The 144,179-nt window shown below is 40.3% G+C and overlaps 3 protein-coding genes, 1 long non-coding RNA gene, 1 other non-coding gene and 3 pseudogenes across 10 annotated transcripts; 6 read left to right on the plus strand and 2 right to left on the minus strand.

Moving 5' to 3' along the window:
• Window positions 1–6,005: 6,005 nt before the first annotated feature.
• On the plus strand, window positions 6,006–26,169 carry ZNF212 (zinc finger protein 212). 5 transcript variants are annotated; one of them, XM_077149107.1, is made up of 6 exons: window positions 6,006–6,155; window positions 11,032–11,230; window positions 21,301–21,690; window positions 21,821–21,947; window positions 23,451–23,540; window positions 24,307–26,169. In XM_077149107.1, the coding sequence occupies exons 3-6, from the start codon at window positions 21,439–21,441 to the stop codon at window positions 25,167–25,169; spliced, it is 1,332 nt and encodes a 443-aa protein (XP_077005222.1). In that variant the 5' UTR covers window positions 6,006–6,155; window positions 11,032–11,230; window positions 21,301–21,438; the 3' UTR covers window positions 25,170–26,169. The 5 variants fall into 5 exon arrangements, with proteins under 5 accessions (XP_077005222.1, XP_077005233.1, XP_077005211.1 ...); XM_077149096.1 differs by lacking the exon at window positions 6,006–6,155 and adding an exon at window positions 7,348–7,559; XM_077149118.1 differs by lacking the exon at window positions 11,032–11,230.
• A 5,406-nt stretch (window positions 26,170–31,575) lies between these two features.
• Window positions 31,576–48,936, plus strand: ZNF783 (zinc finger protein 783). 2 transcript variants are annotated; one of them, XM_077149033.1, is made up of 7 exons: window positions 31,576–31,789; window positions 34,757–35,158; window positions 35,247–35,373; window positions 35,525–35,653; window positions 41,798–41,926; window positions 43,061–43,171; window positions 45,554–48,935. In XM_077149033.1, the coding sequence occupies exons 1-7, from the start codon at window positions 31,766–31,768 to the stop codon at window positions 46,396–46,398; spliced, it is 1,767 nt and encodes a 588-aa protein (XP_077005148.1). In that variant the 5' UTR covers window positions 31,576–31,765; the 3' UTR covers window positions 46,399–48,935. The 2 variants fall into 2 exon arrangements, with proteins under 2 accessions (XP_077005148.1, XP_077005137.1); XM_077149022.1 differs by lacking the exon at window positions 31,576–31,789 and adding an exon at window positions 33,118–33,479 and having other exon boundaries at window positions 45,554–48,936.
• Window positions 48,937–49,275: 339 nt separating this feature from the next.
• LOC143673933 (uncharacterized) lies at window positions 49,276–63,144 on the plus strand. Its single transcript, XM_077149069.1, is given in 7 exon segments — window positions 49,276–49,293; window positions 52,173–52,278; window positions 52,281–52,525; window positions 53,053–53,179; window positions 54,397–54,510; window positions 59,559–59,901; window positions 59,903–63,144. Coding segments are annotated over 7 exon segments (1,758 nt in total). The 3' UTR covers window positions 60,708–63,144.
• Window positions 63,145–81,246: 18,102 nt separating this feature from the next.
• TRNAC-GCA (transfer RNA cysteine (anticodon GCA)) lies at window positions 81,247–81,319 on the plus strand. The gene has a single exon. It is a non-coding gene; the product is annotated as a tRNA-Cys (tRNA).
• A 3,533-nt stretch (window positions 81,320–84,852) lies between these two features.
• LOC143673983 (uncharacterized) lies at window positions 84,853–115,857 on the plus strand. Its single transcript, XR_013170799.1, has 3 exons — window positions 84,853–85,801; window positions 88,087–88,196; window positions 114,448–115,857. It is a non-coding gene; the product is annotated as an uncharacterized LOC143673983 (long non-coding RNA).
• LOC143679760 (S-adenosylmethionine decarboxylase proenzyme pseudogene) lies at window positions 99,355–100,953 on the plus strand (annotated as a pseudogene).
• On the minus strand, window positions 103,593–105,158 carry LOC143673951 (E3 ubiquitin-protein ligase makorin-1 pseudogene; annotated as a pseudogene).
• Window positions 109,843–113,104, minus strand: LOC143679762 (serine/threonine-protein kinase 17A pseudogene; annotated as a pseudogene).
• Window positions 115,858–144,179: the final 28,322 nt, after the last annotated feature.

Consider the following 144,179-nt stretch of genomic DNA (forward strand, 5'->3'; position numbering starts at 1 on the left):
GAGAGTTCAAAGAGTCTAGAGTTTACTCTGGAGGTTGCTCATATGCAAGTTTCAGGTAGACCTTACTACCTAACCCCAACCAGGACCTTGCCAACTAATCCTAAAGAACACCTAGGACAATATATAAGATTCCACAAGGGTTCCATGCACTAGAGTAACTTTCCAGAGACCTAAACCTCCAGATGGGTCCCTGGACCAGATAAATCCTGAAACCTAGAGGTCCCAGCTTCTCCAGAATATAAGATAGTTCCATCTCCCTACCCCTTCCAACATGAAAAAGTCAGAATGGCTATAGCCCAAAAACTTCTAAAGAGAAGAATAGAAAGATCAAAGGTGATGGTAGAGTTATACAGAGAAGACAGGATTTAACAAATGACTATGAATGCTGGATCATTAAATTGATATCTCTTTTAGTCTCCCTATTTTAGAGCAGCTAGAGGTAAAAACCTAAAATTGTGGAGTTGTAACCCATGTCAAACTCTGAAATATGTTCTACAATTAATTGTTGTGCTGCACTTTGAAATTTATTGCTTTTTTTGTACATATTTTATTTTTCACAAAAAAAAGAAAGAAAATAAGTTGAATGTGATGGTAAAAAAAAATATTTAAGCCTTCTAGCATCCTATATTCTGGAGCAGATAGAAGGAAAAATCTAAGAGGATTATATGGTAGCCCATGACAAACTCTGGGATCTGTCCTGTAACTATTTGTTGAAGAGTACTTTGAAAACTACTGGTTTTTTATTTCTTTGCTTTATATATATGTTATACTATACAATAAAAAAGTTAAAAAAAAAAGAAAGAAAGAAAAAAGAAACACCTCCAGGATAACCTCTTAACTCCATGTGAAATCTCTCAGCCACTGAAACTTCATTTTGTCTCAGTTCTCTCTACCTGCTTTTGGTCAAGAAGGCCTTCTCAATCCCATGATGCCAGTTCCCAGCCCATCCCAGGAGTCCTGCCCCACATTGCTATGGAAATTTACACCCCTGGGAGTCATGTCCCATGTAGAGGAGAGGCAGTGAGTTCACCTGTCTTGTTGACTTAAAGAGAGAGGCCACATCTGAGAAACAAAAAAAGTTCTCTGGGGGTGACTCTTAGGCATCATTCTAAACAGGCTTTTTCTAACAAGAACCCCACAATTTTTCCAGCCTCTACCCATTACCTAATTCAAAAGCTATTTCCACATTTTTTTTTTTTGTATTTGCAATATCAGTACCCCACTCTTCTGCTGCCAAAATCTTTAGTTTCCTTAGCTGCTCAAGCAAATGCCATGCCATGGTTCAGCTTAAATAATGGGAATCATTTGCTCATGTTTATGAAAGCCTAGGTTGTTTTGAAGACCACTAGTAAAAATGAAGATTAGTAGAAATAAAGATTCTAAATCTACTTCCAATGAGGCCTTAGAAGGAAATAATGAATATGTCTTTGGAAACTGGAGGAAAAGTGATCCTTATTTTAAAGTGACAGAGAACTTGGCAAAATTGAGTTCTGATGTTGGGTGGAAGTCAGAATTTGAAAGAGATGAACTCGGATATATAAGCAAGGAGATTTCCAAGCTAAATTTGGAAAGTGCAGCCTGGCTTCTCCTTGAAGCCTATAGTGAAAAGAGAAAGGAAAGGGATAAGCTGAGAAATGATCTCCTGGATACACAGAGGCCAAAAATTCATGGTTTGGCCCTCCTGTGAACCACATGCAAAGCTGACAAATATTTGTTGTGAGATTTGTAAGAATGAAACCAATGCCAGTCTGGGCTGAAATGTACAGAGAAGGGACAAATTAATGGGAGAATGCTTCAAGGACATGTCCAAGGAAGCTAAGATCTGGACCAAAGAGATCTCCGCAGACCAAGATAGCTGGCCTACCCATGTATATGGAAAGGGTGAGTATGTCCTGGCACTTGGAGAGAGCAGGCATTCTGCCCCATTTTTCCAGGAAGAGTGCTGCCACATCAATGGGAGGAGATGGTGGAGCCTGTGTCTCAAGTTTACAGCGTGCCTTATTGCTATCCCAGTCCTCTGAGAGGGTGGGGCTTGTGTCCTGTGGTTTGCAGAGAGACTGGCTACCATCATGATGCTTGGAGAGAGTGGGACCTGTTTCCCATCTGTAACAGAGAACCTGGCTGCTAGCCTACTGCTTGAATAGGGTTAGAGCCTTCAACTCAATGTTTGGGGAGAGTATAACTGCTGCACAAGCATTTGGAAGGGGAGGGGTTGCCATTTCATAAAGTCCAGAGGACAAGCTATCATTTCATAGATTACTCTAAGATCTTGAAATCTAATGTAGTTTGCCTTGCTCATTTTTGGAAGTGTTTGGGACCCATGACCCCTGCTTTCCTTCCAATCTCCCATTGGAATAGGAATATCTAGTCTATGTCTTTCCTCATTTGTACAGTGGAAGCAGCTAACTTGTTTTCTAGATTTTCCAGGTCCACAGATAGAGAGAATTGTGCCCCAGGATAGACCACACCCAAATTAATTTAATGAGACATTGTAGTTAGCATTGTTTTGGAAGTGATGTATGCTTCAGGGATGTTGTGAAAGAATTAAGGTATTTTGCACATAGACAGGACATGTCTTTTTGGTGTCCAGAGGGTGGAGTGTGGTGGTTTGGAGCTGTATGTACCCCAGAAGAAACATGTTCTCAAACCTAATCCATTTCTGTGGGTGCAAACCCATTGTAAGTAGGACATTTTGATTAGGTTACTTCAGTTAAGGAGTGTCCTTTACCTTAGTCTGGATGGGCCTTAATAATATTACTAGAGTCCTTTATAAGCAGAATGAAATTCAGACACAGAGAGAAAAATCACAGAAGGAACAGCCTGAAGCTGAGCATCAGTGGAGCTCAGGAGAGAAAGGAGAGACTGGGAGACATCACCATGTGCCTTGTTGTGTAACAAGCTAAGAAACAAGATTGCCAGGAGCCAGTCCCAGAATGATAGTCTTCAGAAAGAAAGCATACTATTGATGATGCCTTGATTTGGACTTTTTGCCTAACCTCAAAACCATGAGCCATTAAATTCCAATTGTTTAAGCTGACCCATTGCATGGTATTTTCTTGAGCAGCTTAAGAAACTAAAACCAGTGCCAAGTTCATTCAATGGGATAGAAATAGCTACTTCAACATTTGGTGCTGGGAAAAATGGATAGCCACATGCAGAAATATGAAATCTGACCCCTACCTCACACCATATAAAAAAAAAAAACACCTCAAAATGGATCAAGGGCATAAATGTAAGAGCTAAAACCATAAAATTCTTAGATGATAACAGAGGGGCAAATATTCATGACCTGGGATTTGGCAATAGATTCTTAGGCATAACACCAAAAGCACATACCATAAAAGAAGCAACACATAAATTTGATTTCATCCAAATTAAAAACTTTTGTGCCTCAAAGGAAATTATCAAGAAAGTGAAAAGGCAACCTATAATACGGGAGAAAATGGCTTCAGACCACATATCAGATAATAGTTGTATATATAGAATATACAAAGAACTTTTATGATGCAACAACAAAAGGACAAACAATCCAATCTTAAAATGTGCAAAAGACTTGAAAAGACACTTCTCCAAAGAAGATGTGCACATGGCCAACAAACACATAAAAAGATGATCAACATCATTAGCCATTAGGGAAATTCAATTTGAAACCACAAGGAGATACCACTTCATAACTACAGAATGACTATTACTTAAAAAAAAAATGGAAAATGACAAATGTTGGAGAGGATTTGGGAAATTGGAACTACAGTGCATTGCCAGGATGTAAAATGGTGCGTCCACCTAGAAAGCAATATAGTTGTTCCCTAAAAAGTTAAATATAGAATTACCATTTGATCTGGCAATCTCACTTCTGGGTGTATACCCAACACAGTAAAAACAAGGTTATAAACAGGTTCTTGTACACCAATGTTTATAACAGTGTTATTCACAATACAACCAAATCTGGATACAACCCAACTGTCTGGATACAACCCAACTGTCATGGATAAACAAATATTTTACTTAAACACAGTGGAATATTATTTGACCATAAAAAATGAAATTGTGAAACATGCTACAATTGGAAGAACCTCAAAAACATTAATAAGCAAGACACCAAGGGACAAAATTGTATGATATCACTCGAATGAATCCATTCATATGAAATGTCCAGAATGGAGATATCTATATAGACAGGAAGTAGATTAATGATTGCCTAGGGCTAGGAGGCAGGGAGTAATAGCAAAAGCATATGGGGTCCTTTTGGGTGTTGAAAATGGTCTAAAATGGTCTGTGCTGATGGTTGCACATGTCTCTGAATACACTAAAACCCATTGAATTGTACACTTCAAATGGGTAAGTTGTATGGTATGTGAAATATCTGAAGAAAGTTGTTTTAAAAGTGCATGCAAAAAAAAGTGCATGTATATATATATATGCTAATGTGTATGTATAAATCATATGCAACATAGAAAATTTAGGGGATAAGATAAATATTTTAAAGCAATATTTTAAACAGTGTATATAATCTTTTATTCAAAAATACTTATTTCTTGCTAGTGATCAATGAAAGGGAGGGTTAAGGGGTATAGTATGTATGAATTGTTTTCTGTTTTCTTTTCTTTTTCTGAATAGATGCAAATGTTCTAAGAAATGATCATGATGATGAATATACAACTATGTGATGATATTGTGAATTACTGATTATATATATAGAATGGAAAGATCATATGGAAGAATGTGTTTGTATGTTGGTATGTTTAATAAATAAAATAAATGGAAAAAATACTTATTTCTATAAATAAAAATTAGAATGTGGGGTGAAATAATGTCTGAGGTCACTTGGCACTTTGCATGATGTGTTTTTATTCTACTGATGTAGAGATAATAGGTTACAGATCCTAAGATTGTTTGTTTTCTTGATTCCCCTAATACCACTTGTCACAAATGGGAATGACTGCACAACTCGTTTAAGAGCTTTTTAAAGGCGTGTGTCAAAATCTGAGTGTCATTGGTAAAGGAAAATGAGTGGCTTCTAACAGACACAAAATAGTGACATTCATCTCATTGAATTTATTTCAAGTCAAAGCCCGGCCCTTGAAAAGCAAGATATAACAGAAACAAGAAATTAATTCCATCAGTAATCCTCCAATGAAGTATTAACATTCTCAGTGTGAAGATTCTCCCTTACTCTCTGAGGGAGAGTAAGCATAAGCCACACGACTTATTAAGCAAAGGAGCTGAGACTGGTACTACTGTTACTCCTGAATAACAGTGAGTTTCAGAAGTACAGAGAAGTTAATGGCTTGTCCAAAAGTTCACATTTATACTGGACAGTGAGGGTTCTGGCCTGTGAGGTCGGGAGAACGCGGAAGGGCAATGCAACTGGAGCTGCGGTGGCTGTGTCGCCCCTCCCAACATGACTTCCGGAACCGCCCCTTCCGGATGACATGACTTCCAGAACCGCTCCTTCCCGAAACCTGACTTCCGGAGAGCCGCCCCTTCCTGACGTCATCTGACCCTCTTGCTTAAAAACTGCTCGCGCCATCACTCAGGCGCAGATTTACATGTTTTTACCTTGGTTTTGGTGAGCTCTGCCCTGGAGCGCAGAAATAAACCCCCCACTTTAAATTTCCCAGTCTACCTTCAGTCTTTCTCACCCTTTCGCCTCCTAAACCTTTCAGGGCCCAGGTGTTCACTCCACAGCACCCCTTCTAAATCACTGTGCTATGCCATCTCCACAAGCCTTGCGACAGCAGCCAGTGCCTGATTCTGTCTCCCTTGCAGGCTGGAAATTTTATCTAAACTTTTTCCAGGGTTCCAGTCTCAGAGTCAGGGTTGCTGAATCACGCCAACTTTCAAGAATCTGATGTATAAGCCAGAGTATCACTTGAATAATTTTACAGTGGTGTACTGGACATTTGTATCAGATCAACCCACTTAGCATCTTCCAGTAGTTATATAGGAATCCATTCTATCAGAAGGTTGCCTGGTGAGCACAGAAACAGAACAGAGGGATGGGTTCTATGACTGAGCTGTTTAATCCTATGTCCTGATTTCTCTGTCTCCACTGCCATGATGCATTTTTCTGTATATGAAAGCTGATTTCTCTTGGCCTGAAGAGATAGGTCAGACTCTGGACAGTATCTTCATCTTCAGACTAGGCTCTTCAGGTGGGCCCCTGCTTTATTAAGATTTATTAATGATCCAGTAAAGCACCTATCAAACTGGTTGGCATGAAAATCATACCTTCTCATTGAGGTGACTCTTCATATCTCACTCTATTTAGGGGCACTTTTGTGTGTAAGAAATGGAGATACAGTGGGAACAAGTCAGACAGGGATCCTTTTCTCATGGAGTTTTAGTGGAAGAGATACAGTTAATCAATATGCAAACTATTGAAAAAAAAAGAATATATCATATAGTGCTAAATGCTATGAAAAACTATAAGCAGGATAATAGGATTATTATTGAGTGTTGTAAAGGAGGAGGGTGTTGGGTTGTAGACAGTGAAGTGGGAGTGTCTGTCTGAGGAGGTAAAATTTGAGCCAAGCCCTGCATGCTAAGAAGGAGTCAGTCATATGAAAATGCATTTTTGTTGATCTTGGCATTTAATTCTCAGGGATAGCACTTCATGCCTAACATTCTAAGTGGAAATTCATTGTCTTTCTCTATAGAGCCAAAGTGGTATACTTTGGGTAAATATGGTTACACTAGTGCTGTTGTCATTAAGTACACGGTGATCAAGTGATAATGCAGCCATGTTGTCCAAAACAACCTCCTAACCCATTGCCTAACATGTAGCATGAGGACTTGATTACATATTTAAAATCAGGGTTACCTAAGAAAATCCATAGGCATGTGATTACCATAATTAACAGGCTACTGTGGGCTGACCTGGGTGCCTGACCCCACACTGTTTATCTGGGGAAGTGTGTTTTTAGTTTCTAAATGAACAAATAACAGGTGAACTTCCGGAATAAAAACACCTGCCTTTTGGGACTTTGTCTCTTTTCCCTAACTAGATAACATGTTCTTCCCTTAGAGTAATCTGAATTTTATACATTTTTTTATTCCTCAAAGTACCTTTCAGAGCGCTGGGCATATGGAAGACTTATAACAGGCCACTGGTTTGTCTTAAATTCTGAAGCTGGGAGGGCCACGGTGGCTCAGCAGGCAAGAATGCTTGCCTGCCATGCCAGAGGACCCGGGTTCGATTCCTGGTGCCTGCCCATGTAAACAAACAAACAAAAATTCTGAAGCTACTTAAATTTTGAGGGACTGAACAGTCCTGAACTGTCCCAGACCCTAGCCAGGAGCGCCAATCTGCTGTTCACCCTCCGACCACATGAGGGCGGAACTTGAATTCCACGCAGTGAAGGTGGGCGGTTGAAGCCAGTCTTGGGCCTGGGAGACTCCTACTCCCAGAATGCACTTTGTATCAACACGAAGAGGGTGGCGGCTTCTAGGAGGGTCCAGAGCCGCCTAACGGACTGGCATACACCCCTACGAGTATCAAGCAGGCCTGGGTGTCTAGGGGGCGTTCGGCAGCCATGGCGGAGGCTGCGTCTGTTCGGGTAAGTGTTATTCTTGCACGGACTTGGGGACGCGTTCGGGATCCCGGGGCCTCTGCTCAGGTTGGAGTTTCGTGTTCTGGACTCAGTTCTGGGTGTTGGTTCCCCTCAGCTGAGGATGGTGTGGCTGAGCACCTGATGCTCTGTCCTCCCTGTCTCCAATTCCTTCCGCGCTGAGGTCGGAGCCTCCTCCTGAGCGCCTTCACCGAGAAACTTCTCTGCGGCTTCTTTTCTTGGATTTGTGACTGTCCCCACATATTCTCTTTCGTGCCAGAAGACAGCCAACTTCTAGGCTGGAGGGGCGCTGCAGATTGGAAACTCTTGAGATCCCCATCGCTGCCCGTGATGTACCCGCTACCCAGGAGAGCCCAGGATTTACTGTTTTTCTGTGACCAGTTTGTTCTTGGCCTGGTGTGTAGCTCGCCACACTCTCCTGCTACAAATTTCTGTACTTAGGTTGCAGCCACAGATTGAAATCAGGCTTTCTCTACTTGGAGCAGAAATTACCTCACAGTGTAGTTGCTGAGTTTTGTCTGTGAGGCTGCCCGATCTTTTTCCTTATTCCTTCTCCCCTCATAATCATCTCCATTCAAGGAATTTGAAGACATAGAGTTTGGTATGAGGAGAATCCTGGGCACAGAGTCAGTAAATTGGATTTCAGCCATAACTCAGCTTCAACTATTCCGATCAGTGATTTTAAGCACCTGTTTTCACTTATTTGGGCCCCTGTTTTCTTAACTGTTAATTGAGAGTGTTGGACTGGTTGCTAGATGATCTTAAGGTTCCTCCCAGGTCTAACATAGTCTTACCAATCGAAAGCCAATTTAATAATTCAGGAGGACTTGTTATGGAAAAGGCAGATGGAATTTAGTTGTTTTTTAATGCATATTCATGGTGTCAACTATTTCGAAATCATGTGAGATCTTTGTGAGAATTGAGGGCTGAAGAGATCTGTGGTGAACATTTTGCTGTGAGTAGTGTGTACTGTATTTGCATCTGTTTTTTTTTTTAAATTATTCTGGTAACATATACACAACATACTTTTATGCATGCAATTCAGTAATGTTAATTACATTTATAATGTGCTACCATTACCACTATGCATTACCAAAACTTTTCCATCGTTTCCAAATAGAAATTCCCCAAACCCCACCCTCGGCCTTGGTAGCCTGTATTCTAATTTCTCACTCTATGAATTTGCGTATTCTAATTCTTTCATATCAGTGATATTATGCAACATCTGTCCTTTTGTGTCTGGGTTATTTCACTCAACACGATGTCTTAAGGGTTCATCAATGTTGTTGCATATATCAGAATGCTATTCCTTTTTATGACTGAATAATATTGCATTGTATGTGTATACCACATTTTGTTAATCCATTCATCGGTTGATGGACGTTTTGGTTGCTTCCATCTTTTGGCAATTGTGAATAATACATCTGTGAACGTGGGTGTGCAAATATCTATTTGAGTCTCTGCTTTCAGTTTTTCTGAGTATATACCTGTTCTAGTTTACTAACTACTGGAATGCAATATACCAGAAACAGAATGGCTTTTAAAGGGGGGAATATATTAAGTTACAAGTTTACAGTTCTAAGGCCTTGAAAATGTCCCAATTAAAGCAAGTCTATAAAAATGACCAAATTAAGGCACCAATAAGAGGTTACCTTCACTCAGGAAAGGCCGATGAAGTTCAGGGATTCTCTGTCAACTGTTTAGGGGGCAACATTGACTAGCTTTCTCTCCAGGCATCTTGTTTCATGAACCTCCCCTGGGGGCGTTTTCCTTCTTTAGCTCCAAAGATCTCTGGCTGCATGGGCATTTGTGGTTCTCTGGCTCTGAAGCTTTCTCCAAAATGCTTCCTCTTTTAAAGAATTCCAGTAAACTAATCAAGACAAGACCTCAAATGAGTGGAGTCACATTTCCCTCTAATTAAAGGTTAATACCCACAATTGGGTATGCCACATCTCTGTGGAGATAATCTAATCAAGTTTCCAGCCTACGGTGCTGAATAGAGATTAGAAAAAATGGCTGCCTCCCCAAGATGGATCAGGATTAAGACATGGCTTTTGGAGGGTACATAATCCTTTCAAACCAGCACGGTACCTAAAAGTGGGATTGCAGAGTTAAATGTTAATTTTATGCTTGGCTTCGTCAGGAGCCACCAAACTTTTCTACAATTGCTGTACCATTTTACATTCCCACCAGCAGTTTCCAAGGGTTCCTACTTTTCCACATCCTCTTCAGTACTTCTTATTTTCTGTTTTTTTTTTTTTTGTTTTTTTTTTAAATAACCATTCTAATGGGAGTGAAATGGTATCTCATTTTGGTTTTGATTTGCATTTCCCTAATGGCCGTGATGTTGAGTCATCTTTTCATGTGCTTTTTTGGCCACTTATATGTCATCTTTGGAAAAATGTCTGTTCAAGATCTTTGCCCGTTTTTAAATTGGGTTGTCTTTTTGTAGTTGAGTCATAAGAGTTCTTTATACATTCTGGATATTAAGTCTCTGTCAGATATGTGGTTTCCAAATGTTTTTATTTCCCATTCTGTAGGTTCCTTTCACTTTCTTGATAAACTGTTTAATGCACAAAAGTTTTTAATTTTGATGAAGTCAGATTTATCTTTTTTTCTTTTGTTGCTTTTGGTTTTGGTGTAAAGTCTGAGAATACATTGCCTAAAACGGCCTGAACATGTTCCCTTAGATTTTTTTCTAGGACTTTTAGCTTTAGTTTTTATATTTTGGTCTTTGATGCATTTTGTTTCTTTTCTTTTTTTTTTTTTTTTTTTACATGGGCAGGCACCGGGAATTGAACCCTGGTCCTTCGGCATCACAGGCAAGCATTCCTGCCTGCTGAACCACTGTGTCCCGCCCCTTTGATGCATTTTGAATTACTTTTTGTACATGGTGTGAAGTAGGAGTCCACGTTCATTCTTTATTATGTGGATATTGGATTTTCCTAGGTGCATTTTTTGTAGAGATTATCCTTTCCCTTTTGAGTGGACTTAGCACCTTTGTCAAAATTCAATTGGATATAGATATGAGGGTGATTCTTGTATGAAGTGGGTAAGAAATAAAAAGGGAAGGATTATAAGACTTAGAGTACACAGCATTTGATTTCATGGAAGTTGGAGTTGAACGGGCAAGATGATACAAATGTTTACTGTCTTTATCTCATCTGGTCCCTTTAAGCTAAGGTGATCCAATAAAAAAAAAAACCTGGCTGTTCCTGATCAAATTAGTACTAAGGTAAGATAGGAGGACAAGTTACTACCTTCCAGAGTAGTTCTTCATGACAGGTTACCTACTTATCATAAGCATATATTGTTAAAGCTCCACTTTAATCCAAAAACCACTAAATTTTGGATTTACCACTAATCCACTAAAATCCAAAACTTCACTTTAAATAATTTGTTATGGATCTGTCATTATGGAACTTATTTAAATTGTTCTTGACCATATTTCTGTTCTCAGACATTATCTCTTCAGATGAAGATTCTGTAACTTTCATTTGACAATGTGGTCAACTAGGTACCTTGACTGATTCTCCTGATGAAAACTATTTAAAATGCTGGGGAAAAATCCAGCATAAATATGTAAAATATTTTGAAATGTATGTTAGTAAAGAATACTTGGAGCTCCACAACTAAATGAAAGAAAGCACTCTTAAGAGGTAAGCTGAATTTTGAAGCCAACTTTGAGAGAGCATTTGCTGAACATTCACTTCGGTGTTAATGGCTTCAAGGGACTGGGAAAATAGAATACAAAACTCAGAGGCTAAGATGAAGAGTCCAAAAAGCTTACTACCCCAAAACACAAAGCTGAGACCTCAAAGGGCAATGTTCTGTGTAAGGGTGAACTGAAAGTAAACTTTTTCTTCCAGGTGATTGCAAAGAAAATTGTGTCAAAACTTGACACTGAGAGATGGGGTGCCCTTTGAGAATTCTTGATGACCCTCATGCGGGTTTGTTGCCTAAATTCATACTACATGATTGGTCCAAAAAACCTCGTCAATAATTTAGTTTGAAATAGAACCCCCAGCTGTCCAGCAGAAATGAAAATACATCTTCTTTGGAGGAATCCTCATTTAAACCACACTAAAGATAATTCTCTTAAGGTTCCAAGAAATATGAGTTCACAATAAAAAATTACCACACAAACATAATCAGTATTTTAAAATGTCACCTTATGTGTGAGACTAAAGCAAAAAATGTTTATTTGGTACAAAATTTATATTTTGACTAGTGCATTTCCTAATATAACTTATGTAGATAGTCTGACTGAACACCATAAGTGCTTGGAATCTCAGGTAGGACATGAGATTTTGTTTGTTTGTCCAGAGTGATGCCCCGATGAATCCCAGAGTGATTCAATCAGTGAGTGGAAAAATATTTGCAAAGTCCCCTTCGGGGAATGGTGAGAATGGGGAGAAAGGCAACTTCCCCAAGTTGAATTCTTGATATTCTCACAAGCCGTGTGGACAACCAAAGCTATAGGCTGAGCCCTCAGTCTTGGGGTTTGTTCATATGAAACTTAACCCCACAAAGGATAGGTCAAGTCTACTTAAAATTTAGGCCTAAGAGTCACCCCCAAGAGAGGCTTTTTTGTTGCTCAGATGTGGCCTCTTTATCCAGCCAACACAACAAGCAATCTCACCACCCTCCCCCTGTCTGTATGGGACATGACTCCCAGGAGTGTGGACCTTCCTGGCAACGTGGGACAGAAATCCTAGAATCAGCTGAGATTCAGCATCAAGGGATGGAGAAAATCCCTAGAATGAGCTGAGACTTAGCATCAAGAAATTGAGAAAACCTTCTGGACCAAAAGGGGGAAGAGTGAAATGAGACAAAGTGTCAATGGCTGAGAGATTCCAAACAGAGTCGAGAGATTGTCCTGGAGGTTATTCTTACGCATTAAGTAGATATCACCTTGTTATTCAAGATGTAATGGAGAGGCTGGAGGGAACTGCCTGAAAATGTAGAGCTGTGTTCCAGTAGCCATGTTTCTTGAGAATGATTGAGTAATGATATAGCTGTCACAATGTGACTGTGTGATTGTGAAAACCTTGTGTCTGATGTTCCTTTTATCTACCTTGTCAACAGACGAGTAGAACATATGGAATAAAAATAAATAATAGGGGGAACAAATGTTAAAATAAATTTAGTTTGAAATGCTAGTGATAATTGAAAGTGAGGGGTAAGGGTATGGTATGTATAATCTTTTTTTTTCTATTATTGTTTTATTTCTTTTTCTGTTGTCTTTTTATTTCTTTTTCTGAATTGATGCAAATGTTCTAAGAAAGGGTGAATATGCAACTGTGTGATGATACTGAGAATTACTGAATATATATGTAGAATGGAATTATAAAAAAAAAAAATTTACCACACAAACAAGGAAACATCATGAGGAACAGCCAATAGAAATAATGGACAATAAAATAAAGTCAACGGAGAGCTTTACTCAGCACATTAGACATGGCAAAGAAATAGTCAACTGAATGATGGAACAGAAAAAATTATCTAGAATGTTGCACAGAGAAAAAAAAAGAGAGAAGGAAAACATGAAAACTTAAGAGATAGGGAGAATGGAATGAGAAGGTCTAGCATTCATCTAATTGGAATTGCAGAAGGAAAATACACATGCACAGAATCTGCCCTGGAGGTTGTATTTGATGAGGACATCATGACTGAAAATATTTGTCAGATTGATGCAAAATACCAATGCACAGAAGCCCAGTGAATCCCAGTCAAAAGAAATAAAAATAAATCTCCACCTAAATATATAATAGCAAAAATACAACATACAAGGCAGAGAGAATTCTTAAAAGCAGCCAGAGGAAGAAAGATTACTTCCAAATAAACTACTATAAGACTTAATAGGGGTTAACTTCCTATTGGCAACAATGAAAGTCAGAAGACAGTAGAACAATGTCATTAATGAGCTGAAACAAAAAATAACCGTGACCCCAGAGTTTTAGTAAGCAAAAATATCTTTCAAAAGTAAAGGTGAACGGACATTCGAGAATAAATTTGGAATATGTCATTGGTAACAGAGTCCAGCAGGAGGTAGAAACAGGGTAAGATAATGGGCAATTGGAGCTGAAGGGATACAGACTGTGCAACAGGACTAGATACAAAAACTGAAAAATGGACAGCACAATAATACCTAATTGTAAACTAATCATGTTAAAACACTGAATGAAGCTGCATCTGAGCTATAGGTTTTTGTTTTGTTTTGTTTTGTTTTTACTATTATTACTTTTATTTTTTTCTCTATATTAACATTCTATATCTTATTTGGTTGTGTTGCTAGTTCTTCTAAACCGATGCAAAGGTATTAACAAACGATGATCATGCATCTATGTGATGATGTTAAGAATTACTGATTGCATTGTAGAATGGTATGATTTCTAAATGTTGGGTTAATTTCTTTTTTTCCGTTAATTAAAAAAAAAAAAGAGAGAGAAGGGGTAATTGGAGCTGAAGGGATACAGACTGTGCAACAGGACTGGATATAAAAACTCAGAAATGGACAGCACAATACTACCTAATTGTAATGCAATTATGTTAAAACATTGAATGAAGCTGCATGTGAGGTATAGGTTTTTTTTCTCTCTATTATCGTTTTAATTCTTATTCTGTTGTCTTTTTATTTCTTTTTCTAAATCGATGCAAATGTACTAAGAAATGATGAATATGCAACTATGTGATGATATTAAGAATTACTGATTGTACATGTAAAATCGAATGATTTCTAAATGTTTTGTTAATTTTTTTAATTAAAAAAAAAAGTAAAGGTAAAGGGCGGGCAATGATGGCTTAGTGGAAGAGTTCTCGTCTGCCATGCTGGAGACCCAGGTTCTATTCCCAGTGCCTGCCCATGTAAAAAAAATAAATAAAGGTAAAATAAAAACATTTTCAGACAAATTAAAACCAACAATTTGCTACAAACATATTCTCATTAAAGGATATTCAAAAGTATATATTTTAGGTAAAAGGAAAATTATCCCAAGTGAAAGGCCTGAAAATGTGAGAAAATATCATGATCCTTGAAAATGGGTAAGCCTAAACAAATATTAACTACATATTTGTTTAAAAACTAATGTGGAATTAAAATACTTGACAGCATTGGTGTAAAAGTCAGGAGGAGACAAAAAGAATTAAAGGATTTAAAGGCCATTATGTTGGAGAGAAATGTAATGTTTTAGATGCTGACAGACTGAAACTGTTATGTAACCCAGAAAAACCATGTTCTCTTAATCCAGTCTTGAAGGTGTAGACCTATTATGGGTGGGACCTTTTGATTAGGTTCTTTCCATGGAGATGCAACCTACCCACCTGGGGGAGGTGGGACATTTGATTAGATTGTTTCCATGGAGATTTGTGACCCACCCAGTTATGGGTGGGGCTTTTTGATTGATTTGTTTACATGTGGATGTGACCCCACCCATTCAAGGTGGGTCTTAATCCATTTACTGGAGTCCTTTAAGAGAGAGACATTTTGGAGAGAACACAGATGCTTGGAGATGCAGACAGAAAAACACCTCGGGAGATGCTAAGCTAAGAGGGGAAATCGAGAGTTTGCCCCGAGAAGCCAAGAAAGGACCCCACAGATGCTTAGAAAGAGAAAGCCACTGGAACAGAAACTGAAAGCAGTGAACCAGGAACAAGGACCAGTGGATGCCAGCCATGTGCCTTTCCAGCTGACAGAGGTTTTCCAAATGCCAGTGGCCTTTCTTGAGAGTCAAGATATCATCTCGTTGACATTATGGCCTTAGAACTGTATATTTATAAGCTAATAAATCTTTGTAAAAGCCAATCAATTTCTGGTATACTGCATTTTGGCAGCTTTAGCAAACTGAAACAAGTTTGCAACCTGTAATTTCTAGGATAATTTCTAAAGACAACTTGGCTATACAACTTGGCTGTATAACTTCTAGATTAGAAGGAGGAATAATATAATTAAAAAAATAATCTAAAAGGCACAAAGGGAGATGAAAATAAATGGGATAAGTGTCACAAAATAAGAAGGTAAAAATAAAATGGACTAAATGTTCTAGTTAAAAGGCAAAGATTGTCAGGATGAGGGGGATATTCAGCTATGTTGTTTATAAGAGATATGACTAAAAATGAGGATGTAGAAAAAGTTCAGTGTAAAAGGATATGAAAAGACACTAGACAAATACCAAAAGAAAGTTGGCTTATATTAATATTGCTAGAGGTATTAAGAGAAGGCTACTACTACTTATGTAAAGGTTAAAGAATATAATAATTGATATAAAATTTCTTAACTTAGATGTACCTAATTACATAACCTCAGAGTATATAAAGCAAAAATTGACAGAACTATAAGGAAAAATCACCATTAGAGTGGAAGATTTTAACACAACCTTAGGATTTTATCAAGCAGACAAAAATTAGTAAGTATGGCACACCCAGTAGTACTTTCTGTGATGATGGAAATGTTCTATTCTGCCCTGTTCAGTACAGTAGCCACTATTCACATGTGGCTCATGATCATTTGAAATGTAGCTAATTTGACTGAGGAACTAGTTTTAAAAAATATGTAGTCCTGTATAATAAACTTAAGTGGAGATATATTGAATACATTTCAATGTGGGTTGGGTTATTTGAAAACTTTGAGATGTTTGAGTATTTATAATTTATCAATTATTATTTAATGTAACTTAAACTTTCTGGGTATTTGGAGGTTACGGTTGTGTCAATACTGTACAGACAAAATAGTGTGATCACCCTTTACATTTGAAATTTTTCCAGTTACTTCACTGAACAGTTTATTATTGATAGCCTCATGGGTGTAAGCTCTTTGATTGTTATTGTGTATTGGCAATGTCTTATACTTTAATATTTTACCATAGTAATACAGAGAAGGATCCAAGCAACAAATCCTCCCTCACAAAAACTCAATTATATTACATTAAAGTTAAGAACTTTTTATCAAAGGTGACAGGGTGAGTAAAAAAAACAAAACAAAACAAAAGCACATATAGAGAGAATATATTTACAGTACATATAACTGATAAGATTAATATCCAGAATTTATAAAGAAATCCTGTGAGGTAAAAAGGAAATGCCAAATAACCTAAAAGATAAATGAATGAAATATTGAACATGTCATCCATCAAGGAGAAATTTGAGTGGACAATAAATATAAGAAAAGATGCTGATCCCTTTCCAAATCTTTCTCCATGTTGAAATAAACATATACACATATCTTTTCTCTTCTTTAGAAAAATGGGATTGTAAGTGATACATTTTCTTAAAAAGTGGATTTTTAACCTACCAATTTATGATGAACATTCTTCCAAACCATACATATAGACCTAATGCATTTTTCAGTAGTTGCATAATACCACCTTTGGTTGTTTTGGTGGTTTGGAGCTGTGTATCCAAGAAAAACATGTTCTTAAACTTGATCCATTCTTGCAGGTGTTAACTCTTGTAAGTAGGATCTTTTGATGAGAAAACTTCAGTTAAGTTGTGACCTAGCTGAATCAGGATGGGTTTAAATCCCATTATTGAAGTCCTTATAGGGAAAGTCACAGAGAGAATAGAATCATAGGGAGCAGCCAGAAGCTGGACATTAACAGAACCAGAAGAGAAGGGAGAAGCCAGGGCAGGGCATTGCCATATAACAGAAAAGCCAAGGACTGCAGATAACAGATCAGCCAGCACCGAAATGCCACAGTATTCTGGAAGAAAACAGCCTTTATGACACCTTGATTTTGGACTTCTAGCCTCAAAACATGAGCCAATAAATTCCTGTTGTATAAGACAACCCATTGCATGGTATTTGCGTTAGCTATGAGTAAGCAAACAATTGTGCTGTAATTTTTTTTAACCATTCCATCCATTAAGATATATTAGGTTATTTCCAGGTTTTGGCTATTCCTAAGAGTGTTACAATTATTTCATTTATTTTTTTTGGCATGGGCAGGCTCCGGGAACCAAATCCTATTTCATTTATTTTTCTAAGATAGATTCTGGGATTACTAGGTGAAAGGGTCTTTAATGACTTTTTTTGAGATTTCCTTTTCTAAAGTTTGGAGTAGTGTTCATTCCTTCCAGGAGTGTTATGAAAGTGCCAGTTTCATCACATTGTGGTCAACTCTGAATGTTATTTCTTACCCTTCTGTTTCACGTTTGTCAATCTGGTGGGTGAAATGTAGTTTCACTTGGTTGTATTTGCATTCCTGACTGCTGATATGGGTGTCTTTTCATTTATTTATTGACCACCTACATTTACACTTTCATAAATTATTTAGAGTCTGCAGTTTTACTTTTGGGTTATATATCTTTTCTTTCCGTTTCATACCCTGTTTATAAATATTCTCTCCCAATTCGTTTTTTTATTATTTATTTTTTATTGATATATATTTGCATACCATGTAATCATCCAAAGTGTACAATCAGTGGTTCACAATATCATCATACAGTTATGCATTTATCTTCACAATTGACTTTTTTTTTCTTTTTTGTGAAAAATAACATATTTACAAAAAAGCAATAAATTTCAAAGCACATCACAACAATTAGTGTAGAACAGATTTTAGGGTTTGGTATGGGTTACAGTTCTATAATTTTAGGTACTTACTTCTAGATGTTCCAAGATACTGGGGACTAAAGGAATATCAATATAATGATTCAGAAGTCATATTTGTTAAACCCTACCTTCTCTGTATAACTTCACCATCATCTGTGATCTTTTGCCCACTCTTTAGGGGCATTTGGGCTATGCCCATTCTAACTTTTTCATGTTGGAAGGGGCTGTAAATAATACAGGATAGGGGGGCTGGAACTAGTTGATGTTCTGGAGAATCTAGCCCCTCTGCATTTCAGGACTTATTTTGTCCTGAGACCCATCTGGAGGTTGTAGGTTTCTGGAAAGTTAGCCTAATGCATGGAACCTTTGTAGAATCTTTTATAACACCGTGGATGTTCTTTAGGATTGGCAGGAATGGTTTTGGTTGGGGGTTGGCAAGTACGGTAGGTAGCAATGTCTAACTGAAACTTGTATAAGAGTGACCTCCAGAGTAGCCTCTCTACTCTATTTGAACTCTCTCAGCCACTGATACCTTATTTGTTGCACTTCTTTTCTCCCTTTTGGTCAAGATTGCATTGTTGATCCCACAGTGCCAGGGCCAGGCTCATCCCTGGGAATTATCTCCAGCTACGCCAGGGAGACTTTCATCCCTGGATGTCATGTCCCATATAAGGGGAAGGACAGTGATTTCACTTGCAGACTTGGGCTTAGAGAGAGAGAGAATCCACATCTGAGCAACAGAAGAGGTCCTCTGGAAGTAACTCTTAGTTATGCCTATAGGTAGGTTAAGCTTCTCTACTGCATACATGATCTTCACAAGTGCAAGCCTCAAGATCAAGGGCTTGGCCTATTGATTTGGGTGTCCCTAATGTTTGGCACAGTATTCAGGGTTCTCTGGTGGTAAAGTTTAATAGTTCCATATTTTCCCCCCATCCTTCAAGGAACTTTGCCAATACTTTTTTGATTATCTGCTTAATATACTCTGGGATGTATACAGGCATTATGTTAAGCTATACAGGACTAAAGGCCCTCATTCTTATTCTGTCTCCCATTTGTTTTTAGATTTTGTTTATGATATCTTTTATGACAGCCTATGGAAATTTAAAATTTCTCCTACATTGATGTTAGATGAGCATTCTAAGTCTGGTTTATTGAGATGTAATTTGCATCCAGTAAAATTCACTGCTCAGGCATACAGTTTAATGAACCAAGATATAGAATATTTCCATTGTCCCAGGAAGTTGCTTCATGCCTCTTTGTAATCAGTCTTTCCCCTGAATACCAGCTCTGGGAAACGACTAATTTGCTTTCTGCCCCTAGGTTTTTTCTTTTTCCAGAATGCCATGTTAGTGGAATACAGTATGTAGCCTTTTATTTATTTATTAGTTTTTGGGTGCATGGTCCAAGCATTGAACCTGGGTCTCCTGCAGTATGTAGCCTTTTTTAGTCTAACTTCTAATTCATCCACGTTGTTTCATGTTGTATCAATAGTGCCTTTTTGTTGCTGAGTACTGTTCCATTGTATGGAGAGATCACAGTTTTTTTATCCATTAACCAGTTGATGGCCATCTTGATTGTGTCCATCATGATAGATAATTCAAAACAAAAGAAAAGAAGAAACTTGGTTTCTTAGCCTTTAACTGAAAAGGAGGGGAGTTTTTCCTCTGCTCAGATCCCAATCCATCTTCCCATCTGAAAAAAGTGCTAGCAAAGCAACAAAATGCTGGGCCACAGAAAAGAAAGAGGAGAATGCAAAAAGCTAGACTCAGAGATCTAAAGTTAAAAGCAGAATACACATGATGAAATATATTTATCTAGTAATCTAATATTTTGTGTTGTTTCACTTGTATTCATCTTTTACATTCAACCCTTCTTTTAATTGTTTTAGGGGGTTATTTAAGCTTTGATTTAGGTATGTTTGATAATGAATTGAGCTGAGTAATTGGAGTTGGTCATGGCTAAACTTAAATGTTCATTTCTGTGCCAGTCAGCTTCATTTTGTCCAGTGTTCCTCTAGACAATAACCCTAGGTCCTAGTAGTTCTTTCAAAGATATTTCCTGTTTCCTGGTTTTAGTGTCCTCCTTCTAGTTAGAAAAGCAGCCTTGGATGAAGTGTATGCATATAAAAGAATATGGAAGTCAGCAGGGTGAGGGTTGGAGAGTTATGACTGTAATGAACATACACTGGGAGAATGTGGACGTAAGAGAGCACCTTTGGAACACTGCCCATAGGTAGCTAAGTGTTGGTTTTAATACTTTGAGCTTTAACCACAGAGATTTTCTTACTGTCAGGGACATGAAAATGAGAATTATAAGTAAAATATCAGTGTGCTTAGTTAAGTCATTTCAGTAAATGTTACTGATAATTTAGTATGTTTTTAGTTATTTAGTTATTATACTAGCTGCTAGGGTATAGAAATGAATGATAGGGGCAGGCAGTGGTGGCTCAGTGGCAGAGTTCTCACCTGCCATGCTGGAAACCCAGGTTTGATTCCCGGAGCTTGCCCATGCCGAAAAAGAAAAAAAAAGAAAAATGAATGTTAGATCTTGCAGGCCTTGATAAGGATTTTTGTCTTTCTTTAGGAAGCGATTGAAAGGTTTTAAGCAAGAGGGGACATGACTGATTATGAAGTCTGGCAGGAATGTAGTAGAAGCAAGAATGAATGTAAATTATATTATTTATCATAGCAAAAATTTACAAATAGTCCAGAATATCAAATAGAAAGAAATTGATTAAAAAAAATGAATATTTACCTGGTAAATAAATGCTCATAGAATAATGCTAAGTGTGAAAAGCAGGTAACCAAACATTACAATATAATTTCAGTTTTGTTGAAAAATTAAAAATTCAAAAATGAAAATAAATTTATAGGAAATATACCAAAATTCTAACAACTTATTTCCAGGTGGTGGTTTTTCCTTTCTGCTTTTTAATATTTTCCAAAGTTATAATGTTCGGTGTCAGAATAAAAAAGGATATATAATAGTATATGTGTTATCAAAAAGGACCATTTTTTTTACAAACCTACAACTTCAAAAATAAAAAAAAAAGGACCAAAAACTACAACTAGAAACTAGGTAACTCCAGGCACTTCTGAAATTTGGGCATTGTGTTTTCTTTACTTGATATTTGGAAATGACTTTGTCTGATGGCACCTCATTCTATTTTTCATTCTTCAGCATAAGAGAAAACGACGCTGTACCCCTTTAACTTCTTCCACACTTCCTCCACAAGTGACAGAGAAAAGCTCATATTTACAAACTACAGAGATTTCACTGTGGACAGTGGTGGCTGCTATTCAGGCTGTGGAGAAGAAGATGGAGTTGCAGGCTGCCCGGCTACAGAGTTTGGAGGGACGGGCAGGGACAGCCGAAAAGAAGCTGGCTGACTGTGAAAAGATGGCTGTGGAGTTTGGGAACCAGCTGGAGGGCAAGTGGGCAGTGCTGGGGACCCTGCTGCAAGAGTATGGGCTGTTGCAGCGGCGGCTGGAGAACTTGGAGAACCTGCTGCGAAATAGGAACTTTTGGATCCTGCGGCTGCCCCCAGACAGCAAGGGAGAAGTTCCCAAGGTAACATTCTTGAGGATTAAGAGTGAGGCAAGAACGACAGCCCAGCCATTTATTATTTGAGATTCTGAACTGTTCTTTTCTTTCATGGTTACGATGAGAAACATTGATTGTGTGGCATTTGTGATTTCAGGTGTCTAGGTCATTTGAAAATGATGAAGTCTGTTTTTCAGAGCAGGAGTGGGAGAATCTGGAGGACTGGCAAAAGGAGCTTTATAGAAATGTGATGAATAGCAACTACGAGACTCTCGTCTCTTTGAGTAAGTAGCAATTTTCTTCATGTAAGAATTCTTTCATACATGTCCTATAATTCCTAGCTGGTAGCTTGTTACCCAGACAACATATGTGATTCTGTTTACCTTTTATTCGGCATGGTCGGGCTCCAGGAATTGAAGCTGGGTCTCTGGCATGGTAGGTGAGAATTCTGCCACTTAGCCACCATTGCACTGCCCTCTGGTTACCTTTTTATTTTATTTTTATTATTATTCTTTTTATTGTCAAACCTTAACATTCAAACATACAAACATTCTTGACATAAACATTCTACTTTTTGAATACTCTGTTGGCCTGTGCAGGCTGTAAAAATGAGTCTGCATGTCCTCCCATTTACAAAGATATTTGGAAAGGTCTCCCCAATGTTGTGCCTTTAGAATTTCTTCTTGGTGGCCACATGGGCAGTTCTTTATAGAGGTAACTGATAAATGTCATGATATATTGTAGTATTATATAGCTAGGGTTTCTTATGTTGCTTTTTCTTTTTAATTCTTTTTAATTCATGTTGCTTTTTAATATTTAAGATTGTTTGACAAGGGGGGTGCGAGGGTAGTTCAGTGGTAGAATACTTGCCTGCCATGTGGGAGACCCGGGTTCGATTCCTGGCCCTTGCACTTCCCAAACAAGCAAACAAATGAACGAAAAACAAACCAAACAAAAAAATTTTTTTTCAACAAATGGTGCTGCAATATGGGGATACTCACAGGAGAAAGAATGAAATGTGACTCCCACCATACAGCATACAAAGAAAAAAAAGATTGACAAGAAATCATGTTTCCTGAGGTAGGTATCACAGTCTATCAAAATATTTTCCTTAGCATTTGGCTGGAATTACAGTCAATCATTGTGATCTCAGTATTTATTTCATTTTGATTAGAAGTGCTGCTTAACAAGTATACATCTTTATATATAGATTAGCTGTTACATAATAAGTGTATTATGTTTGGTAGACAAAATCTTTCAAAACTTAGGTCCATGGAGGACTAGCAAGAAGGCCAGTGTGACTAGAGCCGAGTATGTATGGGGAGGGATGTTGAAATGAGGTCTGAGAGGTTAACTGGCTCAGCTGGATCCTGTACTCTCGTAATTCCTATTTCCTTGACTGTTGCAGTGGAGAGGTAATAGTGCCTATCTTACCTTGCAGTGCTTTAGTAAGGATGAAAATATATACCCCTGAAAGGAAGCACTGCCAAAACTTAAAAAGTACATATACTTGTGAGGAAGTGGGCTCTGAAGCCTGACTGCTTAAGGCACAAGTGACTAAAGTGAGAACAAGCAGAGATAGATATTACTTGAAGAGATAATTAGAATTGGCCATGATTTTCTAATTATACCATACTTTAGGGGAAAGTGATAGGAACACTAGCCTTTGAATCTTTTGAAATTTTAGTATTGATTCAGTGACATTGGTCGCCTTGTGCATCAGTAGCTGACCAATGTTCAGTGAGTTTTTACTCTTTTCTGGACTCAGACTGTCATTTCCAATCCAGAGGTCCTTGGCCAGACAGAGGGAGAAGCGGAGTTGGGTACAGAGATGCTGGGTGACTTGGAGGAGGAGGGCCCTGGTGGTGGCCACTCAGGTGAGTAGCTCTAGTATATTCCACTCCTGCCCCACTCTTCCTACAACCTATAGTGAGCTTTCCCACTGCTAAACTGCCAAATACTGATGGGTAGCATCATCAGGTATTTGCTTATTCTAGACTTCCTTATGATTATCATTACTTCACCTATACTATATGTGTCTTAACTCCATACCCCACTATATGGAGTCCTTAAGATTAGTGACTGTGTCATACTTTTATGCCCTGCAGAATAAAGCACATAATAGACTACAGTCAAAACCTGCTACAGATTGAGAATATAAGTGGGTCAGATCTTCAGAAGTGAAGCTAACCAGTGAGATTCAGGACAAGAGTTAGTAAACCTGGTCATTTGAGGAGAATATGCAGAAAGAACAGAGCCAGAAACATGAATGTTAATGCTATATGTTTACTGTTTGCTTTTTTTAATCATTCAAATTTATTAACATTCTCTTAAATTAGTACAGTTGTTACAGTGTATCTTGCCATTTTCACAGGGATTAAATATAAATTTGTGGACAAGCTTGGAGAATTCTTGTCTATAAAATGTACATTTCTGATCAACCTGTCTATACGTGAATATAGGGTTAATTTTTACAGGTCATGGAACCCAGTCAGCTTCATCTTCCTCCAGATAGTCCTTAGTCACTTGGTCCTGGGTGCTTTGATTTGAGTCCTGCTGAAATTCATAGATAGTTGTTTAGCTCTCAAAAAGCCAAAGGTGTTAGAATCTGATCTCTTTTGTTGATTTTCTTTCTCTTTGCAGCAGATGGGGTTATGATCAAACAGGAGATACAGTACCAGCCCAAAGGCTCTGAGGATCTTTCTAGAGAATTCTCAGGCATTGCTGAAGAGCAAGCTTTCCTGAGCTCGGAGCAGGCAGAGCTCTGGGAGGGTCAGACCAGTTCTGTCCTCTTGGAGTCAGGTCCCGGGGGCATTAATCTAGAGGATCCCATTGAGGAAAGTAGAGATCCTAGCAGTGGCAGAGCTCTGAGCTGCCCCCCCAAGCAGAAATCTAATAGGCAGGTACAACTGGGTCAGGAATGTGGGCAGAACCTGAAGCTGAAAACGGACACTTCCAGCCCCTACAGATGTTCTGAGTGCGAGATCAGTTTCCACTATAAGCAGCAGCTGGCCATGCATTTGCGGACCCATTCAGGATGGGAGTCTTACACAGCCTCAGAGCCAGAGGAGAACCTTAGACCTAGGCGTCAGCTTAAGCCCCAGCCCAAGAAAACAAAGCTGCATCAGTGTGATGTGTGCATGAGGAGCTTCAGCTGCAAGGTAAGCCTGGTGACCCACCAGCGCTGCCACTTACAGGAGGGGCCCAGTGCAGGCCAAGGCATCCAGGAGAGGTTCTCGCCCAACAGTCTGGTTGCCCTTCCTGGCCACATCCCTTGGAGGAAAAGCCGGAGTTCCCTCATCTGTGGTTACTGTGGCAAGAGCTTCAGCCACCCATCTGATCTGGTGCGGCACCAGCGCATCCACACGGGTGAACGGCCCTACAGCTGTACTGAGTGTGAGAAGAGCTTTGTCCAGAAGCAGCACCTACTGCAGCACCAGAAGATCCACCAGCGGGAACGGGGTGGGCTGGCCCTAGAGCCTGGAAGGCCCAATGGCTTGCTTTAAGGGTGCCAGCCCCTCTCCTGTCAGGGGGGCAGAGGGGGGTGGCATTGGTTCCCCCAAAGAGACACTGCAGAGTCAGACACTGATTTCTTCCTGAGGAGCAGGCAAGGCAGGCCGAGTCACCACCTAATTTGCCTTCCCTTGACTAAGTACCAGGCCAAGCCCAAAGGCTTTCCTGAAAAACATGTGGAAGAGGATCCATCTTGGGTCAGGCCTCTCCCTGCTGTCTTTACCCTACTGCTAAGTTTGCTTTTCTTTGGCCCCTTCAAGTTTCTGGTTTTCCCATCTGTGCTGTTACTCAAGGGCTGGGATTGGCTCTCCTGATTCCTTCAGGGATGATGACTGGTTCCAAGACTTGTCCCAACCTTACTTGTCTTATTAGGGTTGATTCAGGCCAGAGGAGTGAGCAGGTATGGGGAAGAGCTCTGGGAAGCATAATCCTTTGTTTCCTCTTCTTTTGTAGTCTCTTCGTTAATAACAGTAGAAGAAATAATTTAAATGTATTGCTTACCCTCCTCTGAAGAACCTTTTTTTTGAATTAGATTTTAGTTGATTTTTTAAAAAATATAGCCCAACACTTGTTTTTTAAATTTCAAGAGTTGTAGAAGTTGTTCCTAACATGGGGACTGGGCCTACCCTCTACGAGGGGATAGTTTATGGGGCTCTTTTAGCCCGCCCACACTAAGGCCAGAGATCAGGGGAAATAGTGCTGGATTCCCTCTTGTGGGGTTTATTTGGCATTCTTAAGTGGGGCTAATTAATCTCAAAAGGACCAAGAGGAAGATAGTTGGAGAGGAAGACCCTAAAACCCCTGCTTAGAATAAGGATTCCTATAAAGGAGCTGAGAATTAAAGCAAAGGTCAAATTCTGAACTACAGTTCTGGTCCTGGGAGTTTAGATTTCTGATCATACCCCTCTTATTCTCTTCCATCCCCATCTTAGCTGTGTTTGCAGCCTTCCAGATTAGAAGTCTCCTTTGTTGAATAAAGTTGCTCTGATTGTACCAGTGGTTATTTGAATTTTTCATGTTACACCCATTGTTATTTGAATTTGTTTAGATGACACATTTTTCAGAATAGTTCTGGGACTGACTATTCTAGAGACAATGGAGAAAAAGTACAGAGATGCTTGTCTCAGGAGTGTTGGATATCTTCCCCACTGGCATCTGGGGAAATGGAAATGGGCTCCTAGGTCATTTGTGAATATATGATTTGCATTTGCCTAGAATAAAATTTGTTACTAGCAAAGAAGTGCTTATATCAGATGTTTTTCTCCATTTGTCAAAAATATTTTCCTGGGATCAAGGTGAAGGAGGTGCCTGACCTGGAGTGGTGACAGAGCACTGATGATACCCTAATTTGCATTTTTACTTTCAATCTAAAATGGATAATAAGAGGTGTGTATAATATTCATGGGGGCTGTGTTTGAGGTGGTGGAGACATTTGGGTATCTGTTATTGGGAGGTAGAGAGGTTAGATAAAATATGGTAAGTGTACCAGAGAATACTAGGTAGCAGTTAGAAACACTGGCTTAGATACATATATAGCCACACGGATGGATCTTGAACACATAATGCTGAGTAAAAAAATGTAAGAATCTGAATGAGATCCATAATACAATATCATTTATGTAAATAAAAAATGCGTGCATGCAAAAACCAAAACGTAAGGACACGTAGAAACCAAAAGATACACATTAAAGGCATTTTAATGATTGCCTATAGACTATGAAGATGAAAATAAACATTAAAATAAACTTGGGTCAGCTGTAAGGTCTAGGATGGTCTTGTTACCCAAAATAAACAGAGAAGTCAGGGCAGGTTGTGCTAGATGCTTAGTTTCATAATATGTATGAAAGCCTCTGGAGCTCCTGTCCTGAATTTCTTCTGTAGTCTCTACCTCCATGCTTTGGCATTATAGATATTCCCTCTCATCCTTGGTTATTCCTACCTCCCAATTCTTGAGCACTTTAATGTGATCAGCCTCGTGCCTCGCATTGTACAGGGGAAACCAAGTACAAGATTTGGTCTGGATTAAGAATTGTATTAAAACAGAGTACTATAATAGTTAGCAATTATTGAGCATTTATATATTAAGCACTGTTTTAAGTGCTTTACATAAAAAACTAATCCACGCAGAACCAACCCTATGTGATAAGTAGGATCATTACCCATTTACATATGAGATGTCAGAAGATGTCTGAAAAGTGAAGTAATGTAGAGTGTGGACGTGAACCCAGACCTTGCTCCAGAGCCCACACACTGGGCCATTAGGCACTCGTGCCTCTGGTAAGAGGCTGACATATTTATGCACCCCTGTGCCCGGGTTGGATTCTTAATCCTTGTTGCTCAAAGTGTCTGCATCACTAGCATCGGAGTTGCCTGCAAGCTTGTTAGAAGTGCACATTGAGGCTCTATCGCAGACTCAATGAGTCAGAATCTGCATTTTAACAAGACATCCAGGTGATTTTATGCACATAAAAACACTTTTAATGATACAAAAAAAGACTCATTGCCTGCTTTAACTGTCCTTTATTAAAAGCTTGTTCTGCTTAGAAAACGAAGTGAAACTGACTGCAGGTCAGGGATGGTCAGGTTAGATGTAAATTAACACATAGGAAAAAAGTAAATGCCTAATAGTGACTCTATCCTATTCTCACAGTTAAAAGACCTAATTGTCACTCATTTTAACTACTCAACCTAGTTGGTCTCCCTTATCCTAATCACATGTGTTTTCTTACCAGTTACTGTCCTAGAACACAAAAAAAGCATGGGCTTTCTCAAAAAACTTGCATTGGCATCAACTGGCTACAGAACATAGCACAGGTTTTTTTGTGAGTAGAACTCAAAAAGACTAGCAACCAAACTCACCCTGAGTTTCTTCACCTTTTTATCTCCAAATTCTCTTTGCTGCTGCCACATTAAGCTTCTTGTTACTTAGTGAACAAGCCATGCTGTCTGCCTCTTCATTTCTGCTCATGCTTTCTCAAGAATACCTTTCTCTGCTTAACCTACTTCTATTTTTCACTGTTCAGTTTATAAGCCCCTTTTATGAAAGCTTCCCTCATCCATTTCTTTCATTCAACAAATATATACTGAGCACCTATTATGTGCTAGGCTTTTTTTAAACATGGGATATTAGTGAACAAAACAAAGATCTTTGTTCTAATTGATTTTATGTTCTGTCAAAATCAGTTTTCCTCCTGTAATTGCACAACATTTCCTTTCTGCCTTAACAATTTGCTCACCCACAAATATCTTGAGTACACACCAAGTGCGAAGTTCAGAGGGGAAGATGCAAGGAGAAAGCAGATCTTGGTCTTACAGGCTATTAAGGGAATCGAATATGGGGTAGGAATTTTTAAGTGAGGCTAAATGACTATAAAAATTCAGAGAAAAACTTGGAGACATTGGGGAAGGCTTTATGAGAGGTGACTTGAACTGGACCTTTAAGGATGGAAAAAAGGACATTCTAAATGGTGGTGACATGACTAACATAGAAATGATGAGATGTATACAGGTAGACAGCAATTCACTCAGTTTGGCTGAGAAGGTGGGATAAGGAGGGGAGCAGTGGAAGACCCAGGGTTGGAAAGTTAGTAGGGGATCAGACTGAGGAGTTTGGATTTTTTTTTTTTTTGGATGGGCAGGAACCGGAAATCGAACCCGGGTCTCCCGCATGGCAGGTGAGAATTCTGCCACTGAGCCACTGTTGCACTGCCCAGGAGTTTGGATATTATTTCATTGGTAATGAAAGAATTTTGAGCAAACAAGAACTGATTCTAGCTGTGTTTGGGGAATGTTAATTTAGTAAGCATTACATAATGCTATTTTTCAGGGGGAGGGGGTAGCAGGGTTAAGTTAGAAGGTTTTTGAGCGAATCGACAACCAATGAGGTACTGAGCACTTATAGTGGAAGTAGTATACAAGAGATGGACAAGATTTCCAAGGTAGAGTCAACAGGATGTGAAACTTTTTGAAGTCAGTGGCCACGCCTTAATCATATCCAGCTTTGCAATGCAGAGCACAGTGGTACATAAGTGCTAACCAAATATTTGTTGAATGAACAAGTATTATGGGAGCTTGGTGTTATCTGAAATAGAGAAGGCCCCATGGAGGAAGGGCAATTTGGTTCTACTTTTGGTCTCTCTCTGCTAATACTTCCCCTCCTAAGGTCATTATAGTTCTATCAGGGTCCACTACCTAGTGCCTGGGTTGTAGGGTGAGGGAGGCCATAGGACTTCTCTCTCTTGAGCTGTTCTTACCTCTTGGCTGAGGACACTGTAATAGGCGGTAATAGCACTTGAATATCTTGACCCTACTCTGAGTGACCCTAGATGTTATTTGGTGGCTTTCTACTTCTAACAATTCTACTTTCTGCAGCAGAGGCTGGTGATTGGCTGTTTCTGAGTGATCTGCACTGTAGTGGAGTCATTTGTATTATTCCGGGGTCTGGGCCTCGACTTAGAAATCTGATGTTGTCAGTTTACCTGAAAGTATTTGGCTTGGAGATCTGATTTAAAAAAAAAAAAAAAAGGCAAACTCACAAGAGACATTATAATTTAAGGATGCAGGTAATTTTCATGCACCTGAACTGACACCCAGGAAACCACATTATGGTGTTCAGGAAACCACATAATGGTGTAATTTTTAAAACATATTTATAAAATTAGAGGATGGGAGATAGCTGTGGGAGCCTGATAAATGGGGCAGTGTTTCTAAAAGTGTGATCCCCAGACCAATAGTCTCATCACCTAGGAACTAGTTAGAAATGAATTTTCATCACTCCCGTACTCTCCCGGTTCAGTTCCTAGAAACAGACTAGGGCGTGGCAATCTATATTTCAATCAGCACTCCAGGTGGTCATTATGCACACTAAAGTTTGAGTATTACTGATTTGGAGAACTTAAAAAAAAAAATTAAGACTAGCTGTCAAAATTATAGCAATCTTTCCTAAACAGACCTTGATAAATACTAACATTTTCTTCCATTCCAATCCATTTTCCAGACTCTCTCTGCATTGGATCTTAACTCTTATTTTATAAGATCACACCTTACCAGTCAGTATTTTATTGTCCTTAATACATTGGACTAAGGGTATGCTCTAAATGTAAATGTCTTCAACACACTTAGGCAAATTGTCTCTTAATGTTGGGTTACTTCAGCAAGGATTTCCACAATGAGCAATGCAATACACTGATTTGCTAATGTAATGCTTCCTAACCTTGCCCCAAATTCTAAGGGTGCACCCTACTTGGAGAGAGTATGGATTTTTAAATATATTTATCATGTCATGTGACCATACTTTCCTTGGATCAAATAGCTGGGCACATAATTCTCTCTACAAAAACAAAAAACCCAGACACACTCACACATATACAAAGAAAGAAAACAATCCTGCAGAGTAATTTCTATTGGGAAGTTTGCTGGCTTAGCGGACAAAGGCTACAGATGAATGGAAAAATGCAGAAAAGACGGAAAATAAAACTTCAGTTGCATATTGCACACTTTATATCTAGTGGTTAATTCTGGTTTTCTCAAGCAAGGCTCCTGGGTTACAAATGAGGAAAATAGATCCAAGATTGAGTGACTTATTCAAGATGCCTCACGGGTGAATCATTAAGGATTTTCTCTCGGTGCTAGTCCAGCGGTGAGCCAAAGCTAAACAGGGCTCCCCAGAAAGGAGACCCCAGGGGAGAAGGAGACCCAAGATTTTCCCAAAGTGTTTAAGATCCTTTATTCTGGAAAACTGAAAAATTCATTTTAAAACGTTCATCTATTTTACCCCGGGTTTCTCTGAGCACACTTTCTTTTACCAAACTTAGTAAAAGTTTTTTGGATCTGTTGAAGGTGCTAAGGATGTAAGTCTAAATATACTTGAGATTATCTGGCAATGACTGCCCATCTTCCCCCATAAAGGTTTTTATTCTCTAAATTTCGAAATTTCATGTACATTTACTTTACTAGCTACTTCACAGAATTTCCACGCGTGGGACGCTGGCATGTCCTTCAGTCCCAGGACCTGAAGAGATGTTTGTGAACGAAAAGACCTTTTCACCGCGACTGAAAAGTGCTTGCGTCCTGGGTCAAAACCGCCCGACCCACAGCCCTACGGAAGTAGCCTGAGGCGCGTCCACTCCTGCCGTCGACTCTATCTCGCAGAGGGTGGGACGCCCGTTCCTTTTTACCAGTGACTCCCAACGACCACTTGGGTAGGAGGGCAGAAGGCGAGGAGGGCCGCTGCACTTGGTTCGGTTGCGCGGGTGCCAGGGGCGCCCGCGAGCAGGCGGAGAGCCGGCGGGAATCGCAAGGCCGCGGACGCGCGGGCGGAGCGGTGCGGGCCGCGAGCAGGCCGCGGGGGTGCGGTCCTACGGGCTGTAGGGGGCGCTGTGCACGCCCTTCGGCCCGGCCTCCGAGCGCAGATCTTTTTTAAAGGGCCAGCGGGGCACGTGGCTTGGGACGCAGTTCGCGGCCGCCCGGCAGGAGGTCCCGAGGCTGGGCGGCTCCCGTTCCGCCTCCGCCGTCGCCGCCGAGTCGAGCCAGGCCAGACAGGCCCGGTTCCTGAGCGAAAGCAGCCGGAGTGAGGGGACGGCGAGCAGCCATGGCCGAAGCGGCGCCGGCTCTGGTAAGCGCTTCCCGGGCCCGCGCGGACGCAGAGATGGACTCGGACGCCCGCGGCCCCGGCCGCCGCAGCCGCGTGGGCCAACGCCAGGGTCTCCGGAGTCTGGCCCGGTGCGCGAGCGGCTCACTTCAGCACGTCCTTCTCGTTCGCCACCTCTCGTTCATTTCCTGTCCCCGCGCTGGGCCCGCGTCGTGCTCCCTGGTTCTGCTGTCTGCCCGCGTCTTGGCGTCCGGGTGGGTCTTCCAGGCTGACCGACTGGGCGGCCCAAATTCCAGGCCCGACCGGGCGGGGCTGCAGCCGGCCGGTGCACGGACGCCAGGGGACCGGACGACCTGGTAGCCTTTCAAGGCCCTGCCAAGCCGGGCTTTATGATAATGCTTAAAGGCGATTATAATACCTTGCATTTGAACAGAGTACCTGTTTTTTTTGTTGTTTTATTTTATTCATTTTTTACCCCATCCATTGTTACATGTGAGCCGCTCAAGGGTCCGGAAGGCGGAGAGCAGGGGTCGCCAACTCCCTATAATAGCCAAAGAGCTGAGGCCCTCAAGGAAGGGACTGGTCCAAGGTCACACGTTCAGTCACTGTCAGAGCCTGGCAAACAGGCCAGGACTTTTGAATTAGACCACTCTAATACTTAATATTCTGTTTTTAGGTAAGGAGAAAATGAATGTCCACTAGTGGAATTATAGTTTATTTTTTATTTTTTATTTTCCTTCTTTCCCATTTTTGAAGGCTAGCTTAGATTTTAGAATGTTGGCTTGATAATGTGCAATACGTTGAATTCAGAGAAAAGGTCTTTTTTTGGCACACTTGTAGAAAGCTCAGTAAACGTATCTGCTATTGTTATTAATACATCTCGAAGTTTTTGAAATCGTGAGTTTTCTATTGCTTTTTTTAGGAGAACATCCTCTCTCCTGTCTTTTAATCAGTGAGTTTGGTGTGTATTCTTTTTTGGGTTCCCTGAGTGCAAGAGAGACTAAGGTGGTTGGGGGTTCTATGTGTTTATGGTTCCATTCCCTGGAGAAGAATGGCCTTTCTGTCACTGAACTGCTAACATCAGCAGCTCCAGCTAGCCTACTCCCCACTTTTTTCCGACCTCCAGGCTACCTTGCTCCTTTTCCCTCTTGTTGCACCTGAGAGCCTAAGAAACTTTACCAAACAGGACAGATTTGCTGTGGACTCCTTTTTTTTTTCCCCCAGCTGTACTGTATTATTATTATTATTATTATTTTGCATGGGCAGGCACCCGAAATCGAACTCGAGCCTTCAGCGTGGGCAGGCAGGAACTCTGCCTGCTGAGCCAGCGTGGCCCACCTTGTATTATTTTTTAAATGCAATTTTATTGAGATATATTCACACATCATATAAACCATCCAAAGTATATAATCAGTGGCTCACAGCATCATCATATATTTGTGTATTCAACACCATTATCAATTTTAGGACATTTGCATTACTGCAAATAAAGAAATAAAAATAAAAAGGACACCCCAAACATCCCATATTCCTTACCCTTCCCCCCATTATATATACTTTTTATCTTTATTTTATTACTCTTCTACCCATACAGCAGGCAAAGGGAATGTCAGTCACAGGCCTTTACAGTCACATGGTCACAGGCCAAAAGCCATACCATTATACAGTCATTTTCAAAGATCAAGGCTACTGGACCACAGTTCAACAATTTCAGGTCTTTCCCTCTAGCTATTCCAATACACCAGAAACTAAAACGAAATATCTGTATAATGATATTGACTCTTGTTAGCATGTCTTTTCATCCTTTTGTTTATTATGGCTGTTTCAGACCACATCTGATTTTTTTCTGTATCCCATTTTACCTTTGCTGTGATAGTTGTCCAGAATTGTTATTGAATTAATGTATTAATTGTTTAGTCTTCCATTTATTCCATAAATGTTTACTGAGCATCTGCAATGAATGAGGCACTTTTCAAAGATGGGAATATAACTACCAATAAAAGATAACCTCGTGGAGCTTATGTTCTCCATGATGATAAACAGCAATAAAACAACAATGAAAAGAGGAAACAGCAGGCTGTGACTATCAGGATGCCTACTTTAGCTGTGTCAGTCATCAAGGTCTCTAAAAGGCAGTGTTTGATCTGGCGCCATAAAGATGAGAGAGAGCCAGGCATGCATGTTTGTGGGGGAAGTGCTAATGCAAAGGAGGGGGGCTCTGGAGAACAACGGAATGAAAAAGATGGAGAAAGAAAAGCCCTATAAACCATTTCATCCGCAGCCCTGAGCTAGAACCATCACCATTGTCAATATTATCAGCATTATCATCTTAGCTATATCAACAGTAGAGCTCACATTGAGTGTTTTTACAAGGATTATCTTTTTAATTTTTACACTCCTGTTGATGTAGCTACTATTATCTCCATTTTCTAGATATGGAAGTGTAGTTAAAAGATGTTAAAAAACAAAGAAACAGGGTGCACGAGTGGTTCAGTGGTATATTGCTCATCTTTCATGTGGGAGACACGGGTTCGATTCCTGGACCATGCACCCCCCAAAAATTAGAAACAAACTCTTGCGCAAAGTCAACCAGCCCGCGAGTGGCAGAGTTGTGAGTTGCACCCGCGCTGTCTGAATTCACAACTCAAATTCTTAGCTGCAGTGCTATAAAGCCACCATGTGTTACTCTGTTCTGTCATCTTCACAAGAGGGAACTAAGATCAAAGAATGAAAGTCATTTCTTTGATACTGCATGCACTTGCTCTCATTGACCGTATTTTTCCTTTGTTTTCCCCACTTGCTGATACCTTGGTCCAGCCAGTATCTCTTCTCACTGAGGCTCCTAACTGCCATCCCAACTTCACTGTCTGTCCCCCACACTGCTACCTGACTGACTTAATCGGGGCAGGTACCATTCTGAGGTTTCTTTGTGAGGTGGAAATTTTGATGTATAATTCAGATATCATCTCTCTTTTCTCTGCTTGTGAACAGGCTGCAGAGAGGGACAAACAAACAGAAGACCAAAGGCCTTTGACGCCTTCTCCCTCATCTCAGCTGGCTTCTGAGAAGAACTCGTACCTGTACTCCACAGAGATCACACTGTGGACTGTGGTGGCTGCCATTCAGGCCTTGGAAAAGAAGGTGGATTCCTGCCTAACCCGCTTGCTGACTCTGGAGGGACGAACAGGGACAGCTGAGAAGAAGCTGGCTGACTGCGAGAAGACGACCTTGGAGTTTGGGAACCAGCTGGAGGGCAAGTGGGCTGTCCTAGGGACCCTGCTGCAGGAGTACGGGCTGCTGCAGAGGCGGCTGGAGAACATGGAGAACCTGCTGCGAAACAGGAACTTCTGGATCCTGCGGCTGCCCCCAGGCAGCAACGGGGAGGTCCCCAAGGTAACCCTTTGGGCATCCTTGGGTGGGGGGCCAGAGAGGTCGTGCCTGTAAGTATGTGTGTGAGTGTGTGTGACACTTGTGGTTCCAGGTGCCCGTGACCTTTGATGATGTAGCTGTGTATTTTTCCGAGCCAGAGTGGGGAAAGCTGGATAATTGGCAGAAGGAGCTCTACAAGCACGTGATGAGGGGGAACTATGAGATGCTGGTCTCCCTAGGTAAGGCTGTATAGGTAGGGATTTGGCCTCTGTCCACAGATTGGCGTTCTGCAGTCTGTGTCTTTGATTTGGACATCTCTGCATTTCTTTGGGCAACTGGGTATCTGGTGTCAGGTCCTAACCTAGCTCTCTTTCCCCATTCTGTACGCAGATTATGCCATCTCCAAACCTGACATCCTCACCCAGATAGAGAGGGGAGAGGAGCCTTGTCCTAAAGACCACTGGGGACAGGAGAAGGAGAATGAGAAAGAGGCAGCACTTCCAAGGGAGCTGGGTACTGGTAAGTGTGGGAGCAAGATGGGAAAATGGTGGGAGCAAACCAAACCATGGTCCCAGCTTTCTCTGGGCTTCCCTTTTGTCTTTTGGAACTCCCCAGACAATCCTGGGTCAGGAAGGAAGCATATGCTCTTAACCCAAAGTGCAGAATGCTCAGTTTAAGGTCACCCAGACAGGGGTGAGTAGAACTTTGACCTTAGAATTATATAGCTTCTACATCTGTACAAAGAGGATAATAACACTTGCATCACGTGGTTGTTGTGAGGATTAACTGAGGTGGTAAGTGTAAGGCACATATAGACTGAGCATTTAATAGTAAATGGTACCTTATTATCAATAGTATACCAGATGTAGCTATAATAGTGTTAGTAGCTTTGCCTCCAGCTTCTGGTGTCTCCAGTTGTAGCCATGTCCATCCATTGCCTCAGGAAGTCCTGTGTTCTTAACCCCCGCCCCCCCCCCCCCCCGCTGCCCTGCCCCCTCTGTGCATCCCTGTTCCTCAACTCCAACCTTAGCTATAAGGCCTGTTAATGCATTGTCTTCCCTTTGTGAAAATGGGCCCTTGGGAAGGAGAGGCCAGGGCACAGTTTGTCCCCATAGCTCGTGTGGGTTAGGACAGTGGTTCCCAACATTGACTGTATATCAGAATTTCCTGGAGAACATTTTTTTTTTTTAATAAAAAATTTAAAATCCATGGAAGTAGAGAGAATAGACAATGAACTATTATCACTCCACAGAATATCATCCAATACCTAGTCCGTGTTCCATTTTTTCTGATTGTCTCAAAAATGTTTTCTACATGGATCCTGATTCTAACAAATCTAAGTCCACATATTACATTGGCTTATATGGAGGTCTCTTTTATTTAGTCTAAAAAAGCTATCCCCTCCAACTTTTTAATAGCTTTTTGAGATATAATTTACAGACTATACAATTCACCCATTTAAAGAGTACAATTTAATGTTTTTTAGTTTTTTACAGAGTTTTGCCACCATCACCTCAGCCTAATTTTAGAACTTTTTCTCCCCTCCGAAAAGAAACCCAGTACCCATTAGCAGTCATTCCTCATATCTCTCTCCCCCACCTCTTAGCCCCTGGCAACCACTAATCTACTTTATGTATTTCTGGATTTGCCTGTCGTAGACGTTTCATATGCTAGAATCATACAATATGTGGCCTTTTGAGTCTGACTTCTTTTACCGAGGGTCATCCACATTGTAATCATTACTTTATTTCTTCTTATAGCTGAATGTTCTACTTTATAGATATTTACCACATTTTGTTTTTCTATTCATTGGTGGATGGATCCTCTCCCTTCTAAATATCATTTATTGAAAAATTTAATGTCCTTTACCTTAATATCTTTGTTAATCCCACATTCTGGATTTGGTGTCATTTAATATGCTCTGTTTTCTGTAAACTGGTAGGTTAAGTCTAAAGGCTTACTAAGATTCAGATTCAGTTTTTTGGTAAGCCTGTGTCAGAGGTGGTACTGTACTCCATATTATCTTATGTCAGGAGGCACAAAAGATATGACTCTCTTTTTTTTTTGTAACCCTACAACTGATCAGTGGTTTCCGGTATTGTCAGCCTTACTCTTCTATTGTAAAGTTCCCTATCATCTTTTCACCTAATGATATTAATAGCCATTGATGATTGTTGCCTGGATTTTTTATTTCATTAAAGCTTGCAAAATCATAAACTTGTTATTACTTCTGCACTTAATAGCTGATGTATTTTTATAAGAAATAATTTCCCTAACAGCTCTTGTTATACTGAAATGTGGTCTACAGAAAAAGCAGGATAGATGCTTAAATCTTTCTCTTTATCAATTTTCAGAGTAAGTTGGTGGCTTAGCAGCCTCATAGGTGACCATTGACTTTTTTTTTTTTTTAGTTTTATTATGAATTCATAGATTGTTGAATATTATATGTCCCAGTCCATTGTAGCCATTATTTTTCACGTTTAAACTGTCTCATTATTAGCCAGTAGGAGCCCCTGGAAGTTAGCAAATAGATCATTTTGAAGTGAGCGCATTGGTTTTCACACACCATAAGCATTCTAGACTCAAATCTTCTGTAATTCCTGTCCTAGAGGTGGAATCAAAATTCCTTCAAGGAGTTCTGGTTCCTTTCAATGAGAAATGGTATTTAGGGACCACAGCATGAGTGCTAGGGCCTAGAGATGCTAATTGTTGGTATTACTTCTAGGCCTTCTCTGAAAATATGTATGTTAGACATGAGGCATGCAACTAGGTGAATGAACCTTGAGGACAGTAAGCTGAAGAAAATAAGCCAGAAACAAAAAGAAAAATATTATAATGCCTCACTAATACGGACTAACTATAATGTGCAAACTATGAGAAATGAATTCGAGAGCGTAGGTTATCATGTGAAGGAACGGTTCCTAAATTGTAAGGTCTTATAGCAGTCACATCTGTTTCGGAATTGTAACTGTTATTTCTAAATTCTGAGATGCTGAGCTCTTTGTGTATAATCTGTTCATTCCATGGAACTTCGGGTATTTGTGTGACACCTGAGACTCAGAGCTAGAGTTCTGCAGCTATGAAAGTCAGCATCACTCCATATAGCAACTGTTAAAGACACTGAAAAAGTGATCAGACTTTAATTAGAGATATGAATGAGGTTGGTCTGGGTAGGACTAAGGTAAATCAGACTAAAGGGTGAAAGATGATATTGACTATTTTAAAACTTCAACTTCTGTGTGAGACCAAATGAAAGGTTGTTTATTTGGTAGCACACTATCTAACTTAGCTTGTATGGTCAGCTTATCTGAACACTATAATTACATGGAACCATGAATAGGGAGTGAGATCTTGTTGGTTTGTTCAGATTGGTGTGATGCCCTGATATATCCCAGAGTAATCTGGGCAGAAGACTAAAAAGTATTTGCGACGTCCCCTTGAGGGACTGGGGGAAAAGGTGGAAATATTAAACTTCCTGACCTGGGGAAAACCTGATATCCTTGCTAGTATTAGGGGCTGTCAGTTTGATGGATAGGCTCTCGATCTTTAGGCTTACCCTTCTGAAACTTATTCCTACAAAGGAGAGGCTAAGCCTCCTTATAATTATGCCTAAGAGTCACCCCCAGAGAACCTCTTTTGTTGTTCAGATGTGGCCTCTCTGAAGCCACTCTGCAGGTAGACTCACTGCCCTCCCTTCTGTGTGGGACATAACTCCCAGAGGTGTAAATCTACCTGCCAACATGGGACATGATTTCCAGGGATGAGCCTGGCCCAGACATCTTGGGAGTGAGAAAGCCTTCTTGACCAAAAGCAGAAAATAAATGAAACAAAATAAAGTTTCACTGGCTGAGATTTCAAATAGAATTGAAAGGTCTTTCTGGAGGTTATTCTTATGCAGTATATAGATATCCCTTTTCAGTTTTTGGTATATTGGAGTAGCTAGAGGGAAATACTTGAAACTTTGAACTATAATCTAATATCCTTGATTCTTGAAGATGATTGAGTAACTGTAGAGCTTTTAAGTGTGAATGTGAAAACCTTGTGACTGACATTCCTTTAATCCAGTGTATGGACAGATGAGTAAGAAAAAAAATAAACAAAAATAAACAATGAGGGGTATGGGATGTTTTGGGTGATTTTTATTTTTATTTTTATTGTTTTGGAATAATGAAAATGTTCAAAAATCTATTGTAATTATGTCCTGGTGCCTGTCCATGCAAAAAAAAAAAATCTATTGTAATTATGAATGCACAGCTTTATGATGATTCTGTGAACCACTGATTGTACACTTTTGGATGATTATATCTCAGTAAAAAAATTGAAGAGAAAAAAAGAAAATATGTATGTTAGAAAAAAGAAATCATGAGTTCATACTGATATTTCCAATTCAAATTTATCTTTCTTTGATTTTATAAAATTAAACAAAATTTTTTTCTTACTGAGGTTGTGGGTTAATAGAACAGTCAGGCATAAAATACAGGATTCCCATACACCACCCCACCAACAACAACTTGCATTGTTGTAGAACATTTGTTATAATTAATAGTGGCACATTTTTATAACTGGACTATTAACTAAAGTCTATGGTACTTCCATGGAATTTAAAAAATTTTTTATTCTGTTACCATATATACAACCTAACATTTCCTCTTTTAATTATATTCAGATATATACATCAGTGCTGTCAATTGCTTTCACAGTGTTGTGCTATTACCAGCACCATCCATTACCTAAACATTTCCACCATTCCAAAGAGGAACCCTGTACATTTCAAACCTTACCTTCTCATTCCCTACCCCTACCCTGTCCCCTGGTAACCTATATTCTAGATTCTGACTCTATCAGTTTGCTTATTCTGATTGTTTCAAATATGCGAGATCAAATATTTGTCCTTTTGTGTCTAGCTTATTTCACTCAACATGATGTCTTCAAGGTTTCATCTGTGTTGTCACATGTAAAAGGACTTCAGTCCTTTTTATGGTTGAATAATATTCCATTGTGTTTATATATCACATTTCATTTATCCATTTATCAGTTGATGGACACTAGGCTTGCTTTTATCTCTGGGCAATTGTGAATAATGCTGCTATCTTTCTTTGATTTTATAGTTTTATATCACCTTTGTTTTACATGGAAATCTTAAATTCCTAATTATATTAACATAATTACTTATTTATATTATTTTAAAGCCAATCCAAAATTTTCAGTATCTTAAAATATCTTAAAATTTCAAAATAAAGAAGCCAACATTAGTACTAACAATAAGACTTTCGAAAGGAATTTAAGTTGTTTTTTATTTTGGTGGTGGTGGGGGTGCATGGTCTGTGAATTTAAGTTTTTCTGCAGCTCTTTTCTGTCCCCTGAATATAGTCCACTTGGGGCTTATTTTCTGTAGTGTTTATATCACCAACTTGATATACAATTAAGTTCATTTATTTCAGTTTACTTTTAACTTTTTAGAGATTGTTCTTTTTTCTCTTTGATTTAACTTTTTTTAATATGTAAGGTATTTTATATTTACAAGTCAAAGCTATTTAACAGGATTCATTCAGGGAAGTCACATTTCCAACCTTGTTTCCTCTCCCTAGATAACATTTTCACTTGTTTTTTGTTCATACTTCCAATGTTTCTTTTTGAAAATGTAAGTAAACCCATGGATGTATTTGTATACCCAGTCCCTGTCTTATACAATGTGTCCAAGAAATCACTTTAATATAGAGATCTTTCTCATTTCTTTTCTGTGGATGCAGAGTGTTTCTTGGTGCGGTATACCATATATTTATTTAACCAGTCCCCATTGATGGACGATTTGGGTCATTCCCAATACATTGCTAATATAAAAACAGCTCTAGTGAATACTTTATGCGTAAGTCATTTCATATTTTTGCCTGTTTAACTTTGGGATAGATTCCTAGAAGTTGGACTGCTGGGTCAAAAAAGTAAATGAACACGTAATGTTCCCTTTCATAGATTTACATCTTTCTGCATTCTGATCAGCATTAAGAGTGCCTCTTTCTCCACAGCCCTGCCAACAAAGAACATGCTCAAACTTGTAAGATTTATTAATCTAATAGATAAAAAGCAGTCCTTCAGTGTAAGCTTAAGGGCACCTCTCTTATTAATGTGGTTGAGTATCTTTTTATATATTTAAGGGCCATTTTAATTTCTTAGTCTGTGAATTACTTGTTCCTATCTTTTGCCCTAGGATACTTTTTAAAAATGCATATATCCTGGGCCCCACCCAGAACTACAGATCAGAATCTTAGGAGTGTTCCTTAGGTGGTCCTTATTCAGCTAGCCTGGTTGAGAGCTTGGGATTGGGAATCACCATTGTAGTATTCTGAGCCTAGAGTTCTGAAAAGCCAGATTCTTTACCCTCCTGTTATGACCTGTCTGTCTGGTGCTCTTAAGTAATAAATTACTGTGTTGTACAATATTCATGGAGACTTTAGACCAGAATCTAGTCATGCAATTATCTGTCAAGTTTATTTAATTACAATACCCTGTTCTTTATCTAATACCCCAGGATCCCTGCTGCTCTCCACTGAGCCATTCCCCAGAGGATCCCTCACCAGATAAAGAATCTGCTGGGGACTCCAGAAAACTTGCAGCCACCTGGGAGATCTTTGTGTTGTACTCAGTGTCCCTGATTTGCATTTCCAGGCCTTCCTCCATATCCAGAGCATGTCCCCAGCCCAATCAGCCCTGCCCAGGAGGAGCCAAAAGAATGGCAGGCTTCTGATCACTCGCAAGACTCAGAAGCCAGAGTAACCCCACGTGGGCCAAGCATCGGTGAGTGAGGACAGTCCAAGGCTGCAGTATAAATGGTGTCACAAGGCAGTACATGGTTACTAAACAAGCAGTGCTGAGAGGAAGTGCTCTAGAAGCTCGGAAGTGGTAGACATGGGTGGCAACTGGGCTGGGCTAAATTGGACAGGCTTCCTGGAAAGGAGATCCCCAAGACAGGCCTTAAAAGAAGAAGTCAAGAGCATTTTCAGTCTGAGAAAATGGCCTGAGTAAAGGCATGTTTAGGGGCTGGATATACCAGTCTGGCTGGAGTGAATGGAGGAGTACGCTAGGGCAGGTAGTAGGCCTCTTCAGGTTCTTCAGGAAGGTTACATTAAACGGAGTGCTATACGTCATATACTTTTCACAGTGCCAGCTTGTTGCAATTCCGCAGTAAATGTCCTCTGTCTGAAGCCCTAAAAGGCACTCTGCCTTTAGTCACCACTTACTCTGCTTTTCTGTCTGCTCTGATTTAAAGGCAATGCCTGTCCATCTTTTCACAAAAAATGGAATATAACTCAGAGAATACACAGCAATGATTGGCAAATAATCTGAAGAGTTTTCCTTGTTTTCTATCTGAAGACTTTGCTGGCTTGGCTTTTACTGCTTCCCCATTCTTTCTCCTTTCTGCTCATCTGACTTTTCGGTCTGTGTGTGTTGCTTTCTCTCCGGTTATTTTTATGTATCTGCTCCATTTTTGTAAACTCCCTAAGGTTGGGGGGTGATACTTTCTCCCTTTTGTCTTTACCTCCTTCCCCAGGCAGTGTGTACATTTGGGCTCTGCTCATGGAGTAGGAGAGATGTCACATTTTCATATAGGAAGGCAGTTCCTGGCCCCATCATCAGACTTTGGCCCCAGCCTCACCAAACCCTCTGTCCTTTTGAGGCCCATTGGGTGACAGTGTTGAGGAATGAGTTGTTAGCACTAGTCCATGTGAGTACGGATTATAGCCTTCATTGTTCCCGCCTCTGAAGCTGAGGCTGTTGACTAGGAGCTGCATTCCTCCTGACAAAAGCCCCGCGAACCCCTTTTTCTGGTAGGTGCTCATGCATGTCCAGGGCTTGATAGGGAGATGGCAGTCCCACCTTTTCAGAAACCCAATGTCAAGGAAGGCCCTAACAGGATTCTTTCTCACACAGGGCCTCCAACCAGCACCAATGTTTTGCCCTCAATTAAACAGGAAGAAGAATCTTCAGATGGCGAGTTACCAACCTCCCCTCCCAGGGAAATCTTGCCTGACGTGGAACCAGGTGAGTGCAGAGAGGAGACCTGTGACCTAGCAGAGTCACAAAAGACTACAGGAATCCCTTTTGGAATGGGGGAGGGGGAGGGGTGTCCCACAGCTTCACTAGTCCCACAACCAGTGATGGGCATCTCTTTGAGGGTTGCCCCTACCCCACTACTTAGGTATTATTTCTCTAGGGACTCTGGGGACCCAGAGCTGTTTACAGTCTTGTCTTTTACCCATGACTCTCTGGCATGGCTGGGAAAGTGCTTCTTGAAAACAAACTGCACTCCACCAACTTTGTGGTCTGATCATAGAATGACCATTCATATTATCTTGTTTTGGCCTTACAGCAGCTCTATGAGTGGCCCAGTTTCACAGTCTCCAATGTCTTACATTTAGTATGGGATTTGAATTCAGGCCCTCTCCACTAGAGTATGCATCAGGCTTACATCCTGATGAACAGGAAAAAATGAAGCAATTATTGCTCATTCTGGCATTAGGAAAATTTTCTGCCATGATAGAAAGAGATGCATACAGCTGTCCTCCAGTTCCATTGGTAACTGCATTAGAGGAGAGGCAGAAATGAAATTTAGGTGCACTTTGGGTTTATTGGGTGGTAGGAAACAATGCTGGACATGAGATTAAAATGCAGAGATCTAGGAGCCTTAGCCTTCACAAAACATAGGGCCTGAGACCTTCATTAATCCCTAAATTCAAGAGAACTATTAATTCTTTAATGAATTTAGTCCATTAAAATGTAATGAAGTTTCACCCCAAATTTAGGTGGTTCCTAAAGATTCCTAATATTCTATAGCTATAGGACTAAATTTAAAACTAGTTGGGCCATTTCTAACATAGAAATAAAGTTCTTATCATGAGTTTATTAATGAATATTGCCAGGTAAGCTTCAATGAGCAGAGACCCAATAAGGTCTTATAATTAAGATACTGCTCTGTGTAGGTTCACCAGTTAAGGATCACACTCCTCCACAGCAGACTCCCAGCATGTTGAATTCATGCTTCACAAGATTATAAATTACTGTAGTCATGGAACTTGGAAATTGCTTGTGCAGGGCTAAAGTTTTTGTTTTAAATGTGCAGAAGGTGAGGTTCATTTGTAAGCTTTAGAGCAGCTTTGGCTGCTAGATGCTGTGGGAGATCAGAGAAGAGAGTGGTTGGGAAAAATCTTCCAGGAGAAGACCAGAGGTGAACAGCACTATGATTTGAAAGAATGCACAGAGTTCCAAATAGGGGTCCATGGCCACGAATTTTCCTTCCTAGTTTAGGGACCCTGATAGCTGTCTGCTGAGTCCTCTGGTCTCAGAAGTAGGTTCTTCACTGGGACCAGCCCCTCCTTTTCACTGCTCTGTACTGGCAGTTCCTTTCTCTCCATCTGTCCTCACAGTAAAGTGAATCCCACAATGAGAAACTGCAGATGTTGCTCCATTGGACACCCCTCTGTAAGTCCCCACTAGTCAAGAATCAGGTCCTAGGTACCTCCTGCCTATCACCAGAGACTAGGGACTGGTGTACAGTGGATGTTCAATGCATATTTGTTAAGTGGATGAATAAATTTGACTGTGGGTAAATCATTTATAATTTCCAGGCCCTGGACTGTAAGATAAACCCTTAGGGCCTCTTACCCAGTTTGGAGCCAGCCCTGGGCCTATAGAACTCATAGTTATTCATAGATCATGAGTGATGTCATCAGAAATCTTTTTTTTTTATTTATTTTTTATTTATAATACATAACCACATACAAACATAAACATTCTTATCATATGATCATTCCGTTCTTGTTATATAATCAATAACTCACACTATCATCACATAATTGTATATTCATCATCATGATCATTTATTAGAACATCTGCATCAATTCTGTCATCAGAACTCTTAAGGATGGGAGACCTTCAAAAACCTCTACCATGGCCAGTGTATCTCATTGTCCAGGATCCCTTTGCTAGTGTCTGTCTCTGTTTTAGTCTTCCCTTCATTCTCCCACTCATCTTTTTCCTCACCTTCCCTTCACCTGCTTTTGTAACCAACTGCTTTGTCTGACCCTTGACCTCTTAGGCTCCCTGGTCCCTCGTCTTGCATCTTGGGTCTCCTCTCTTCTGATGTCCTTTGCTTGGCCCCCAGGAATGGACCAACTGAGCCTTTCAGCCACATGATAACAAGCATAATTAATCTCAGTATAAGGCAGTGTCTCTTGCTGCTGCCCTATGAGCAGGACCCGTACTATGTGCTGTGAGCACTTGGAGGAGAGTTCAGTGAAGGCAGGAATGGGAGTGGGTACACATCTGATTAGAGACTGAGCCTTGAAGCAAGGACCAGGGGTAGGGGTTCCAGGTTGGGGAGCATGTGTAGTACACTTGGAAATCAATATAGATTCCTTTCACCAGGTGGTGGTGGTGTGATCATCAAGACAGAAGCACAATCTGAGGATGAGATGATGCCCGAGCAGCTCTTCCTGGGGGAACCCTCCAGCCTGACTGAGGGTAGAATCCCCAGAGGGTCCAGGAACAGAACTGGGGGCACCAGTCAGCCTCATGCTGTGGGTGTACCAAGGGTGCAGGCAGGGGACCTGCGCTCACCAGGGGCTGTCGGGGAGCCGCCTCGTGTTCTCCCTCGCCGTCGAGAGCGGACCTTCCTGTGCCCTGACTGTGGGCAGAGCTTCCGCTTGAAGATTAATTTGACAATTCATCAGCGGACCCATGTGAAGGAGGATCACAGGAAGGCCCAGGGCAGCTCACCCAGTGAGTGGGGAGAAGCCCATTCCACACTGGAGCCAGGAGAGGTGGTTGTGCCTGGCCCTGTCATCCGCTGGCTTCCGGAGGAGCCTGAGGGCCACCGCTCCCTGGCAGGCCGTACCTTCATGGGGCGGAGGCCAGCAACCACCAAGGTATACCACTGCAGCGAGTGTCTGCGCTTCTTCCAGCAGCGCAAGAGTCTACTGCTGCACCAGCGCCTGCACACAGGCAATAGTCAGGGCTGGCCCTCCTGTCCCTACTGTGGCAAGGCCTTCCGCCGGCCCTCGGACCTCTTCCGTCACCAGCGCATCCACACTGGTGAGCGGCCTTACCGCTGCCCCCAGTGTGGCCGGGCCTTCAACCGTAACCACCACTTGGCCGTCCACATGCAGACTCATGCCCGAGGCCAGGCAGGCCCACACTGTTCTGCCCCAATGGCCCACCAGGGAAGCCCATCCCATCCCCGCCCCCGCCCCCGCCAAACTGAGGTGGGTTGAGCCAGGCAACAGCCTGCCAGAGGCACTCTCCAGACCCCCCTGGGGCACTTCCCTGGCAGGGCCTATTTAGAGTGACAGCACTTCCCTTCTTTCCACTGGTGGGGCCTTCTCCTTGGTTTTGAGAGAGTTTTTTTCCATTCAAATGGAAAACATTAGCCCTCTTGGTGAGGGAGTGTATAGGACAGAGGCCCCAATTTCTTGTTTTCTAAGTTTGTCTGTCACTTTTTACTGCCCTTTATGCATTCCTGATTTATAAAGGATCTCTAAAGTTTAAGGGATGTCAATTTTTGGTAGGGTCTTTGGCAGGTACCATAGACAGTCAAAAGGACAGATTGTGGCCCTTCCATGATGGGGCCAGTAAAGTAATTGGAGGCCTAGGATTTTGATTTTATACAAAAGGTCTTCTGTCTGCTATCAGCATGAGAAACAGCAGCATGGACAGACAGCCTGAAGAAAACACACTGGAAATTTGATTTTTCTACTTTATTTTGAATGCTTTTTTCTCTTAATGGAGCCTTTCTATGCTTTTGTAAGTGCTGTATATGGTTGCAAAGGGGACCAAGAGCTCCTGAGGAGGGACAGGAGTTTCTCTGCCACCTCTTTTGTGTATAGGGATAGAAAAGCTAGAAGAAGAAATAAGTCTAGATTAGCCTGTGGGTGCTGATGGAGAACATCAACCCTGGAAACAAGGTGTCTTCCCAGTTGTGTTTGTCACTTGGCTCAGAGTGATGCTTCATTATTCCTAATCCTTCCCACAAAGGATATTCATTTCCATTATTTAGTTGGGTTGGTTATCAGTTGCCAGAGGGACCCCAAAGCCCAGAGTAGCTTCCTCTCAATGTCTTACTGTTAATGGACATGCAAAACCATCAATTGACTACATCCCAAAAGAGAGGTTGGTAAGGGGATGCAGAGTGAGCTCAGGAAGTGCCTTCTCCCTGAGAGGAAGACCTGAGTGAGGATGATTAGCCATCCTGGTCTCTGGGACCTCCAGGCCTGGATTATCATATAAAAGAGGAGGATGCCACCTGCTTTTGGATAGTTTGAGAAATTTGGAATCTGTGGCAGAGTTAAGGCTAGGATGAAACTAAGGTGAATCTTTTAACCATTCCTCATCTGACGTGGGGGACAATGACCCCAGTACTTAACCTTGGGGTTATCAGGGTATTAATAGATTTGGAGGCATTAGGACAAAGGTGAAACCTGATTTTATTCTTCCTTTCAAGTTCAGTTCCCCCTTTTTCCTCCATGTTGATCTCTTCCCTTCTCCCATCATAATCCCTCAGGAAGGGCATTTATCCGGAGTGAATTGGAGGGTTCTACTGGATTCAGAGTGAGGTAAAACTTGCCGACTAGGTTATCTCCTCTAGGAGCCCATTACATTTTAATGGAACAAAATCTTAAGCAAAGCAATGAGGTTCAAATCTTAGAAGTTCTAGCAATGGTGACAGGTCTCTAGGCAAGATTTTGAGGATGCCTTGGGGCTTAAGTCACACCACCTTGGGTACTACCTATAGACCCGGCATCTGTGTGGGTGATTTTGAAACGAGTGAATTTGGGTCCACAGCTGTCTTGATAGTTTGTTGTGCTTATTTGTCTGGCACTGAGAAGTAAGTGGCCAATGTTGAGGTTGGATTCTGAGTTCCTGTGTCCCTGGCTTTGCTACTTCCTGTTGCCCTCTTCTGACCCTGGCATCTCACAGAGTTGGGGGCAAATGATTAAAAACATGACATCACCTTCTGGGGCAAGGGAGAGTGTATACAAGTCAGTGACAGTTCAGCCAAGCCCCTCTGGGTTGGGGAAAAAATATACCACTTTCTCTGGGGTGGATATTTGTCTGCTCTGGCACCCCCACAAGTCAGAACTGGGCTGTCAGCAATTGTTCAGACAGGATATGATGAAAGCCCATGGTTAACCCTGAGTAAGAGCTACTCTCAGGAGTTTATCTGGGGATACCTTAGTGCTAAGAATTTTGTTCAGTTCCTAGGCCTGTTTTTCCAATGCCAAATGTTCTGTGTAAAGACAGGTACTCTAAAAGAAGCGCAAACCATGATTAATGATGCAGTACCACTTCATTTTTCTTTTATTCCGTATCATTCACTGTGCTTGTCTCTGGGCTAGATTTTTTGAGTTCGCCTCCCGCTCAGTAGGTGTTTAAAGAACCTTTCTTTGTTATTGGAATGCGTTAGCGGAGACAGCGTGGAGCAGAAGCAGAGCAGTGCCCAGGACCTAGAAGGCTGGGATCTGGCTCTGGTTTGGCCCCTGACTCACTCCCTGCTCTGGGCCTCAGCTTCCTCATTATTAAAATAAAGAAAGGGTTGGGCTGTGACGCTACAGGCTTTTAAAAACTGTGAAGTGATGGTCCCTTACCGTATTAGGTGCTCAATAAATATGTTGGAATAAACGAGTGCGTGCACATCATCTGGTTTCTGAAGGTTTGTGGCTCTACAGCGCAGCAACAGCTGGCGAAGCGGCTAGGCTACTCCGCCAAGGGCTGCAGGCTAGCACTGGCGCCGGGCGCTCGCACCTGCAGGTTGCAGGCAAAGCCCGGGCGCACGCTGCGGGGGCGGGGCTTTCCAGGCCGGCCAATGGGGGCCCGGCGCCGGGCGGGGCGGAGCTGCAGCCTGCGGGCTTTCCGTACCCGCCCCGCGGTGTGCTGTCCGCCTGTGCTGCTCCGACGGCGCTGTCCGAGTCAGCCTCTGGTTTTTGCTGCCCCGCGCAGGCCGGAGCCCGAGAGCCAGTGACTGAGGGAAGGAAGGGCCGGAGTCCGCAGCGCCGCGTGCGGAGAGCGCCGGGCGACTGACCCCACGTGTTGCGGCGCGCGGCGGCGGCGGCGGCGAAGACTCACGCGGGGCCGGGGCCTGACAGCTCAGGCCCATGGCCGAGGCGGCTCGGGTAAGGGCGGCTCCCTCGGGGGATCAAGGGACCAGGAGTCCAGCCTTAAATTCTTTAGTTGGGTGTCTTGACTTCCGTCCCCCAACCCGCGCTACCTCCTGGAATTGGGAGATGGGGGAAGCAGCCCGAGGGTAGAGGGAGAGGAGGGCAAGGACGCTTAAGGCCGAACATACTTGAGCTGTTTGAGTTCACACGATGATGGCCTTTCTCCTTTCTTAGCCCCCGTTTCCTCATTTATGAAATAAGGAGATTGGACGTAACTACAATATTTCTGAGACTCTCTTCTGCCCTGACATTCAGAGAAACCGGGCTCCAAGTCACGCTTAAGTTTGGGTTGGGGTATGTGAAGGATGAACTGTGAAAATCCTCATTCCAGATAAACTGCAAGGCTCCCTTTCCGGGACCTGCCTTTCGCCCTCCTTCCCTCTCTTCCCTCCGCCCACTTACAGCGCCCCCCCCCCCCCCATTCGATTATCTCAGGAGACACTCCAGCCGCCTTCTCATCCAGTGGCGGCATCTAGGGAGGATATATTCAGTCTTGCCATTGATTATGAAAGTCCCATAAACGTCTTCTGGACCTGAGCCCACACTCCAGTCAGCATGCATTCGGGTACATGCCCACTCTTCTGAAATTCCTGTTGCTGTGGCTGCTGGCTTGCAGGATCTACATTATATAGAACTTTATTTATTTATTTATTATTGATATTTATAGTCACATACCATGTAATCATCTGAAGCGTACAATCAGTGGTTCACAATATCATCATTTAGCTGTGCATTTATCATCACAATCCACTTTTTTTTGTGTGTGAAAAATAACGTGTACAAAAAAGCAAATCACAACATTAGTTGTAAAACAGATTTCAGGTTCGGTATGGGTTCCAATTCCAAATTCTTTACTACTAACTGCTTCAAGATACTGGAGATTAAAAAGAAATATCAATATAATGATTCAGTAGTCATAACTAATTTGTTAAACCCTACCTTTCTGTATAACTCCACCATCACCTTTGATCTTATTCCCACTTTTTAGGGGTATCTGGACTGTGCCCATTCTTACTTTTTCATGTTGGAAGGGGCTGTCGATAATATGGGATAGGGGGATGGAACTAGTTGATGCTCTGGAGAGGTTGGCCCCTGTGCATTTCAGAACTTATTTGATCTAGGGACCCATCTGGAGGTTTCTGGAAAGTTACCCTAGTGCATGGAACCTTTGCAGAATCTTATATAATGCCCTAGGTGTTCTTTAAGATTGACAGGAATGGTTTTGGTTGGGGGTTGGCAAGTGATGGTAGACAACAATATCTAACTGAAGCTTCCAGAAGATAGAACTTTTGATTATGTGTTCCAAGATCAGGTTTGACCTACGTCCATCTCCTGGCCTGAGTGACAAGAACTGTTGAGACAGCTTTTCATTCGTCTCTGATGGTAGAGGGGCCATCTCCTGGTATGAATAGCTTGAAATGGTTTAATACATTCCTGGATGCCAGATTTGTGACAGGCCATTGCTGGTGGTTGAGCTGTGGGGGTGGGAGTAAGGATGTTTGTCCCTAATCTGTGAAGGCTGTGTCTGCCTCCTTCAGGCTCCTCCTTTGTTGTTCTCATCAGAGGCCAGACTTGAGAAGGAAGGGTCAATCTATGAAAGAAGGAGAGAGAGGACAGGTGCCAGTATACATGGGACACTTTGTTGAGTCTCTTTTTTGGAAGAGTTGTTGATGGGAACCTCAGTTACACAGAATTGGATTCATCATAGTCTTTGGTTCATGACACACTCTGATAATTGATCTCTTGCCTTTATATTTGTTTTTAATAAAATAATATATACCAATATATATACCATAAGTGCCTTTCTGTACCTTTAGTTCATTTAATCCTCATAATCTTGGGAGTTAGGAGAGTTATGCTATCCTATTGTAAGTGAGGAAACAAAGTTTTGGAGAACTAAACTGGCTTTACTCCAAATGGCGTAGGATTCAAATCATAGGATAGGTATTTGAATCAAATTCTCCCAATTCCATTTCTAGTAATGTACCCATTTTACTTTAGCTGCCCCTCACTAAGGCAATCCTGAATTTCTTATTTTATTACTTGCTCTAGTAATACATGATACATCCACCACTTCCTGTGGGTAGGTTGTTCTTTGCAGTGTTTTCTTGTTCAGACTGCTCTTAGGTGCTTGCTCTCAGCTTTTCTGACTCTGGAAACCAGTTTCCTGGAGCTTGGACCTGGCCTCCCAATGTGAAGGCCACCATGGAGCTAGCTGACAAGACACCTGGGTCACAGCAGGCATAATATCTCAGGAAGTCACACACTAGTAAATTTCAGAGCTAGGAGGGTTTTAGAGATCATGAAGGCCAGAATAGTAGGACCTTCCCTCTGAGCTAGTAAGGGGTGTGGGATGCTTAGAGATTGTAGTTTGAGATTATAGCCCTTGTAGTCTGGCCCTTGAGGAAGTTTTCTGGACTTGAGTTTCTCACTCAGTTCCTCCCAGAGAACTGGTGGGCTGTGTTCCCAGGTGAGGAAAAGCAGGTTGTTTAAATAATTGGCTAAGTTAATATAAACTATTAAATGCTAAGGCTGGGGTTTGAATCCAGTATACACTATCCATTTACAATATAAATGTTTCGTTATTCCATTGCCCAGGTCTTTGTTCAAGATTCTTCCCATGGGTGTGCTGTGTGGTCCAGTGTCTGCTGTCTTTGACAGCTTGCCTGACGGGATCTGTTTGGGTGTCTAGTTAGTGAGGCCTCTGGTGCTTGAAGGAAGTTTCCATAATCCCAGAGGACCTTGACCTTCCTGGAGCTTGGTGTATCTCGAGGCCTCTTTCCTTTGGCTGCCTGGCCAGACCTGCTAACTCAACTCCTTGTGTCTGATCTCAGGGATGGCATACAGGGACTGACCTCCGACAAGAGACCCAGATCCAGTCTGCAGAGATCTCCCTTCTGGCCATATTGACTGCTTTGCAGGCTGTGGAGAGGAAGGTGGAGCCCAGGCTACCCAACTTCAAAACTTGGAAGGGCGAACAGGGATAGCTGAGAGGAAGCTGGCTGACTGTGAGAAGATGACCTTGGAGTTTGGGAACCAGCTGGAGGGCAAGTAGACCATGCTGGGGACCCTGCTGCAGAAGTATGGGCTGCTACAGAGGCGGCTGGAGAACATGGAGAATCTGCTGCGAAACAGGAACTTCTGGATCCTACGGCTGCCCCTGGGCAGCAAGGGAGAGGCTCTCAAGGTACAGGAACTGTGTATGGGTGGAGAGGACCCACTGGGGATTCAGTAGGATCTTCAGACTTATAGGCGCCTAATGCTAGTCCTCTGAGGCTTGGAAAGCTTCAGGAGAAAAGTATAACACAGGAAAGAATGTCTGCTCTGTTGAATGGAGTGGGTTTGTTGGGAGGGGTTGCCTCATCATTGGTTGTACCTCCAATTCCAGAATGACCTCGGAGGGTGAGAACTGATTCAAAGAGGGGAAATCACCAGAAAGCATTCTCATGAAGCCCACATTTGTAACAGAAGGTATTTGTGTACCTTGAAGAAGTGGGGAGAATTCAGAAGCCCTGATCCTGAATCCCCTTAGTCACTGGTCCCTGCACTTTCTCTGAAGTAAATTTGATGAAGATGAGTTTGCATATGCCTAGTGGTTTGGGCAGGGATGCAGTCTGGTTTGGGTGCAGGGAGAGAAGAGACCTGTGAGCTGGTTTTAGCTTTTCATTGAAATGTTGTAACTCAACAGAAGGTATGGGCGATCTGTACTTCCAGGTGCCTGTGATTATTGAGGATATGGCCATGTATTTCTCAGAGCAGGAGTGGGGCAACCTGGAAGACTGGCAGAAGGAGCTCTATAAGCATGTCTTGAAGGGGAACTATGAGACACTCATCTCTCTAGGTAAGAGGCTGGCCCCTGAAAGTTTACAAGCCCCAAATCCTTGGTTTTATTCCATTATTGATTCAAATAAGGCTCTTAGATCTGAGAGCTAGAAGCCCATTGAGATTATTTAATCAGCCCTCTGCCTTCAGAGAAGTAGAAGGTATTCATAATTTCCATTTTTAGGTTTGATATAATGAAGCACGAAGACGTTAGATGACTCACCCAAGGCCTTGTAGAGACAAGTATGAATTGGAATTTTCTCTTTACTGTCCTTCCTGTGGCACCAGGGAGGGCTCTTTTATTTGCATCTTATCTCCCTCAATACATGTTAATTTCCTCTCGTTTCTATTTGCATCCTCTATGACTCACTGAGTTGTATACTCTGCACACTGTGAGTTCTCAAGAAACTCCTCCTGAATGAATGATCAATTGTGGGCATGGTTTTAAGAGTGCCCTGGGTCCAGAAAACAAAATCCAGACCCTGGAATATTAAGTTCTTTCGGCTGTTGATAAAGAGCAAGTGTATATGAGTGTGTGTGTGTGTGTGTGTGTGTACATGTGGGCATGTATGAGTGTGACATGCTTGTGTAAGACATGTTTTGGTTTAGGAGATCTTTGAAGCTACCTGCCATCCCCATTCTGTTCCAGCATGCAAGCTAAATTCCCTCATTGCTTTGGGCAGATGAAGCAATTGGCTTTCTGTCCACTCTCTACTTTCCTTGGGATGCTGAGGCCCACAGAATTTCTTCTTTCAGAAGAGAACTGCAGTGTGCTGCTGGGAGAAGGGGTGAGGGAGGATGCCAGGTAGCGGGGAAGCACGTGAAAAGGAGCAGCAGGAGACATGTACTTCTGAGTGGGTGGTGCAACGAGCTAAGAGCTGACTTCCCATCTATAACCAGCTCTCCTTCTTAGGTCTCAGATTTCCCATCCATCAAATGAGGTGACAGGTCTAGGTGACTGTTGGGTTACTATTGGGTTTCTTGGATTCTGCTTCTTCTGCTGCGAAGACAGCAGGAAGGAAGTTCTTCCTCCTGGCTTTGTCACCATCACTGCCAGGCTGGGGAGGTGTGTGAGGCTCTACTCTGCTGTAAGCTCGGTGCTACCCTCCATACATTTTATGGGGGAGCAGGTTCTGCTACAAACTCCTGGCAGGGGACCCTCTCCCTACAAGGCCTGTAGAGGAGTGACTCCTTGCTACCCTAGTGACAGACCAGGCTGCTATTCCTCCTCCATAGATCATGTCATCACCAAGCCTGAGCTCCTGAACCCAATGGAGTGGGGGCAAGAGGCGGGCGGCCACAGCCTGTCCAGTGTGGAAGAAGATGAGAGCCCTGGCTGCCACAGCACTGGTCAGTACCTTGGAGCCTCTCCTCAGGGTGAGGCAGGTCCTGGGCCTCCCACATCTTTGCTTAATAAGAACAGTTTGTTGTCAGGAATCCCCATTGGGAGAAGCAGAGGCAAGGGACAGTGAAGTGAGCTACTTGAAGTCACACAGAAGGCTGTTAGGACCTGATGCCACTTCCCATACCACATCGATCCTTTGGAGCGGTCACTGACCTGAGGCCACCCTTTGGAGCTTGTTGGGAGGGACAGGAAGGCAGGCTGAAAATTGGAAAAGGTTGTAGAGAGTGCAGGACTCCTGAGAGAAGAGATTGGACCACCTCCTCCATGAGGTCCTTCCTGATCGCTGTACATTGTCCCATGTCCCTAAGCCTTGACTCTCTTGGGTATTTCTTATTCTGCCTCTGTATTTCTCCATCTTCTATTAGACTTTATTCTCCTTGAGGGAAGAGACTGAGTGTTGCTTTTATGTCTCTAGCACCTAATACAGTGCCTGGCACATTCTAGGATAATAAATGAGTAATTATTTCATGGATGATGAATCTGCATAGGAGCTCAGTTTTCTTTATCTTTCAAATAATTGTGTTGAACGAGATACACAGTTTAAAAAGTTATTTTTGTTTTTTGTAGGTGAGGAAGCTTTTGTTCAAATTACAGTTGGAAAACATTACACAGGGAAAAGTGGATGCAGTCTGGTTGAAGCAGGGAATGGAAACTCTGGAGCCATGTTCTCTCAGAACACAAAGGATCATGCCAAGATATCCATTCCTTTCTATATCTTATCTTTTATTTGGAGAGATAGGGTCCATCTTTGAAGTGGGTTCTTTGAGTAGGTGAATAGCGGGAAGAAGTTAGGCATTGCCAACGGTATTGATTGGCTGACATGTAGGATTGGTGCTAAAAGTAGCATTTTGCAGACACCTGTGGGGGTGGGGCACAACTGAGAGAGCAGTTGTGGGCCTGTATGCTGCAGAATGAAAACAGCAGCCTGTTCATGCTGGTAAGCTGTGAGTGAGAAAGAACGCTGGGTAGGTAGAGTGTGGCTCTTGTGGTTTCATTATTTGTTTCTGCTGAACACAGTTACTGGAGGAGCTTGGGGGTCTCTAATGAGGTGCTTCTTCCTCTGTGGTGCAGGAAGGGGAGCTGGGGCTCAGGGACTTTAGTCATCTCCTGGCCACTAGTAGATTCCTACAGCAGGTGGAAACAGGAACATGGCTTTGCAGAGGGTGTGGCAGAGCATCCAGTGCCTGGGACTGCAGCAGCTCTGGGCAGGTACAGAGGAGGCAGGGTCTGACTGAGATGTCCTGATAGGCTCTTGCTCCACAGTCAAGCTAGGGTTGCTTCTGAATGTAGGCTCAGGTGAGCAGTAAAGGTGGAGGTGTGAGGGGTGGTCAAGAATTTGGGATCTACTCAGGTTTGGGATGGTACTTGCTGTTTTAGTAGTTACTTTCTTGTATTCCACCCTCTACTAAGCTTTTCCACATTCATCAGAAGAGAGGTTTGCTTCTTCCCAACAGTCTGAGTACTTGAGCTTGCTTCCACTCACGTCCTCTGCCACAAACCTGTGGATCCTGAGACGATGTAGTGTAAGACCACTTTATTGACTTGGAGGCTTCCATAGTTATCCTTTTCCTGCTAGGAGTTCTGCGGAAAGTGTAGAAGTGGATTCTGATTCAGTGAGTCTGGGTATCTCCAGCTTTAACAAGTTCCTCAGGTGATTTTGATGCATATCAGAGTTTGAGAACCAAACCTAGTGGATCCCTTTTAAAAGTGACTAATAAATCTCTAACCTTTGAAAGTGCTTATGTTTTGCTCAGACAAAAATTGCAGGAATGCGTTCTCACTAAGAACTGCAAAGATTACGAGTAGACTAAAGGGCTTTCTCTATTAAGCCATTCTACCAATCCTCGTCCCCTCCCCAGGGTAAACCACTATCATCACTTTGATGTGTTACCTTTCAGTTTTTTTACCTATGCATTTGCATACATACTGTACTGTAGAAAAATAAGGTTTTTTTAATGTATTATTTTACAGCTTGCTGATTTTACTTAGTATGCCTTAAAGAACTTTTTGTGTTGGTACATTTTTTTATGACCTGCTTTTTTGTTTTTTATTTTATTGTATTTCATATATGAAATATGAAATTTCCCATTTTAATCATGTTGGTATGTTTTAATCTGCTTCACTCCTGAGAGCCTAGGCTGCTTTAATCAGGACCCTGATTAAGTGTGGTATGTGCAGAGCTAGGCGCATGTGGCTTGGCTGGTCGTCTTCAGAAAGTGGATGTGTCAGTGGTTGCTCAGTGTACAGCAGAAAGGGAAGAGCCTTGTCCTTACAGTCTTCAGTACAATATCTGGTACAGCATTGAGCTCTGTGGGTAGCAGTCGGATCTTGGTGGCTTGGAATGTTCACCATTCATTCCTTTATTTTAACAAAAATTGTGTCTACCCTATGTCAAGTGCTGGGCAGGAGGGATCAGTAATAATTCCCTGTTCTGAGGACAGGTCTTAAAGATTGGTACAGATTGTAAGGCCGCTTACCCATGGTCACTATTACACAGGATTAAGATTTTCTTCTGTAATAGAGACTAAAACAACAAAACAAAACACAAAACACAAACAGTAGTTTAAACAAGATAGTGATTTGTTTCTCTTTTCACTATAGGGCTGGTTTGGCAGCCTAGTGTCAGAAACCCAGGCTCCTTCCATCTTGTTCCACCATTCTGCGGATGTGGCCTTGTTGCCATGGGACAGGACAGCACACTACCATCTCCACAGCCATTAGGAAGGAAGCAGGAAGGGGGTCGGGGGAGTGGGGGAGATGCCCTTTCCCTTCAAGGACAACACACTTATATTTTATTCAAAACACACATATTTAGTACTTAGGTATTTGATAAGTATTGACCCATTATAACCTTTGTTTCTTCATGTTATAAAGAAACTGAGGCACAGAGAGACTAAATACATTGTCAAAGGTAATATAGCTGTAACGGGCAGGGCCCTTTGCCTCTTATTAGTCAGAACCTGCCCCATGGCAATATCTATTGGAAGAGGAGGACTGGCATGTCTTTATTCTAGGTGCCTGCATGCCTAAGGGGAAAAAAAATCAGCTACTACTACTATTGAAAAAAAGGCTTATAGCATTGGATGATGACTGTCTCTGTCATAGCCTTTCATTTGCAGGGTCAAAGCTCACCCCCAGCTCTCTTGATTTCCTGTCCAGGGCTCTTTCTGCCACATCATACTCCTGTGTTCTCAGAAATTCCCAGGATCTGCCTGGCCTTTGTTGAGGCCTGTAGTTCTGTTGGGAGTACCATTGTGATGTCTGGTCCCACACTTATATTGTGAAAGGAAAGAGGCCCAGTAACATCTGATGCCCTCAGGGGCCCCTTCTCCCTGCCTTAAAAGCAGGCCCCTTGGAATCTCCCCAAGAAGTTCTGCCCTGGATCAAGCCAGAGGAAGAGGCTTGTGGGAGGAATCAGCAGGTTCCAGAGGAGATCTCTGTGTACCTGTACTCAGGTACCTGTACTCAGGCCGCACCCCCTGTGCCTTGAGAGACATGCAGTCTCTGGGAAGACCTCAGAGCACCTTCCTCTAAGATGTTCTTTTGCAGACCCCCTGGGCCTCATTTGTATCTCTGGCCTTCGTATGTTTGCTGTGTGGTCTCTTTCCATACAGTTGCATTAAATCATTTTCCTTTTTTCTCAGAAAACTGTTTCTGACTTCATTTTTAAAACACCTCTAGCCACTGTGGAGCTAGGCACTTGAGGGATTCATTAATGTATAAGACACAGGTCAGCCCTCTAAGAGTTTCTACTTTAGGAGTAAAGAGAAGTCTTGGCACAGATAAGCTCCATAAAAGAAGAAAAATGCACAACTATTTTCAGTCAGAGAGCCCTTTGAGAATCTGATGAAACTTATGGACAGTATCCTAAGAAAAAGCACATATTTCTTCAATTTAAGGGATTCAGTGACCAAGCTGTGGTATACAAGATGTCTCATGTCCTCGCGTGATACAGATGAACATGCCATCAGATGGAAAATATCACTGTGCTAGTCTTGGGAGGAGATTGCTGCGAGTTAAGGGAGGCTTGAAAGGTGGGTGTGTTAGTTTGCAAGCTGCTGGAATGCAGTATACCAGAAATGGAATGGCTTTTTATAAAGGGGAATTTAAGAAGTTACAAGTTTACAGTTCCAAGGATGTGAAAGTGTCCAAATTAAGGCACCAGCAAAAGGTTACCTTCACTCAAGAAAGGCCGATGGGTCCAGAACACCTCTGTCAACTGGGAAGTCACATGGCTGGCATCTGCTGCTCCCTTGCTCCTGGGCTCCATTCCTTTCAGCCTCTGTTCCGGTGAGGGCTCCTCACTTTGCTTCTCTGGGGCTAGCCTTCATCTCTTGGCTTCCCTTGGCTCTCTCCAGGTTCTTGCTTGTTTAGCATCTCATGCTGATGTCTGCTGGGCTCCAAGCATCTCCAAACATCCATGTCTCTGTTCTCTGAAGCAACTGTTCTTCAGGTGTCTACATCTGCTCTCTCTGTCAGCTCTGAGGCTTCTGTCATTTCTGGCTCTCTCCAAAATGTTTCCTCCTTTAAAGTATTCCAGTAAACTAATTAAGACCCACCCTGAGTGCATGAGTCACATCTCCATCTAGTCAAGAGGTCACACCAACCTGCAGTATTGAATTAGGATTAAAAGAAACAGTTGCCTCCACAAGATTGAATCAGAATTAAAACATGACTTTTCTGGGGCACATAATACTTACAAACAGGTACAGTGGGTAAGAGGCCGAGAGGAAGTGGGAGGCACTCTAGGTGGAGAGGACTGCTGGAGCAGAGACACGAAGATGGGGCTGAACACGGTGTTTGCAGGAATGGTAAGTAGAATGGCAGAGTTGGCAGGAGGCACGTAGGAGATCAAGTAGGTTGGGGCTAGAGTAAAGGATTGTGGTAACAGGGTCATGCACAGATACCAGGAGAGCAAAGGGTCAGGTGGCTTGGCTCCAGAGCCCAAGGCAGAGGCCACTAACTGGCTGTTTCCCTCTTTGTCCCTTTGTAGCGGGGGACTGGCTGGTCAGCAAAGAGAAGAGCCAGGAGAAAGATTCTGAAGGGCCGGATTCAGCCTGGGCAATGGAAGAGGAACATGACGAAGAGAGCTTAGGACTGGATAACTTTGAGACTCTCCCTCTGCAGAGGGCTCCGCCCAGTGAGCCTCTCCCCAGGGAGAAAGATGTGGTCTCTCTCCCTCCAGACCCTCAGAGCCAGGCTGTGCCAGCAGTTGGGCAGTGCTTCCCATACATGGAGTGCAGCCAGAACTTCCACCAGAGGGAACACTGGGTGCAGCACCAGCGTACCCACCACATCTCCCGCCCCTTTACCTGTTCTCAGTGTCCAAAGAGCTTTACAGCAGTCTAACCTCGCTAGCCACTCCCGTGTGCACACAGCTGAGCGTGCCTACACCTGTGCCCAGTGCGGCAAGAGCTTCATCCAGCAGTCCACCCTCACCACCCACTACCGCACACACACGGGGGAAAAGCCATACCCTTGTGCCGAGTGTGAGAAGTGCTTCAGCCGCCTCTCCACGCTGCTGGAGCATCGGCGCACGCACACTGGCGAGAAGCCGTACCAGTGCATCCAGTGCGAGCGCCGCTTCAGCCGCCTTTCCCTGCTGGTGGAGCATCGGCGCACACACGTGGGCAAGAAGCCATACCAGTGCACCCAGTGCGAGAAGCACTTCACGCGCCTGGCCAACCTGACAGTGCATCAGAACATGCACTCTGGTGAGCACACCTTCAAGTGTGCCCAGTGCGGCAAGCGCTTCGCTCAAAGGCCCAGCTTCCTCTGGCACCTGCGCAGCCACTTGCAGGAGAAGCTCTATCCCTGTGACCAGTGTGGCAAGAGCTTTATCTGTCGCTCCTGGCTCGTGCGCCACCAGGGCAGCCATGCCGGCCAGGACTCCTGGTCTTGTGTATCCTGTGAAAGGGGCTCCCCAACCAAAAAGCCACCTGCAGGCCCATTCAAAAATGCAGTGCGGGAGACACCCCCTGGTGACTATATTACTGCTGCACCCAGATTGGAGGGTGCCAGGATGGAGCCGGACCACAGGGGGCATCACGGGGGCAAGCATGTAAGAGATGGTAATCTGGAGGGCCTAGGGGTGTCTCTGTACAGTTCTCTCTCCTGTGTGAAGATGGAGAATGCAGGTTAGCATTCTTTTATGTAGAGGACTAGGGTCCTCTAAAAGGATCACTGAGGGCAGAGGAGGATTGTGTCCTTTGAATTCTAACCATCTCAGGGGAGCATAAGAATATCTCGGTGCTTAAGACTAGGCTTCCCAGGGACTGCAGGGTGGACAGAGGGCTGAAGCCTGTCAGAGCAGCCTGGGTGGAGGCAGGGCTGCAGGAGTCAGCTCCAACCTTTGGTCAAACCGTTAGGTCTTGGACCTCAACAAGAACTGCCTGGGTGGTGGTGGTGGTTGTTTGGTGGTGGTGATGGTGGTAGGGGCAATAGTTTGCTTTTAAGGAAGTGATTTTTGAAAACAATTTACGGTAAGGAGATGAGTAATTCTTTGTGGTACTTGGAAAATGGAGTCTTAGACTTGTTCACCTTTATTTACACGCTTTGGCTTCCTACATGCTAACCAGGCATTTTCTAAAGTGTTTCCTAGGAGGTGGTGGAAGGCCCCTGGCTTAGGAGAACATTTGTTGTCCAGGCCACCCCCACACACATTCCCATAAGCCTGTGATTTTAATAAGCTACACCTGAGAGTCCCTCAAATATGAATCCAAAATTCTTGGTGAATTTTACAAGACACAGTAAACCATTCCCTGACTTCCACCTTTCCCTTCCATTACTGCAAAGGCAGTGTCACAGACCACACTGCCACAGAAGGGCCAGAGCCAGCTTTCATGACTGGCTCCTTGAGCCTGGGTAAGGCCTTGCCCAGGTGGTATGAGATTTGCCCTTTGAACCACTGTTAGGAACATGAGGCAAATGGTCCTTTGTGAGGACCCAACTTGTTCCTGGCCCTATGCCAGCCACTGTGGTAATTCAAAGAAAACCCAGACCTAGTTCTTATCTTAAAGTCCTGGTTGTGGGGCTATGGAGGGGTTTTCTCCCATAAATGATGATCACTAATGGGGCCATACAAAAATGTTAGCGCATGGTATGGGCAGCAGTATGTATGGCAGAAGTACTTGAAAATAAAGAAAAGGGAAGAAAGAAACCTGGCCATAGCCTGCTAGCCACTGAGGGGCCTCTCTTCTGATTTAGGGCCAGTAAAGAGCTTTTGAGGTAGGCCTTGTTGGGTGCTTGGCCCATTTGGGACCCTGCCATTTTGATAATTGAATTCCTTCTCAGCTCTTGGAGATCTTAGCCAAAATGGCTGAGATTTGCCATAATCCAGCCATGGCCCTGATAATTAGAAATTCCCCCATGTTGCAGGCAACCCCCTCAGGATCGCCTAGTTACAGAGCCCCAGTTGTCAGATTAGCTCCTATGTCTCAACATCCCTCCACCCCTCGTCCGAACCTCAGACCCTGTGTACTTGAAGGGTACTCAGTACCCTGTGTAGTTGTTGGAGGGTATGTGCACATCTGTTTACAAAGACTGGCATTGGAGTTGACTTAACCAGTTTCCTCATTTTAGAAGGCACATGAGGAAATAAAACTGGAAAGTTGCACTCAGGAAAATCAGGTTTCTTGCACTGCTTTCTGGGTTTTTGGGTCTATTTTGAGTGTGTAATAGGAAATGTTTTTATTGGAAGCTATGAAATTTGCCATAATCTCTTATAGCCTCTTTAAATAAGGAAAGTATTTATAAGGGGAATGTAAATGTCTCCTTTCCCCCTTATCCTGGCAGCTTGTGATGCAGTAACTGATGCCAGGTTTGGATGATCACTGATGAACTAAAGTTTTTCTCAACTGTGCTTCCATTTTGAAGTTCTGGAAAAAAATACTAGATGGATTGAAGTCTGGACAGGAGCCAAATAAAAAAGGCAGAGTCCAGATGGGCTTGTGTGCCCTGCCTTGCTCAAGTGGCTAGCCTGTTAGCTCCTGGAGGGAAAGGGCCTTTTCTGTTCTGTTCACTTCAGCATCCTCAGCATATAGCGTGGCGCCCAGCACATAGAAAACACTCTGTGTTTGTGGAATGAATGAATAAAATGTTTTTCCTAAATTGTGCCATTTTATTGTTATGGATCTGATAATACCAATTTAAACAAAACTTCATTACCACTTTCTGCCTTGAATAGTAGTTATACATTTACTGTATTTCATTAACTCTAAGATGCCATTGGGTCTAAGACATACTCTTACTTTATTAAGGAAATATAAAATATTTCAGTTTGCCAAAGCTGCCAGGATGCAATATTCCAGAAATGGGTTAGCTTTTGCAAGGAGGACTTATAAGCTTACAAATTTACGCTTCTAAGGCTGTAAAAATGCCCAAATTAAGGTATCAACAGGATGGTATCTTCTCTGAAGAAAGGCTGCTGGCATCTGGGATACCTCCGTTACATAGGAAGGCACGTGCTGGTCCTTCTCTCCCAGGTTTCACTGCATTCAGCTTCTGGTTTCAATGGGTGCATCCTTGTCTTAGCTTCTTTGAGCAATCTGGGCTTTTTCTGTGTGCCCTTTATCCTCTTACAAAGAATTCCAGTAAGGAGATTTTTTTTTCAGTGTGCCAATGCTGCTGGAATGCAATACACCAGAAATGGAGTGACTTTTATAAAGGGGATTTATTTAGTTACCAATTGATAGTTCTTCAGAGAAAAGGCAGCTGGCTTTCCTCCAGGTTTCTGTCACATGGGAAGGCATATGTGACATCTGTTGGCCTTCACTTCTGGCTTCTGTGCCCAAATGGCTTTCTTTGTTGGAAATTCCTTTCTGCATCTCCAAATGTCTGTGTCTGAGCTGACCCTGAGCACTGACTTGTACTGAGCTCTCATCTGATCTCTCCCTTTTAAGCCTTCAGCTAATTAATTAAATGCCACTAATTGTGGAAGGCACTCCCCTTAGCTGACCACAGATGTAATCGGTCATAGATGAATTTCACATGATGAGCGAAGGCCACAGCAACAGAATAGGGCACCATCACCTGGACAAGTTGACACCTGAACCTAACTACTACAGGGATTAAGACCCACCTTGAATGAGGTAGGTCACATTTCAATTGAAGTAACCTAATCAAAAGGTCCCGCCTACAATAGGTCTGCACCCAATGGAATGGATTGAAAGAACACGGCCTTTTCTGGAATACATAACAGCTTCAAACTACCACAGAAAGGATTTCACTATGAACACCCCATAAGGCAGGAAGTGAAGTGCATTCTGACTATAGAGATGTTCCCAAAATAAGAAAAATATAAGTGTGAGAAGTCTCCTTTTAAAAAATAACTACTTAATATTTGTGGTTATGTCAGATCAAAAGATTCATTTTTAGACAAAGGTCTTAGAAGTATAATAGTGAACCAAAACCAGGATTTGGTCCTCTCTCCATGGCTACCAATAACTCAGATCACAGGCTGTTCTTGAATTTGACAGAAGAGGCGCCACTTCTTCAGTCACATTCAAATACCAGTGGAACTCCATGGGCGCATTATGTGTGATCACAGTGACTCAATAATTACATTCAGCAATTCAATCAGTATTCATTAAGTACAATGAGGCCAAAGGCATAGGTAGTGGAGCCTTCGGATGCATGTCATCCCTCAAGGCACTTCCACTCTGCTAGAGGAATTGCCGCACTCAGGTGATCAACAACCTTGAATAAAGTTAAAGCAGCAGTGGGAAGGTAATTTCAATTCTCCTTGCACCCACCTAATCATCTAGGAATTGTCCTCAACTCTTCCCTCCTTCTAACCATCAAGCCCCCTCTTTCTTTTAATCTCTACTCCTCCCCCAAGCCCATTCTTACTATCACTTTTTTTTTATAGTTGTAATTTTTTTTATTTTTTTTAATTTTTTTATTAACGGAAAGAAAAAAAAAGAAATTAACACAACGTTTAGAAATCATACCGTTCTACATATGCACTCAGTAATTCTTAACATCATCACATAGATGCATGATCATTGTTTCTTAGTACATTTGCATCGGTTTAGAGGAACTAGCAACACAACAGAAAAAGATATAAAATGTTAATATGAAGAAAAGAAATAAAAGTAGTAATAATAGTAAAAAACAACAACAACAAACAAACCAACAAGCAAACAAAAACACAAAAAAACCCTATAGCTCAGATGCAGCTTCATTCAATGTTTTAACATGATTACTTTACAATTAGGTATTATTGTGCTGTCCATTTTTGAGTTTTTGTATCTAGTCCTGTTGCACAGTCTGTATCCCTTCAGCTTCAATTACCCATTGTCTTACCCTGTTTCTAACTCCTGCTGAACTCTGTTACCAATGACATATTTCAAGTTTATTCTCGAATGTCCGTTCACATCAGTGGGACCATACAGTATTTGTCCTTTAGTTTTTGGCTGGATTCACTCAGCATAATATTCTCTAGGTCCATCCATGTTATTACATGGTTCATAAGTTTATCTTGTCTTAAAGCTGCATAGTATTCCATCGTATGTATATACCACAGTTTGTTTAGCCACTCCTCTGTTGATGGACATTTTGGCTGTTTCCATCTCTTTGCAATTGTAAATAACGCTGCTATAAACATTGGTGTGCAAATGTCCGTTTGTGTCTTTGCCCTTAAGTCCTTTGAGTAGATACCTAGCAATGGTATTGCTGGGTCGTATGGCAATTCTATATTTAGCTTTTTGAGGAACCGCCAAACTGCCTTCCACAGTGGTTGCACCCTTTGACATTCCCACCAACAGTGGATAAGTGTGCCTCTTTCTCCGCATCCTCTCCAGCACTTGTCATTTTCTGTTTTGTTGATAATGGCCATTCTGGTGGGTGTGAGATGATATCTCATTGTGGTTTTGATTTGCATTTCTCTAATGGCCAGGGACATTGAGCATCTCTTCATGTGCCTCTTGGCCATCCGTATTTCTTCTTCTGGTAGGTGTCTGTTCAAGTCTTTTTCCCATTTTGTAATTGGGTTGGTTGTCTTTTTGTTGTTGAGTTGAACAATCTCTTTATAAATTCTGGATACTAGACCTTTATCTGATATGTCGTTTCCAAATATTGTCTCCCATTGTGTAGGCTGTCTTTCTACTTTCTTGATGAAGTTCTTTGATGCACAAAAGTGTTTAATTTTGAGGAGCTCCCATTTATTTATTTCTTTCTTCAGTGCTCTTGCTTTAGGTTTAAGGTCCATAAAACCGCCTCCAGTTGTAAGATTCGTAAGATATCTCCCTACATTTTCCTCTAACTGTTTTATGGTCTTAGACCTAATGTTTAGATCTTTGATCCATTTTGAGTTAATTTTTGTATAAGGTGTGAGATACGGGTCTTCTTTCATTCTTTTCTTATGGATATCCAGTTCTCTAGGCACCATTTATTGAAGAGACTGTTCTGTCCCAGGTGAGTTGGCTTGACTGCCTTATCAAAGATCAAATGTCCATAGATGAGAGGGTCTATATCTGAGCACTCTATTCGATTCCATTGGTCGATATATCTATCTTTATGCCAATACCATGCTGTTTTGACCACTGTGGCTTCATAATATGCCTTAAAGTCCGGCATCGCTAGACCTCAAGATGTTTTTAGCAATTCGGAGCAACCTGCCCTTCCAGATAAATTTGCTTATTGGTTTTTCTAATTCTGAAGAATAAGTTGTTGGGATTTTGATTGGTATTGCATTGAATCTGTAGATGAGTTTAGGTAGGATTGACATCTTAATTATATTTAGTCTTCCAATTCATGAACACGGTATGCCCTTCCATCTATTTAGGTCTTCTGTGATTTCTTTTAGCAGTTTTTTGTAGTTTTCTTTATATAGGTTTTTTGTCTCTTTGGTTAAATTTATTCCTAGGTATTTTATTCTTTTAGTTGCGATTGTAAATGGGATTCGTTTCTTGATTTCTGCCTCAGCTTGTTCATTACTAGTGTATAGAAAAGCTACAGATTTTTGAATGTTGATCTTGTAGCCTGCTACTTTGCTGTACTCATTTATTAGCTCTAGTAATTTTGTTGTGGATTTTTCTGGGTTTTCTACGTATATTATCATATCGTCTGCAAACAGTGATAGTTTCACTTCTTCCTTTCCAATTTTGATGCCTTGTATTTCTTTTTCTTGCCTAATTGCTCTGGCTAGAACTTCCAACACAATGTTGAATAATAGTGGTGATAGTGGACATCCTTGTCTTGTTCCTGATCTTAGGGGGAAAGTTTTCAATTTTTCCCCATTGAGGATGATATTAGCTGTGGGTTTTTCATATATTCCCTCTATCATTTTAAGGAAGTTCCCTTGTATTCCTATCTTTTGAAGTGTTTTCAACAGGAAAGGATGTTGAATCTTGTCAAATGCCTTCTCTGCATCAATTGAGATGATCATGTGATTTTTCTGCTTTGATTTGTTGATATGGTGTATTACATTAATTGATTTTCTTATGTTGAACCATCCTTGCATACCTGGGATGAATCCTACTTGGTCATGATGTATAATTCTTTTAATGTGTTGTTGGATACGATTTGCTAGAATTTTATTGAGGATTTTTGCATCTGTATTCATTAGAGAGATTGGTCTGTAGTTTTCTTTTTTTGTAATATCTTTGCCTGGTTTTGGTATGAGGGTGATGTTGGCTTCATAGAATGAATTAGGTAGTTTTCCCTCCACTTCGATTATGTTGAAGAGTTTGAGGAGAGTAGGTACTAATTCTTTCTGGAATGTTTGATAGAATTCACATGTGAAGCCGTCTGGTCCTGGACTTTTCTTTTTAGGGAGCTTTTGAATAACTAATTCAATCTCTTTACTTGTGACTGGTTTGTTGAGGTCGTCTATTTCTTCTTGAGTCAAAGTTGGTTGTTCATGTCTTTCCAGGAACCTGTCCATTTCATCTAAATTGTTGTATTTATTAGCGTAAAGTTGTTCATAGTATCCTGTTATTACCTCCTTTATTTCTGTGAGGTCAGTAGTTATGTCTCCTCTTCCATTTCTAATCTTATTTATTTGCATCCTATCTCTTCTTCTTTTTGTCAATCTTGCTAAGGGCCCATCAATCTTATTGATTTTCTCATAGAACCAACTTCTGGTCTTATTGATTTTCTCTATTGTTTTCAATTTCATTTATTTCTGCTCTAATCTTTGTTATTTCTTTCCTTTTGCTTGCTTTGGGATTAGTTTGCTGTTCTTTCTCCAGTTCTTCCAAATGGACAGTTAATTCCTGCATTTTTGCCTTTTCTTCTTTTCTGATATAGGCATTTAGGGCAATAAATTTCCCTCTTAGCACTGCCTTTGCTGCGTCCCATAAGTTTTGATATGTTGTGTCTTCATTTTCGTTTGCCTCTAGGTATTTACTAATTTCTCTTGCAATTTCTTCTTTGACCCACTTGTTGTTTAAGAGTGTGTTGTTGAGCCTCCATGTATTTATGAATTTTCTGGCACTCCGCCTATTATTGATTTCCAACTTCATTCCTTTATGATCCGAGAAAGTGTTGTGTATGATTTCAATCTTTTTAAATTTGTTAAGACTTGCTTTGTGACCCAGCATATGGTCTATCTTTGAGAATGATCCATGAGCACTTGAAAAAAAGGTGTATCCTGCTATTGTGGGATGTAATGTCCTATAAATGTCTGTTAAGTCAAGCTCATTTATAGTAATATTCAGGTTCTCTATTTCTTTATTGATCCTCTGTCTAGATGTTCTGTCCATTGATGAGAGTGGTGAATTGAAGTCTCCAACTATTATGGTATATGTGTCTATTTCCCTTTTCAGTGTTTGCAGTGTATTCCTCACGTATTTTGGGGCATTCTGGTTCGGTGCGTAAATATTTATGATTGTTATGTCTTCTTGCTTAATTGTTCCTTTTAATAGTATATAGTGTCCTTCTTTGTCTCTTTTAACTGTTTTACATTTGAAGTCTAATTTGTTGGATATTAGTATAGCCACTCCTGCTCTTTTCTGGTTGTTATTTGCATGAAATATCTTTTCCCAACCTTTCACTTTCAACCTATATTTATCTTTGGGTCTAAGATGTGTTTCCTGTAGACAGCATATAGAAGGATCCTGTTTTTTAATCCATTCTGCCAGTCTATGTCTTTTGATTGGGGAATTCAGTCCATTAACATTTAGAGTTATTACTGTTTGGATAATATTTTCCTCTACCATTTTGCCTTTTGTATTATATATATCATATCTGACTTTCCTTCTTTCTACACTTTTCTCCATGCCTCTCTCTTCTGTCTTTTTGTATCTGACTCTAGTGCTTCCTTTAGTATTTCTTGCAGAGCTGGTCTCTTGGTCACAAATTCTCTCAGTGACTTTTTATCTGAGAATGTTTTAATTTCTCCCTCATTTTTGAAGGACAATTTTGCTGGATATAGGAGTCTTGGCTGGCAGTTTTTCTCTTTTAGTAACTTAAATATATCATCCCACTGTCTTCTAGCTTCCATGGTTTCTGCTGAGAAATCTACACATAGTCTTATTGGGTTTCCCTTGTATGTGACAGATTGTTTTTCTCTCGCTGCTTTCAAGATCCTCTCTTTCTCTTTGACCTCTGACATTCTAACTAGTAAGTGTCTTGGGGAACGCCTATTTGTGTCTAATCTTTGGGGTGCGCTGCACTTCTTGGATCTGTAATTTTAGGTCTTTCATAAGAGTTGGGAAATTTTCAGTGATAATTTCTTCCATTAGTTTTTCTCCTCCTTTTCCCTTCTCTTCTCCTTCTGGGACACCCACTACATGTATATTTGTACGGTTCACATTGTCCTTGAGTTCCCTGATACCTTGTTCAAATTTTTCCATTCTTTTCCCTATAGTTTCTGTTTCTTTTTGGAATTCAGATGTTTCATCCTCCAAATCACTAATTCTATCTTCTGTCTCTTTAATTCTGTCATTGTAGGTATCCATTGTTTTTTCCATCTTTTCTACTTTATCTTTCACTTCCATAAGTTCTGTGATTTGTTTTTTCAGTTTTTCTATTTCTTCTTTATGTTCAGCCCATGTCTTCTTCATGTCCTCCCTCAATTTATCGATTTCGTTTTTGAAGAGGTTTTCCATTTCTGTTCGTATATTCAGCATTAGTTGTTTCAGCTCCTGTATCTCATTTGAACTATTGGTTTCTTCGTTTGACTGGGCCATATGTTCAATTTTCTGAGCGTGATCCGTTATCTTCTGCTGACGTCTGGGCATTTAGTCAGATTTCCCTGGGTGTTCGACCCCATAGGTTGAAAGATTTTTCTGTGCAATCTCTGGGTTCTGTTTTTCCTATCCTGCCCAGTAGGTGGCGCTCGTGGCACACGTTTGTCTATGGGTTCCACCAGTGAAAGTTGCTGTGGGTCCTTTAACTCTGGAAAATTCTCGCCGTAGGGGAGGTTCGGCAGCCGAAGCGTCTTGGAAGAATGCCAGCCAGCCTGGGGTTCCTAATGCGGGGAGGATCGCCAGCCACCGCAGCACAGGAGAGCGTCCGGCCGAATTAGCTAATCGGCCCGGGGTGCCAAGCGTGGCAGGAGGGCGCCGGCTGTCGCAGCCCGGGAGAGTGCACTGTTCCCAGCCGGACGGGGGAGTCACATGTTTGGAAGGGATCCCCCGGTCACTGTTCTCCGCAGTCTGGGGATTTCCGACCCAACTATCTCAGTTGGTCCGGGGGGCCTCGCGTGGTGGGGGCACCAGCCGCCGCGGCCTAAGGGGACCGCCTGTCCAATTCTACCAGCTGGCCTGGGAAGGTGGAAGGGAGGGACTCCGGTCGCTTGCCGTCCCACCCAGGAAAGCCCGTGCCCCTTGGTGATCTCACCGGAGCTGGTTCTCCCAGATAGTCAGCCGTTCCAGGATGGGGTATGCCGTCCCTTTGATCTCCCTTGTGGCTTCGGGAGCTGCTCTGTATTATCTCCACTCCCCCAGTAGCTGTTCTGGAGGAGGAAAGGTGAGGGCGGCAAGGCTGTCGAGGCTGGTGGCAGAGGAGCCGGTGAAGGCGGGGGAAGAGGGCACCATGGTGATTGGAGAGCCGCCGGAGCAGAAGGGGAAGGAGGGGGGAGAAGGAGGGCGGGCGGGTCGGCTACCGCGGGGCGTGGGCGCCGCACGGTGGGCCGGCGGAGAAAGAGAGGGGAGAAGTTACTATCACTTTTTACTTCACCACTATGTAGCTTGACTTTGGGCTAGTTACTTGATCTCTCTGCCTCAGTTTCCTCATATGCTTCAGCATTGTCAGCATTAATGAGAAAGTACATGTGCAGTGCTTAGAATATTCCCTGGCAAAGTGTTAGATATTAATAGTTGTTATTATGCTATTATCAAAACTCTAATCAAGGCTTCATATTTCACTTTAGACCATAGCAAAAGCCCAATCAGTTTCCCCTACAGCCACTCAATGACTTGAGTGATGTCTAAAAGATGTTGCTTCCCTGTTTAAGATTTTTCTCGGGCTCTCTACAATGTATAGGATGAAATCTGAGCTCGATGTGGTACCCAGGTTCCTCCCTGGCCTGAACCCACTCACCTCTGCAATCTTGTTTCCTGCCACTCCCTCTTAACATTATGAGCTCTGATATTACTTAAGTGTTTGTCATGCCCTAAATACTATACAGTATCATCCCTCTTTGTTTTTACTCATGTTCCAGAATGCCCTTCTTTAACTGGCTTATATCTACTATCTCTTAATTCTCAGCTAGGTAGTCAGCTACTTCAAAAACTGTTGCTGAACCCCCAGAATAGGCTGCGTGCACTTCCCCTGGGCTCCTGGAGGACCTTGTATATATTTCCATCTTAACATTAACCATGTTATATGGCAATTTTGCACTTACTACCTTATTACTGGAAAAGGACTTCCTTGAGGTCAGTCTTTTATCTTTAGCACTCAACACAGAGTGTAGCTTAGAGTAGGTGCTCAATTCAGTACCTAGCTACTGCCAGGATTTTCAGCAAGTGTCCTGAGAGGATTTCTGGGAAGATGGCAGAGCAGAGTGGAGTGAGTTCACTCCTGCTCCGTGAAAGAAGATAGGAGACAGGGAGAAAATGCCCAGAACTGCAGGTCCTAGGGTCTGAGTAAACTAGGAGGGTCTGTAGGCAGTTTTGGGGAGGACAACATCAGAGAATCAGGGGAGAGCAAGTGGGTCAGGTGAGTGGGATGCCCACTGAGGGAACTGTGGTGCACTGAGGAGGTGTGACGGGAGGGAACTGACCCTCATGGGCCCCAGCCTGCACAGCTGCTGGCTGGGGGAACTTTCCCACGTGGTTGCAGAGGATAGCACCCTCAGGGAGCCCAGAGGTCGGGGATCGTCCACCCCCAGTTGGGCCTCGGGACAGAGGGAGCAATCACCTGGTTGGTGTGGGAATAGCCAGTCTGTAGTCGGGGTGTCTGACAGGCCTGCCAGTGCTGCGGATCAGCTGATCAGCTGATTCCCCACATGCTGGTCAGCTCCCCAGTCCCCCTGGCAGAGAAACCGAGGGCCAGCTGGCCTGGCAGGGCAGCCTTCCTGTTGAGCACAGGGACCTCAAGTCGCTTTGGCCAGGAGGGGCGGGGCTGAGGGAGGAAGAGCCTCATGGTCACCACCTGCTAGGGAAAAGGGGTTGAAAAAAAGGGGGGGGGGGGTAAAAGCTAGGTCTTTATTTTTATCTGCCTAGGTCTTTATTTTTATTTTATTTTTTTCTTAATATTTTTTACTTTTTCCCCACTGTTAAAATATATTCTTTCTATACATTTTTATTAGTAATATAATTGTTCTTTTCATTATTTTAAAAACAATTTTATAGATATTTTATATTTTTAAATTTCACATATTATTTTTAATTATTCCATTATTATTATTATTTTCTCTTAAATTTTCTCTCCCTCTGGTGGGCAGCAGCCTGACTTCACTCCCCGTATATCCTAGGGCATTTCCTTTGATTCTGGGGTCTACTATTGTTGAGGTGCATTTTGTTGTGGTTCTTGTTTTTGTGTTTCATATTTTATTATATTATTATTTTACTTTATTACTATTATCTCTTTTTTCTTCTTCTTTTTTTTCCTATGTGTGTGTGTGCATAGGTTGGGGGTCAAGCCTGTGTCTACTAGATGGTGGGCAGCCACTCTGCCATTGGAGTACCCATGAACCCTGGCCTAACTTCTAATAGACCTTTGAGTTGAATTGTATCCCCTACCTGAGATCCAAATCTTGATTTGGCAGAGAATGCCTGGCAAACAAAGTGCAAAAGGAAATATTCAGCAAAAACTAAGTAAATACCAGACTTTAGAAGAGTGAAGGAAACCAATTTGCAAAATAACCACGTCAAGATAATCAAATGCCCCAAACACACAACAGAAAATCACAAAGCATCTGAAGATCCAAGCAGAAATGGCCCAGCCAAATGACCAAATCAAAATTCCAGAGGGGACACAAAATATGGAACAACTACTCAAGGATATTTATAAAGAAATAAAGGCTATCAGGAAGATACTAGAGAGCATAAAGAAGAATTCAGGAGGTTAAATAGAAAAATGGAAGACCTCACAGAAATGAAAGATACAGTAGACCAAATTAAAAATATACTGAAGACACACAATAGCAGGTTTGAAGAAGCAGAAGGAAGAATAAGTGAGCTAGAAGGTAGAGTAGAACTAGAGAGCACAAAAGAAAAAGCAGCAAGAAAAATGGAAAATAATGCAAGTGGATCTTAGGGAAATGATGGACAACAAGAGGTGCACAAATATAAGAATCACTGGTGTCCCAGAAGGAGAAGAGTAAAGGGTTGGGAAAGTTAGTTGAAGATATAATCGGAGAAAACTTCCCAACCCTTATAAAAAATATGAATATGCGAATCAAAGAAGCCCAGCAAACTCCAAATAGAATAAATCCAAATAGGCCTACTCCAAGACACATATTAATCAGACTCTGTCAGGTGTTGTAGAGAAACAGAAAGTCCTGAAAGTAGCATGAGAAAAGCGATGTACTAAATACAAGGAAAAACACCTAAGGCTGACTTCAGACAACTCAACAAACACCATGGAAGCAAGAAGGCAGTGGTATGATATTTTCAAGATCCTGAATGAGAAAAGCTTTCAACCAAGGATTCTTTATCCGCCAAGTTATCCTTCATAACTGAGGGAGAGATTAAAATCTTCAAAGACAAAGAAAGATCGAGAGCACTAGTTAACAAGAGGCCAGCCCTATAAGAAATACTGAAGGGAGCCCTGTAAGCTGATGAAAAAAAGACAGGTGAGGGAGGTCTGGAGGAGGGTACAGAATTGAAGAATATGAATAAAGATAATTTAAAGTAAAAGAGAGGGAGAAGGAAAATATATAGGTCTGAAAAATAAAAGCTAAAGGGCAATATGTTAAAACTACAGGACAAAATTGCTTTTACAGTAATAACTTTGAATGTTAATGAACTAAACTCACCAATTAAAAGATAGAAAATGACAGAATGGATCAAAAAACATAATCCATCTATATGCTGTTTACAAGAGATGCATCTTAGATTCAAGGACACAGTTAGATTGAAAGTGAAAGGATGGTAAAAGCTCTTTTATGCAAGCTGTGACCAAAAGAAAGCAAGAGTAGCTATACTAATATCAGACAAAATAGACTTTAAATGTACAGATGTTATAAGAGACAAAGAAGGACACTACATATTAATAAAAGGTACAATTCACAAGGAAAAAATAATCATAAAATGTGTATGCTTCAAAAAGCTTCAAAGTACAAGAGGCACATATTGGAAAAACTGAAGGAAACTATAGACATATAAGCAGTAATAGTCGGAGACTTCAATACACCACTCTCCGCTGTAGATAGCACAACCACACAGAGGATCAATGATGAAATAGAGAATCTAAGCGATAGGGTAAATGAATTAGATCTAATAGACATATATAGATCATTACATCCTGTTCTAGTTTGCTAGCTGCCAGTGCAATATACTAGAAACAGAATGGCTTTTAAAAGGGAATTTAATAAATTGCTAGTTTACAGTTCGAGGGCTGAGAAAATGCCCCAATTAAAGCAGGTCTATAAAAAGTGTACAAGGCACCAACAAGAAATTACCTTAACTCAGGAAAGGCAGATGAATTCAGGATTTCTCTCTCAACTGGAAAGGCACATGGTGAACATGGCAGCATCTGCTAGCTTTCTCTCCCAGCTTCTTCTTTCATGAAGCTCCCACCGGGGCATATTCCTTCTTTATCTCCAAAAGTCTCTGGCTGCGTGGATTCTGTGACTGTGACTCTCTTGTCATTCTGGCTGTCTCAAATCTCAAGCCTTTTCCAAAATGCTTCTTCTTTTTTAGGATTCCAGTAAAGTAATCAAGACCCACCTGGAATGGGTGGAGACACATCTCCCTTTATTCAAAAGTTCATATCCACAACTGGGTGAGTCACATCTCTCTGGATATAACCTAATCAAGTCTCCAACCTACATTATTGAGTAGGGATTAAGAGAAATGGTTGCTCCCACAAGATTGATAGGGATTAAAACATGGCTTTTCTAGGGTACATAATCCTTTGAAACCAGCACTCATCCCAAAACACCAGGATATACATTCTCCTCTAGGGCACATGGAACATTCTCCAGGATAGATCATATACTGGGGCATAAACTGAGTCTCTATACATTTAATAAGATTGAAATTACCCAAAGCACTTTCTCTGATCACAATGAAGTAAAGTTGAAAATTAATAATCACCAAAGAATAAGAGCTTTCAGGAATATATGGAGACTAAACAACACACTCTTAAATAATCAGTGGATCAAGGAAGAAATTGCTGGATAAATCAGTAAATATCTGTAGACAAATGATAATATCAAAACTTATGGGATGTGACAAAGGCAGCACTGAGAGGGAAATTTATTGCCCTAGAAGTGAAATTAAAAAATAAGAATGAGCAAAATTTGAGGACCTGGAGAATTTAGAAAAGAACAGCAAACTAACCCCAAAGCAAATAAAAGAAGAGAAATAATAAAGACTAAAGCAGAAATAAACAAGCTGAAGAAAAATAAAACAATAGAAATAATCAACAAAACTGAATGTTGGTTCTTTGAGAAAATCAATAAAATTGATGGTCCCCTAGCTAGACTAACAAAGAGAAAAAGAGAGCTCTCTTTTCCTTTTCCTGGGTGGGGAGCTTGGAGGAGTCAGTCCGGAGCTCACTGCCATGGGGGGCCCATCTGAAAGGAGAATCAGGCCAGCTAGTGTGTCCATCCCAAGGAGCAGCAGGTATGGATCCTCTATCCTTGGACTTACCTGTGGAAGACAGTTTGGCACTTCCTCAGAAAACTAAATATTGAGTTGTCTTATGACCCAGCAATACCAGTACTCGGTATATACCCAGAAGAGTTGAGGGCAGTGACACGAACAGACATTTGCACACTGATGTTCATAATGGCACTATTCACAATTGCCAAGAGATGGAAACAATCCAGGCGCCCATCTACAGACAAGTGGATAAATGAAATGTGGTATGTACATACAATGGAAAATTATGCAGCATTTATACAAAATGATGTCCTAAAACATATGACAATGTAGCTGAACCTTGAGGACATAATGCTGAGTGAAATAAGTCAGACACAAAAGGACAGACAGTGTATGATTCTGTCATTATGACTCTGATAAAGTCTCCAGTATTTTGGAGCAGCTAGAAGGAAAAATCTGAAATAAGGGCATGGTAACCCATGACAAACTCTGGGACCTTTTCTGTAGCTGCTTGTTGAAGTGTGCTTTGAAAATTATTGCTCTTTTCTTTCTTTACTTTGTATATATAACATGTTCTATTTTACAACAAAAAAAGTAAAAAACAAAACTATAGGCAGCTATAGTAATATTAGATAAATTCCTGAAATCAAAAATTTGAAACTATTCAGTAACATAGCAACTATAGCAAAGTTGATATTTGTAATAATTTCTTACTTGATATTTTGAGAACACACATAGTTTTGATAGTTAATCAGATGGTATTTAAGATAGTATTTAATATTTAGAATTTAAGAAACTGATATCTGTATCTAAAGATTTTTTTCCTTTAATTTTAAATTGGTTTATGAAACATATTGTACAGATAGGCTTTATGATGATTAATTTTTAAAAAATATGTCTATGGATAAGCTAAGATATCCATTTTAGGTGATTAAGATTTTCATATAACTGTAAAAATATTTGTATCTTCATATTTTCCTGAAATCAGGAAAATATTTAGTAACATAGGTCATTACTATAGCAACACAGATATGTGTAATAACTTTCTACTTGTTATTTTGAGAACATTCACAGTTTTGAAAGCTGATCAAATGGTATCTAAGTTAGTGTTTAATATTTAGAATTTAAGAACGTTGCTATCTGAATTTGTGGATTTTTTTCCTTGTTGCCTTAATTTTAAATTGGTTTATGAAACACTGTGCAAACAGAGGTTTATACAATGATTATATGGATACTTTATTTACATATGCCTATGGTTAAGCTAATTAAGATATCCATTTTGGGGGGTTATAAGTGTATTGTTTGTTTTCTTAAAAAAAAAAAAAAGAAAGAGTGTCCTGAGAGCCCCATCATGTAGGTCCTATACCTCTCATGTCTTTAATGAACAGGCTTCCCTTCCCTACATATTCTGGAACATGCCTGCTCACAATGTTCTCCCCTCCATCTTTGTTCTGATAATTTCCATTTATCAACCCTTGATTATTAAGGTCAAGTTGATTAAGGGCCCAGAAAATTTTAATATAAGAATAGTAGTAGAGTTACTGCTCTTCTTGCTATCTAATGGCAAATTGTTCTTCATCACCCTACTGAAGAATGCCAGCTCAATGGCTGGGTGCCAAATGCCAGAGGCTGTGTTGTTCTCCAATAAAGATATCACACCTGCCACAGCAGCTGTTCTTTGGCTACCAGCAGGATAAGGTTAGCTCACCATTATTTACCATGATCAATTTGGCTTTAGCAAGGACCACACAGAAGAACTGAATGGACTCTACCATCTCTCCATTCTTCAAGTTTTTTAACGGTTGTGTTAATCTCTATGTTTTAGTTTGCTAAAGCTGACAAAATGCAGTATACCAGAAATGGGTTGGCTTTAACAATGAGGATTTTCTAACTTATAAGTTTGCAGTTCTGATGCTATGGAAATGTCCAAATCAAGGCAGCAGCAGGATGCTACCTTCTTACCAATAGCCACTGGCAATCCTCAGCTAACATGGTTGGGCATGTGGCAGCATCTGCTGATCTCTCCCTTCTTTCTACGGTTTTATTGCTTCCAGCTTCTGGCTTCTGTGGATTCCTCTTCGTTTTCTGTATCTTTTCTGTCTTTTAACCTCTTAAAAAGGAATCCAGTAAGAGGATTAAGACCCACCAGGGGCATGTAGCAACTGAAATAACTTAATCTAAAGTCCCACCCACAATGGGTCTACACTCACAGGAATGGATTATCTGATCTTTTCTGAACACGATCTTTTCTGGGGAACCTACAACTTTAAATCATTACCCTTTGTAATTCCTTCTAGTGGGGTATTCTGATTTATTATCTTGGCCAGAATAAGGGCAGTTTTGGGATCTTCAACTAGGCCCTTCCTAAGATAATGATACCCTTGATTCCATAAGTCTTAGAACTAATGTGAGGGTTCTGCCAGCTTCTAAATCTATTTATTCCCATTATATACCTATAGACGGAGGAAATAACCTTAGGGCCTTCCAGACCTACTGGGTGCAGTGGCAGTGGGATTTGAGCTGCCACTCCATTTATCACCTGGCATCTGTAAGTACCCATTCTAACTGAAGAACTATATCAGCACAGACCCTGTATGTAACAGTTTTTGAAAAGTCTTGGCATCCATCTTTCCTCAATGAACACAGTTAGCAAATGGTTGTTATGTCCCTTTGTAAAAGAACCAGAGGAAGGTTTACTGTATATATTGGAGGGACATTGGAGGGTTCTTCCCCCAGAAGATCTAGCTTCCCCTTTGCTCAATGGCCTCTTGTTCTATAAACTGGCTTAGAACTGGGAACTCAGTAGAGGATAGAGATTTTCTACTGCAGGCTCCTTCTCATCAGCAGGATTGTTTTTGTTTTGTTTTAGTTATACTAGCTGAGTAAAACCCAAATCAGCTGTCCATCTCTCTCTCATCTAGGAACACCATGATGTATTAGTCATTGCCACATATCCTTGTAAGCCAAGGCACCTTGGTTGCCACTCTGGCTTTGCTGCTCATTACGGTAATTAGATTACCTTTCCCCTGAAGGTGAAGTGCTGCCGCTTGGCCTCTGTTATTCTAGAATTCCAACATTTCTATGGACACCAGGGAGCCCAGTCTACAGACAACAGTCACTGTTAAAGATGCCTTTGTCTCCCTCCAGGGAGTATGGACGGTGGGTTCTCTGGTCTCACATAGGAAAACAGTTTGAACATTCCCACCCTACCCCCAGAACTTTCTCACCACTTCCACATTGCTATGCATTTCTTGAATTTCTGTTTCATTTACTGTAGGTCATTGTCCTGTCCAAGCTCCATGAACCCATTTCAGCAGACAGGTATCCTTGCCTGAACATTGAATCCTGAGTTTTGAGTGAATGCGCCCATGTCAATGAATTCTCTCCTATCCAGCCTTATACCCTCCCCTTTCACAGTGATTATTAACCACATGCGTTGCTCTGATAACTGCTGGCACACATTATCCAGGTCCTGAAATCTCTTTGGTATATAAATCATTTCCTCCTGGAGTGGAGATTGCACTTCCCACTCCGGCTGTGCTGAGACCCAACCCTGGTTAATGGTCTGAAGGTAATAAGGGTAGTACAGGCACATTTTGAGATGAACAAGGCTAGGTAGCTTCTCCAGGACAAGTCATTGCACGACCTATAGGTAAGAGTAGATGATTCTATTTTGGAAGGGGTAATTTTGGCCTGTGGGCCAAATTATCAAGGGGAATTTGGGAGACTTAGCTTCTCAGACTTGACAACCCAAGTCTCCTCATTCAGGCTTCCCAGGTCCAATTGTTCTTATGGATTCTGACTGTGACATAAGAAACCTGTTGACGCTACACATTGTCTCCTTCACACCTTACCACCAGTTTTCAGTACGGTCTGCCCTGTGGCTATAGATGTGAGTCCTTTTCAAGGCTGCTCCAAAAGGTCTTCTGATTTTCAGTTTGCCTTCAGTTAGCAGTTGGCTATCTTGAACCTCCCCATTTATTTTTGCAAAGTTTTCAGTGTTGCTAATAGAAGCCAGCAACCTTTACATCCTTATAATTATCATTGCCTCTATATCAGGAGTCATAAACTACAGTCTGTGGGCCAAATCTGGCCAGCTCCATAATTTGTGGAGCCCAGTGCAAAGCCAAACTGTGGGGTTCTGGTACATATATCAGAGGGAGAAAATGCCATTAAAAGAACTAAAATATAAATCTTTTTTCTTTTTTTCATATTCTCTCTCTTGACTTGTCACGTACTTTTTGCTATATAAGGTGGTTCTAAGTAAAGACAGATTTAAATGTTAAATTATTAGCATGAATTTTATCATTCATCTCTGTATTGTGCAAATAACAAAAGCATTGAACTTACATGAAGCATCACTGAAATGGCACAATTCATATTGCATAGCTCATACTTGCATATGTTTTTATTTTCACCAGAAAAGCAAAAACACTGCACATAAGTAACTCAACTGATTTTACTTCACTTTTTGATATATGTGCATTGTACCAACCCCTCTACCTTCAGTTTACTAATGAGTAAGGAAGGACTGAAAGAAAAGGAACTATGTATGAGTTGCCCTATCCTTCCCTTTCCTTCTGTGTTATCATTTCCAGTTTAAGTGGGTAGCTAGTACAAGTAAAATAATATGGGTAAAGTGGGTAAGAAAGGATATGATAAATTTCCTTGGTTGTATGTTTTTCTTAGAATACCATTGCCTTCTTTCTGTGTTGGAAACAAGTTCTGGTTTCAATAGAAAGTTTGGACTCTGGGGCTGTCAGTGTCCCCATTTTCCCAGTCACAGGTCGAACATATTTACCTTGTGTTCACATCAAGTCCTGCTGGACTCCCATGAATCCTGGGTCCACCCAAAATCTATGTTCATCTGACATCTTGAGCACTACATGTGAATAGGGCAGTAAGGAACAGAGCAGGACACGTATTTTACATGTGTTTCCTTTGTTCATGCTCCATTGTCCCATAGAATTCACTCACAAAACATAAGATCAGAATAAATTTAAGAGTTTTGAGATGGCAACAGCAGAATTAAACTGAATGCTGGACTGTTCTGAGTGTGGGGCCCTATGAAACCACACAGGCTGCACGTTCAGGAAACCAGTCCTGACCTGAGGTGGTGCTTGGTTTGCTTCACCTATTCTAGGAGCTGCTGAATAGAGCAGAGTGTCAGAGTCCCTGCCGTTTAATTGTGAAATTACAATGCAGTGGGGGGATTGAGATTTATTTATTCAATTATTCACTTATTCAATAGCATTTTCCTCAGTAAGTGCAGCACATATAGAAATAATGAGAACCAGAGAAGAAAGCTGGAGGGAGAGAGTCTTGATAAATTCTGAATCCCTGGAAACCAGTTTCTTCTTTGATTTTTTTTCTTTTTGTTTTTCACATTTTTCTTGTGTCCCAGTAAATTTTTTCTTTTATTTTATGTCAGCCAAAATTTAATCTTTCGCGATGTTCTGCAGTGCTAATACAAAATGATTCTAAGATGAAATTCTATTGGCAAGGAAGAATTCTACAGCAGGGGGTATAGCTCAGTGATAGAGCATTTGACTGCAGATCAAGAGGTCCCTGGTTCAAATCCAGAGTTCCTTTCTCCCTTTTGCTCACAGAACCCATCCTAGATCTCACCCTTTGAAAGAGCCGATTTGGGAGAAAAGATGGTAAGGGTGATGAGAAACAATGAGAGATTCTTGAGGAGTTGGAAAAATGGATGCAGGATGAAGATAATCAACAGCTGTCCACTAGAGGGAGAGAGATGATCAGAATGAAACAAAACAAAATCTTGAGTGTCGCTGTTATGTTTGGCTTGCAGTGGGAGAAGACAGGATGGAAAAGTCTAGAATGTTGTAGGAATGTTGTGATGAGCTGAGTCAGCTGAGTCTTGCCTCTTTCCAGTAATCTACCTCTACCTGGAGAAAACTATTCCCACAGCTTTGCAAGCTTCTCTTTCTTTTTCTGATACTGTGGATAAGGATATCAGTATGGAAGTGTGGTGATATTATATACACAGGTAGTTCAGTACAAGTGCATCCAACTAAATATCTGACCTATGTGTGACAAATAGGGATGGTGGATGAGCATCAAGGCAGGGGGTGAGAAATTAGCTGCTGTAAATAGATGGTGGGCAGACACAGGGTAGGAGTGAAGACAGCAAGCCCGGCCTCCCATGGGATCAGCAGCCATCTGACCAGGCCTCCTTTAAGGCCCTCAATTCAGGGTAAGCCTATCCTGTCTCAGTTAAACTGCATTGTCACCCCACCCCTTCTCACCCCAGATATCCCAGGGACATTGCTTCTTCCACATAGCAAAACTGCTAAATCCTAGATCACTTAACCTCTTGCCTCTCTCAACTTTCATTTTCATCAGTTACCATAAGAAGCAGATTGTCCTGAAATAGGCATGAGTCCCATCATATATGTCCTGTACATACAAAGACTCTCCTCCTCCTTGAATTGAACTCCTCTAAATCTAAAGCCTGAGTGTGGTTCTGCACTGAAATGATTTGCTATGACTCAAACTTAGTTTGTCCTAGTCCCTTGCCTTATTTCCCAGCACGAATCTTGCTATGGGGATGCAAAGATGTGGCCCAGCCTTACAGACAGATGCTTTGGTGATTATAGACTTATGTGATATGTGCTATGATAGAGGTGTATACAATGCCCTATGGGGGCCAACGGAGGAAACAATAGGGGTATGGAGGTCTCCACAGGGGTGGGGTATGTGAGCCAAACTTCATCATTGAATACAATTTCAGTTTAGAAGAGTCTGGTTTGGGAAATATGGTATAGTCCTACAAGGCAGAGGAAGCAATAGGTTGGATGGAGATGGGAGACAAGAAGAGATCATTTTTGTAAATGTCTTAGGCCCTAAACATAATAACTCACACCACTCTCCTAAGTGTGAACATTTAAGTTGTTTCCAATTCTCTAACATTTTAAGAAACATTTTAATGAAGTGAGTTTATCAAAGTGTCTTTGCTGTTGATGCTATGATTTTTAAATTTTATAACATCTTATTAGTAGTACTGAAAGCCATTGAATTATTGAATCTTTACTGTGCTTCTGGTATTTTTAGGTGTCTTATATCATTTAGTACCAATAATACCATAGGAACAGGTACTACTTAAAGATAGGCAAATAGAAGCCCAAAGAAGTTGAATGACTTACTTGGGGTTCCACAACTAGTAAGTGGTAAAATCATGATTTAAATTCAGGACTGGATTTTTTAAACACAGTTCTTGCTGACTCCAGGGCTCTGTCTATTAACTACTAAGTCATACTACTGCTCTTGATTATATATATACTCACTTCATTATCTTCCTAGGAGTCCATTTTGCCTTCACACAATAACTCAGGTCTCTGAGAGATCAAAATTCACAACAGAGTTATCACCACCATCACTCCCTACTGGAATACTTGGGAGCCCTTCCCCAACCAGAGACAATGAGGTGGTTTGTGAGGGCAGACAGCTGACTGAAGGGCAGCAGACAGAGAGGTCTGGTGAAGAAGAGTAGCCAGTGGGTGGGGTCCTTGTGGTGTCTTCCAAGAACAAAGGTACCCAATGGAGCCTGGGTTTTGGGATGCAGGCCTCAGGTCAGGGAGAGGACTCTGGTTCCATTGCAGGGTCATTGCTAAGCTTTTCTTTTAGACCCTAGAAAAGGGACTACCAATGATTGACTAAGAGAGTGCCTTACCCATGAAATGAGGGGAGGGAGCCTGAAGAATTGCAGACGAGGTTCCAGAGGAAGGCAAGAGGGAAGGACTCTATTTTGCACTGGAGCAATCCATTTTGGATATTCAGGAGTGTTGCAAAAAGACAGAAGCCCTGGTTGTGACTGCCAGGTGGTTGGATTAAGGGACTGCCTGGTGGGTGGGGAGGTGAATGGTAGGCAGTGAGGTCACCTGCAATACTTTCCTTCTCAGCTTCTTAAGAAGCCAATACATTGGTTCAGGACAATCAATTCACTGTTAGAGGCTTGGGTGTGGCTGGTCATGTGAAAATAAAATAATAGAAGAATGTATTTAAGTTGGAGTTGTAGCTCAGTAGTAGAGTACTTGACTACATATTATGAAGGCGTTTGGTCCTAGGAATCCCATTTTTAATTTTAGAAAGATTTTGTGTAGAGGAAAAAGGTTAGACAGGAATTTCCTTAGCAAAAGAATTCAGAAATGAGCAGGAGTGATTTTCACATTTATTAGTAGTCGACACTGATATCTTGGGACAAGTGAGAGGGATGGGTAGAGATTGGTCTAGAAGAAAAAGAAGAGAAATGACCAGTGAAGACATAGGAGACTCTTAGATCTAAGAAGAGGGTCTTACTAGCTGTGATGATATCATTTGTGGAGTGGGGTGGGGTGTTAGTTTGCAAGCTGCCAGAATGCGATATACCAGAACTAGAACAGCTTTTAAAAAGAGGAATTTAATAAGTTACAAGTTTAAAGATTTAAGCCTATAAAATTGTCCAAATTAAGGCATCTCAGGGAAAGATACCTTAATTCAAGGGAGGCTGAATGGGTCAGGAACACCTCTGTCAGCTGGTGGTCACATGTCTGGCATAGGCTTGTCCCTTGTTCCTGGGCTCTGCTGCTTTCAGCCTCTGTTCCTGTGGGGGCTCCTTACATTGCTTTTCAAGGACTGGCCTTCATCTCTTGGCTTCCTTTGGCTGTCTCCAGGTTCTGGCTTGCTTAACACCTCATGGTGACATCTGTTGGGCTCCAGGCATCTCCAAATATTCATGTCTCTGCTCTCTCTGTTGGCTCTGAAGTTTCTGTCAGCTATGAGGCTTTGGTCATTTCTGACTCTCTCCAAAATATTTCTTCTTTTAAAGGATTCTAGTAAACTAATCAAGACCGACCTGGAATGGGTGGAGTCACATCAACATCTAATCAAAGGTCACACCTACAACTAGGTATGTCACATTCCTGTGGAGATAATCTAATCAAAAGGGTCTAACCTATAGTACTGAATTAGGATGAAAAGAAATGGCTGTGCCCATAAGATAAGATCAAAAATAAAACATGGCTTTTCTGGGGTGCATAATAGATTCAAAGCGGCACAGGTGGGTAGAGGTTTTATTGCACTTATACTTACATGCACTCAAAGAACTTTTCTCAGGAGTCTTTGAGGCCAAGGCTTTGTTCCCACATGTTGGCTCCCCTAGAATATGGAGTTTAGAGCAGCTCTGGTCTCCACTGTCTCACCCCCTCTAGAACCACGAGGACACCCTGAGACCCCAAAAGCAAGAAGTCCAACCATGACATCTGTATTGGGTAATAAGATGAAAGGAGGCCAGAAAGAGCTGAATAACTATGGGAAGGGCAAAGGTTCCAGAGTCTAGAGATCTGGAGAAGGTCAGAGGAGACTTGAAAGGAAGGTGGAGGCAATGGAGGAAAAAATTAGAGGTTGTAGTGTGGGAAAGGAATTTCAGAGTTTGAAATCTTAGAGGTGGGGCAGTTTCTAGATACCAAGTCCAAGGTATCTGGGAAAAGTGGCTCTAGGCCCAAGGGATGAGGGGCCAGGGGTCAGGGTCGATGTGAATGCAAAAATCACCGAGTACAACCAGAGACAAAGGCCTGGGGAGGAAGAGTGATGAGCAGAAGTTAGAATCACGAGGGTGGTGAGGGTGAGTCCTAAAAGCTACAAAACAACAGTAATGAGGATAGGAAGTAGGTTGTGAAAGTGGGAAGTGTGGACTTTTGAAAAGGAGAAGTTTTTGAAAGACAGCAAAGCAGTCAGAAGGGCAATGGGCAGGTCTTGTTGAGTGAGTGAGGCAAGTGGGAGAATGTTTTGAAAGGGCTGACAAATAGCTTGACAAGCTGGCCAGAGGAGAGGGTGCTGATGTCAACTTCTCAGGGGGCCTCCAGATGCTGGGCCAGCCTTCCAGGACATATCCTGAGAGGCTCAGGAATATGGGAAGGAGGAATGAACCATGTCCAGAGCAGGATATCAGGAGATGTGGATTTGGATCTGAGATGCCAGTGACTCCATGGGCCTGAATGAATTAGAAGTTCTGCATTCCTTAGTTTTCTAGGATAACAGGATGACTGGACCAGGAGCTCCTTAACACCCCTTCCAGGTATGAAAGTAAATGTTTTTCTATGCTGGTGCTTATAGCCATTGATTTAGGGCATGTGAGTGGGAGGTCACAGAGTTGTAGAGCTTTGGGGAAGGTAGGATTAAGCGTGAGAGATGCAGTGCCTCTGTGTTTCCAAGCTGGAGCTCAGCATTTCCTACCTTTCTGCCTTCTCTCTCTAGGTAAAATACAAATTCCTTAAATTACTGCCTTCAACTCAAGCGACCACCAAGCTGTTTCCTGTCATCACAGCTTTGTTTGCATTTTCTCAAATTTTATATACGGGCATATACTGTATGTATTCTTTTTGTCTGACTTCTGTCACTGAACATAATTATTTGTGATTTATCCCCATTGTTATGTGTATAAATAACTTGTTCATTTTTATTGATGAAAAGTATTCCATTGTATGCACATACCACAATTTGTTTACATTTTCACTTGTTGATAAACATTTGAGCTGAGTTCAGTTTTTGGCTATTACAAATAAAGTTGCTGTGAACATTCATGCACAAGTGCATATTTTCATTTCACTTGGATAAATACTTAAGAGTAGAATGTCTCGGTCATGCATGACCCAATGTCTGTAAGACATTGCAGAACTGTTTTCCAAAATGGTGGCACAATTTTAGAGTAACAGCATTGTATAAGGGTTCCAATTACTCCACATCTTTGCTAGTATTTGATTTGGTCAGACTTTCTGATCTACATTCTAATGGGTATGTAGAGTATCTCTTGGTTTTATTTGTATTTCCCTAATTACTAGTGAGGTTTAGCATATTTTTATGTGATCTGTCTGTTTAGATATTTTGTATATATATATTTTTTTTTTGGGGGGGGTTGTTTATTTTCTTAATATTCTAGTTTGCTAGCTGCCAGAATGCAATACACCAGAAATGGAAGGGCTTTTAAAAAGGGGACTTTAATAAGTTGTTAGTTTATAGTTCTAAGGCTGAAAATGTCCCAATTAAAGCAAGTCTATAAATATGTGCAATCTAAGGCACCAACAATCAGTTATCTTCACTCAAGAAAGGCCGATGAAATTCAGGGTCTCTCTTTCAACTAGAAAGGCACATGGTGAACGTGGTGGCATCTGCTAGCTTTCTCTCCAGGCTTCTAGTTTCATGAAGCTTCCCCAGGAACGTTTTCTAAAGGTCTCTGGCTGCGTGGGCTCTTGTGGTTCTAAAAGGGACTCTTTCCAAAATGTTTCCTCCTTTAAAGGATTCCAGTAAACTAATCAAGACCCACCTGGAATGGATGGAGTCACAACTCCATGGAAGCCATCTAATCAAAAGTTACCACCCACAATTGGGTGGATTACATTTCCATGGGAACAATCAAAATGCTCCCAGCCAGCAATATTGAATGAGAATTAAAGGATATGGCTTTTCAGGGGTCCACCACAGATTCAAACTGGCACACTTATTATTAAGTATATGCTTTGCAAATATTTTCTCTCAGTCTGTGACTCATAGTCTCGTTCTCTCAGTAGTGTCTTTGAAAGAGCTGAAGTTCTTAATTTTTTTTTTTTTTTTTTTTTTTAAAGAGAGAGGGAGGAAGGGAAGGAAAGACAGAGAGAAGGAAGGAAGGATGGAAGGAAGGAAGGGAGGAAGAAAGGGAAACATCTTTAAACATTTTCTTGTTTTATTATATTTTGTTTGTTTGTTTGTTTTTTACATGGGCTGGGGCCGGGAATCGAACCGGGGTCCTCCGGCATGGCAGGCAAGCACTCTTGCCCGCTGAGCCACCGCGGCCCGCCCTCTTAATTTTGATTAAATCCAATTTACCAAGTTTTTATTTTATGAGTTGTGCTTTTGGCATTGCATCTAGAAATCTTTTCCTAACCCAAAGTCATACCACTAGCCCTCAACCTCAGAAAGAATACTGATTTTCTTAACTGTTGAAATAAGATATAACAATTAAAAGTTTATGAAATTTTCCGTGTAAAATCCGAAATATTTCTTTTTCCTGGTATGACAATGCAAAAATCACAAGATTTTCCTCAATATAAAACAACAGTAACAAAAGCAGCCTTCGAATATTTTGTGTAATAAAAGGATAGAAGACCCTCTGATCCTGTCAGTTCTTCCAGCTGCTTCTCTGATTGCCCCTTTTCTAGAGCTCCATTAATTAGAATGAAAACTTCACAGCCCTACACTGCTGTGAGTAATTTCCAGAGTAACTTATAATTTCAGTGATGCATAGTTATGGCTTCTTATTCATTATCACAATGAACTAAAAACAATGTCAAAAAATGTCTTGAGGTGACATCATCGGTCTCCCCCCAGAATCAACCATAAAAGGACAAATCCCACTTGCCTGGAACGCTGGAGGATGGTAGAGACTGGAGAAGGACAACAGAAGTGTTGAATCAAAGAGAAAGAAACAACAAAATCAGGTAAGAGATGTAAATCCCAAACCAGCCAGTCCAGACCACTCCCCCTCATTGGTCCCATGCACTTGGGAGTTGCACAGAGGCAGCACGGCCTGGGTCCCTCCTGCCACAGATGTAGACCACAGAGCCACTCATGGCAGTGAGTCAGAACCCTACACATATCCAAGCACAGGGGCCCAAGTCCGCAGAGACCCAGGGCAGTATAAAAACAGCTGAGGAATGCCGCATACCGAAGTGCTCCCAGAGTTAAAAAGAGAACATGATAGAACTGCTGGCAAGAGGTGCAGACACTTAATCCAGTCTATTTTTCCTGGACCACCTAGATAAAAAAAATGAACCTTTCTGGATGGACCCCATCTTATTCCCTGGGGTGGATACCCTAATGGGGAAGAAACTGGAGGCAGAACATTTATTTTCCTGGAAAAAAAAGAGGAGAAACTGAACTGATGTTAGACAGGATGGGTCCCAGAAATAAAAGCTGTAAGGAAAAAGAGTCACTGAGTGACGGAGAGAATTGAAACTAACCACAGGAGCTGGAGAGAAAATTCTACGTGAAAACCAAGAGAATAGATCAAGATTCCCAGAGCAGGAACAGAGGAAAGGAAGCTTTCTTGTAGAGGTGAAACAATTGCTCAGGAAAGTGCAATCTTAAAAACTACCATATATCATGTGCAGGGTAATAATCATGTGCAGAAGACCTGAGGAAACTTGAACAATTAAACATGTACTGCTCTAAAGGTCCAGAATAAATTGGACCAAATGTCAAAGAAGATCCTTAATGCAAAGCCAAATGAACAATAAAACCAAAGATAAGAGGGAAAAACTGACCTTCAGAGTTAACGTATCAAAATAATCAGATGCCAAAATTTCTAAGCTATACTAAGAAACAGGAAGATATGGCTCAGTCAAGGGAACAAATTAAAACTTCAGAGTAAATTCAGAAGTTGGAACAATAATCAAAGAAGTTCAAACCAATCTCCTAAATCAATTCAAGGAGATGAAGGAAAATATGGATAAAGAGCTAAAGGATATTAAGAAGGCAATGGGCAGGCGTAAGGAAGAATCTGAAAGTATAAAAAGAAACAAAGAAATTATGGGGTAAAAGGCATATTAGCAGAGATTAAAAATACACTAGAGGCATACAATAGCAGATTTGAAAAGGCAGAAAAAAGAATCAGCAAACTGAAAGACGACAATCAAAATTATACAGTCAGAAGAACAGATAGAGAAAATAATAGAAAAAATAAGCATGTCTCAAGGAGCTGAATGACAGCAATAAGCATAGAAACATGCATCATGGGTATTCCAGGAGGAGAAGAGAAGGGAAAAGCGCCAGAAAGAATATTTAAAGAAATAATGGCTGAAAATTTCCCAACTACTTTGAAAGACATAAAGACACATATTCAAGAAGTGCAACTCCAAACAGAATAAACCCTAACAGACCCACTCAGAGACAAATACTAATCAGAATGTCAAATGCTAAAGATAAAAGAAGAATTTTGAAAGCAGCAAGAGTAAAGCGATTCATCACTGTGCTGGTTTGAAAAGATTTATGTATTCGAGAAAAGCCATGTTTTAATTCTAAGTAATCTTGTGTGAGCAACTGTTTCTTTTAATACCTATTCAAGAATGTAGGTTGGAAATTTGATTGAGTTATCTTCACGGAGATGTGACTCACCCACTTGTGAGTATTAACCTTTCGTTAGCGGGAGATGTGACTCCACTCATTCCAGGTGGGTCTTGATTAGTTTAAAAGAAGAGGCATTTTGGAGAAAACCAGAGAATGAAGAGAGAGCTGCCGAACCACAGTAAAGCCATGAGAGACCAAGAGCCCATACCACCAGAGACCTTTGGAGATGAAGAAGGAATACATCCCCAGGGGAGCTTCATGAAGCAAGAAGCCAGGAGAGGAAGCTAGAAGATGTCAACATGTTCACCATGTGCCTTTCCAGTTGAGAGAGAAACCCTGAACTTCACTGGCCTTTTTTGAGTGAAAGTAACCGCTTGTTGGTGCCTTAATTTGGACATTTTAATAGACATGCTTTAATTGGGACATTTTCTCAGCCTTAGAACTATAAACAAGCAACTTATTAAATTCCCCTTTTTAAAAAGCCATTCCATTTCTGAGATATTGCATACCAGCAGCTAGCAAACTAGAACAATCACATACAGGGGCTCTTCAATAAGATTAAGGGCCAATTATTCATCAGACACCATGGAGGCAAGAAGGCAATGGTGTGATATATTTAAGGTACTGAAAGAGAAAGAATGCCAGCCAAAATTCTTTATCTGGAAAAACTGTCCTTCAAAAATGAGGGGGAGTTAGTTAGACCTTGCTACTTATCATAACCTGCCAACACCCAACCAGGATTATTCTAGCCAATCCTAAAGAATATCTAGGGCAATATAAAAGATTCCATAAGGGTTCCAGGCACTAGAGTAACTTTCCAGAAACCTACAACCTCCAGTTGGGTCCTTGGTCTAGATAAGTCCTGAAACCTAGCCCACCCTCTTCAAAACATCAGAGAGTTCCATTTCCCTACCCCATATTAGTGACAGGCCCTTCCAATATGAAAAATTTAGAATTGCCATAACCCAAACACCCCTAAATAGAGGTATGGAAAGATAAAAGGTGATGGTGGAATTATACATAGAAGATAGGCCTTAAAAATGAATATGAATGCAAGAAGACAGTGCTATGATATATTTAAGATATAGAAGAGAAAAATTGCCAACCAAGAATTCTACATCCAGAAAAATTGTCCTCCAAAAATGAGGGGGAAATTAAAACATTTTCAGACAAAAAATCACTGAGACAATTTGTCTGCTCTGCAAGAAATACTTAAGGGAGCACTAGAAACATTGGGAAAAAACAGCAGAGACAGGTGTGGAGAAGAGTGTAGAAATGAAGACTATCAGTAAAGGTAAAAAAGAAGAAAAATCAGATATGACATATAAAATCCAAAAGACAAAAGGTAGAAGTACTGCCCTTACAGTAACAACACTAAATGCTAATGGATTAAACTCCCCAATCAAAAGACATAGACTGGGAAATGGATTAAAAAGCAGGACCCATCTATATGCTGTCTATAGGAGACACATTTTAGATCCAAGGATAAACATAGGTTGAAAGTGAAAGGCTGGGAAAAGATATTTCATGCAAAAAACAATCAGAGCAGGAGTAGCTACACTAATATCCAACAAATTAGACTTCAAATGTAAAACAATTAAAAAACACAAAGAAAGACACTATGTTTTAATAAAAGGAACAACTCAACAAGAAGACATAACAATCATAAATATTTATGCACTGAGCCAGGGTGCTCCAAAATACATGTGGCAAACACTGAAAACACTGAAAAGAGAAATAGACACATCTACCATAATAGTTGGAGACTTCAATTCACCACTCTCATCAATGGACAGAACATCTAGACAGAGGAGCAATAAAGAAACAGAGAATTTGAATAAAACAATATATGAACTAGACTTAACAGGCATTTATAGAACATCACACCCCACAATAGCAGGATATACCTTTTCCTCAGGGGCTCATGGATCATTCTCAAGGATAGACCATATGCTGGGTCACAAAGCTAGTCTCAATAAATTTAAAAAGATTGAAATCATACAAAACACTTTCTCAGATCATAAAAGAATGAAGTTGGAAATCAATAATAGGCAGAGTGCCAGAAAATTCACAATTATATGGAGGCTCAACAACACACACTTAAACAACCAGTGGGCCAAGGAAGAAATTACAAGAAAAATCAGTAAGCATCTTGAGGCAAATGAAAATGAAAACACAATATATCAAAATTTATGGGATGCAGCAAAGGCAGTGCTAAGAGGGAAATTTATTGCCCTAAATACCAATATCAAAAAAGAAGAAAGAGACTTCCGGAGAAGATGGCGGCTTAGTAAGACGCGCGGGTCTTAGTTCCTCCTCCAGAAAAGCAACTAAAGAAACAGAAACAATACGAAACAGCTCCCGGAGTCACGACAGAGACCAAAAAGACAGCGTACCCCATTCTGGAACAGCTGAACGGGCAGGGAGACTCTGCTGCGGTGAGATACCCGAGGGGCGCGCGTTTTCCCGGCCGGGGCGGCTGGCGACTGGGGTCCCCTCCACGCATGTGGCTCCCCGGTCTGACTGGGAACGTTGGATAGCGGGGCCCTCCCATCACGCTTGGCGTTTCGGGCCAGCTGGGCAATTAGGACCGGCACTCTCCCAAGCCATGGCGGCCAGCGACCCCCGCCTCCACGCGCGGTTTCCCGGGCCCACTGCCATGCAGACAGACGAGCGCCACGAACGCCACCTACTGGGCAGGAAAAGAAAAACAGAGCCCAGAGATTTCACAGAAAAACCTTTCAACCAGCTGGGTCCCACACCCAGGGAAATCTGATCAAATGCCCAGACACCAGCAGAAAATAATGGATGACGCTCGGAAAATTCAAGATATGGCCCAGTCAAAGGAACAAACCAATAGTTCAAATGAGATACAGGAGCTGAGACAACTAATGCTGAATATACGAACAGAAATGGAAGAACTCTTCAAAAACCAAATCAATAAATTGAGGGAGGACATGAAGAAGACACGGGCTGAACAAAAAGAAGGAATAGAAAACCTGAAAAAACAAATCACAGAACTTATGGGAGTAAAGGACAAAGAAGAAAAAATGGAAAAAACAATGGATACCTACAATGGTAGATCTAAAGAGACAGAAGCTACAATTAGTGAACTGGAGGATGGAACATCTGAATTCCAAAAAGAAACAGAAACTATAGGGAAAAGAATGGAAAAACTTGAGCAGGGGATCAGGGAACTGAATGACAATATGAAGTGCACAAATATACGTGTTGTGGGTGTCCCAGAAGGAGAAGAGAAGGGAAAAGGAGGAGAAAAACTAATGGAAGAAATTATCACTGAAAATTTCCCAACTCTTATGAAAGACCTAAATTTGCAGATCCAAGAAGTGCAGCGCACCCCAAAGAGAATAGACCCAAATAGGCATTCTCCAAGACACTTACTAGTTAGAATGTCAGAGGTCAAAGAGAAAGAGAGGATCTTGAAAGCAGCAAGAGAAAAACAATCTGTCACATACAAGGGAAACCCAATAAGACTTTGTGTAGATTTCTCAGCAGAAACCATGGAAGCTAGAAGACAGTGGGATGATATATTTAAATTACTAAAAGAGAAAAACTGCCAACCAAGACTCCTGTATCCAGCAAAATTGTCCTTCAAAAATGAAGGAGAAATTAAAACATTTATAGACAAAAAGTCACTGAGAGAATTTGTGACCAAGAGACCAGCTCTGCAAGAAATACTAAAGGGAGCACTAAAGTCAGATACGAAAAGACAGAAGAGAGAGGTGTGGAGTAAAGTGTAGAAAGAAGGAAAATCAGATATGATATATATAATACAAAAGCCAAAATGGTAGAGGAAAATATTATCCAAACAGTAATAATACTAAAAGTTAATGGACTGAATTTCCCAATCAAAAGACATAGAATGGCAGAATGGATTACGACCCAGCAATACCACTGCTAGGTATCTACTCAAAGGACTTAAGGGCAAAGACACAGACGGACATTTGCACACCAGTGTTTATAGCAGCATTACCTACAATTGCGAAGAGATGGAAACAGCCAAAATGTTCATCAACAGACGAGTGGCTAAACAAACTGTGGCATATACCTACGATGGAATATTATGCAGCTTTAAGACAGACTAAACTTATGAAGCATGTAGTAACATGGATGGACCTAGAGAACATTATGCTGAGTGAGTCTAGCCCAAAACTAAAGGACAAATACTGTAAGGTCCCACGGATGTGAACCGACATTCGAGAATCAGCTTGGAATATATCATTGGTAACAGAGACCAGCAGGAGTTAGAAACAGGGTAAGATAATGGGTAATTGGAGCTGAAGGGATACAGACTGTGCAACAGGACTAGATACAAAAACTCAAAAATGGACAGCACAATAATACCTAAGTGTAATGTAACTAGGTTGGAACACTGAATGAAGCTGCACCTGAAATATGGTTTTTTGTTTGTTTGTTTGTGTGTTTGTATCTTTTGTTTTTGTTTTTTTCTTTTTCCTTTTTATATATATATATTTTATTAGTATTATTATTTTAATTCTCTTCTCTATATTAACATTCTATATATTTTTCTGCTGTTTTGCTAGTTCTTTTCCTAAATCGATGCAAATGTACTAAGAAATGATGATCATACATCTATGTGATGATACTAAGAATTACTGAGTGCATTTGTAGAATGGAATGATTTCTAAATGTTGTGTTAATTTCTTTTCTTTTTTTTGATTAATAAAAAAAATTTAAAAAAAAAAAAGAAGAAGAAAGAGCAAAAGTCGAGGAATTAACTGTTCACTTGGAAGAACTAGAGAAAGAACAGCGAACTAACCCCAAAGCAAGTGAAAGGAAAGAAATAATGAAGATTAGAGCAGAAATAAATGAAATTGAGAACATGAAAGCAATCAAGAAAATCAACAAAACCAGAAGTCGGTTCTATGAGAAAATCAACAAGATAGATGGACCCTTAGTAAGTTTGACAAAAAGAAGAAGAGATAGGATGCAAATAAATAAAATAAAAAATGGAGGAGGATATGTAACCACAGACCTCACAGAAATAAAGAAAGTAATGAGAGGATACTATGAACAACTTTATGTTAGTAAACTAAACAATGTAGATGAAATGTCAACTTCCTAGAAAGGCATGAACAACCAACATTGACTCGAGAAAGAAATAGACGACCTCAACAACCAATCACAAGTAAAAAAATTGAATCAGTCATCAAGAGGCTCCAAAAAAAAGAAAATTCCAGGACCAGATGGCTTCACATGTGAATTCTACCAAACATTCAAGAAAGAATTAGTGCCACTCCTGTTCAAACTCTTCAAAAAAATTGAAGAGGAGGGAAAGCTACTTAACTCATTCTACAAAGTTAACATCACCCTCATACCAAAGCCAGACAAAGATATTACAAAAAAAAGAAAACTTCAGACCAATCTCTCTAATGAATATAGATGCAAAAATCCTCAACAAAATTCTTGCAAATAAAATCTAGCAGCATATTAAAAGAATTATACCCCATGACCAAGTAGGATTCATCCCAGGTATGCAAAGATGGTTCAATATAAGAAAATCAATTAATGTAATACAGATCAACAAATCAAAGCAGAAAAACCACATGATCATCTCGATTGATGCAGAAACAGCATTTGACAAAATTCAACATCCTTTCCTGTTGAAAACACTTCAAAGGATAGGAATAGAAGGAAACTTCCTCAACATGATAAAGGGAATATAGGAAAAACCCACAGCTAACATCATTCTCAATGGAGAAAAACTGAAAACTTTCCCCCTAAGATCAGGAACAAGACAAGGATGTCCGCTGTCATCACTGTTATTCAACATTGGGTTGGAAGTTCTAGCCAGAGCAATTAAACAAGAAAAAGAGATACAAGGCATCAAAATTGGAAAGGAAGAAGTAAAACTCTCCCTATTTGCAGATGATATGAAACTATATGTCAAAACCCCCAAAAAAATCCACAGCAGAACTAGAAAAGCTAATAAATGAATACAGCAAAGTGGCAGGTTACAAGATCAACACTCAAAAATCTGTAGTGTTTCTATACATTAGTAATGAGCAATCTGAGGGGAAAATCATGGGGAAAAATCCATTTACAATTGCAAACAAAAGAATAAAATATTTAGGGATAAATTTAACTAAAGAGACAAAAGACCTATAGAGAGAAAAGTATAAGAAATTGTTAAAAGAAATCACAGAAGACCTAAATAAATGGAAGGGCATACCATGTTCATGGATTGGAAGATTAAATATAGTTAAGATGTCATTTCTACCTAAATTGATTTACAGATTCAATGCAATATCAATTAAAATCCCAAAAACTTACTTTTCAAAAATAGAAAAACCAAAAACCAAATTTATCTGGAAGGGCAGGGTGCTCCGAATAGCTAAAAGTATCCTGAGAAAGAAAAATGAAGTTGGAGGTCTCACACTACCTGACTTTAGGGTGTATTATGAAGCTAAAGTGATCAAAACAGCACGGTACTGGCATAAAGATAGACATACTGGACAATTGAATCAAATAGAGTGTTCACATATAGACCCTCTCATCTATGGACAATTGATCTTTGATAAGGCAGTCAAGCCAACTCACCTGGGACAGAACAGTCTCTTCAATAAATGGTGCCTAGAGAACTGGATATACCCATGCAAAAGAATGAAAGAGGATCCATATCTCACACCCTATACAAAAATTAACTCAAAATGGATCAAAGATCTAAACATTATATCTAAGACCATAAAACTGTTAGAAGAAAATGTAGGGAAATTTCTTATAAATCTTATAATAGGAGGCAGTTTCCTAGACCTTACACCCAAAGCACAAGCATTGAAGAAAGAAAGAAAGAAATGGGAACTCCTCAAAAGTAAACACTTCTGTGCATCAAAGAACTTTGTCAAGAAAGTGAAAAGTCAGCCTACACAATGGGAGACAACATTTAGAAACGATATATCAGATAAAGGTTTAGTATCTGGAATATATAAAGAGATTGTTCAACTCAACAACAAAAAGACAGACAACTCAATTACAAATGGGCAAAAGACTTGAACAGACACTTCTCAGAAGAGGAAATACAAATGACCAAAAGTCACATGAAAAGATGCGCAACTTCCCTGGCAATTAGGGAAATGCAAATCAAAACCACAATGAGATATCTTCTCACACCCACCAGAATGGTCATTATCAATAAAACAGAAAACGACCAGTGGTGGAGATGATGTGGAGAAAGAGGCACAGTTATACATTGTTGGTGGGAATGTCAAATGGTACAACAGCTGTGGAAGGCAGTGTAGTGGTTCCTCAGGAAGCTAAGTATATAATTGCCATATGACCTGGCAATACCATTGTTAGGTATCTACTCAGGGGACATGAGGGCAAAGACACAAATGGACATTTGCACACCAATGTTTATAGCAGCATTATTTGCAATTGCGAAGAGATGGAAACAGCCAAAATATCCATCAACAGACGAGTGGCTAAACAAGCTGTGGTATATACGTACAATAGAATATTATGCAGCAGTAAGATAGAATAAAGTTATGAAGTATGTAAGAACATGGATGGACCTTAAGGACATTATGCTGAGTGAGATTAGCCAGAAACAAAAGGACAAATACTGTATGGTCTCACTGATATGAACTAACATTAATGAATAACTTGAAAAATTTCAGTTAAGAACAGAGGTCATGGGCGGGCCGCGGTGGCTCAGCGGGCAAAGTGCTTGCCTGCTATGCCGGAGGACCTCGGTTCGATTCCCGGCCCCAGCCCATGTAACAAAAACGGAGAAACAAACTACAATAAAACAAGAAAATGTTTCCCTTTCTTCCTCTCTTCCTTCCTTCCTTCTCTCTGTCTTTCCTTTAAAAAAAAAAAAAAAAAAAAAAAAAAAAAGAACAGAGGTCATCAGGAGATAGAAATAGGATAGATATTGGGTAACTGGAACTGAAGGGATACAGATTGTGCAATGGAACTGATTGTAAAAATTCAGAAATGGATAGCACAATACTACCTAACTGTAATACAATAACATTGAAACACTGAATGAAACTGAATGTGAAAATGATAGATGGAGGAGGCCTGGGGGGCACAAATGAAATCAGAAGGAAAGATAGATGATAAAGACTGAGATGGTATAATCTAAGAATGCCCAGAGTGTATAATGATAGTGACTAACTGTACACATTTAAAAATGTTTTGCATGAGGAAGAACAAAGGAGTGTCAATAATGCAGGGTGTTGAAAATAGATGGTAATTAATATTTTAAAACTTTAACTTATGTGTGCGACTAAAGCAAAAAATGTTTATTTAGTACAAAATTTATATTTTGACTAATGCATTTCCCACTATAACTTATGTGGACAGCTGAATTGAACACCGTAAGTACACAAAACCTTACGTAGGGCATGAGATTTTGTAGGTTTGTCCAGAGTGATGCCTCAATAAATCTCAGAAGGATTTGAGCAGTGAATAAAAAGTATTCGCAAAGCCCCCTTGGGGAGATGGTGAGAAAGGGAGAAAATTCAACTTCCCCATTTGGAGAATCCCTGATATGCTCACAAGCAGTGGGGACAACCAAATCAATAGGCTGAGCCCTCAGTTTTGGGGTTTGTTCACATGAAACTTATCCCTGCAAAGGATACACTAAGCTTACTTAAAATTAGGCCTAAGAGTCACCCCTACAGAACCTCTTTTGTTGCTCAGATATAGCCTCTCTCTCTCTCAGCCAACATGGCAAGTGAAATCACTGTCCTCCCCCTCTCTAAGTAGGACATAACTCCCAGGGATGTAAACCTCCCTGGCAACGTGGGACAGAAATCCCAGAATGAGCTGGGACTCAGCATCAAGGGATTGAGAAAACCTTCTCAAGCAACACGGGGAAGAGAGAAATGAGACAAAATAAAGTGTCAGTGACTGAGAGATTTGAAACAGAGTCAAGGGATTATCCTGGAGGTTATTCTTATGCATTTTATAGATATCCCCTTTTTAGTTTACAGTATATTAGAGAGGCTAGAGGGAAGTGCCTAAAACTGAAGAGCTGTGTTCCAGTAGCCATGTTTCTTGAATATGTATGTATAATGTTACAGCTTTCGCAATGTGACTATGTGACTGTGAAAACCTTGTGCCTGATGCTCCTTTTATCTATGATATTGACAAATGAGTAAAAAATATGGATTAAAATAAATAAAAAATAGGGGAACAAATGTTAAAATAAATTGAGTAGATTGAAATACTAGTGAACAATGAAAGGAACTGGTAGGGGTATAGAAAAAATAGGGGGAACAAAAGTTAAAATCTATTGAGTAGATGGAAATACTAGTAGTCAATGAGAGGGGTATGATATGAGTATTTTCTTTTTTCCTTTTATTTTTTTTTCTGGAGTGATGCAAATGTTCTAAAAAAATGATCATGGTGATGAATATACTACTATGTGATGATATTGTGAGCCATTGATTGTGTACCATACATGGAATGTTTGGATGTAAGAATGTTCATGTTTGTAGGTTGTTTTGGTTTGGTAATACAAAATAAGTTAAATTAAAAAAAAGAGTGGGACACAATTGAAGAAGAAAAAGGCATGTTTCCTGATAATGGACACGCAAAATACAAAGAGGTAATGTGGGACAAAAAACAACATAAATAGAGGAAATAGAAGGATATGGGAGCAGAGAACATATATGATGTTGAAACTAAGTTGTATCTTTTAAATTAGTAGGTTATTGACGTAGGTTGTATAATACAAACCACAAAGAAGGTATTTAAAAAGTGCACAGAAACAGAAATGAGAAAAGGATCTGTCAGATACATCACAACATAAACCGTACAGGCTTATATAGTAAGGCTGGTGATATTAGCTAGCACTCACTCTACTCTTGGCAATGGGGAAGAAGTAGACTACAAGAAACTGAACTGTATCTGACCCTTATTTCCAACAGATTGATGTTCAACTTTCACGCAAAAAAAAAAAGAGCTGGGAAAATTTTATTAATACTTAAAAAAAATAGTTAACACAAGATTATGGCATAAAAAAAAGAGAGCATCTGAACTTTAGTAACACAGCTGGAGCAATCTGCAGCACTGGGAGAAAAGAATTAATGTTTGGTATTCTATAATTGTTGGTTGTTCATTACTCGCAGTGTGGTAGAAGCTGCACAATTTTTTTGAAGGGATCAAGAAGCTGATGGAAATTTTATTCTCTTGGCAGCAGTGTGAAACAAATCAAGAATCTGGGGATCTTTTCACCATCCCAAGATCTGAGTGGGACATACTTTTGAAGGATGTGCAATGTTCAATCATACATGTGACTAAAACTGACAAGTAGGCATCTTATGTATTCAGTGAAAGTAGCATGTTTGTCTCCAAGAGATGTTTTCATTTCGAAGACATGTGGTACTATCCTATTACTGAGAACACTGATTCCTTTGTTGACGCTTGCTAGGGATTACAGTGGGCTTGACTCAATTAAAGTTTCTTTTATTCTCATAAGAATTTCATGAATCCTTCTCACCAAGGGTATCCACACTGGCACTTCCAGGAAGAAATACGATTTCTTAATGCAATTTTCCCAAATAGAGAAGCACATTTTATGGGATATATGAATTCTAACTGTACACTCTGGATTTCCCAGAGAGTCATTTAATCAGTCAACCAGATCAAACCCTGAAAATTTGGATGAATTATCTTGGCCCAGCAGTTATGAACGAGCTGTTCATGAAAGATGTTACTGCAAAGGATGTCACTCATGAGAGCGGAATTTGTGACCTCATATCAGGGTCTGTCATTGATGCCACACTATTTAATCCATGTGGTATTAGATGGATGGAATGATATTGGATGGAATTTATTGGACTATTCACATCACTCCAGAAACAATTTCTTATGTTAGCTTTGAAATAAACGTATGTCAAACCTCCTATGATGATCTGATGAGGAAAGTCATGGAAGTCTTTAAACCATGAAAATTCTCACCATCTTGCTTGTAAATCAGACTTCTGAATGTCACACACTGCTTTGTCTAGCCCAGAAGATTGAAGGTTTTAAACATCTTGATTGCCATAATGCTATGTTCAATGATTCACAACTATGTTTTCACCAACTTTTGCTAAGAATCAGTAACAACAACAGAGCAACAACAGCGTTGATTAAGAAAAATGAAAACAGAGAATATACATAGAGGAAGGTGGTGGCTGCTTTCTATATATTGCTACTAGGGGCCATGCCTTCCATAACCACCACCCTGTAATTTCAGGAAGCCCTAGTTGTAATCATAGTGTAATCACTTTGAATTGTAGTATGCATTATTATATTAAGGAGTCAGACATTTTGCATGAATGCTCTCTTCTGTGTTTAGGTATTCTATGCCACTCTTGCTGTGAAATTGAAGTGCATATAGGAAAAACCTTTTACTGTACAAAACTTTCCTATACTTGTGAAAACACTTCAATTTTGTTTAGGCACAGTATAATATTTCTCCAGGTATCATCCAAAATTCTCCACAGACAAGGATTTCATTCTCATCAGATGTTGGTCTCAGCGTAACCATTTGGGACTGTTATATTAAGTTGTTGACTGGATTTTACATTGAGTTACTTCCAGTTTCTAGAACATATTCTCTTCTAATGTTATTAAAACCAATTTCAACTTTATATATATGTTTTTTTGCAACAGCAATGAAAAATTTTCTTCCAAGAGTCAAGTCCTCTTAAAAAAAAAAAGAAAAAGAGGTCAACTATACAGAAAAGGACACTGCAATAAAGGAAAAGTGAGACAAAAAAGATATGACATTTAAAAACCAAAGGACAAAAAAGAACAAAAAACAAAAACAAACAAGCAACAACAACAACAACAAAAAAAACCCAAAGGACAAAATGGCTGAAGTAAGTACTATCTTTATAGTAGAAATCGAATGTTAATGGATTAAACTCCCCAGTCTTTTGACTCCCCAGTCAAAAGACACAGATTGGCAGAGTGGATAAAAAATACGATCCAACTATATGCTGTTTACAAGAGACTGACCTTAGATCCAAAGACACAAATAAGTGAAAGGATGGAAACAAATACATGCAAATAGTAACCAAAAAAGACCTAGGGTAACTATATTAAGATTGGACAAAGTAGACTTTAAATAAAAAGCTGTTACAAAAGACAAAGAAGAACACTATATATTAATAAAAGGGTCAATCCACCAAGAAGAAATAACAATCATAAATATTTGCACACTTAACCATGGTGCCCCAATATGCATGAGATAAGCACCGGCAAAACTGAAGGGAGAAATAGACACCTTTACAATAATTGTTGTGTACCTCAGCACACTACTCTAAGACATAAAACATCTAGACAGATGATCAGTAAGGAAACAGAGAACTTGAATAATTTGATAATATAACTAGACAGATGTCTACAGAACACTGCACCCCAAAACAGTAGGGTATACATTCTCCACAAATGCATATGGACCATTCTCCAGAATATACCACATACTGGGTCACAAAACAAGTCTCAATAAAAATTTTTTAATTGTTTTATTTGGGAAAAGTGCTTCTTACAAAAGGGCAGCTGCAAAGCACAGAGACCTCTGCAACAATTACTTGTTTACTCTTAGAATGAAAGAATGAGTGGGATCCACGGAATCAAAGCAGTAGATGGATAAATCAGAAGTATCTCCAAGCTATTTTCAGGAAATAGAGCAACAAAATGCAAAGCTAAAATTTCCAATTAAAGAATTCTTCTAAAGACTTAACTTCAGCTTGTCTAGTAGATGACCAACTCCTCTTCCATTAGTGGAAAAGTATGACTGATTATTGCAAACCAATAACTCCACTACAATGAAAAACTTAGAAACATAGTTTTGAATCACATCTGTCTCCTGCAAAGCTCAGCGATGGAAAGAGGAAAATACCCACAAAAACAAACACAGAAATCCGACCAAACCCCTCAAACAAGGACAAAGATTTTTCAAAAAAAGGCTGGACTGGAAAGACTAGGAGATTAGAAAACATTAAATACTACTGTGTGTATCCGAGAACTAACTTCTGTTAATATATGGGATAACCAGGAGGTTTAAACCTCTATGGCTAACCCCATTTCTAAAGACAGAACAAGCTAGCAGTGCTATATTAAGTACCACCAATATCAGTATACTACTTTGTCCTTTAAGATCTATCTTCCACACTATGCTGAAATCACTAAACCAAGTTTCCTACTAAGGCTAAGAATATGGCATCTATGTAGGAATGAAAAACTTATCACACACTCACGCTCACACATGCCAAGTCTATCCACCCTTGGAAGTTAACTTTCAATTTAGCATTTATTTTATGCCACTATATCTTTTAATCTGTTCTTTCACAATTTTCCTATCATTCTAAACATGGTAAAAATCTCAACACATTCACCCCTGGTTCTGGTTACCCAGTAGTATTACACCTGTGCAATTGAACAAGAGACCAAAACCACAGAACAAGTGCATGTGGTGGGGATTACAGGTTATGGATCAGATATAAAAACACAAATATGCAGATTTCACCAGGAACCTTAAATATCCACCTCTGAAGTCTGTAGCCGAAGTCTACTTGCCAGTTCATTTCCCTTCACTCATCACCCCTATTTTCAGACCCCAAAGCACAACCAATGCTTTTTTTGAACCTAGAGTCCTCAAAATGAGTGTGGAAAGTCCATTAATACTATCCTAGAACTGTGAGAATCCGGTTGAAAACAGATGGCGCAACAAACCTACACTAACTGTCTGACAGTTAAATTCATATTACAAAAAAACTAACTTTAAGATTTATTTTTTATAACTTTTTAATCAGAAAACAACACACTCCTTGGGGAAAGGTGAGGGATTGAGAAGACAGACCCTGGGTAAAAATTATTACAACTGCACCTGGAATTGATAGGCCTGCCTAGGAGAGAAACACAGGCACTGCCACACCACCACAGGTAATAACTACTGTCTGAGGCTCAGCAGACCAGTTCATAATCCACTGAAAGTTGCTATAGATCCAAGTCATAAAAATCTTCCAGTTCATTATGAAACAAGTACCATTCATCTTCAGAGTCTGTCAGATCATCATCCCCACCTGCAGTCAAAAGCATAAGCAACATCTCGCCCAGCTCAAATGTGACAACCTCTTCATCGTTGTTAAAGAGATTGCTGTTCTCTCTTTCCTCAATGAGCTCCCAGAAGTGGTTTCTTAGTTGGGCCCAGTATCTGCTTGATGTTCCTACTTTTTGTTTCTGTGGCTCCTCTCTCCAGCCATCAGGGTAGCATGCTTGTAAAAACAAGTTCCCTCCAAACGGACAGCTCCCACGTCCTTCATCAAAATACCTGCACGTCTTGTTGCTCAATGCCTCCTTGTATTTCTGAATGAGTTTCTGCTTCTCTTCTTTCTCCTCCACCCAGTACTCACTTGGAATGACAAAGTTAGATGTGATCCGGCATTCTGGGCAGGACTTTATGATCTTGCTCTCAAATTGCTTAGCGCTCCTCCACTTGCGAATACACTTGAGACAGTAGGTATGGTTGCAGTTGGAGAGAATTCCAAAGTGGCGCTCACTAGGGTTGACTTTCTCATAGACAACCTCCATGCAGATCCCACAAACCATGTCTTTACTGCGCTAGACAGCAAATGAGAGCTCCATGTCCTTCTCATGGGCCTCAATACAAGATTTTAAATGTTGGGGTCTCTGGGCAACATCCATTGGATGTAGGACCTGCAGCCCACACATATCACATGAATCTCCATGGAGATACACACAGTTCTCCCCATATCAGCACTCTCCCACTGCAGCATAGGGGCAAAGCTGCTTCTTTGTTTCCACAGCGGTTTGCTCTTTCTCTGAATCTTCCTAGGTCACTGGGCCCTGCGGGGGTGCTTCAGTGCAGGAAGGGGCACTACGGCCACAGTAGGGTTGCCCAGGAACAAACTCAATGGCGTTCACCCAGTCTTCTGTTCCTGTTGCTATCATTGCAAAGTTTGAATTTCTTGACTCAGCTTCACCCCCACTCATTTCAACAAGCGGTCCCACTACTGGTGAGAGACTTGAGGAAGCAGCAAGGGATGATTTTTCAGTTAGATCTGCAGCAGTTGCTTCTTCCTGTTTCAGTGGCTTGCTATGTTCATATCTGCAGGCGACCTGTTTAGTCCAGCGGCCGCTACTGCCATCGTCGCTACCGCCTCCCCCTCCTCCCTCCCCCAGGGACGGGGAGTGACTGTGGGGACAGGGATGGGAGAGGCCGCTGCCACCGCCGCCGCTGCCGCTCCTGCTCCTGATGTTGTGGCCGTTGTTCCGGGAGCTGCAGCCTCGGCCATTACTGCTTATCCCACACAGCCATGGCACCGGAACTTCCGGGATCGCATAGTTCTGGTCTGACTTCTTGGAGAGCACGGCCAGGGCAGGGGAAGGGGACTGAGGAGTCCGTTCGCACCCCGCCGGTCTGCTGCGCCCTTAGTAAATTTTAAAAGATGAAATTATACAAAGCATCATCTCTGATCATCATGGAATGAAACAGAACTGGAAAATCCACAAATGTATGAAAGTTAAAGAACACACTTTTAAACAACCAGTGGGTTGTTTTAAGAAGAAACTACAAGGGAGATTAGCAAATATCTTGAGACAAATGAAAGCAAGAACACAAAAATAAAAACTTTTTGGGATGCAGCGGAGGCAGTGCTGAGGGAAATTTACAGTCCTAAATGCTTACATTAAAAAAAATGAAAGAGCTAAAATCAAAGACCCAAATGCATACCTGGAGAAACTAGAAGAAGAATAGCGAACTAAATCTAAAACAGAGGAAGAGAAATAACAAGATTAATCACAAATAAATAACAAAGGTTAAAGCAGGATAAAATGAAACAGAGAATAAAAACTAGAAAGCATTAACAAAATCAAAAGACAGTTCTTTGAAAAACCCTTAACTAGATTGACAGAGTGAAAAAGAGGACTCAACCAAAATGAGAAATGAGAGGGGGATGTTACTACTCACCTCACAGAAATAAAAAGGATCATAAAAATGCTATGAACAACTGTATGCCAATAAATTAGATGACCTATATGAAATGGGCAAATTCCTAGAAATACGTAAATAACTTACACTGACTCTAGAAGAAACAGAGGATCTCACCAGAATAATTATAGGAAAAGATTAAATCAGTCATCAAAAACCAACAAGGAAAAGCTTAAAATCAAATGGTTTCACAGGTGAGTTCTAGCAAACAGTCCTGTGACTCCTAACTGACTCTATGAGGCCAACATCACCCTTACATCAAAGCCAGATAAAGATACAATAAAAAAAAAATTACAGGCCAAGTTTCTTTTATAAATAGATGCAAAAATCCTCAACACAATATTAGAAAATCAAATACAACAGCACTTTAAAAGAATTACACACCATGATCAAGTGGGATTTATCCCAGATATGCAAGGGTGGTTCAACATAAGAAAATCAATATAATACACTACATTAAGAAAACAAAGGGGAAAACACAGATGATCCTCTCAATTGACACAGAAAAGGCATTTGACAAAATCTAGCATTTTTTTTAACTTTAAAAAAATTGTATAGTATAACATATATACAAAGCAAAGAAATAAAAAAGCGATAGTTTTCAAAGCACTCTTCAACAAGTGGTTACAGGACAGATCCCAGAGTTTGTCATGGGCTACCATACAATCCTCTCATATCTTTCCTTCTAGCTGCTTCAGAATATAGGAGGCTAGAGGGCTTAAATATTTTTTTATCATCACAATCGAGTTTTTTCCTTCTTCTTTTTTTGTGAACAATAACATAAATACAAAAAAAAACTATAAATTTCCAAGCACAGCACCATATTTAGTTGTAGAAAATATTTCAGACTTTAACGTGGGTTACAAGTTCACAATTTCAGGTTTTTACTTCTAGCTGCTCTAAAGTACTGGAGACTAAAAGAGATATCAATTTAATGATTCATCATTCATATTCATTTGTTAAGTCCTATCTTCTATGTATAATTCCACCATCACCTTTGATCTTTCCATACCTCTCTTTGGGGATGTTTGGGCTATGGCAACACTAAACTTTTGATATTAGAAGAGTCTGTCATTAATATGGGGTAAGGAGATGGAACTATCTGATGTTCTGGAGAGGCCACGCTAGGTTTCAGGACTTATCTGGACCAGGGACCCATTTGGAAGTTGTAGGTTTCTGAAAAGTTACTCTAGTGCCTGGAATCCTTGTGAAATCTTTTATCTTGCCCTAGGTGTTCTTTAGGATTGGTTGGAATGCTCCTGGTTGGGGGTTGGCAGGTTATGATAGGTAGCAAGGTCTACCTGAAGCTTGCAGAAGAGCAACTTCCAGAGTAGCCTCTTGACTCTATTTGAACTCTCTTGCACTGATTAATTACACTTCTTTCCCCCCTTTTGATCAGGATGGAATTGTTGATACCATGGTGCCAGGTCCAGATTCATCCCTGGGGGCCATCTCCCTCATCACCAAGTAAACTTTCACCCTGGATGTCATGTCGCACGTAGTGGGGAGGACAGTGATTTCACTTGCAGAATTGGGCTTAGAGAGACTGAGGCCACCTCTGAGCAACAACAGGGGTCCTCCAGAAGAAACTCTTAGGCATGCATGTAGGTAATCTAAGTTTCTGTGTTACCTACATAAGCTTCACAAGAGTAAGTCTCATAATCAAGGGCCTGGCTTATTGATTTGGGTGTCCCTAAAGTTTGACACAATATCAGGGGATTCCTTGACGGTAAGGTTTAATAGTTCCATATTCTTTCTCCCCTCCTTCATGGGACTTTGTCAATACTTTTTGATTATCTGCTTAATATACTCTAGGATGTTTCCAGGCATTACAAAAATCTATACAGGATTAAAGGATCTCTTTCTTATTCTGTGATTTCTGTGTTTCAGATGTTCAAATGAGCTATATAGATAGGTTGAATTAGATTATGCAGTACAGAAAATTTCAGTTCCAGATCAGATAAACCTTTCTTCCATTGGTCTCAAAGAGTATGTGTGGTTCTAAAATAAAGACATTATCTTCCTTACCCCTATGCTCTCAATTACTTTAACCCAAACCTGTTCGGCTTCATTTTCATCTCTAAATATCAGGTTATATATATTTAAAAAAGCCTCTCAAAATCCAGAAATAATGATCACCACTCCGGATTTAATGTGTTTGCTCTAAAAGTTTACAATCCAGGCCCCTGTTTTCTTATAAGCATTTTCTAAAGGTGACCATACCATTGTTGTTTTTTGTTTCTGGCTTATTTTGTCTCACCAAATGTCCCACATATTCATTCACATCTTTGCATGCCTCATGACATTGTCTCTTTTTGTAGCAGCACAGCCTTCATTCATAAGTATACAGCATCGTTCACCAATCTACTTCTCCATCAGTGCATTCTTCAGCCACCTGCATTCATCAGGCATCATGTAGAGGGTCCAAAAAAACACAGTCCTTCAACAGTCTCAATTTTAGATAATTTCATTATCCTCAAGAGACAGACAACCAGTAAACATACCCTCACCAAATAGGAAATCTAAACCTCCTCTTAACTCTTGTCCCTCACCCCATTATTTACCTCTGCTGTTGCTGCAGTAGTGCTGATGATTTCCTTCTGATGATAGCTCAATTTTCCCCCTGTACCTTGGACTTAAACACTCTTTATACAAGAATCATATCTTTGAAGTAATTCTTATGAGAACTCATTCATATTCCTAATGTGAGTCAGTGAAACACGTAGGTCTATACAACCCCTTTCAATCTTGTTCATCTTCAATAAGGTAATATTACTTTTAGACCCACTAGAGAATCATCTTTGCTCCTATCTATTCCCTTACATTGGGGTTCAACCTCTTCAGCTAACAGTTCATCCATCTCTAGCTTCTATGGATCTCCAAGTCCCTTATCTTCTGTATTATAAGCCTCTGATTATACCTTTATGCTGGTCATAAAAGTGGACTCATACAGTATCTATCATTTTGTGTCTGGCTAACTTCACTCACCCAGCATCCTTTTTTGATAAAGACACTTAGAAAAGTAGGAATCAAAGGAAACTTCCTCAACATGATAAAGGGCATATATGAAAAACTTATGATTATACTCAATGATGAAAGACTGAAACTTTCCCTCTAAGATCCAGGAGCAAGACAAAGATGCCCACTGTCACTATTATTCGTCAATATTGTGCTAGAAGTTCTAGCTAGAGCAATAAGGCAAGAAAAAGAAATAAAAGTCATCAAAATTGGAAAAGAAGAAGTAAAACTTTCACTATTTGCAGATCTCATGATCCTACATATAGAAAGTCCCCCCAAAATCTACAACAAAGCTGTTAGAGCTAATAAGTGAATTCAGCAAAGTGATGGGTACAAGATCAACATAAAAAAATCAGTAGTGTTTCTATACACTATCTGAGGAGGAAAATTAAAAATTCTATTTACAATAGCAACTGAAAGAATCAAATATCTAGGAATAAATTTAATCGAGCATGTAAAGATACAGGGAAAACTTTGCTGTATATATCTTATTTTCACACATACAAAAAAAGAAAGAAGCAGGAGTATAACAGAGAAGATAGGACTTAACAAATGAGTATGACTGCTGAATCATTATATTGATATTTCTTTTGATCTCCAGTGTCTTGAAATAGCTAGAAGAAAAAAATGAAAAATTGTGGAACTGTAACCCATACCAAACTTTAAATTTTATTCTATAACTACTTGGTTAAATGTACTTGGAAATTTATTGCTTTTTTGTATATGTATTTTATAATAAAATAAATGTTAAAAAATCAAAGATCTAAATAAAGGGAATGCTCATGTATTGACATTGTTAAGATATAAATTCTACCCAAAATGATTTACAGATTCAATGCAACCCCAATCAAAATTCCAATAGCCTACTTTGTAAAAATGGAAAAGTCAATCATGAAATTTGCGTGGAAGGATAAGAGGTCCTGAATAACCAAATACATCTTGAAAAAGAGCAAAGTTGTAGGACTCATACTTACTGACTTTAAAGTTCTCAAATGAAATACTGCTCAGTAGACAAATTCTACTGGAATTTCTTGTAGCAAAGTCTCCTCAAATTTACATTGTTTGGAAATGGCATTTTGCTTAATTTTCTCTTTTTCATACTGTCTTAAAGTATATGAAGTAACTACAATTAATTCCCTCTGTTACAATTGATTCCTCTGTGTCTAATTTCTCAGTAACTGAATTAATTTCAGGCACGAATCAGCTTCTTGGAGGGCATTTGCTTCTTCTAAGTCACCTTTCACTCTGAAAGAATGTGAAGTTAACCAAGGATGTTTTAGAAATTCTTCAGTAGTGGCTGGATCTTCACACTTCTTAACTAAAAGTGACTTGATGAAGTCAATAGCTGGCTCAGGCACAATATCAAATTCTTCCTCAGGAAAACTGAAATTCATCTCTGAAATATTCAAGAATGTTTCTTGCTTATTATTGCTTAAAAAGGGTGATAGCCCTTTAGCATGGCTTATGTTAGTACTCCAACCCTCTACATATCTGTTTCCATGCTAATAGGATCATAGTTAAGAATTTCAAGAGCCACATATTCAAGAGTTCACATAATTTCCCTGAGCCTTTCAAAAGGCCAAAATCAACTATCTTAATGTCACCATGGAGATCCACTTGTCAGCAACATATTCCAGGGCTTCAAACCAAGTTGAACTACAACATGAGCATGTAAGAAGCAAATGCCTTCTAAAATTTGCCTCAAGAGTCTCTGAACATCTTTTTCTTTAAAGGCTTCTACCCTTGTGCAACACACTGGTCAAAGATTTCATGTCCAGCAGTGTATTCCAGAACCAAGATAATTTCTGATGGAATCTCATAGACTTCTTGTAAATAAATGACCCAAGGATTATTCTGTGCTAGTTCAAGTACAGCAGTCTCATGAATTATTTCCATCCGACAGCCTTGGCTTTTTCTTCTTTTTCTCATAAACTTTGCTGAAAATTCGTTTCCAGATTCTTTCTTTATACATTTCCTCACCCCTGCAAATTTCCCCCGGCTGCCGCTACCAGCTGGGGATCAGGCTGGAACCGCCTTGGAAGGGCTTGTTGTGCAAAGCAGCGAGTATCTCCCGTCAGCAGCCAGTGGCCTAGCGTTCCATACTGGGCAGCCAGCTGAGTCCGAGGCGATGGTAGAGGAACTGCTGCTGCCTGGCTTCCCAAAACGGATTACGGTGCTCAGGAGCACTTCCTCTCCTGCTGCTGGACTTGCTCTGGGCTTCAGGTGGGTGAAATCGTTCCGAAACTTGGCCCCTCCTGGAGGAACCTCCCGCCACCCACTGTCCTTCCCCTGACACCCTCTGACTGCCCAACTGATTTTTACCAAGACTGCCAAGTCCACTCAACTGAGAAAGAATAGTCTCTTCAACAGATGGTGGTAGGAGAACTGGATATTCATATGCAAAAGAATGAAAGAGTACCCTTATACAAAAATGAAATCAAAATGGATCAAAGCTCTAAATATAAGAGCCGGGACTATAAAACTCCTAGAAGAATATATAGGGACGGAACTTCAGGATTTTGTGTTAGTCAATGGTTTCTTAGATGCTACACCCAAAGCACAGCAACAAAAGAAAATAATTGATAAATGGAGCCTTATCAAAATGAAAAACTTTTGTTCATCAAAGGATTTTGTCATGAAAGTTAAAAGACAAACTACTGAATAGGAGAAAATATTTGTTAGCCACATATCTGATAAAGGTTCAATGTCCAGAATATATAAAGAAATCCTACAACTCAACAATAAAAAGACAATTTAAAAATGGGCAAAAGGGTTGCATAAACATTTCTCTAAAGAAGAAATACAAATGGCTTAAAAGCACATGAAAAGATGCTGAACATCATTATCTGTTAGGGAAATGTAAATCAAAATCACAATGAGATACCACTTCACACCCTCTAGAATGGCAATTATTAAAAAAACAGAAAATCACAAATTTGTTGGGGAGGATGTGGAGAAATAAGAATCCTCATTCATTGTTGATGGCAATGTAAAATGAGGCAGCTGCTGTGGAAGACAGTTTGGTGGTTCCTCAGAAAGCTAAGCACAGAATTATCATATATCCAGCAATCCCATTACTCAGCATATACCTCAAAGAATTGAAAGCAGGGACTCAGATATTTGCACACTGATGTTCATAGTGGCATTATTTACAAATTGCCAAATGATAGAAGCAACCCAAGTGTCCATCAATTGATGAATGGAAAAGAAAAAATGTGGTATATTCATACAATGGAATATTATTCAGCATTAAAAAGGAATGATGTTCTAATTCATGCAATAACATGGGCGAACCTTGAAGACATCATATTAAGTGAAACATGTCACACACTTAAGGAAAAATATTGTATAATCTCACTGATATGAAATAACTAGAATAAGCAAACTCATAGAGTAAGAATCTAGAATATAGGTTAACGGGCTGGGTTGGGGGTAGAGAATGGGGAGTTGATGCTTAAATAATACAGAATTTCTGGTTGTACTGATTGTTACATTTTGGAAATGGATGGTTGTGATTTTAGCACAACATTGTAAATGGTATTAGCAGTGAATTATATATGTGAATGTGGCTAAAAGAGGACATTTTAAGTCGTATATATGTTACTAGAATAAAAATTAAAAGAAAAAACTGTAGGACTGTATACAGTGAATCCTGTTGTGTATGATGTACTATGGTTGATGTACATAGTCCATCATTTATTAGAAAATTATTTCATGAATTATAACAAATATACCACATTAATGCAAAGTGTTAAACCTACAGCTTCTCTAATAATTTTTTTTTTTAAATGTCTTTTCCCTCATCCCCAGTGTCTCAGTGGTTTCACCTCTCCCATAGACTCTGTCCTCTTAGTATCCTTTCTCTGTGACTTCCTTTCTGTGCCACCTCCTAAGGGGTCAATCTAGCCAGGGCTTGCTCTCCCTTAAACTGTTGTCCATTCTAGATACTGTTTTTCAGAGCCCAGGGACCACATGCTTGGCTACTTTCAGCCTCTCAGGCTCATTTGCTATCTGAGCAGCTCAAACAAGTCTCCTTTCCAGATGGGAGCTAGAGAGTACAACCCTAGTTGGGGGAGAGGTTTTATGGGGATGGGAAGAGATGAAGTGGTGGAGACTGATGGATGGAGATCCAGGGGAAATGTGTTCACCTAGGATGGGTTGACCTGCCAGGGAGAGTTTCCATTTGGGCAGAGTTTGGGTCTAAGGACACCCAACCAATAAGCCAGTTCCAATATCTTCATCTGTGCTGGCTGATTTGTTTGCCATCCCCTCCCCTGCAGTCACATGGAACTTAAGACATCACTTCTTTGGGTCAGTTGAGGGACACTCTGGTCAACTCTGGCATGTCCCAGTGGCCTGGAGAAAAAAGAAGAACAGTAAGTTTAAAATTACTTCAGGGTGTGTACTAGTTAGAATCAACAAGAAATAACCATAAATATAAAATTTATAAAAGTGTCTTATGTAATCGTGGAAACATAAAGCTCAAAATCCACAGGGAAGGCTGTGAAACTGAAGATTCCAATGGAGGGTCTGGATGAACTCCACAGGAGAGGCTCGCTGGCCAAAGCAGGAAGAGAAATTATGTCTTCTGAATTCTCCTTAAAAGGCCTCCAGTGATTAGATTAAGCATCACTCATTGCAGAAGATACTCCCCTTGGCTGATTACAAATGGAATCAGTTGTGGATGTAACTGACGTGATCATGACTTAATTCTATGAAATGTCCTCATAGCAACAGACAGGCCAGTACTTGCCCAACCAGACAAACAGGTACCACCACCTGGCCAAGGTGACTCATGAACCTGACCATGATAGCCTTGTCAGCTTGGCCGCTATACACATCACCTTAAACCATACCTAATTTCTAAATAGAAAACAATAAAAGACACATTTTTTTCTTTTACCTAACAATACTCAACTGTCCTGCATATAACCGGAAACACATTAAATCTCCCCAGAATAGGGTACAAGTCCTTGGATAATATTCATTCTTAAACTTGATAACTTACAACTTAAATAGTATAACATGAACAAAACAGCATTGGAGGCTTTGTTTCTGTAACTGATCATGTGGTCATAGTTCATATTTATCACTACCTTCTTCTACTACCCATTCCATGTTCCCTTTACCCTCAGCAAGCACTTCAGCTGGCCATGGTTCTTTGCCTGGTGGGGTGACCCAAACCTTCATTCCTGAAGTTTCAGAGCCATTGGTAGTCCTACCTGGATTAGGTTGTTGCAGTTTTTCATTGATTTTAATCACAGGGCATGGTAGTACTAAAAGACACCCTAGGGGATCTCCTATATTCCAGGAAAACTCTTCTTTACCTCCATTGTATAGTTGCAGTCCCATTTCCTCCTGATAGTCAGGGTCAATCATCCCAGACAATAATTTAATCCCTTTCTTGGCTTGTTGATCCAGGGGCATGAGTAGCCCAAAGTGACCAGGTGGCAGTCTTAGATTCCAATTCAATGGAATTATTATTGTTTCTCCTGGTGGAAGCACTCCTCCTTTTGGAACTAAAACCTGCAGACCAGCAGAGCTGAAGGTCGTAGGGACAGGAAGCAAAATTTTTCCTGAGTGGTAACACTCCCATTTCCACCCCTTAGTTCTTGGACCCACGGATCCTGGCTATGCGAGAAACAGTACCATACAGTGGATGCTGATTCAGAGAATATACAGCTTCCTGGAGAACATTACCCCAGAAAAGCCAAGTTCTTTAATCCTCATTCAATATTGCTGGGTGGGAGCTTTTTGATTGTTTCCATGGAGATGTGACCCACCCAATTGTGGGTGGTAATGTTGATTACGTGTTAAAATGATATTTTGGATACATTGGATTAAATAAAATGTATTCAGTTTTTTTCACCTGTTTTTATTTTTTAGTGTAGCTAGTGAATGATTTAAAATTGCTGTTTATCTTGTTTTTATTTTGATTTAGAAAGCACTGGCATGATAAACTCATAAAAATTGAGACCAATTGAGCAAACGATTGAGGTCTTCTGTCTCACTATTTGACATATAAGCTCCCTGAGTGGAATAGCACATAGAATTATCCTTTACTAGCCAAATTGTTTTTTTTTTCTTTCTCTTCCTCCCTCTTTATTATGTATGTACAGTTAATATTAAATAAACTAAATGCAAGTAAGTTAAATATGCATATGATGTGACTCCACTGTAACAACTTCTAGTTTAAAATAATGTGGACCACTACAACTAATTGTGGTGCTGTGCTTTGAAATTTATAGCTTTTTTGTATATATGTTTTTTTCACAAAAAAAAAAAAGAAGGAAAAAAAGTCGACTGTAATGGTAAAAAGGTATTAAGCCCTCTAACCTCTTATATTCTGCATCAGCTAGAAGGAAAAATATGAGTATTGTATGGTAGCCTATGACAAACTCTGGGATCTGTCCTGTAACCACTTGTTGAAGAGTGTTTTGAAAACCATTGCTTTTTTATTTCTTTGCGTTGTGTATATGTTATATTATACAATAAAAAAGTTAAAAAAAACAAACAAAAAAACAGCTGTGATTAAAGCTGTCACCCTCAGCAGCATAAAGTGTAAGCAACTCAGTTGGAGGAGATCAGAGGCAGTAGCCTTGCCCCTCCTTGTTTACCTGCTTACGTCTGAGATAAGGTGTCAATTTTTACTTCATATATATGGAGGCTTAGTTGTGAATTATGCCCATATTTGCAATGGTCATATTTTCCTGATGTATTGAATTTTTTATGATTATTAAATACCCCTCTTTGTCAATAGTAATATTTCTTGTCATAAATTCTACTTTGATATTAATATAACTGCTCAAGTTGTCTGATGTTTACTGTTCAAATGGTTTATCATTTTTTTCATTTTACTTTAAACTATTTCTGTCTTTGAATTAAGGTGTGTCTCTTTTAGACAGTACATATTGGAGCTTACAATTTCATTCAGGCTGGCAATCTCTGACTGTGATTGGAGTGCTTAAGAAATTCATATTGAATGTAGTCATTAGCATGTCTGGATGCATATTTTTAATATTGGCATTTGTTTTCTAAAAAAAGAAAGAATAATATGGACCATACAGTCCTATATCTGTTTATAATTTTATCTTCCAGTAAATAGATGTAAGAAATATTTTTCATTTGAGATTTTCTAGGTGGTGAGATTTGGGGGCATATTTTTTTTTAATGTTTCTATATTGCTTTAAAATGAGCAATTTTTTTTTTTTTACAAAAATAATGGGTCTTGTTGCAAAATCCAGATAAACAGAAATATACAAAGTAAAAGTGAGTTGAAAGCCCCTTGAAATTCCACCCTGTTGACAGTTACATTTCTTGGGTATATTTCCTTTCACACACATACACACATGTTATGTATAGTTATATATTAATGTAACCATGATATTTCAATTAAAATGGAATCATATACAAGCTGTTCTGTAATGCATCATTTACTTACTAAATTGTAGGCAGTTTTCCATGTTGTTTCTGATAGCTGTCTAGTATTCCAGTCTGTGACTGTTACCATAATTTTTTGCCCAACCTTTATTGATGGGTACACTTTTTTTTTCTTTTCAATTAAAAGCAGTGTTGCAATGTTGTATATAATTCTATGCATACTTGTCAAGTTTTTTGAAGTAGAGTCTCTATGTTAATTATATGCACATTTAAATGGCTTTTCATACATTTCCAAATTGTCCTCCAGAAGATTTGCACCACCAGGAACAATATTTGAGAGTGCCTGTTTCTTTACACCCTGGCCGATATTGGGTATTACCAACATTTTTAAAGTTAGGAAATCTGATATGCAAAAATGATTCGTTCAGTTAGTATTAAGTAAGTTCTTATCATCTGCTATTGTTAATTTGCAATTTTAAAATTATTTGATGAGGGTATTACTGAGCATCTGTATGTTTTCATATGTTTTATATTTCTGCTTAAATTGCCAATTGGTGTCCTTGGATTTTAAAAATTAATTTATTAGAGCCCTTTATAATAGAGAATATCAACTCTTATAATTGTTGCAAATAGTTAACTATTTTAATGATACCCTTTACGATGTAAAAGTCTTCTATTTTATATAATTATATCTATCATTTTTTTTACAGTTTCTATATGCCAAGAAAAGTATTCAGAGAGTCTAAAAATATTTCTGTGCCAGTTATCAATTGATTGCCTCTTAGCTTCAAATTCCATATATCTACTATGTCTCCCATCATAGCTTAATAATTCCTTATATTAAACTTCCCCTGTTTAAATTACTGATTGACTCCAGACTGATACAATTCCCTTATGTTTTCTTTTAGTATTTCTATTACTTTTATTCTTAATATTTAAATATTTAGCTCATCTAAATTTATTTTCTTATGTGCTTTGTTATGAGAACTAATGTCCTCCCTGATTCTACTCCTTCTCCCCTAGTGCCCCTCTGTTCTAGTTTGCTAGCTGCTGGAATGCAATATACCAGAAACGGAATGGCTTTTAAAAGGGAGAATTTAATGAGTTGCAAGTTTACAGATCTAAGGCTGAGAAAATGTCCCAATTAAAACAAGTCTATAGTAATGTCCAATCAAAGCCATCCAGGGAAAGATACCTTGGTTCAAGAAGGCCGATGAAGTTCAGGGTCTCTCTCTCAAGTGAGACAGCACGTGGCAAACACAGTCAGGGCTTCTCTCTTGGCTGGAAGGGCACATGGCAAATATGGTGTCATCTGCTAGCTTTGTCTCCTGGCTTCCTGTTTCATGAAGCACCCTGGGAGGCATTTTCCTTCTTCATCTCCAAAGGTCGCTGGCTGGTGGACTCTCTGCTTCATGGTGCTGCAGCATTCTCTGCTCTCTCTGAGTCTCCCTCTCCAAAATGTTTCCTCTTTTATAGGACTTCAGAAACTAATCAAGACCCACTCAAATGGGTGGAGACATGTCATCCCCTAATCCAGTTTAACAACCATTCTTAACTAAATCACATCAACCAGGGAGATGATCTCATTACAGTTTCAAATATACAGTATTGAATAGGGATTATTCTACTTTTAAGAAATGAGATTTATATTAAAACATGGCTTTTCTTAGGGGGCATACTTCCTTTCAAACCAGCACACCCTCTCTTCCTTCTTATAAATTATGTCCCTGACAATCCATAGAGGCCTCTGCTTTTGACTGGGACTGACAGGCTCAGTCACATATCCTTCTTCCAGCACATGCACACGCAGTCTGGCCATGGGTATTCCCTGCAGGAGGGCTGGGTTCCATGAACCTTGACATGCCAAGCACACTACAGTCCGGTGCCCCAGACACCCATAGGTACCTGTATTAGTTAGCATTCTCTGGAGGAACAGAATCAACAGGAAATATCCATGAGTATAAAATTTATAAAAGTGTCTCATGTAACCATGGGAACATAGAGTCCAAAATCTGCAGGGCAGGCTATGAAGTTGAAGTTTTCGATGGAGGGTCTGGATAAACTCCATAGGAGAGGCTCACTGGCCAAAGCAGGAAGAGAGCCTGTTGCTTCCAAATCCTTCTTAAAAGGCTTCCAGTGATTAGATTAAGCATCATTCATTGCAAAAGACACTCCCCTTGGCTGATTATGAATGGAATCAGCTGTGGATGCAGGTGACGTGATCATGATTTAATTCTGTGAAATGTCCTCATAGCAACAGACAGGCCAGCACTTGTCCAACCAGACAAACAGGTACCACCAAGGTGATGCATGAACCTAACCATGACAGGGTGCTAGATAAACTTGGTAAAACCAGCCCAAGGAATTTCAGAACTTGCCCAGGATTTCTCTACAAAGTGGCTCTTAACCAAAGCACTGGAGAGCTGTGTCAAGCTGCTTCTCTTTCTTCAAACTCTTCTGATTAATTCTCCAGCTGCTTAAATTGAATGTCACTCATGGCAGAAGGCACTTCCTTACTCCACTTCAGATGTAATCAGTCATAGAGGAAATTCACATGCTGATGGGTAAAGTCCATAGCAACAGAAAAAGCAGGCACAATCACCAAGCCAAGTTGACAACTGAGCATAACTATCATAAGTACAATTATAAAAATATACTTTCCTGTGTTGTAATGAATGTACCACCAATACATGGTATCAATAAGAGCTTGGTATATGGGAACTCTGTATTTTATGCAAGGTTTTCCTGTAAATCTACAACTTCTCTAATAAAACAATAATTTATAGAGATGTGCAGGTTAATTTCTGGACTTTCATTTCTGTCCCAATAGTCTGCCTGTTTATCTTTATGCCTGTCCTATATTTAAAAAAATACTTTGAGATATCTTCACACACACAGTCCTTACAAAGTATACAATCAGTGGCTCACAATATCATCACATAGCTGTGTGTTCATCACCATGATCATATTTAGAACATTTGCATCACTCCAGAAAAAGAAATAAAAAGAAAAGAGGAAAACCTCATACATCCCATACAACTCTACCCTCCCTCTCATTGATCACTAGTATTTCAATATAATCAATATTTTCTACTACTTACCCTTCTTGTTATTCATTTATTTTTGTCTTTATTGTTATTCATCTGTCCATAACCTGGATAAAGAGAGCATCAGAAGCTGCCCATTTCTACTATTATGCCCATTTTATTGATGAGAAAACTGAGGCAGAGGGTTAAACAACTTATCCAAGGTCATGAAGAGAATCCATATATTTTACATCTATGCTATACCAAAATTGAGGAAAAACTTTAAAAATACTACAACTTATCAAGGCTGACATAAGAAAAAATAGAAAGTTGAATTGTCTTCTATGTTTTAAATGGCTTTAAAAATTAAAAGTTATTTAAAACTTTTTCACAAAAGATTTTAGACTAGATAGCTCTACTGGCGAATTTTATCACACACCTAACTCTATCCTTACATAAAAACTTTTCTAAGGGTAAAAAAGATGTGAACACTGTAAGCTCCTTTTGTGAGATTTTCAAAACTTGGATTCTAAACCCCATCAACAACAGAATAAAAATGAAATTTATAGGCCAATTTCACTCATAAACACAAATTTTTAAAAACTAAGTTAGATTGAATTGTGTATCCCAGTTTGGACATGTTCTTGGCTTTGGTCCACGTTCGGGTGGGTGTGGATCCTTTGTAAATAAGATTTCCTCAAGATGCTATTTCAGTTAAAGTGTGGCTGCACTGAATGAAGTCGGGCTTTAATCTAGATTACTGATGTCCCTTATAGGTAGAGTGAAAGTCAAAAGGAGAGAGAGAAGCCAGGAGAGGCCACCATGTGACAGAAAAACCAAGGACCAAGGGTCCATACAGCCATCCCCAGAATTCTACAGTGTTTGGGGAGAAAACATCACCTTGCTGATGCTTTGATTTTCTTTCTTATTAAAAAGGATATCTATATAATGCATAAGAATAACCTCCAGGATAACCTCTAGACCCTATTTGAAATCTCTCAGCCACAGAAATTTTATTTTGCTTCATTTCTCTGTTCTCCTTTTGGTCAAGAAGGCTTTCTCAATCCCATGGTATCAGGTTCTGGTTCATTCCAGGAGTCATGTCCCACATTGCCAGGGAGATTTACACTTCTGGTAGTCATGTCCCATGTAGCAGGGAAGGCAGTGAGTTCACCTGCCAAGTTGGTTTAGACGGAGAGGCCACTTCTGAGCAACAAAAGAGATTCTCTGAGGAAGGCTCTTAGGCATAATTATAACTAGGCTTAGCTTCTCCTTCACAGGAATAAGTTTCATAGGGATGAGCACCAAGATCAAGGGCTCAGCTTATTGAATTGGTTGTTCCTGCTGCTTACAAGAATATCAGGAATTCCACAAATGGGTAACTGAATATTTCCTCCTTTCTCCCCAATCTCCCAAGGGGATTTGCAAATACTTTTTTATTCTCTGCCAAAAATTACTCTGGGGTATATTGTGGCAACACATTAACATATACAAACCAACAAGGCCTCACACCCTATTCAAGATTCCAAGTAATTGTGGTGTTCAAATAAACTGATCATACAAGTTAAATTAGATAATGTATTACCCCAAATATAAATTTCGCACTAAATAAGCATCCCTTCCTTTGGTCTCACACAGAAATTGAAGTTTCAAAATATGGACTATGTCATTTTTTATCTTAGTCCTATCCAAATCAGCTTCATTCATATTGCTGCATGAAACCAGGGACAAGGCTGCAAACCTCCAGAAACGTTATGCGGAAACAGAACAAACCAGGGTCGAGGCTCTGAAGTTTCAGGAAGTAGGTTTTTATTCATCTATGGCCATAGGGCTCAGCTGAGTAGCCTCTGAAAGTCTGATCCCTGAACAGGGGTTGTTACAGGGTTTTAAGGGAAGCACTTAGCTATGCGTCAGTGTACGGAAGGGAGGGGTCTCTACAGGAATTTTTCCTATCCTGCCTAGGTACAGATTTAAACATCCCTGGGGCAAGGAGACTTCTCAAAGGGGAAGTGACCTGAGTAAACAGGGGCCTGCCTGCTGTGAGAAGAAATGACTTGGGCAAACAGGGGCTGCCTGCTACATTCCCCCCTTTGATGCTTGCCCATGCCAGTGGGCAATAGCATCACCTATATCTCATTCTCTTTTTGTTGCAGGTGTTGGTATGTCTGATTTGAGCTGGGCATGGGAAACAGGGTAGCCATGCACGGTTTAGTCCCTTGAAAAGTTGGGGTAGTGAGAGTCTAGGCCCCACCTCTGTTGGCCATAAGTTTTCTCCTGATGGCCCCTTCATGATTGTGTCTGTTTTAGGTTGTTCCTTCCCTGAGGAATCTAAACTGTCTTTGGTTAACCAGCCATCCTCTGGGGCCAAGCAGGGTGATGTGAGGTGTGCAGTGAGGGAGAGGCAATGACCCCAAGAGGGTCCTATTTGTTTCCTCAACAGTTTATGTCCCCTGGCCTCCACACCCAGCACCTGCCTTGGAATTCCCTCACCTTCTGGTGGGACCCCAGCTCTGGTTACATGTTTTGGGGAACCCAGGTTTTTACCTCCATTGAGGGCCCACTTCATAGCTCTGGGAAAGAGACAAAGTGCATGGCACAAGCTCCCAGGAGGCCTCCACCTCAGCATAGCCAAGAGCTACCCCCTGATCTCATATGTATTGCACTACCAGGAGGACTGCACCTGGAAAGGTGTAGGATTGGGTGGGGGGTAAAACTTTACATGTGTTGAAGGTCAGGTGGACTTGGGAACTGTTTCCCTTTCTGGGGGTTATGGCAATAGCTTTGCCACCCTAGAGTAGCAAAAACAACATTACTGAACCTGTTGAGGTGGGATTATAGAATACTGGGGGACCTTCCTTTAGGGTGCATACAGAATAATGCTGGTCTGAGAACTGCTCTGGCATGAATATTGGTTATAGTTTTCACCTTTTCCCCAACATAGGTGGTCTTGAGGCATGCCTGGCATATGTCATTCCCCTTGAAAGGGCTTATGGCCATGCTGAGCAGAAACAGAGGAGTGAGGCACATGGTGCTGGCTACAGGAAGTGCCACCAAATGAAAGTACAATTAGCCTCAGGGAAGGAATGGAGACACACTCTGGGCAGTGGCTAAGAAGAGGGAAGTTACCTGGGTAACAGGGATCCCACCAAATTAGAGTAAAGTTGGTTTTCGGGAAAAACTCCAGGTGACCTATTTCCAGGAGGGCTAAAACTGCTAAGCAAAAGACAAACACAAAGAGCATGAAAAAACTATTAGTTCACAGATTCAACAGGCCAGGATGTCCATGCATCGATTCCTTAATCTTCAGCCATGTGCAGATCAGTCAGCTTTCGGGGTGACTGAGGCAGGGCCCGGAGGTCTCTCAGGCTTCAGCTGTGCATTGACTAGCTGCTTCCAGTGAGCTAGAGCAGGGCAACGATGGTCATTTGGGCTTCAGGCTAATGACCACAGGCTGGTCAGCTAATCTCAGCTGCAATGGAGAGGGGTGCGGTGGCTTTCAGAGAATGATGCGCATCAGGTGTTCAGGATCAGGGGGCACTCTTAGGGGTCGTCTGCTCTGGCCCTCTTGACCCGAGAATGGTGAATCCACGGGATAATTTCCATGACTCTGACAGCTGTTGGGGTTACTAAAACAACATGGTAAGGACCTCTCCATTGAGGCTGGAGGGAGCCTTTTTTCCAGTCTTTTACCTACACCAAGTCCCCTGGCTCAAACTCATGTAAGGGAGGGTAGATACTAAAGGGTTCAGGTACTACTTCCAATACCTTCCCTTTTAGTTTGCTTAAAACTTTTCCTAACTTTGACCATAATTTCCTTTTCCACAAACCTTCAGCAACTTACAATATCTGTTCAGGATTTGTCTTACATTTCCTTATTCTGTAACATCCATTCATTTTATCTTAGGACAAAATTACTTTTTTTTCCTTTTAGTAAAAACACATTCTTTACATCCTTCATACCTAAGTCATCACTTCAAGCAAACAGTTATGACATACAGTTACCATCAAAATCAAATTTGTCAGAATAATGTTAGTCAATGCATATTTGAAACATTAATATACAATTCTTAATAAGAATTAATGGCACATATTAAGACTTTTTTAAAAAGCTGTAAGGATAAAACTTGCAAGCAAGGAGTTTCTCAATATTAAACAGCTTCCCAATTAAAAAATATGAAACATAAAACCAAAGGGGAGCCACAGATTTGGACCAAAGAAAATGGGGTTTGGTCTAATCCTCTTGTCTGGAAGAAAGGGACTAAATGAGGGTACAGAGGTGCCAAGGGAGCTGAACACAGGTCTTCTGCCTTGCCAGGAGTAGGAGCACTATTCACTTTATGATTATAACTTGGTTTACATTTTTCTTCATACATTCTCTTTATCTCATTATCTGACAAAACGTTAATACTTTCTCAGTTGACCCCAGCTTCCAACAGGGCTTGGAACATTTCTCTGTGGGAAATCTTGTTACTGGTATTGGGGAACCATTTCCCTTTGTATCTTTTGGCCTTTCCTTCCACTGTATTCCAGCCTCCCATGTTTCCCAGCTCTGCCATTTTATTTAAGACATTGTTAAGTGTTTTCTCCTAATAATAAAGTCATTATCAAGTGTTTGTATGCTGGAGGTGCTGCCTTAATGATAGCATTTCTCTGTGAAGCATTGACAGGGAGAAGGTATTATGTGTCAGCCTCTCCCAGTACAATTGCTGACTTCATAACTTCCTTTTTAAATTTCTGTATAGCATCTCACAAAGTGTACCAGGGTTGATTATTTCATGGCCATATAGTGTCAGCAGGGCAGTGCTCATTACACCTTTGTGCAGCCAATACCAGCAAGTTAGAACTTTTTCCAGTCTGCCGACCAAACTCTTGCAAAGCAGTTTGTATTAAGGGATTGGTGCTAATTCCTACAAGTTTTATGCAATTAGCATAGTCCAGCACCACTCTTCCAGCCCCTGCATCAGCAATTCTGGCCATCCAGGTAACTAATGGCTGACCAGTTTTCTGAGTAAAATGCCTAAGAATGTCAGTTATTTTTTGTTCTTTTATAGTGGTTTTGAAAGTAACCTGATTGCCCTGTTTCTCTTCATTTTGCCTTTGTATTGGGCCAGTTCCTATTTTTTGGAGGATATTTCCATTTTTTTCATCATCTGCCTCATTCCACACATTACCATCCCACTTATCAGGGTCCCAACTAGCAGTGGCAGTGGCTAGTACCATATGTACTTTCCCCTTGTTTGCTTTACCTTGCCTCTTTTTATATTTATATTGGGCCACATGGACTGCGGCCTTCCAAGCCACTGACTGATAATTACAAATTTGATTTTCCAAAACAAAATTTTGATTCTGCAGCATGGACAGTTTTCCTGTAATTCTGTCAATTCCTTTTCATAATTCATTTATTTCAGGGATTGCTCAATCTTTCTGTTCACACATTTTCCTATGTTCATTAACAAAGCCCATCCTCTTCAGTACACTCCAATAATTTCTTTCCCTTTTTCTAATGGAATGTTTTCTAGACACAGAGCAGCCTGAATAGACTTCCCCTGTTTAATTCTATTCCCCCAATCTTCATAGAGTCCTGTACATTTTGCCCACTCCTTTGCAAGTTAGGAGGAAGATAAATCATCCAATGCTGGGATTTCTTGGTTCTTTACTTTGAGCTTAGAGGATATTTTCAAAAAATGAAATTATCTCCTAATCCATGTCCAAAGCTTATGGCTCATCATTAATCTATTTCAAGTAAATTTTGAAGAGGGGTCACTGACTTAAAAATTCCCAAATGTCTTATAGCGTTAGAAAATACAAACTAGGAAGACAAAGCATTTGAATTCAAAGTATTCTGCATAAAAAAAGGACAGGAAACCAGCAAATTTGGTCTATCAAGAATGGTCCTAATAAAGCATTATAATATTCAGAAGAACATAGTGCAAATTTTCTGCACAAATTTTCTATAGCTTGTCTTACTGGCCTTCACCACCATGAAGCCATACTGAAATTCAAATCCTGCTCACAGCGCCAATTTTGTCACATGAAAGGCAACGTGATATTTGTCACCATTTAACTTATAGGTTCAGAATTGCAGACAACACAGACTTCAGTGGTATAAATATAAATTTTGTTAGGAAAGTAATTAAAGAAAATAATTAAAAGATAGTAATATAAAAAGTCTTCAAAAATAAGGCATAGTTACATCACCAGATAAGATGGCACTAACACCTGAAGAGAAGTGCTGGAGAGTTTCAGAAGCAGCATTTTAACTCTCATTAGTAAAAATCTATAGCAATCTTGGGGACAGCATTCAGAGTCTTCTTAGTTAAGATCCATAGCAGAGCTTAAGATTCTGATGAGGTGCTCTTCCTCTCTCATAAGATTCTTTTCTCTCTTTTTCTCCTAAGTTTCTCCTCTTTCTTTCTTTAACTGCTTACATGCATTTCCCTCCCCTCTTTTTATGATATATTCACATAATAGTGGCCAAATTCCAATTAACTCATGTAACTGGGTCCAGTTTGTTCCTCTGGGAACTGGCTAAGGACCAACAGGAGCTTCCTGGGACCTAGTTATTTTTATTTATTTATTTATTTACTTTTGCATGAGCATGCACTGTGAATTGAACCCAGGTGTCTGGCATGGCAGGTAAGAACTCTGCCTGCTGAGCCACCATGGCCAACCCCCTAGATATTTTTATTAAGGTATACCTCCTTCCAGGAGAATAGCCAATCCCCCCAGCTACAGTGTATTTTTCAACTGCTTCTTACCAAGGTCACACAATGACAACATCAGTTGTACAGAACAGACTCTTTTAATGAGATAAATTTTTTAAAACTCCTACACAGATGTTCTCTCTTACTCTGAAATATGAAATTTTTAATTTTGAAGACAAAGTAATGATAAGCCGTAATATAAGAGAATTTCATTTTATCTTCCCCAAAAGTGGTCCACTTTAATTCACACAGTTTCCTAAGTCAGCCAGGGGTCAGCTTGACTCCCCAGTCATCAGTAAAAGCTTTCTTAAAGTTAGACATCATACCCTGCAATGGTGTCATACTGGTTTCCTGTCCTAGATCGGTGGCACCAATGATTAGAGAGAGGGCTTACAGACAAACAACAAAGGGTTTTGAACAAACTGTCACTTTGCTTGGTCTGGCCTGGCCCTTAGCAGGGTCACAGGAATTGCAGGGTCTGAATTGAATCATGACCAGGTGCATGGCTCCTACCACCCAGGACTTCCTTTCACTCACAACAATCACAAACACACACTCCAACACACCTCCCACACTGCCCTTTCCAGAACCAAACCTGAAGACTTCCATTTCCCTGGTCTTTCAACTGGAGACTGGCACATGGAGAGTCTCTGGGAGGTGATCAGGCACCCCTTCCACTCAGGCTCCCCTAGCCTTTTACAGGTGGGCTGAAACTGATGCACCCAGGTGCTTACCAGTCAGACAGGTAGTGCTCCCAGGAACCCAATTCCAGAAACTGTCCTGGATCTGTCACCACTCCAGCAGTGATGATTGCCCTGGCTAGGGAGGTCAGGAATCTGAAAGATCAAGAAAAGCCCTATTGCTGGCACTGGATTCCATTGGGTCTCTGGTCTGGGTGATGCCTCTGCCATGGGCGAGGGAGGTGAGAATATCACCGGCTTCTCAATCCCAGATGAGTCCCCAAATGTTGCATGAAACCAGAGGCAAGGCTGCAAGCCTCCAGGAATGTTATGCGGAAACAGAACAAATCAGGCCTGAGGCTCTGAAGTTTCAGGAAGTAAGTTTTTATTCATCTATGACCATAAGGTTCAGCTGAGCAACCTCTGAAAGTCTGAGCCCCAAACAGGGGTTGTTACAGGGTTTTAAGGGAAGCACTTAGCTATGTGCCAATGTACAGAAGGAGAGGGGTCTCTACAGGAATTTTTCTTATCCTGCCTACACGCAGTTTTAAACATTCCTGGGGCAAGGGAGACTTCTCAAAGAGGAAATGGCCTGAGTAAACAGGGGTCTGCCTACTGTGAGAGGAAATGGTTTTGGCAAATAGGGGCTGCCTACTACAATATCTCTAGTTGAAGTCTGATCACTTTTTCAACTTTGTAAACAGTTGCTGAATGGGGTAACACTGTGTGAGCAACACCACCTATGGAAGTTATTCTTTGTCTTGCAAAGAATCAGCCTTTGACACAAAGTCAGAAAGCAAGGATGTCTGTCCCAAGAGAGAGCCAGAGCTTTGAGTTTATCTTCTGCTAGCTATTTATTGGGTAAAGGGGCCATTTGGAGTTAAGCTATCCATTGAACACCCAGGGAGGTTCCTGTTTTCCTTGAGGTGGTATCTCTAATTTTAAGAACAAAGCAGGAATTTTCCCACGAGGAGGATGTGTCCCAGATAAGCAAATGCCACAGATACAGATATGCAAGTGACACAACAAAGCAGACAAACATCTTAAGTTGTTTTCAGTTTAACAAACAAACAGGCAGACAATCTCAGTGGTTTTCCACTGCTTAAGGACACGGAAACACAGAGCAAGCTTAGAAATCATTTAACTATATCCTTTCCACATCACTGGTGTTCATAGCTTCAGAACTCTAACCCAGAGTCTCAGGTGTCACATACATACCAAAGTTTCAGGGAATATACCAGGTTATACTCAAATAGCTCAGTCAGAATTTAGAAATAACAGTTACAACTTCTGAATATATGTGACTTCCATAAGAGCATACACTCTAGGACTCTTTATATTGTGCCCCACCCTGAAAACCCATGCTCTTGACTTCAAATTTCTGAAATTGTACATTATAGTTAGTCCATATGAGTGAAGCATGACAATATCTGTCTTTTTGTTTCTGACATTTCATTCAACATACTGTCCTTAAGGTTCATTCACCTAGTTGCATGCCTCACAACTTCATTTCTTCTTGCAGCTGCTCAGTATTCCATCATATGTATATACCTGTCATTGTACCTTTAGGCTGCCTCCACTCACTGCAAATTGAGAACACTGCCACCATAAACACCATTGTGTAAATGTTCATTCATGTCCCTACTCTCAGTTCCTCCAGGTATATACTGAGCAATGGGGTTGCAGGATTATCTGGCAACCACACCCCTAGTATCCTGTGGAACTATGATGCTGCCTTCCAGACAGGATGAACCTCTCAGCCACCCTACGACATTGAATAGGTACATCTCTTTCTCCACATTTTTTCTAGTAATTGCTCTCTCTGTTGATTTTTTTGGGGGGCATGCATGGTCCAGGAATTGAACCTGTCTCCCACATGGAAGGTGAGCATTCTATCACTGAATCACCCATTCACCCCTTCTGTTCATTTTTAAAGTTTTATTTGCATATCATATAATATCATATAATCCAACCTAAGTAAATAGACGTGCCTTCACCACCATTATATATATTAAGACATTTCCTTTTCTTACCCAAATAATCTGTGCCCCTCCCCCATACCCCATGTTTGTTTATTTATTTATTAATACTATTTTATTAATTAAAAAAATTACAAGAAAGAAATGCAAACATCCTTAATATATGCTCATTCCATTCTACATATATAATCAGTAATTCACAATATCATCACATAGTTGCATATTCATCATCATGACCTTTTCTTAGAACATTTGCATCAATTCAGAAAAAGAAATAAAAAGACCACAGAAAAATAAAACAAAAACAGGAAAAAAAATTTTACATACCATATCCCTTACCTCTCCCTTTCATTGATCACTAGCATTTCAAATTAAATTTATTTTAACATTTGTTCCCCCTATTATTTATTTTTATTCCATATGTTCTACTCATCTGTTAACAAGGTAGATAAAAGGAGCATCAGTCACAAGGTTTTCACAATCACACAGTCACATTGTGAAAGCTATATCATTACACAATCATCATCAAGAAACACGGCTACTGGAACACAGCCCTACATTTTCAGGCAGTTCCCTCCAGCCTCTCCATTGCATCTTGGGTAACAAGGTGATATCTACTTAAAGCATAAGAATAACCTCCAGGATAACCTCTCGATTGTTTGGAATCTCTCAGCCATTGACACTTTGTCTCATTTCACTCTTTCCCCTTTTGGTCGAGAAGGTTTTCTCAATCCCTTGATGCTGGGTCTCAGCTCATTCTAGAGTTTTTCTCAATCCCTTGATGCTGAGTCTTAGCTCATTCTAGGATTTCTGTCCCACGTTGCCAGGACGGTCCACACCCCTGGGAGTCATGTCCCACATAGACAGGAGGAAAGTGGTGAGTTTGTTTGCTGTGTTGGTTGGAGACAAATGCCACATCTGAGCAACAAAAGAGGTTCTCTTGAGGGTGACTCTTAGGCCTAATTTTATGTAGGCTTGATCTATCCTTTGTGGGGTCAAGATTCATGTGAACTAACCCCAAGGCTGGAGGCCAAGCATATAGCTTTGGTTGTCCATGCTGCTTGTGAGAATATCAGGAATTCAACTTGGGGAAGTTGATTTTTCCCCCATTCTCACCATTCCCTGAAGCAGACTTTGCAAATACTTTTCCACTCACTGATCAAATCACTCTGGGATTCATTGAGGCATCACTCTGGACAAACCAACAAAATCTAATGTCCTACCCAAGGTTCCATGTACTTATGTTGTTCAACCAACTATCTACATAAGTTATATTAGGAGATTCACTAGGCAAAATATAAATTTTGTACCGAATAAACATTTTTTGATTTAGTCTCACACATAAGTTGAAATTTTAAAATATTAATTACCATCTATTTTCAGCACCCTGAAGTAATGACATTCCTTTGTTCTTCCTCATGCAAAAACATTTTTAAATTTGTACATTTAGTCACTATCATTATACACTCTAGGCATTCCTAGATTATACCATCTCAATCTTTATCATCTATCTTTCTTTGTGACTTCATTTATGCCCCCAGCCCTCTTCACTCTATCATTATCACATTCAGCTTCATTCAGTGTTTTAGCATAATTGTATTACAGTTAGGTAGTGTTGTGCTGTCCATTTCTGAGTTTTTATATTCAGTCCTGTTGCACAGTCTGTATCCCTTCAGCTCCAATTACCCAATACCTTATCCTATTTCTATGTCCTGATGGTCTCTGTTATCAATAAAATATTCCAAATTTATTCACTAATGTCAGTTCATATCAGTGAGACCATACAGTATTTGTTCTTTTGTTTCTGGCTAATCACACTCAGCATAATGTCCTTAAGGTCCATCCATGTTGTTACATAATTCATAACTTTATTCTGTTATGTATATGCCACAGTTTGTTTAGCCAACTGTCTGTTGATGTACATTTTGGCTGTTTCCACCTCTTGGTAATTGTAAATAATGCCGCTATAAACATTGGTGTGCAAATGTTCATTTGTGTCCTTGCCCTCATGTCCTTTGAGTAGAGACAGCATATAGATGGGTCTTGTTTTTTAATCCATCTTTCCAGTCTATATCTTTTCATTTGACAGTTTAATCCATTAACATTTAGTGTTATTACAGCATGGGTAGTACTTTCTCCTACTATTTTGCCTTCTGGATTTTATGTGTCATATCTAATTTTCCTTCTTTTACCTTTACTCATAGTCTTCCTTTCTACACTCTTCTCCACACCTCTCTCTTCTGTCTTTTTGTATCTGTCTCTAGTGTTCCCTTTAGTATTTCTTGAAGAGTTGGTCTCTTGGCCACAAATTCTCTCAGTGATTGTTTTTCTGAAAATGTTTTAATTTATCCCTCATTTTTGAAGGACAATTTTGCTGGATATAGAATTCTTGGTTGGCAGCTTTTATCTTTTAATAATTTAAATTTATCATCCCACTGTCTTCTCGCCTCCATGGTTTCTGCTGAGAGATCTATGCATAGTCTTATTGGGCTACCCTTGTACATGATGGCTTGCTTTTCTCTTGCTGCTTTCTCTCTTTCTCTTTGACCTCTGAAATTCTGATTAGTAAATGTCTTGGAGTATGTCTATTTGGATCTATTCTCTTTGGTGTATGCTGCACTTCTCAGATCTATAATTTTAAGTCTTTCATTAGAGTTGGGAAATTTTCAGTGATAATTTCTTCCATTAGTTTTTCTCCTCCTTTTCCCTTCTCTTCTCCTTCTGGGATACCCACAACACATATATTCATGCACTTCATATTGACTTTCAGTTCCCTCAGTCCCTGCTCAAATTTTTCCATTTTTTCCCTATATTTTCTTTTTCTTGATGGATTTCAGATGTTCCATCCTCCAGTTCAGAAATCCTATGTTCTGTCTCTCGAAATCTACTTTTGTAGGTTTCCATTGTTTTTTTAATCTCTTCTACTGTGGCTTTCATTCCCATAAGTTCTGTGATTTGTTTTTTCAGACTTTTGATTTCTTCTTTTTGTTCATCCTTGCCTTCTTCATATTGTCCCTCAATTCATTGATTTGGTTTTCAATGAGGTTTTCCATGTCTGTTCGTATATTCTGAATTAAATGTTTCAGCTCCTGTATCTCATTTGAATTGTTGGTTTGTTCCTTTGACTGGGCCATATCTTCAATTTTCCTAGTGTGATTTGTTATTTTTTGCTGGTGTCTAGGCATTTAATTACCTCAATTAGTTTATTCTGGAGATTGCTTGCACTTCTTTTACCTAGGGTTTTCTTGCTGGATGAATTTGTTGACTATCTGTTCTTTGACATTCTATTCAGCTTTATCTGGACCTCTAGTTTAAGTTTTGTTTAACAGAGGAGAATTTTTCAGTTCTTGTTTTCTTGTTTCTTGCCCTGCTTGTATGGTACCTTTTCCCCCACACTTAGGAGGATCTACTTAGGTATTATCGACCCCAGCAGGATTTCCCAGACTAAACTGACCTCCTCTCAGGAGGAAAGAGTCACCTTCATTGGTTTTCCCCGAGGGTGAGACCCAGCAGGTTGAAAGACTTTCCTGTGAAGTCTCTGGACTCTGTTTTTCTTATCCTGCCCAGTATGTGGTGCTTGTCTGCCTGCAGGTCCCATCAGCATAAGATGATGCGGTAGCTTTAACTTTGGTTGGGGTCGTGGTGGAGACAGAGGAGAGGTTGTAGGTTGGTTTTAATGGCTTCAAATTACCAAGCCCTGGTGTCTGAATTCCTTGAGGGAGGGATTCCACCTGAGTTGGGCTTCACCCCTTCCCTGGGAAAGGCACAGGCTCCAGAGAAGCCCTCAAATGAGTTTATTTCTGCCTATGCCTGGGGCAGTTGCAGCTTGAGGATCCCTGCCGCTGTATCCAAAGGCAGTCAAGTCTTTGTAGAAACACAGCCACAAAAACCTCTGTTTCCTTCTTTTTCTTTTTCCTTTTTCTGTCAGTCCTACCCCCTTGGCGCCGGGGCAAAAATGAGCAATCTCTACTTTGACCAGGTTCACCTGAGCTGGGGGCCTATTTTTAGTAGTCAGAATTTGTTAATATTCCACAATTGGTGTTTGGTTGGGCTCAGCCCCTGCTGCTGGTAAAGTCTCTTTTCCCCTCTGGGAAGCAGCCTGTGGGGGAGGGGCAGCCGCTGCGGCTTGGGGAACTCATGATTCTGGGGGGCTTGCAGCCAGTCCAGCTGGTCCAGATTGGGGTACTCTGTGTGTCCGGTCACTGACGTGGCCTCAGGAGCTGTTCTGTACTGGGTCTGGTTATTTAGTAGTTGTTCTGGAGGATGAACTAAAATGCACACGTTGTTAAGCTGCCATCTTTCCCTATGTTTGTTGATATTTAGTTTTGGCATAATGCCTTTGTTATATTCAGTGGAAGCATATTACAAAGTTACTGTTGATTATAGACCCTAGCTTGCATTGATTGTACTTTTTCCTGGATGCTATCCATTTTCAATACCTTTCAATGATGACATTCATTTGCTCTCCCTGATGAAAAAAACATTTTTATTTTCATATTAGTAAATTTAATGACCATCATTGTCCATCTAGGCATTCCTAAATTATACCATCTCCGTTTTTATCATCTATCTTTCCTTCTAGTTTCATACATGTCACCAGCCCTTCTCCAGAAATCATACTCACATTAAGCTTCATTCAGTGTCCTTATATTATTGCACTACAATCAGGTAATATTATGTTATCCATTCCTGAATTTTTACAATCAGTCCTGTTGCACAATCTGTATTCCTTCAGCACCAAATGCCCAATCTCCACCCTATTTCTACCTCTTGATAACCTGTGTTTTTAACTTTAACTTTCAAAAGTTAAAGTTCATATCAGTGAGAGCTTTTGTTTCTGGCTAATTTCACTCAGCATTGTCCTCAAGGTTCATCCATATTGTTATATGCTTCCTTACTTTATTCTGTCTGACAGCTGTGTAATATTCCATTGTATTTATATACAATAACTTGTTTAGCCTCTTATCCATTGATGGACATTGCGGCTGTTTCCATCTCTTGGCAATCATAAATAATGCTGGTATAAACATCAGTGTTCAAATGTCCAAGTGTGTCCTTGCCTTCAGTTCCTCTGAATATTTACCTAGAAATGGAATCACTGAATCAAAAGGCAATTCTAAGCTTCCTGAAGAACTGCCAAACTGCCTTACAAAGTGATAATACCATTTTACCTTCCCACCAACAGAGGATAAATGTGCCTCTTTCTCAACATCCTCTCCAACACTTGTCATTTTCTTTTTCTTTTAATAACGCCCATTCTAGTGGGTGTGAGATGATATCTTATTGTGATTTTGATTTGCATATCCCCAATAGCCAGTAAAATTTAGCATCTTTTTATGTGCCTTTTAGTCATTTGTATTTCCTCTTCTGAGAAGTATCTGTTCATGTCTTTTGCCTATTTTTAAGTTAGGTTGTTTGTCTTTTTGTTGTTACGTTGAAGAATCTCTTTAATATTCTGGATATTAAACCCTTATCTGATATGTGGTTTCCAAATATTATCTCCCATTGTGTAGGCTGCCTTTTTTGTTTCTTGACAAAATTATTCGATGTACAAAAATGTTTATTTATCCATTTCTTTCTTCGATGTTTGTGCATTGGGTGTCAGATCTATGAAATTGCCTCCTATTACAAGTTTTATAAGATATTTCCCTACATTTTCTCCTAAAACTTTAATGGTCTTAGCTCTAATGTTTAGATCTTTGATCCATTTTGAGTTAATTTTTGTATAAGGTGTGAGATATGGACCCTCCTTTATTCTTTTCCATATGGATATGCAGTTCTCCAAGCACCATTTATTGAATAGGCTTCTCTGTCCTAGGTGAGTTGGCTTGACCATCTTATCAAAGATCAATTGTCCATAGATGAGGGGGTCTATATCTGAACACTCTATTCGATTCCTTTGGTCAGTATATCTATCTTTATGCCAGTATCATACTGTTTTGACCACTCTAGCTTCATAACATGCTTTAAAAATCAGGTAGTGTGAGACCTCTCACTTCATTTTTTTTTCTCAAGATACTTTTAGCTATTTGGGGCACCCTGGCCTTCCAAATAAATTTGGTTATTGGTTGTTCTATTTCTGCAAAGTAAATTGTGGGGATTTTAATTCATATTACATTGAATCTATAAGTCAACTTGGGTAGAATTGACATCTTAACTATTTTTAATCTTCCAATCCTGAGCATATGCCCTTCCATTTGTTTAGGTCTTCCATGGTTTCTTTTGGCAATTCCTTGTAGTTTTCTGTGTATAGGTATTTGTATCTTTAGTTAAATTTATTCTTTGGTTGGTTGCAATTGTAAATGGAATTGTTCTCTTGATTTCTCCATCAAATTGCTCATTACTAGTGTATAGAAACACTACAGATTTTTGAGTGTTGGTCTTGTAACCTGACACTTTGCTGTACTCATTCATTAGCTCTAGCAGTTTTGCTGTGGATTCTTTTGGGTTTTCATGTCATCTGCAAACAGTGAGAGTTTTACTTCTTTCTTTCCAATTTGTATGTCTTTTATTTCATTTTCTTGTCTAATTGCTCTGGCTAGAACTTCCAGCACAATCTTGAATTACATTGGTGACAGTGGGCACCCTTGTCTTGTTCTGATCTTAGAGAGAGAACTTCTAGTCTTTCCCCAATATGTTCATTTGCAAGCCTCCAGAATGTGATATACCAGAACTGGAATGGCTTTTATAAAAATTTAATAAGTTAACAGTTTACAGTTCTAGGCTTATAAAATTGTCCAAATTAAGGCATCAACAAGAGGTTATCTTCACTCAAGAAAGGCTGATGGGTCAAGAACACCTCTGTTAGCTGGGTAGTCATGTGGTTGGTATCTGCTGGTCCCTTGCTCCTGAATGCTGTTGATTTCAGACACTGTTCCTGTGTAGATTCCTCACTTTACTTCTCCAGGGCTGGCTTTCATCTCTTGGTTTCCCTTGCCCCCTCCAGGTTCTGACTTGCTTAATATCTCATGGCATGCTGAGCTCCATGAACTTCCAAACCTACATGTCTCTGCTCTCATGTCTGCATCTGTATCAGCACTGCTGTGAAGTTTCTGTCAGCTCTGAGGCTTCTGTCATTTCTGACTCTCTCCAAAATGTTTCCTCTTTTAAAGGAGTCCAGTAAACTAATCAAGACCCACCTGGAATGGGTGGAGTCACATCTCCATCTAATCAAAAGTTAGTACCTACAACTGGGTGTTTCAAATCTCCAAGAAGATAATCTAATCAGATATTTCAACCTACATTATTGAATCAGGATTAAAAGATACAGCAGCTCCCACAAGATTGAATCAGGATTAAAACATGACTTTCCTGGGGTACCTACTTTCAAGCCAGCACACCATTGAGGATGATATTAGCTGTGGGTTTTTCATATCTTTCATAACTTCTTTATCATGTTGAGGAAGTTCCCTTCTAGTCCTATCTTTTGAAATGTTTTTTATAAAGAAAGGATGTTAAATTTTGTCAAATTTCTTTTCTGCATCAATCGAGATGATCATGTGGTTTTTCCTCTTTGACCTATTGAAATAGTGTATTACATTAATTGATTTTCTTGTGTTGAACCAGTCTTGCATATCTGGAATAAATCCCACTTCATCATGATTTATAATTTTTTTTTTAATTTTCAAAGATTTTTCTGTTTCATTGTCTGTTTGCTTTACTATTTGTGTGGTTATCTTGCAAAAGTCTACAAAAGGGAGGAAAATATACACAGGCTTATTTAAGCAATATGAGAGAGGGATTAAGCATTAAATATTTTAAAAAACAAGTTTAGTTTACTTATTAAATTAGGGAAAATGTTATTGAAGCATTTCATTTCAATTGGCTGGCAATCGCTAACAAGTGGAGAACATGGATCTCTTCTTACAAATATTTTAAACATTTTCTACATTACCAAAATATTTAGTCAGGATATGGAAATTTCCAAATCATATATCCCCAAACTACACTCAAGTTAGTTTTAAATCTGAAGTCAGAAGTGAAAAATCTGTAAAAGTAAAAATATTGTCATTTTCACAGCAATCTAAAGATAATTCCTATAAGTCCTTAAAGTCATTTCAATAAATAAAAGGGAACCAAGACCCCCTGGCAACCTTCTAACTTAAATGGCAAGTAACTTTTGAAGCTGGACTTCTCAATCTGTAGGCAGAAGCAAGCTGTATTGGCAGCCTTGCTCCATTTTGGAAAACCTCTGTAGAACTGCTTCGAAAACTCAGCAATGATCTTTAAGGCAGTATCTGCTGCCTACCTGTAAGTCTGCAGGAGAGGTCCCTGGATAGGTACAACTTTCTTACTGGCATAAAATAAGATGAAAACAGGTTAAAGAGAAGAGAAGGAAGTGGAGATTAAGTGTCACAGCTTTCAGATACTATTCCATATAAAATGCCAAGGACTTTTGGAGTAGAAATGGACAATATGTCAAAAATAAAGACAACTTGCTATTGATAGCATGAGAATTTAGGACGCATGTACCATAAATGAAGACAGAACTTTGTACATGTATGTAGGCAGGAAGGCCTGTTTGTGGGTAGTCTATTTGGAATTCACTTCTGAGCAACATTCCTAAATATCTCTATTATCTGATACACCTGTGCTTCTGAATAATCATAACTGATACTCAAAAGGATGCCTCTGACACACTCCAAGTTTCTACAGGTTCTTTTGAATAAAAGAAAGTTGCATTATACCTTATATTATTTTGGTATTAGCTTACATTATATGGTAATTCTCTAAAAATTGGAAATACATACATGGACTCTATGATAACTCCATCTATCAATCATGCCATTTCATTAATTAGAATATCCCATGTCCCTAATAATGGTTAGAGCTTATTATATAACCAAAATCAAAACTGGGGATATGGATTCTCTTGGAATCTAAGTACCCATTATGAAACATCCCATTGACCAATTCTTCATCTCTCTTTGCAGAAGCAACTTTAACATTTCATAGAAGATGGGCATCATGACAGTCAGATACCCAGACCCTTAGATTTTTCAGGATTCAGTCCTTCATTTGTCACTTAGCCAGTCCTTTACTTGTTTACATGTAACTGTCCAGCTTTGGCGGCTTTTGAGTCCCAGTGGAAGAATACCATTTCTGCCTCTGAGCTTTTCCTCTAGGGATTTGGAAACGGAAGGCGGTGCAGTTCTTTCTGGCCAATTGCAGGCATAGGATCCCAGGCTTCTTGGGATAAGTTTACCTGACAATGTTAAAGAACTATTCTGCAGCATCAAAAGCAATGAGAGGGTCCACAAGAAACAGCTACCTCTCAGAGAGCTCCCAACTTGTTGGAAAAATATTGGTCTCTTCTGCTAGCTTTAACAACATCTCTTAAGCTTTCCTTGTGTTTTTAGAATCTCTGATGATGTTGAGTTTAGTAACAAAGAGTCTGCTTCCTTTTGAAAACCTAAATCTTCTAAAATGTGTTTCTATTTGTTTCTTACTTTCCTTAGAATATCCCACAGGGTATAGATATCATAGTTAATTTTTTCCACTCCTAAGGTACGTGCTCTGCCCTTTCCCCTTGATGCCCCATCTCTAATCTCAAAGAAAACTGGCCACATTCTCCTTCTTTCCTTGAGAAACTCACTGGAGACACTGCACTCTCTTATCCCATGTTTGTGAGATTCTGGCCATGGTGTATAATCCTTTTAATGTGCTCCTGGATTTGATTTTCAAGTATTCCATTGAGGATTTTTGCATCCATATTCATTAGAGATTGGTCTGTAATTTTCTTATAACATCTTTGTCTGAAATTGATATTAGGATGATGTTGCCTTCATAGAATGAGTTAGGTAGATTTTTCTCCTCTTTAATTTTTTGGAAGAGTTTGAGCAATATTGGTACTAATTCTTTCTTGAAAGCATGGTAGAATTCACATGTGAAGCATTCTGGTCCAGGATTTTTCTTTTCTGGGGAGCTTTGTGATGACTAATTCAATCTCTACTTGTGATTGGTTTGTTGAAGCTGTCTGTTTCTTCTTGAGTCAATGTTGGTTGTTCATGCCTTTCAGGGAAGTTGTCCATTTCATCTATGTTGTCTAGCTTATTACCTTAGAGTTTCTCATAGTATCCTCTTATTACCTCCTTTATTTCTGCAGGGTCAGTGATTATGTTTCCTCTTCTATTTCTGATTTTATTTATTTGCACCCTCTCTCATTATTTAATTTTTTTGGTCAACCTAGCTAAGGGTTGATCAATTTTATTGATTTTCTCAAAGAACAACTTCTGGTGTTGTTGAATTTCTATTTTGTTTTCATATTCTTAGTTTCATTTATTTCTGCTCTAATCTTCATAATTTCTTTCCTTTTGTTTACTTTGGGGTTGGTTTGCTGTTCTTTCCCTAATTTTTCCAAGTGACAAGTTAATTCTTCAATTTCTACTCTTTCTTCTTTTTTTAATATAGGCATTTAAAGTATTGAAAGATAGTTATACTGGGAATAGAGTTCTTGGTTGCCAGTTTTTCTCTTTCAGAATCTTAAGCATATTATACCACTGCCTTCTTGCCTCCATGGTTTCTGCTGAGAAACCCACACATAGTCTTATTGAGCATCTCTTGTATGTGATGGATTGCTTTTCTCTTCCTGCTTTCAAAATTATCTCTTTGTCTTTGACACCTGACAATCTGATTAGTAAGTGTCTTGGCATACTTGGAGTATGTCCATTTGGATCTATTCTGTTTGGGGTAGCTGCTCTTCTTGGATTTGTAATTTTATGTCTTTCATTAGTGATGGGAAATTTTCAGTGATTATTTTCTCCATTATTCATTCTTCACTTTTTCCTTTCTCATCTTCCTCTGGGACACCCACAACACATATATTCATACACTTCATGTTGTTATTCAATTCCCTGAATACTTTTCCATTCTTTTCCTCATATTTTCTTTTATGTGCTGGATTTCAGATGTCCAGTCCTCTGGTTCACTGGTCTTTTCTTCTGCCTCTTCATATCTTTTGTTGTAGGTTTCTATTTTTTTCCATCTCTTCTATTGTGCCTTTCATAAGACTCCAATTTGTTTTCTCAAATTTTTGAGTTCTTCTTTATGTTCACCCAGTGTCTTCTTTATATCTTCCCTCAAGTCATTGAGTCAATTTTTATGAGATTTTTGTATGTCTGTTCAACCATCCTGAATTAGCTGTTTCAACTCCTGTGTTCCATTTGAAGTGTTGGTTTATTCCTTTGACTGGACCATATCTTCAATTTTCCTAGTATGACTTGTTATGCTTTGCTGGCATATAGGCATTTGGTTTCCTTAATCAGTTTATTCTGGAGGTTGCTTTCACTCTTTTACCTAGTGTCTTCTTGCTGAATGGGTTTGTTCTTTATCTGTTCCTTGATATTCAGTTCAACTTATTCTAGACTTCTAGCATAGGTTTTGTTTCACTGATCAGAATTTTTCAGTTCTTGTTTTCATGTTTCTTTCCCTGCCCTTATGGAGGCTTTGTTTTTTTTTTTAATTTTTCATTAACTAAAAAAATTACAAGAAAGAAACACAAACATTCCCAACATATGCTCATTCCACTCTACACATACACTCAGCAATTCACAATATCATCACATAGTTGCATATTCATCATCATGATCTTTTCTTAGAACACTTGCATCAATTCAGAAAAAGAAATAAAAAGACAACATAAAAATAAAACAAAAACAGAAAAAAAAATTTTACATAACATAACCCTTAACCCCTCCCTTTCATTGATCACTAGCATTTCAAACTAAATTTATTTTAACATTTGTTCCCCTTATTATTTATTTTTATTCCATATGTTCTACTCATCTGTCAACAAGGTAGATAAAAGGAGCATCAGACACAAGTTTTTCACAATCACGCAGTCACATTGTGAAAGCTATATCATTATACAATCATCATCAAGAAACGTGGCTACTGGAACACAGCTCCACATTTTCAGGCAGTTCCCTCCAGCCTCTCCATTACATCTTGGATAACAAGGTGATATCTACTTAAAGTGTAAGAATAACCTCCAGGATAACCTCGCAACTCTGTTTGGAATCTCTTGCCATTGACACTTTGTCTCATTTCACTCTTTCCCCTTTTGGTCAAGAAGGTTTTCTCAATCCCTTGATGCTGGGTCTCAGCTCATTCTAGAGTTTTTCTCAGTCCCTTAATGCTGAATCTCAGCTCATTCTAGGATTTCTGTCCCATGTTGCCAGGAAGATCCACACCCCTGGGAGTCATGTTCCACGTAGACAGGGGGAGAGTGGTGAGTTTGCTTGCTGTGTTGGCTGGAGACACAGGCCACATCTGAGCAACAAAAGAGGTTCTCTTGAGGGTGACTCTTAGGCCTAATTTTAAGTAGGCTTGACCTATCCCCTGTGGGGTTAAGTTTCATGTGAACAAACCCCAAGACGGGGGGCTCAGGCTATAGCTTTGTTTGTCCACACTGCTTGTGAGAATATCAAGAATTCAACTTGGGGAAGTTGATTTTTCCCCCATTCTCACCATTCCCTGAGCAGACTTTGCAAATACTTTTCCACTCACTGATCAAATCACTCTGGGATTCATTGGGGCATCACTCTGGACAAACCAATAAAATCTAATGTCCTACCCAAGTTCCATGCACTTATGTTGTTCAACCAACTATCTACATAAGTTATATTAGGATATGCACTAGTTAAAATATAAATCTGTACCAAATAAACATTTTTTACTTTAGTCTCACACATAAGTTGAAATTTTAAAATATTAATTATCATCTATTTTCAGCACCCTGTAGTAATGACATTCTTTGGTCTTCCTCATGCAAAAACATTTTTTAAATTTGCACATTTAGTCACTATCATTATACACTCTAGGCATACTTAGATTATACCATCTCAGTTTTTATTGCCTATCTTTCTTTGTGATTTTATTTATGCCCCCAGCCCTCTACCCTCTATCATTCTCACATTCAGCTTCATTCAGTGTTTTAACATAATTGTATTACAGTTAGGTAGTGTTGTGCTGTCCATTTCTGAGTTTTTATATGCAGTCCTGTTGTACAATCTGTATCCCTTCAGCTCCAATTACCCAATACCTTACCCTATTTCTATGTCCCGATGGTCTCTGTTACCAACGAAATATTCCAAGTTTATTCACTAATGTCGGTTCATATCAGTGAGACCATACAGTATTTGTCTTTTTGTTTCTGGCTAATCACACTCAGCATAATGTCCTTAAGGTCCATCCATGTTGTTACATACTTCATAACTTTATTCTGTCTTACAGCTGCATAATATTCCATCATATGTATATGCCACAGTTTGTTTAGCCAACCTTCTGTTGATGGACATTTTGGCTGTTCCCATCTCTTGGTAATTGTAAATAATGCTGCTATAAACATTGGTGTGCAAATGTTCATTTGTGTCCTTGCCCTCATGTCCTTTGAGTAGAGACAGCATACAGATGGGTCCTGTTTTTTAATCCATTCTGCCAGTCTATGTCTTTTGATTGGGGAGTTTAATCCATTAACATTCAGTGTTATTACTGCACGGGTAGTACTTTCTTCTACTATTTTGCCTTCTGGATTTTATATGTCATATCTAATTTTCCTTCTTTTTACATTTACTCATAGGCTTTCTTTCTACACTCTTCTACACACCTCTCTCTTCTGTCTTCGTATCTGTCTCTAGTGCTCCCTTTAGTATTTCTTGCAGAACTGGTCTCTTCGTCACAAATTCTCTCAGTGATTGTTTGTCTGAAATGTTTTAATTTCTCCCTCATTTTTGAAAGACAATTTTGCTGGATATAGAATTCTTGGTTGGCAGTTTTTCTCTTTTAGTAATTTAAATATATCATCCCACTGTCTTGCCTCCATGGTTTCTGCTGAGAGATCTATGCATAGTCTTATTGGGCTTCCCTTGTATGTGATGGATTGCTTTTCTTTTGCTGCTTTCAAGATTCTCTCTTTCTCTTTGACCTGTGGCATTCTGATTAGTAAATGTTTGGAGTACATCTATTTGGATCTATTCTCTTTGGGGTATGCTGCACCTCTTGGATCTGTAATTTTAAGTCTTTCATAAGAGTTGGGAAATTTTCAGTGATAATTTCCTCCATTAGTTTTTCTCCTCCTTTTCCCTTCTCTTCTCCTTCTGGGATACCCACAACACATATATTCATGCATTTCATATTGTCTTTCAATTCCCTGAGTCTCTGCTCACATTTTTCCATTTTTCCCTATATTTTCTTTTTCTTGCTGGATTTCAGATGTTCCATCCTCCAGTTCACTAATCCTATGTTCTGTCTCTCGAAATTTACCATTGTAGGTTTCCATTGTTTTTTTTCATCTTTTCTACCATGCCTTTCATTCCCATAAGTTCTGTGATTTGTTTTTTTCAGACTTTCAATTTCTTCTTTTTGTTCATTCCTTGCCTTCTTTATATCCTCCCTCAGTTCATTGATTTGTTTTTTGATGAGGTTTTCCATGTCTGTTCATATATTCTGAATTAATTTTTTCAGCTCCGGAATCTCATTTGAATTGTTGGTTTGTTCCTTTGATTGGGCCATATCTTCAATTTTCCTAGTGTGATTTGATATTTTTTGCTGGTGTCTAGGCATTTAATTACCTTATCTAGTTTATTCTGGAGATTGCTTGCACTTCTTTTACCTAGGGTTTTCTTGCTGGATGAATGTGTTGTCTATCTGTTTTTGACATTCAGTTCAGTTTTATCTGGACCTCTAGCTTAAGTTTTGTTTAACAGAGGAGAATTTTTCAGTTCTTGTTTTCTTGTTTCTTGCCCTGCTTGTGTGGTGCCTTTCCCCCTGCCCACCCTTAGGAGAGTCTACTTAGGTATTGTAAACCCCAGCCAGATTTTCCCAGACCAAACTGTCCTCCTATCAGGAGGAAAGAGTCACCTGCATCGGTATTCCCTGAGGGTGAGACCCAGCAGGTTGAAAGACTTTCCTGTGAAGAATCTGGACCTGTTTATCTTACCCTGCCCAGTATGTGGTGCTTGTCTGCCTGCAGGTCCCACCAGTGTAAGATGATGCAGTACCTTTAACTTTGGCAGACTCTCCCTGTTGGGGACATGGTGGAGACAGAAGAGAGTTTATAGGTTGGTTTTAATGGCTTCAAATTTCCAAGCTCTGGGGGTCTGAATTTCTTGAGGGAGGGATTCCACTTGAGTTGGGCTTCACCCCTCCCCTGGGGGAGACACAGGCTCCAGACAAGCCTCCAAACAAGCTCGCTTCCGCCTATGACTGGGGCAGTTGCAGCCTGAGAAGACCTGCCGCTATATCCAAAAGTAGTCAAGCCTTTGTAGAAACACAGCCACAAAAACTTCTGTTTCCTTCTTTTTTTCTCTCTCTCTCTCTTTCTGCCAGCCCTGCCCCCTTGGCACCAGGGCAAAAATGAGCAACCTCTGCTTTGACCAGGTTCACCTGAGCTGGGGGTCTATTTTTAGTAGTCAAAATTTGTTAATTAATTCCACAATTGGTGTTTGGTTGGGCTCAGCCCCTGCTGCTGATAAAGTCTCTTTCCTTTCCCCGTTGGGAAGCAGCCTGTGGGGGAGGGGCGCCAGCCACTGTAGCTTCAGGAACTTACAGTTCTGGGGGGCCCGCAGCCAGTC

Source organism: Tamandua tetradactyla, chromosome 1, assembly GCF_023851605.1.
Source record: "Tamandua tetradactyla isolate mTamTet1 chromosome 1, mTamTet1.pri, whole genome shotgun sequence".
Classification (NCBI taxonomy): Eukaryota; Metazoa; Chordata; class Mammalia; order Pilosa; family Myrmecophagidae; genus Tamandua; species Tamandua tetradactyla.

Excerpts from the sequence above, each read along its gene's own strand:
- ZNF212 (XM_077149082.1), top strand. The coding sequence starts at position 7,536 with ATGGCGGAGGCTGCGTCTGTTCGG. Across the intron at positions 21,691-21,820 it reads GCAAGGGAGAAGTTCCCAAG|GTGTCTAGGTCATTTGAAAA; the intron begins GTAACATTCTTG and ends TTGTGATTTCAG. Across the intron at positions 21,948-23,450 it reads CGAGACTCTCGTCTCTTTGA|AGGTCCTTGGCCAGACAGAG; the intron begins GTAAGTAGCAAT and ends TTTCCAATCCAG.
- ZNF783 (XM_077149022.1), top strand. The coding sequence starts at position 33,372 with ATGTCAGTCACAGGCCTTTACAGTCACATGGTCACAGGCCAAAAGCCA. Across the intron at positions 33,480-34,756 it reads CCACAGTTCAACAATTTCAG|GCTGCAGAGAGGGACAAACA; the intron begins GTCTTTCCCTCT and ends GCTTGTGAACAG. Across the intron at positions 41,927-43,060 it reads CCCACGTGGGCCAAGCATCG|GGCCTCCAACCAGCACCAAT; the intron begins GTGAGTGAGGAC and ends TTTCTCACACAG.